The 144,179-nt window shown below is 41.4% G+C and overlaps 4 protein-coding genes across 5 annotated transcripts in view; 2 read left to right on the forward strand and 2 right to left on the reverse strand.

Moving 5' to 3' along the window:
- Positions 1-2,201: 2,201 nt before the first annotated feature.
- Positions 2,202-23,514, forward strand: LOC124144575 (synaptotagmin-15-like). The gene is made up of 9 exons (XM_046514057.2): positions 2,202-2,328; positions 2,904-3,056; positions 15,880-16,042; positions 16,367-16,594; positions 17,074-17,207; positions 19,664-19,797; positions 20,311-20,472; positions 20,946-21,066; positions 21,620-23,514. Exons 2-9 carry the CDS (start codon positions 2,963-2,965, stop codon positions 21,961-21,963), a joined length of 1,380 nt encoding a protein of 459 aa, XP_046370013.2. The 5' UTR covers positions 2,202-2,328; positions 2,904-2,962; the 3' UTR covers positions 21,964-23,514.
- A 374-nt stretch (positions 23,515-23,888) lies between these two features.
- LOC124144573 (cadherin-23-like) lies at positions 23,889-88,096 on the reverse strand. Of its 2 annotated transcripts, XM_046514055.2 has the most exons (65): positions 87,741-88,096; positions 82,953-83,056; positions 82,203-82,262; positions 80,415-80,566; positions 77,931-77,981; positions 77,732-77,824; positions 76,067-76,165; positions 75,454-75,564; positions 74,718-74,834; positions 74,195-74,285; positions 73,424-73,518; positions 70,745-70,921; positions 69,812-69,952; positions 68,892-69,053; positions 68,137-68,330; positions 67,414-67,543; positions 67,034-67,119; positions 66,652-66,736; positions 66,055-66,183; positions 65,429-65,487; positions 64,591-64,846; positions 63,676-63,891; positions 62,703-62,788; positions 61,650-61,821; positions 61,181-61,280; positions 59,856-59,986; positions 59,516-59,637; positions 58,705-58,886; positions 57,665-57,882; positions 56,871-57,045; positions 54,994-55,133; positions 52,991-54,292; positions 52,311-52,409; positions 49,670-49,834; positions 48,858-48,998; positions 48,351-48,467; positions 47,605-47,704; positions 47,367-47,482; positions 46,987-47,077; positions 46,757-46,890; positions 45,809-45,931; positions 45,383-45,502; positions 44,846-45,028; positions 43,901-44,150; positions 43,321-43,590; positions 41,878-42,477; positions 41,591-41,706; positions 40,614-40,721; positions 39,886-40,057; positions 39,370-39,461; positions 39,113-39,253; positions 38,399-38,504; positions 36,249-36,652; positions 34,594-34,753; positions 33,647-33,781; positions 31,679-31,821; positions 30,191-30,394; positions 29,929-30,017; positions 29,346-29,429; positions 28,794-28,862; positions 27,739-27,951; positions 27,185-27,322; positions 26,767-26,838; positions 26,517-26,530; positions 25,939-26,075 (listed from the first exon to the last, which is right to left on the reverse strand). In XM_046514055.2, exons 2-64 carry the CDS (start codon positions 83,017-83,019, stop codon positions 26,518-26,520), a joined length of 10,167 nt encoding a protein of 3,388 aa, XP_046370011.2. In that variant the 5' UTR covers positions 83,020-83,056; positions 87,741-88,096; the 3' UTR covers positions 25,939-26,075; position 26,517. The 2 variants fall into 2 exon arrangements, with proteins under 2 accessions (XP_046370010.2, XP_046370011.2); XM_046514054.2 differs by lacking the exon at positions 26,517-26,530 and having other exon boundaries at positions 23,889-26,075; positions 87,741-88,093.
- A 6,410-nt stretch (positions 88,097-94,506) lies between these two features.
- Positions 94,507-120,986, reverse strand: LOC124144574 (protocadherin Fat 4-like). The gene is made up of 14 exons (XM_048392115.1): positions 120,842-120,986; positions 116,673-116,764; positions 114,985-115,066; positions 113,088-113,203; positions 112,184-112,354; positions 111,299-111,427; positions 108,933-109,094; positions 106,993-107,167; positions 106,041-106,177; positions 104,364-105,701; positions 103,107-103,214; positions 97,008-97,148; positions 96,148-96,270; positions 94,507-95,127 (listed from the first exon to the last, which is right to left on the reverse strand). Exons 1-14 carry the CDS (start codon positions 120,906-120,908, stop codon positions 95,065-95,067), a joined length of 2,904 nt encoding a protein of 967 aa, XP_048248072.1. The 5' UTR covers positions 120,909-120,986; the 3' UTR covers positions 94,507-95,064.
- Positions 120,987-141,667: 20,681 nt separating this feature from the next.
- LOC124144612 (transmembrane protein 26-like) overlaps positions 141,668-144,179 on the forward strand; it is a 15,393-nt gene continuing 12,881 nt past the window's right edge. Inside the window, exon 1 of the mRNA XM_046514099.2 lies at positions 141,668-142,047. Within this exon, the coding sequence (XP_046370055.1) occupies positions 141,845-142,047 (203 nt within the window). The 5' untranslated portion in view covers positions 141,668-141,844. The remainder of the gene's footprint in view (positions 142,048-144,179) is intronic.

The following is a 144,179-nucleotide window of genomic DNA, read 5'->3' on the forward strand; positions in this document are numbered from 1 at the left end:
GTTCATTACACACAGACAATGGTCACTACACACATACAATGTACACTTCACACATACAATGAACACTACACACAATGAACAGTACACACAGACAATGTACACTACACACATGCAATGTACACTACACACATATAATGAACACTACACACATAGGGTACACTACACCCATAGAGTGTACACTACACACATACAATGTACACTACACACATATAATGAACACTACACACATAGGGTACACTACACCCATAGAGTGTACACAACACACATACAATGTACACTACACACACATACAGTGTACACTACACACATACAATGTACACTTCACACATACAATGAACACTACACACAATGTACAGTACACACAGACAATGTACACTACACACATACAATGTACACTACACACATACAGTTAGTGAGTGAGTTGTGTTTTAACGCCGCTTTTAAAAAATATTAGTTATATCTCGGCGTGTCAGCTTAATGTGGGAGGAAAACCCCAAGTGATGCAGGTCTCTGAGGTTTACAACTTCGGTGAAACCCACGAGCACGGGTATGGTGCTGACAAACGTAGAAACATAATTGGGACGAACCGGGAATCGAACTCACAATCATAGGTTTCTGGCGTGCCAAAGGGACGCAACTCTGAACAGCGAATCGCGGCGCCTCAGAGGACAGGGCCACCCGTGACCCCCGCCCCCTACACACTACACACATATAATGAACACTACACACATAGGGTACACTACACACAAAGTGTACACTACACACACATACTATGTACACTACACACATACTATGTACACTAAACACCCAGTGCACACTACACACATATAATGAACACTACACACATAGGGTACACTACACACACAATGTACACTACACACATACTATGTACACTACACACAAAGTGTCCAACTACACACATACTATGTACACTACACACATACTTTGTACACTAAACACCCAGTGCACACTACACACATATAATGAACACTACACACATAGGGTACACTACACACAAAGTATACACTACACACATAGTGTACACAACACACACATACAGTGTACACTACACACATATAATGAACACTACACACATAGGGTACACTACACACAAAGTATACACTACACACATAGTGTACACAACACACACATACAGTGTACACTACACACATATAATGAACACTACACACATAGGGTACACTACACACAAAGTGTACACTACACACATAGTGTACACTACACACACATACAGTGTACACTACACACATATAATGAACACTACACACATAGGGTACACTACACACAAAGTGTACACTACACACATAGTGTACACTACACACACATACAGTGTACACTACACACATAGGGTACACTACACACACATACAGTGTACACTACACACATACAATGTACACTACACACATAGGGTACACTACACCCATAGAGTGTACACTACACACAAAGTGTACACTACACACATACTATGAACACTAAACACACAGTGCACACTACACACATAGTGTACACTACACACACAGTATACACTACACACATACAGTGTACACTACACAAAAAGTGTACACTACACACATGCTGTGTACGCTACACCCATAGGGTACACTACACACACATATCATGAACACTTCACGCATACGATGTGACGTCATACAGTGTTACAAAATGACGTCATCGTACATGTACGGACAGCCACAATGTACATACACCCCGCGAGTGCTCCGGGTCACAATAGACCACCAGCAACCTTTGATGGTCAACGGCGTTGATCGTTGCTCATGATATCACTGGATTGTGTTCCAGATTCGATTATTTACAGATCGCCGCCCCATTGCAGGAATATTGCTTACTGCAGCTTTAAACAACAAACAGCAACAAACAACAGTGCAGTCTGATGTCATCTTAGCAGTAACAAACGCAAGAAACTGTTATTTACTAAATTCTAATTGACACCCTGTTTTTTTCTGCATTGATAACAGTGATCCATCCGTTCTTTGTTAACTCTACTTCTCGCTAAGATAAGATGGAAAGTGCTTCCCGGTATAGCTGACAATGTTTACATTAGCAAATATACGTGTCATAGGATTGATATAAATTATTGAATCAATAGAGAAATATCATATTTCCAAATACCGATCACTGGCGGTATCTTAGACTGTTGAGATTGATGGCAGTAACCATAGTGTCACGAGAACCTACCGGTGCCCGAGGCTGTCTGTGACGTCACTAGCCAGAACACTAATCTGTTAGTGAAGTGGTGTGCTGGGGGCGCCCGGTCTCTCTCACTCTCTCTACCTGCCCGACGAGCAACAGGTAAATATGGACATCTGTTCTTCTTCCAACTCTTTTAAAGCTGTCATATTAACATTCTCAAAGGTCAACACGAAGTTTTGTTGGTGTGTCACTGAATATGTTCTCAAATTATCGACAATCTATTTATTGTACAAATTTACTTAAGTAAGCCTCATGCTGGGCTCAGCTTTATCGAGCCAGGTGTGACCTGGTTGGAGCATATACATGTATATATACCAAAGAAACTGATAAGACAAGCAGGGCGATTTTAATCAAACTCAGAATGATTTATGTGTTATCTCTCTTTTGCAATTTAATATTAAAATCAAAATTAATGTGTTGATATATTTCATATAGTTTATTTTACTATGATCGCGCCACGTAAACACCTTTTGTATGGTATCGATTAGAGACTCCCTTCTCTAACGCAGAGCTGTTATATGTGGAATACCTCTCCCTGCGTCACACGGGTTTCGACAACATCTGGTACGGCGTTGCAGCGTCCCCAGATGTTCAACACCTCCATGCTTCTCTAAGTAACCGATCAATGTTCGTGTAGTGCTTGTTATCGAGTTTACCTGCGTATTAATTTCCAGGTAAGGTGTGACGGGACCTAGGAGTACACCACGATGTAGGGTCGCCCTTGCACCCCGGGATGGCGAATACAGGTCACAGTCTACCACCTGAGGGTGGTGGCCAATCCTCGCCCCAGAAAGTAGACGATGGGGGTATATTTGTTGACATTGACAGTAAGTCTTTTTGCTTTCATTCATCGTAGTGCGATCAGCAACTTTGTCAGTGTAGATGCTACGGAATACACAGAACCTGGGTAATCTGGAACGAGAACGTGCACATAAACAGCCGGGCAAAAGAAAGTATATTTGTTAAAGTTGCATTTAGTCACAAACATTACACACGCTATGAAAACGTTACAAGGCTGAGAACAGTCGCTGAAACACTGCAAAACACAGGTCCAAAACACAACTATCGCTGAAACACTGCAAAACACAGGTCCAAAACACAACTATCGCTGAAACACTGCAAAACACAGGTCCAAAACACAACTATCGCTGAAACACTGCAAAACACAGGTCCAAAACACAACTATGTTACCCGTATCACCGTCGAATAACCATTCTTGTTTGTTTGATCGCACCCACCATCAAACATGAATGTATACTTTCCTTAACCCGGCAGTATAGTAAACTGACATTACCCCATACCTGTTTTTTTAATCCGTAATAATTTCACATGGCTACATATCGTCCAGATCAACCACGTTTCATTATCTCCACGAGGCAGAATACACATGTCTTGTTTGTAAATGGTAGTAATTTAAACTGATACATTGTACATCTAAAATCTGTTCATATACTACTAGTACAGCATGTAGTGAATATCTCAGGATATAGTCACGTGATATTTGATATAGGTGTTAGACGGAGATTTATCCAGGATTCTAAACTGAGTGCCCTTGGCAGGCGAATTGGGGAAACAAAATCTAACAGAGTTTGGATTTTTAATGTTCATTGTTTCTTAAATTCAAACTTAGGCCTATTTTAATATTCTGTTTTGAGATTATATTCAATGCAATAATATATATCTCAGCACTACAACCTCATCCTATTTATTCGTCCTGTTATCAGTGAAATACAGCTTATTTCTACAAAGCTATAAAATTAGCCGTAGTCATTTTTATTAACATAAATTGAAACCTTTAACTCAATTGGGGGAATTTTTGTTATGACATTTGCTGCAGACTGTGGCCGACTAGCGGCCTCTAAACAAGTCTAGATAAATCCCTGGGCATTAAATGCTATTATTCTATGATGGATACAGTGTGATATATTTATACTGCAGCGACAAACATGTCGCTATATAAAATCTCCTGTGATATATACGTATTATTCATGTTCACGGCAATGGTAGACACAGTGATGAAAGTATGCCATGTCTAGGACATGTTTTGGGTGATGTATGCACGATTCCAGCACTATGATTCAATGAATGTTTTTACTAGAGGACTCAGTGATAATGAATCGCCAGCTTCCCGCTAGGTTGTGTTACTCGTCGCCGGGTCCCACCCACAGCGCGAGCATGCTGAGTCGCTGTAGACACTGTGACTCGGTACAATTATATCAAACAAATACTTGTATTTCTTTTAATTCAAAACAATAGATACCATACGTTTTAACAAAGAAGACATGCCATATGTAAGTAACCAGATACTATGTAAGTTGCCTTGACTTAATAATATAAGAGAGTTAAACGTTGTGGAGACTAGGTGTAGAATATGTTAGGATAACGTTACGCTTCTCTCTTACATCGCCGTCGTTTATCAATTTCCATGGCAAGCTACATATATATCAGAGAAGCTAAATCTTTTGACAATCTGTGTTGACAAAAATTATGTGATAATATGTTTCAATATTATTGATAATTGATAGCAATCGTGGATATTTTCATTGTAATTGCATGACGTTGTGATTCGCGGACTCCATGTTCGTGTGTTGTGTTCCGGTCATGTTCCTGTACAGTCAAACACCGTTGTGTCGAACTTTGATGTGTCGAACTTATGGTTGTCTAAAAGTAAAAGCGTGGTTCCTGCGTATTCCTTTTTTATTTATCATTTCGGTTGTGTCAAACCTCGGATAACTCCAAGTATTTACGTAGGTCCTTTCAACTTCGACACAATGGTGCTTGACTGTATATAGATTTGTAGGATTGTTCCCATTGTATATATCGTTCCGAAACGTTAGATGGAAGATATCAAAAATCACAGTTATAATCTTACTCTAGTCTCCCATATAACTACTCCGCCAGCGGATTAGTATAATTTCCGGACAGCCAGCGGCGCTGATCTAGAGGCCAGGTTACAGTGACATAACAGTAAACAGTTGATTACATATTACATAGCGGTTAATAACTCCAGGCAGGTTCATTCTGCTTCATCGTATTCACTTACCTGAGACATGGGAGGCCGAGGATGATGGGTGTTTCCTCATCCTAATTTATAGCAACCAGTTGTGTGAAACAATTACACACATCAACGCATTAGTAATCGCTGTTTTGAAACCATATTACATTATTTTTATCTAAATGTTTGGAAATTATTTTGTTTTCATTTATCGGATTTTTTATATTATTCAAATCATTCATACTCACGAGATTCACTCACTCACTCACGATGTTGACATGTTAACTCGTGGCTAAGACCCTCATAAAAAATATCAACTTTTTCATGTCACGAGATGCGATCAATGTCTGTGACAAGAAATGTTATTTGTCATATTAATATAGTATTTCATCACTTAATACATAATAAAAGCACATCTTGCTACAAGCTGACGCTGTAAAGAAGCCGTTAAACCCATAGATATATATCATGATAGTCATTGCCATGAATCATGAAAATTCGTATTACATTATGTCAACCTATACACTGGGTGCATCCGTGCTATGACTACGTGCTCACACGATTATTTTCGTTGGTTCAGAGGTCAAGGTGTCCTGCTTCTGACCCATAGAGCCGACCCTCGAATCCTTAACTCCTTTATTATTGGTTCATTCTGCAAATCCAACAGTCAGTGAGTGAGTATCGGTTTACGCAGCTTTTAACAATTTTCAAGCAAAAGCGAGTGATACCAGAAATGGGTTTCACACATTTTACCCATGTTAGGAATCGAACTCAGACCTTCAGCGTGACGAACGAGCGCTTTAACCACTCGGAAACTCTTTTCCTTTTACACTGGTCAGCTATTGTGTCCTTTGACGTCATTGTGACGTTTATCATGATTTAATTCACGATTTCATCTGGAATTACTGCATTAACCGACCCGTGAAGATCCGCGTTAGAATAGGTCTTCAGCAATCCAAGCTTCGTAAGAGGAGACTAGCGGGATCGTGTGCTCAGGTTCGCTGACTTGGTTGATGCATGTTATCGTATCCCACTTGCGTAGATCGGTGCTCATGATGCCATCACTGCATTTTCTGGTCTAGACTCGATTATTTACACAGCTCCGTCACATAGCTGGAATATATGCGGCGTTAAACAACAAACAAACTGTAGTAACCTTTTGGTTGTATAGTATAATGATTTGGTCATTTTTGGCGTACACGCATGTTAAAGACTCTCCTTTACCAAATGTTCCTTTATTTCTTTCAGTGAGTATATTTGAACTGCAGGTGGACCCACCTATAATGACGTCTACATTGTTAGTTCGTGAGACTTAATATTTCTTCCTCTTTCGCTAGGTACACCAGGCATATTGTATATATTAATCATATTCATAAATATTCATAACTACCATTTTAACGTTTAATGTATAAATTTACAATGTGTAAATGGCAAACTGCATTTATTTAATTATAGTCAGGTATACTGTACATTGTGAAAATAGTCAATTACATTTTCATAAAAATGTTTGGTATAATAGAAAAAACTTTAATCGAATCGAAGGTGGCAGATAGATCAGACACTTAGAAAATGCCTTTGACTTTTAAAAAAATTTCTTCACCTTTTCGTAATGGAAGCAATAACCGTTTTTGAAATGTTATTCAGCTATATTATAAATCACGTTTAACAGAGCAATATGTAATTTGATATTATTTCAAGTATAATTTAATGAAAATTGTAATTAAAATACTTCAAAACATTACAAAACCAGACATAACCAGATGTTCCAGACTAGATTTTTTATATTCTAAATATGTAATTGTCTATTTAATCGTCTACCTCTTATCTTTGATTTATACCTTAATCAAACATGTCGCGGTAATGCATACATATCTAGATTTAACTAAAACGGGCGGTTACTAACTGCAAATGAATCATGCTGTCAATTCAAATAGACGTTCAGGATCGTCGTGCCCTAAACCTCGGCACATTTATAGCGGTATGACATCACGTTAAAGCCTTAGGCATTACGTCTCCACGTTTATTTTAAGAAAATATGGCTTTAGATTTCTCACATTGTCCCGATGAAAACGAACAGAGACCCGAAAACACATATAACGTAGATGTGTCGCCACCCCAGGCTAGGTATCTCTCGGTGACAGTTAATGGTCACGTGACGTAAGATTAGGCCCCTGTAGCCTAGCTATGGGTGGGTACGTTTATTAGCGGTAAACAGGTGATAAAATATATGTGTGTTTGACTACTTTAATGTATACGAGGGCAAACATTACCACTTGTATCTAGCCGAAGGTATGACCATGCACTGAACGTGTTTGATGGGGGGACTGGTTGTATGTTAAATAGACATGTGTTATATTCATCAACTTGCCACGTGTCAACTTCGAATCAAGCTGCATACTTTATATTCATAAGTTTAAGTAAGCTGAAGTAAATGCCGTTTAGATAATGTTATTTATATTGCATGTTCCTACTATTTAAGTGATCAGCCTATTTCGCGAACACGTCGAGTTATCCGAAATTTGAGACAACGAAGTGGTGATATAAGAGCTTAGTTCATGTGGTGGCTCTGCCCATATTGTAACAGTCGTAAACGATATATCGAGTTAAAGGGGTTCGAGTTAACGGTATTTTAATGTAGGTCTATTGGGGATGTGAAATAGATTCCGTGTGTATCTATCGTTGTACTGAATTAGTAAGTAATGATAAGTAAAGCATCCGGGACTGAAATATATCGTTACAAGTATTCTACTTTAGTGCTTACAACCATGTTCTACTGTAGTTCTTTACAACCGTGTTCTACTGTAGTTCTTTTCAACCGTGTTCTACTGTAGTTCTTTACAACCGTGTTCTACTGTAGTTCTTTACAACCGTGTTCTACTGTAGTTCTTTTCAACCGTGTTCTACTGTAGTTCTTTACAACCGTGTTCTACTGTAGTTCTTTACAACCGTGTTCTACTGTAGTTCTTTACAACCGTGTTCTACTGTAGTTCTTTTCAGCCGTTTTCTACTGTAGTTTTTTTACAACCGTGTTCTACGGTAGTTCTTTTCAACCGTGTTCTACGGTAGTTCTTCACAGCCGTGTTCTACTGTAGTTTTTTTACAACCGTGTTCTACTGTAGTTCTTTTCAACCGTGTTCTACTGTAGTTCTTTACAACCGTGTTCTACTGTAGTTCTTTACAACCGTGTTCTACTGTAGTTCTTTACAGCCGTGTTCTACGGTAGTTCTTTACAGCCGTTTTCTACTGTAGTTTTTTACAACCGTGTTCTACTGTAGTTCTTTTCAACCGTGTTCTACTGTAGTTCTTTTCAACCGTGTTCTACTGTAGTTCTTTTCAACCGTGTTCTACGGTAGTTCTTTACAGCCGTTTTCTACTGTAGTTTTTTCACAACCGTGTTCTACTGTAGTTCTTTTCAACCGTGTTCTACTGTAGTTCTTTACAGCCGTTTTCTACTGTAGTTTTTTTACAACCGTGTTCTACTGTAGTTTTTTACAACCGTGTTCAACTGTAGTTTTTTACAGCCGTGTTCTTTTGTAGTTCCTTACAACCGTGTTCTACTGTAGTTCTTTACAACCGTGTTCTACTGTAGTTCTTTACAGCCGTGTTCTACGGTAGTTCCTTACAACCGTGTTCTACTGTAGTTCTTTACAACCGTGTTCTACTGTAGTTCTTTACAGCCGTTTTCTACTGTAGTTTTTTTACAACCGTGTTCTACTGTAGTTCTTTTCAACCGTGTTCTACTGTAGTTCTTTTCAACCGTTTTCTACTGTAGTTTTTTTACAACCGTGTTCTACTGTAGTTCTTTTCAACCGTGTTCTACTGTAGTTCTTTACAGCCGTTTTCTACGGTAGTTTTTTACAGCCGTGTTCTTTTGTAGTTCCTTACAACCGTGTTCTACTGTAGTTCTTTACAACCGTGTTCTACTGTAGTTCTTTACAGCCGTGTTCTACGGTAGTTCTTTACAACCGTGTTCTACTGTAGCTTTTTACAACCGAGTTCTACTGTAGTTCTTTACAACCGTGTTCTACTGTAGTTCTTTACAGCCGTGTTCTATTGTAATTCCTTACAACCGAGTTCTACTGTAGTTCGTCATAAACATGTTTGAATGTAGTTCGTTTACAACTGTGTTCTATTGTAGTTCGTTACAACCGTGTTCTATTTTAGTTCTTAAAAACCGTGTTCAACTATAGGTCTTAACCGTGTACTACCGTAGTTTGTTACAACCGTGTTCTACTGTAGTTCTTCACAACTGTGTCCTGCTGCTCTTGTCAACCATGTTCCAGACTATTTTACCTGACCATCACACAAACAGACAAACAGCTGTGCCGTAAATGTGCGGAAAGTGTCCTACGGTTCATTATAATGCATTCCCTATTTGACACAACCCCGGCTACATAACGCTGCAAGTGTTTACTGCGTGTCACTGTATGCACGTTTGTGTGACACTCGCTGAGGCTGAAAACCCTCGGGCAGGTTTCATGCTGGGCGCTCTGTTTGCCTGTGGCTGTCCAACAGTTTCATTTCCTTTTGAACTGTATTCCTATACAATGTGGTTATGGTGATGTTTGTTTTATGCATACGCAATGCGCGGATTAAAACACGCACTATAACTGGTTATTGTTCTTGCCAGATTTAATTCGAATTGCAATATAACATATCTTCGAAACTCACACAGAACGTGTGTAGAAGGGTGAGTGGACACTGTGGTAAGCCTATTTCATGGTGGTCTGTAAATAATCGAGTCAGAACCACACAAACAGGTGACCGAAATGAAGAGCAACGATCCACGCCATCGGGATACACTTTCAAACAGTCACGGAGCCTACTTTTACGGAGCTGACTTTCCCGATCCAAATGAGACACTGTTTACGACCAGCAATAGGTGAAATTGGGTTTAACGTCGCGTCCAAGACTATTGCACTTATATAGCGACGTGCATGCACGTGTGTGTGTGTGTGTGTGTGTGTGTGTGTGTGTGTGTGTGTGTGTGCGTGTGCGTGCGTGCGCGCGTGTGTGTGTGTGTGCGTGTGTGTGTGTGCGTGTGTGGCTGCTTGTACTAGTCCGGACTGATGCCGATTAATAGTGCTAGCTCACTGAGATACCATGCCGCAGTTTAACATGAATACCCCACTCAGACACAGTATACTGACTCCGAGCCGACCAGTCCTTGTTTTAGCCCCTGAATGCCGAGCGCCAGACAGGGTAACAACAAGTACCATCTTTTAACGTCTTTTGGTATGACGCGGCCGGTGATCGAACCCCGGACATTCCGCTCCCCGGGCGGACGCTCTACCACTAGACCACGGAGGCGGTCACGACCAGCAATAATCTGTCATAACAGTTATATCACTGTGGCATGTAATTATTCGAGTCTGATACAGACGAACCAGGGGATGATAGTATGAGCAGCGATATGCCGTCGGGATACGATGACGTATCAGCCAGGCCTAACGAAACATAGGATATCGGCACAGGACTGACACTTCGGATTGTTTTTCATATGATAGAGATACGAATTTGATATTGTCTAAGACATAAAGGTTTTATTATTTTGGTGAGATGATAGTATTTTATTTAATTATTGCTCTAAAACCATCACCAGAAACCTTTGTTACAGTGAACAATGTACCCAAAGCACACAGCTGTTACAGCTGGCGACAGATGTTTTAAAAATATTTACGAAATGCGATCGAGTGCAGTTATAGAATAAAATCAACATAAACGAAAATGGAGGTGGCCCGTTTTACAAATATCTGACCATTCCCATACCCCGGCATGGTGTTGAACAGAAAACGTTGGTTGACCATGAACTTAGATGGGCATATTCTACAAGTGAGTATGTCATGTAGGTCGGTCAAACGTCAGACGTTTATACGATGTCTGACCACAAGGCGTGGTGAGAATGACTCAAGATATATGCATTACAATCAGGTCGTGCTATTTGCGGCTGGATGCACATGGCATATCACCATGGCTAAAACACCCTAATGTTTGGCACTCGATGTTCGTCTTATGTACATCGTATATAGTACAGGACAGAACAGAAGTTTATTATTAAAGACTTGGGCTATAGCTACTAGCCCCTCATCTTACATTTACAAACTAAAAAACATGTATGAATGGCGGTGGGAGATCAATAAAAATACTTTGATTTTATAAATTTCGCGATGTACATTATCACTGTTTTACTGTTACAGCTACGTAACTGGTGCAATAATATTTATCAATATACATATATTTTTTATAATTCTTCAATTTGGGGCATGTTAATAAAAACTGATATTCATCTTCAATAACCTCAATGTTCACAATATCTAGGATCTCTATCGATATTTATATACCTTCCAGTTTCAATTTTCAACTTATGAGCAGATACTCTGATCATAGTAAAATATTTTCTTTTAAATCTCGGAGTGAGATATCTAAAGATATTTCACAGCCAAATACAGATTTAATGTTATTGTATAATGAGAGTTTTGAGGATTTAGATAAAGTACGAAACCATTTCTGTAGATAAATACCTATGTCTTTGTTTAAAATTTACACATAAAGTAAATTGGTTAACAGTTCATATAATCAGCAAATCCGTGAGATGATCAAACAAATTAATATGGAAACACCAATTTTGAACACTTATTAGACAGTCAAGTAATAATATATATCACGCTAGTAACAAAAGGCAACTTTTACTTTTTATAATCTAAAAACAGTACTTCGTAATTCGTATATATTTAGTAATATACAAAGGATAACGACCTAACTAGAACAACGTGTACTAAAAGAGAAAACATCACCTCGATTATCCTGTATATAATATCTTCATTCTTTTTTTATAAGAAATATTCCTGGACCTATTTGCTACCTTGGTGTTCCTTTTTAGTGTCACACGACACACCACATACAGTCGCCCAATCACTTACACATATGAGCTCATGTGCTAAGCCGTCATGGTTTAGATTTTGACATAATTGCATGAGTTGTTGCGAAATCCATGGCCATCCCCCTCCTCATCATTATCCCCCTCATCATCATCACCCCCCTCCTCATCATCACCCCCCTCCTCATCATCATCCCCCTCCTCATCATCATCCCCCTCCTCATCATCATCATCATCCCCCTCCTCATCATCATCCCCCTCCTCATCATCATCATCCTCATCATCCTCCTCCTCCTCATCATCATCCTCATCCCCCTCCTCATCATCATCCCCCTCCTCATCATCATCATCCTCATCATCCTCCTCCTCATCATCATCATCATCATCCCCCTCCTCATCATCATCCCCCTCCTCATCATCATCATCCTCATCATCATCATCCCCCTCCTCATCATCATCATCCTCATCATCATCACCCCCCTCCTCATCATCATCCCCCTCCTCATCATCATCCCCCTCCTCATCATCATCCCCCTCCTCATCATCACCCCCCTCCTCATCATCACCCCCCTCCTCATCATCACCCCCCTCCTCCTCATCATCCCCCTCCTCATCATCATCATCCCCCTCCTCATCATCACCCCCCTCCTCATCATCACCCCCCTCCTCATCATCATCCCCCTCCTCATCATCCTCCTCCTCCTCATCATCATCATCATCCCCCTCCTCATCATCATCCCCCTCCTCATCATCCTCCTCCTCCTCATCATCATCATCACCCCCCTCCTCATCATCACCCCCCTCCTCATCATCCTCCTCCTCCTCATCATCATCATCATCCCCCTCCTCATCATCATCCCCCTCCTCATCATCATCATCCTCATCATCATCACCCCCCTCCTCATCATCATCCCCCTCCTCATCATCATCCCCCTCCTCATCATCACCCCCCTCCTCATCATCACCCCCCTCCTCATCATCACCCCCCTCCTCCTCATCATCCCCCTCCTCATCATCATCATCCCCCTCCTCATCATCACCCCCCTCCTCATCATCACCCCCCTCCTCATCATCATCCCCCTCCTCATCATCATCCTCATCATCATCATCATCCCCCTCCTCCTCATCATCCCCCTCCTCATCATCATCCCCCCCTCCACATCCTCCTCCTCATCATCATCATACCCCTCCTCATCATCATCCCCCTCCTCATCATCATCCCCCCTCCTCATCATCCTCCTCATCATCATCATACCCCTCCTCATCAGCATCCCCCTACTCCCCATCCTCCTCCTCCTCATCATCATCATCATTATTATTATCATCATCATCATCATCATCTCTGTCCTTCTCTCCCTCCTCCTCGTCGTCATCATCATAATCATCAGCAGCATCAGCATCGTAGTAATAATAATCATCATCATCATCACAAACTACCTGTCAGTTCCATTAGTGGTGTATGTCTTAATGGCTCGAAGGCAGAAGCTGCTTCCCTCTAAGCGTGACATGGTGTGACATTAAGGACATTGTAACGAATTAAAACACGCATGGTGTAAAACATTACTGTCACAATCTCGCCACATAATATAAAATATCAAATTCAATCACACCTGTCGCCCTAGCTTAAATAGAAGCGTCGCAAGTCGAACAGGTGACGTGACAGTCATACGAATTAATATTGTGTATGCATTCAGAGGTAGCCAACCACGTGTTTTGTCTAATGGAAACAAAGACAGACGCAACATGTTGCAAACGATTCCATAAAAAAATCATCGTAAAAAATACAACGTTGCAACGGTTGATGAGGTCCAGTTATATCGTAGCCCCGCCGTGACTGATGGTCACTGTGGGTCTGACCTTGGAAAATAACATTACCTCGAAACAAGCTTAAACATAGGACTCACTTGAGTATCTTGACCAACGAAACGATGAAGTTCTAACTATTGACATCAATATTTATCATCCCGGGTGACGGAAGTGAATGTTATTTTTCGACGTTGGTATACCCGGGATATACACAATCCTGTTGCGGCCAATCACACTAGAGGTTGATAGCAAGAGCAACGATCCAGGCTTTAGGGTGACTATGGCACAATCAAGAAGGGCTTACAGTGTGACCACTCGATCCCCATTTTACCCAGATTGTGTATATTGGGGACATTTTCTGCACTGATCGGGTATTGGGTAAATCATCTTCCCGAGGCAAGGGCGTTATCTGCCTTGCCTCAGGAAGTTGTGGGTAAATAGTGTCGTGCATGTAGGACATGGGGCCGATATACAGTAAGGTCATGGGAATTGATGAAAACGGTAGTTGTGGGATGATTCCATTTCACCAAGCAATTATGGTTTCTGGATCCCTTTATGATTATGATTATGATGATGATTATTATGATGATGATGATGATGATGATGATGTCTCAAATGTTATATTACCAGTCATGTGTGTACGTATAGTACGTCATCAGCTGGTAAATATACACTAGTGTACATGTGCCTCTTGAAATCGACATGAACATGGCTATGAATATTGATACAGCCCACGCGGTTCGGGCACAGCTGTTCCGAGATAGTCAATATCATTTCACAGATATAGAAATGTATTCTTGCTTATCTTATTTTAGCATGCTGATTGAATAGCTTCTATACATTGTTTCTCTGACAATAACGATTTTTGTACTTCATTCATACTCTCGCATATCTGACCAATTATATCAAAGTTCTGTTGAAATGCAGTATTTACAGTCTAAATAATATAATATAATGAAGTCGGCCAAAGTAAAATATAGTCATCGAATATGATTAAATATGAACAATAGAATGTTATAAAACGCTGTAAAAACGCATCATTTGTTTCTCCACTTATTTGTGTTGTATTCGTCAATAACTGTTTCAGTTAAACTTTTCAAATGTGTTTTAAATATTTGTAAATATTTTCTATCGACAGTGATCAAAGCACAAATTAGAGTTATCTTGTTTTTGTGTCTGGAATCACAGAAGCATCCAAACATGTTGTTTTTTCTATCAAATCGTCAAATAGCTCGGGTTGCGTCTCTTGGGCATGCCAGAAACCTGTGAAAGTGGGTTCGAATCCTGGTTCCCCCGATTATGCTTCTAAGATTGTCAGCACCATACCCGTGCTCGTGGGTTTCACCAAGTGGTAAACGTCATCATGTGACGGCTTTCCTCCCACATCAAGCTGGCACGCCGTCACATAACTGGACTTCGGTTCAAAGCGACGTTAAACCCAACTCACTCACTATTGAATAGTTATAGTGTTCAGCGTATTTTATTAAGCGTGTTTTCCTATTCGAATAAAACAATATGTCTGTAACAGAGTTTGGGGTTTTGCAATGTCGGTGTAAGCCATGCAGTATTACTAATTATTATACCTGATAGGATACTACAAACATCCACAAACTATCATAGATTTAAGCCTGTAAATGTACACACATGTGATTGGCTGAGTGAGGTGCGTTTAGATCCGATTTGGAAATCAAACTTCAGGATATTGTCAAAATATATCACATCTTGGACAATAACTATTTCAATTTTCTGCCACTAAGTGACAACATGTTTCCATCACTGTTGCTATCGATGGGTGTGGCAATATTCAATCTAAAAACAAATTAGTTTCCCGCTGCTAGATTTACATTTGTTAGGAATAATCAATACACGTATTTTTCTTTCCTATTATCCGTTGCAAACACCTGGTGTCATCCTTGTTGCTCGTATTTTGTGAAAGATTCGCTGTTGCCTAATCCAGGGTCCTCTCTTCCAGCTACAAGTCTTGCCATTATTTTGGGATGTTCCGCTGGTGCCTTCCTTCTCATCGTCTTTGCCGTCATCCTGTTCCGGTTGCGCAGGCGCAGGAGAAAATTATACGAATCTTCATTTGATGATGGAGACGACCCTTCTTCATCCCGATCTATGCCAACATCAAGGTATGAACATATTAATAGCATTCAGGGTTTGATGAGGACATATCATTCCATGATATACAAAATGATTTCTTACATGAAAACTGCCGGGCAAAAGAAAGTATACACTTGAAAATTAGATTTGATAAAACAAATTACAAACGTTACCAAAATGTTACAAGGCTGAAAACAGTGGCCGAAACACTGCAACTTAAGGTCCAAAACACAACTATGACACCCGCATCAAATACATCACCATCGCTTAACCATTTCTTTTATGTTTCATGGTTAACCACCACTGTGTATCTTTTCTTACTGTACCACTTACTGTGTACATTTCCTCTACAGGAGCTCATCGCCCAACTTTTCCAAACGTCTGTCATGTCCGGAAGTGGGGGCATCAGGGAAGCCTGTCACCCCCATGATCCGCTCCGTCACGATCGACGGCATCCCCTTCCAGCTGCCCACAGAGAGGGTTCAGCCCGGGGGTAACGGACGCCGAGAAAGAGGGGGAAGCCTGGCCAGCCTCCCTCGCCAGCACAGCATCCTTGGGTCAGTACAACCCGAACTGTACAGGTGAGAGCTTCTTCGTTCGTGAGTGTGTTCGTGACCAAGTGAGTGAGTTTGGTTTAATGTCACTTCCTAATATATCGCCCCTGAGGGCCATCTAAGGAATATTTGAATTTTATATATATTTGAATATAATAACAATTTCGTCTCAAACGAAGCCACTTTACACTCGTGTATACTCCCTACTTATAACATATACAATTTCGGACATATTAAAAAGCTCAGATAAGTCTGTTTTTTCTTCCCAATGAATCTGTAGACACAGTTCAGAAATAGAGAAAACTAGATTGACATGGGAGGGACGCTACTCTTTGACCTTTGGTACACCGTAAACTCTACCATCGCTACCATTTATTCTACCAACAATTCTTTAAAGAGATGATCACTTTGAAGCATGGTTCGTATTGATGTACGTTATTATTAGGACTGCATCCATGATTGTTTCTTCACTATTGCAACTCCCTCTTCAATACGACGGCTTTCAGACCTCAAAGTGGCTCGGAGGATGACGAGGCCTACCTCCCCGCCACCCCCCACGGACGCCTCTGGTTCTCTGTCATCTATGACGCCGCTGTTGAACAACTCCAGGTCACCCTCATCAAGGTCAAGAGCTTGCCAGGTAAACTTAAAATGGTTCCCGACACTCTTTGCGCCTCTCGATATTAAGAGACCAGCTTACATGTAGATCCTACGTAAAATGGGCTACCCTACATGTAATCTCAAGACCTTCCACAACGCTGACAGCTAGTGGCGTCAAGTTTAAATGATATGATAAAATACTATTACATAGAAAAGAAGAGGTCTATGACAATATAGCTGCGTCAATAAGTTCCTAGGACAGGCTCGGTCTGGTGTGTAGACAAGGGGTTCAGGTTTCCAGTGTTTGGAGCCATTGCTGTGTCCTCGCCGTCGCATTGCTGGAATATTGCTAAGCAGCATCTAAAACCACACTCACTGAGTAATAAATGCAGGTGAGCTAACAGCATGTCTTATGTTTAACGTATTCTCACGGACAGTTGATGTTCCAGCCACGGCGCAATCACGTCGACATAGCCACGTGATAGCAGGTTTTGACGCATGCACACAGTTCTCTCTTTGTGTCTGCAGTACATCTGCACACACACACACACACACACACACACACACACACACACACACACACACACACACACACACACACACACACACCATTATGGGGAAACCTCGTTTACCCGGACAAGAGAACTTGTCGATCTTGTTGTATTCTTTAGTTAATATACACAAGAAACATTAATCTCTACTAATGCTTCGTTACTCCGGAGATTCAATTTGAACATGTGTGGATTAATGGGTCTGGGATATAATGGTATAATGTCAAATGGTTGTGAAATATTGTCCCTTCTCAAAAGGTCAGTTGTGACTAAAAGCACACGTGTCAGATACAAACACTGCGTTCTGGAACGATGCCAGACTTTGTATATTTATTGATTCATTTCTCGGCAGAGACGCACGTGTTTAATGTAATCCATAAATCAATAATTAATTAAGTTTAGGTTTGCGAAAGAAATATCAGGTAAAATGCATTTAACGACCTGGTTCATTGTGTACATAGACTTCAGTTCATTTGGTTCAGTTAACATGGCTTATCACATACCAGGGGTAATATGGCCACATGTGATGCGTATGGTCGACATGTAGACACCCTTAATGACAGTGAAACCTTGTTAATCTGGACGCTTTTGTGTCAAAAGAATTCGCCCACATTAACACAGTAATGTGCGTGTAATAATGTCCAGATGATCTCAATAGTACATATCCCGAAGACGGGTTGCCGGACTGGGTCTGGATTAACGAGTTTCGTTGTGTATAAAATATGTAACTAGCTAGGCTATCACCCTTATCTTCCAAAGGCAAGGGAATTAACTGATTCTATTTGGCTGGAATTTATGGGCTCGATCGTAGCGCCACCAGTGGTTATTACGTGTTATGTTCCTTCTATTTCCCGCCTATTGACCAATCAGATTCCACCTGTCATATCCCTTGCATTTGCTTCAAACAAAATGGCGGCGCCCAGTCAAGACGATCTAAACGTTAATCAAGATCTATATTGTGATAAAACGGGTTATAACTTGCGAAGTACATCAAACAACGTATACATAACGAGCACCTTGACTAAGATTTGGAAAATATCTGTCAAAACCAGTTGACGGTACACAGCTTTGTAAATCTTCCAATCGAACGAAATCTTTACGGTTGTCGCCATGTTACTTATGAACCGAATGTCGATTTCGTTACGCGATTTTGATTGGACTATGCATAGACTCATTTGTCCAGCCAAACTAGAACTCCGTGATTCCAAACAAGTTCGACAAGAGTGGAAACTGGACTTTTATAGTCAGTTAAATCCCTTGCCTCGGGAAAATGTACCACCCTTGATTGAAAACTGAATTTGACATTCTTTTATTAATTATTGTGAAGTAATTTGACATTCATTTATTAATTATTGTGAAGTAAGTCGGAAATCTTGCCGGTACACGTAAACTATTTACACCTAAGCCAAATGAAAATTCAAACTGGTACTGGCAACGAGGTAACAGACAGACAGTTATTTTGAATACTTAAAAAAGAAACAAGAAAATACGAGTGCAGTATAAAATCACCTTTATTTTCACTATAGTCAATTCCAGATATAACGAAGTCATACAGAGGGAATATTCCGCTTTTCAAAGGTTCGTTGTATCAGAAGTGAAAGAAAGCATGGCCGGTTCCTGGTCCCAAGCAATCTTTATGCTGGTCGTACGAGGCGACTTAGTCGATCGGGTGGTCAGGCTCGGTGCCTTTGTTTAGTGCGGGTTATCATGCCCCGATCGTACTTCACAATATCATTCACTGGATTGTCTAGTTCGGACTCGATTATTGACAGTCCGCTGTCATGTAGCTGTAATATTACCGAGGGTGGTTAGCAACAAACAGACGACTTGTCTTGAAGCAAGATCCTTAAGAATGCAGCCCGTGCATCTCTTGTGTCCCAAGCCAAGTCATAAAGACAGAACATTGAGGATGTTTGACTAATATACGATGATCATATACTTCCAGGTCGAATAAAACATGAAGCACCACGTGACCCCTTCGTCAAAGTTTTCCTCCTACCAGACGAGAAGACATGCAAGGTGTCAAAGGTCAGGAAGAAGACCCTGTCTCCTATCTTCAATGAAACATTCCAGTTCCAGGTGGGTCATCACTGTCAGAGCGCTAGCATTGTCATTTGACAGTTACACCATAAACTATAACTGACCATAGACATTACAAGCTTGACGAACTGGTCTCGCTCACCCAACACCAAGAACCCAAGAACATTGGAGGGTGGGACCCAATGATGTCATAATGTTTGCAGAGTAGTGTCCCTTAGTAGCAAGGATATGTTGGTCATGGGGTCGAATCCAATATTGGCTCCGATAGGGATTCTTGGTTTCGCAGCAACATACTCATACTTGTACGTTTGCCCAAGTCCAAGGTTACATGTATGGTTACTTTGAGCTGAGTTGTGAGTGAGTGAGTTTGGTTTAACGCCGCTTTTAACATTTATATCACGGCGTGTCCTTGATCTTTAAGCTGACACGTCGTGACATAACTAACACCTCTTAAAAAGCGTCCAACCCAACTAAAACACTCAACCCCTACCTCAACATAATCTAAAGGGATTTTTCGAGTACACACTTGACCATGTGATGTTTTTCCCTCAGGCCTCCCCTGATGACGTATACAGAAGGACGTTACGCTTCTCTGTGTATGACGTAGACAAAAGACGTGTACGTCACTCACTCGGTCACGTGATGGTTCCACTGAAGGACGTTGACCTGACGAAGAGCGAACCACTTTGGAGCGATCTGGAGCCTATGGCACACGTATGTTATTCTTTCCCAGTGATTGCTTTATCATGTTTTTGTAGAAATCCTGTAAATTACTCAACAGCATGAGGCATCATCAGTTCAAGCCAGTTCATATTGAATTAACCTTTGCTTCCAATATGCTATGAAAAATAACTTCTTCAATTATTTTTGTGCACAATTTATGGATAAACAGATCTTAAAGATGCAAACATTTCACACAAACGTGCCATTGGTTCGCATTGATAATGCTAAGCTGATGTGAGAAAAAGCGCTGAAATCTGAAATCAGTAATAAAATTATGTGTGGTATTCACTTAGTTTTTGAAATATTAACAGGTGCCAAGTGACAATATTGCTGAAATATCTTGAAAAGAATAAAATGTCATTTCAGAAAATGCAATCGATGTTAGAATCGCCACATTAAGAAAAAGAACGTCTGAAGAACAAATAATCTGTTTTGTGTCCTAACCATGTCCTGTATGTCTACAGGCAACGTCGTGTCTGGGGGAGCTGTACTTCAGCCTCACCTACCAACCGCAGACAGAGCGGATAAAGGTGGTCATCATCCGAGTCAGACAACTCCGACATCTGGACTATGGTGGCGAGACAGGTACATCACACCCCCTCAACAAAAACACTTTCCATACTGTTATCAACCCGGATCCATTGGTCTTAATATGAAAAGATTTTTACTAATTTGTTTCAAAAAATGTTATCGTAAATCCATTCCCCCGAATGCATATTCTTGTCATGCTGAATGAAGCTATTTTTTTAAACAAAAGCAAAATATTGAAGGTTTTAATAAGCATCTATTTTCAATTTTACCTATTTATAATTTCGCAAATGAAGATCGATTAAAAATGTTTTTATGAAAATAAATCTGCATTTGATATCATATTGTTTGTAACATGTCCTCATTGACGAATGTTATTTACAGATATTGCTGTATCCTAACAGGATATCAGTGCTTAACATGTGAAAGATGATCCCTATTGGTCTAAATGAATATTGCGGACCCAAATAGCCCGCCAGGCGTGGTATTAATTAGCTACTGCATCTAGTTGCGTGTGTCCCCAATTATCACTATCATTATCATGTTTTTGTCGGATGAGATGTCCCTTATTGCTTTTATCACGTCTTGATTATAAAACTTCCCTCTCCAGGTATGTACGTACGCATCCAGTACTGTCATGGACGAAAAACACACAAAACTAAACGCACAGTCTTGCTTATGGGAGCATCAGAAGCGGAAATCAACGAGTCCTTCTCGTTTTCAATCTCCGGGCGACAGCTGGACTCGTGCAGCTTCGTCATGACCCTGATGACGTCGCCTATGGGGACACGCTCCAGCCACCATGAGGAGTATGGCCGTGTAACTGTGGGACCGTTCCTCTTCGCCCGTGGCCAGGAGCTGCTTCATTGGCAGGAAATGATATCCCAGCCCCGCTCCCCAATAACGAGGTGGCACACCCTCACACCAACATCCGCTCTGGAGCCAGATCGATAAACGGATCACCCAACGCCACCATGCGGTTCTGTGAAATCACACCTGATACAACGTCTATTTTTATGATCAAATTCACACCCTCTGTTTCGGCGTAGTAATCTCTGTAGAGTTGATGCACTACTTCTGTTTCGGCGGAGTAAACTAAGACTACATACTCGAAATGTCACATCAACCCGTGATAAATTTAAACATGTTTTCTCATTATCGTTCGGGTCGTTTAAAACATGTCGCGTGAAATACTTCTTCTCAGGTGAATAAGTTTGGTTTTATTCGTTAAGAAATCCCGTTTTATTAGCTATATGGGTCTCAAGAACGTACGGAAATAGTTAATATCCTTCATTGCCGAAATCATGACAATAGTAACAAATGAGCTTTCTGCAGAGAGAAAAAAGTGACAACGGTCAACTTGAAAAAATAATTTCTTTCACGGCCTGAGGGTGTTTTATGTTTACTTAATTAATATTATGTTGTTATATTGCTGTCTTAAAGTACGACCGTTTGATCCATCAACTTAAGATGAACTGGGAATCAACATAATCTACGGTACCTACAAGTGTCTTTTCTAATGTGTCGATATGTAGCGAAATGTATTTCTGTTTTAAACCCTAGTTTAGCTCTGTAAAAAGAGAGAAAACTGTCCCATACGAAGGTACACAACAAAACGTAACTGTATATTGTACTGCTCTCTAGAAAACCCCTCTGTTGATCAAGTAACTGTGCTACAGTATTTGGTGTCTGATTATAATCAAAGTTTTGTAAATTGTTCGACGCCACTGTCTTCTTCATCACGGATTTGCACTCTGGTCCACTCCGCGATCTACACACTTTTTGGAGTAGCAATGGCGTGTCCTGTGACATTCAAATGAATGGAACTAATTCTAATATGTAAAATGGACCTTTCCCTCCTCCCCCCCCCCCCCCCCCCCCCCCCCCCCCCTCACTCCCCAGGGCTGGCCAGTTTGATGTGACTTTTTTTTAACAAGGTGACTGGGTCTGTGTTAGGTGTTCATGTTAGTCGCACCCTGAAATAATTGATGTGATGTAAACGTAATTACGGTTAAAAGGGGTCATGCTCGAATCGTCATGAAAGTGAGCGTGATTATTTCATGTAGGTCACAATTATTGGGTAACGGGTTCATCCAAAAAGGATCACTGTGTAATTCAATAACTTAACTCTGCCTGTGGAGTAATTGTGACAATGTTTTATAATACGTCCGTGTGGTTAGCCTGTAATGTTTACCTTTAAACCGCCCCTTGAATTATATTTTGTGTTCTGTTAGTTATTATTATTGTTGTTACCTTGATGAAAGTTTGCTTGAAATCAAACATAACGTAATCTCAAAATCGACTTTACATATTTCTCAAGTTTCCCCATCAAAGCGCAGATCGTAGCTCGACTGTGTTTAAACTAGACAGCGTTTGATTTGAAGAGAAACAAGACGTAAATGTTGTTAAACAGCAGAATCGCCATGTGGCAATAGCAATATTGGTTTTGGAAATATATATATATGTCATCGTAAATGAGAATTCAATAAAATATTTTTAAAAGTGTGCTTGTTATTATTCATATTCCTTTTCCATACCTTGAACCTCGCACGCAACCAAACAAGCACCGATGTCTACCACTGCAACTGTCTCGAGAAGTTCCTCAAGTTGGTGTGTTTTATCATCATATATTTTGTAGGGAACCCTTGAAGTGGTTCGAGCAAATGACGTATGCATATATAACAAACAGGGTCCTCCAGAAGACAAAGAATCCTATTCAATTAATTGTCCGGAACATGGAGTATTTGGAATCATTAGGTTATGCTGTATATGTCATCTCTCTTGGGAAGTTGTCAATGGGCCCCGTTCCATAAAGAGATTTTAGTGCTAAGCCGATGGTAACTTCATACTTTAACATAGACTTACATATACGAGAACAGTTAAGAAAAGGAACGTATTTATTTCATAACGAAATACTAATACATTCAGAAGAAGAAAAAGCAAAATATTAATGTCTATTTATCTTATTAATTGTCAATTGAAATTATAAAATTGTGGATGATTTAGAGATGATACCACTTATTATGAATGAAAATAAATAATGACAGCAATCCAGATTTGTTCGGTTGACGTCATCAGTTAGCCACACTCTTCCTTCAATCACACTGGCTTAAAGTGGCCATCATACACATCTTTCTTACATCCTCAAAACAAATGTTGAAAACCATTTATATGCATTAAAAACTCATTCAAAAAGCAGATCCAGTTATAACTCCCGTGTAATTTATGCAATGCCTCGTGGACCATCACACACTCCCACATATGTATAACCGTATATGTAGCGGGTAGGGGTACAGTTTGCTACACAACTCGATGCAATTATTCATACAGTTCCATATATCCGACATTCGCTATTTCCATGAAATAACGTCACTCAAGGACTTTGTGACATCCGGGTATGGCTGTATGTGTTACGTACCCTATTCATTAATACTTACTAAAAACTAGCTGTATGTAGATATAACTACATTTTCGAGCTATGGAGAGTCAAATGAGAATATATATAAGTGATTTTAGATTTATGTTGAGATGACTGAGTTTGTGTGTGAGTGAGTGAGTTGGGGTTAACGTCGCATTAACAGTATTCAAGTTATATCGCGGCGTGTCAGCTGAACGTGGGAGGAAAGCCCGAAGTGATGCAGGTCTTTGACGTTTACCACTTTGGAGAAACCCATGAGCTGGTGCAGACAAACCTAGAAACATAATCGGGTCGAACTGGGATTCGAACCCGCAATTTGACATGTAAGTATCTGGCGTGCACAAGGGCACAGCGAACTGCGCGGTTCAGACGACTAGGTCACCCGTTCCCATTAACTGGTTGGGATATCAATTTTTTTGTTACAATATATACAATATTTGAGTATTAACGTGCATCATACAATGTGTATAAAAATAGAGTATATATAATTTGTATATATCTCAATATATACATGAAATATTAAATTGATAAAAACTAAATTATAATTAAACTCACTTCTTCACGCTATACACTGTGTATACACATTATTGCACTCATTTTGTTGAACTTGACACTATACCATGATGACTGACCAGCAGTATCATGAATCCTTTCACCAGTAAAAGCGCCATTAGAAACAGCTGGCAACACCATAAATGTGCGATGTTGTTGTGTGGTACATTCCTATACAGTGACGCTCAGCTGAGACACACATTATCGATTAGTATTGACTCGCCTCCCACAGCTGGTTCGATTGATGTGACAATAGTTCTTATCATTTTACAGGTCAGGGTTTTATGATGGTGATATATGGATGATCATATATCAAAAGTGAAGTGTTTGTCATATTTTGTGTATCTGAGCAGTATTTCAGTCAAGATTGTACGTATCACAGTGATGTACGAGTATATCGTTTCAACATTAACCGTGCATCATATTCTGCTGGAGGCCCACGCGAGCTTTACCGGTCATCAGTTATGTGCCTTTTTTTCAACAATCTCTTTACAGCGTAGTGACTAATTCTCCCGTGTGCGTATCTCTCGTTGTGTCCAGCCATGGGTTATAATGTTCTTCTTTCCTCAATGACTCCATATTTTCACTGTCGGAAGAATTGCCACTGTCTGGTTGATCTATATTGACTGCGCTCGTAAATCTCACATTTTTGGACTTGATATTGTTTTTGTCGGCCCCAACAATTTCATCATCTTTTCTGCCCCGGGAATCATCCATTATGGGCACAAGATAGATATCAGATTCAGTGTTCGGTTCTTGAGAAGCTATCCCACCGGATGTAGTCGTTCTTTTAACACCACCCGGCTTGTTTCCAGAGGTTGATGGTATCTGTGACGCGTTCGGCACTGCGGAACTCCTTCCGGTTTCGACGTCATATACTACCTTGTCGTCTGATTGGTCTTTCGGACCTATATCGTCAGTAGAGGAATCTACAGTGTCAAACATATCGATGACCTTGTCCAGTTCCAGACTAGCAAGTTGGTTCCGCAGATCAATGATGTTGTCGCTTTTGGGCTCCTCGCCCAGCGTAATCACCTTCTCCTGCTCCTCCATGGATATCACCGACCTCCGTCTCGACTGCAGCGACTTCAGCGATCTGACATAAAAATTCACACATATGAAGGTTCCAAATTTGAAAGTGTTTAAAAGTATGTCTTAGATTGGAAAAAAACGCCTTTAAGATTGGGAAAATGTATTGTAACTTGTATTGGTGTCACATCCTGACTGAAATTAGAGTGAGGTGAATAATTTCCATTAGAGCAGTTTGCAATATTCTTGTTAATCATGCTGGGAAGTCTGTAAATGATCGAGTCCCGCAAAGAAAACCAGTAGTTGACAGCGTGAACGAGCCATGCCGTTGGGATACGTAAACACAATAACCCATGTCACACTGGACTTAGAGTTTAATTGAAACGAAGATAAGGATACAAGCAAGCATGCAAAGCAAATCCTTGTATATATGTTGGTTTGTTTACCAATTGGGCTGACATGCACTGCGACAGACTCATGCAAAGTGGTTCTATCTAATGTTACTTACCTCAATATAGTATCCTGTGTTGCATGAACAAAACATTCAAATCAGGTTAACATGAAATCTTGTCCAATAGAAAAATAGTCAATAAACATACAACTAATTTTAAGTAAAACCAAAATGGACTCATACGAGAAATAAGCCTTCTGAAAGTTTCATATGTGACTATTGATTTCATGCTTCTGTTTTTACTTCTGTAAACAGTCCCTAAGAATGTTATATTGACATTAGGACAGTAGAAGAGTGACTGACTTACTCCGCCATCCTCGAGGCCCGCAGATGAATCCCGGGACTGAAGTCTCTGGAAGCAGAGTCTTCACTCGCATCTCTGAAACACAGAATGTGTAATGTAACACTGACCTTATAAAGACAGTGCTGAAGCACCTCTATCATCGATACGAGTCGTTTTAGGGATATGGCATATTAATTAAATGTCACAACAAACCCTTTAGTGTAACCGCAACATATGGTACAAGCTGAAGAGGAACGCATGCGCATGTCCATCAAGCACTACACCCTGGGTGCTGTGTATATCATTCGATAGTATGGGTGATTAACAATTGTCCGGCTCAAACCCATAAGGTCAGTTCCTGAACTCTCATCTCGAATACTAACCCCTTGGCTTCATGTAAACATGCACACCTACACTAAGACCGAGGTCTACCAGGACTCACGGGTCAATTGGATCTGCAGTGTCCGAGTCTAAGTTGGTCTCATTGAAGCCTTCGTCCACTGCTCTCTCCTCCGTCATCTTCTTCTGGCGTTGCCGGGCCATCTTCGCCTTCTCCTGCTTCACGTTCCACTCCTCATACCTGTGACACGCAGATTAATAGCACTCCTGAATTAACACAGTCGACCTTATCTACTTCCTAGAAGAGCTAGGGATAGAGTTGACGAGTTGCGTGTAACGCTGATTCGGAACGTTGTATAAATTATGTCAAGCAGGGCGGCTTAACGTGGGGAAAAATCCAAAAAAGTTACGCCATTTAAAGACATTCACCACTTGGGTGAAACCCATGAGGACCGCTTACAGTTTCAAAACACATTGCCGGGACAAACCTGAGATTCGAACCCAGATCTTGTTACAGGTCGTGTTACACAAGGGATAAACCTGGCAAGGTATTATTCGTTCCAGAAATAACTACTTTGCCGCCTAGTGCATTTCACAAACATTGCTACCTATCAAACTACTTGTCTTCTCTGAGAACCAAGACCCAGTTTCACTCACTGTTTCCATATTTTGATGATGGCGACAACTGCAGCCACGCTACCTATAAACATGACCCCGGCGATGACAATGATGGCAATCTCGGCCTCGCTGATGGTGTAGGGTTGACTAGTGCTGTTGAACCTCGGCATGATGGTCGGCGCCAGGGTAACGGACAACACCTTCAGCACGCCCAGAAGCTGGTTGATGGCGACTTCGTTGGCCGTCACGAGACTGGGGAGAATGCTTGTATCAGTTACTGATGTCGTCTACATGATACGGTGAAACTAGCTCGAACTCCATCAATTAACACGACCTTGGTATATCACTCAACACGAACTTCATAAATACACATGTAGCGTCTTGGTCCTTCATTTAACAGCACTTAAGTGGTAGCATCACTTAAGTCGATACATGTTTACTTTTCCCTGGTATCAAAATGGACTGTTTATTTCTTCAATGTACCAAGTTATTCCATCTGGAACGGAACACCCACACAGGTGCTTGGCTAGCTACGCTCTTGAATGGTGTCAATCACTACCCAGAATTACGTGGAGTTATTATTCCAGGTAATCACGTGGCTGACACTGGTCTTCTTAACATGCCTTTTATAGATGACATTGCCTATGTCATGCCTGGAACATCACTTCTATTTCAATTACGAAATCGTGTAATTCGAAGTATTCCCATTGTTATAGTTTAACAAAATTATAGTTTGGTCAGCATGATGAATATACTGATATACTGTCTCTTTGGCTAATAAACAATCATGACAGAAGCAAAGACGTTTCAGGAACATGAACACAAATTTACAACAAACATCCTGCATTGGTAGATATCGCAACCTGTTTCCCACGTACCAAGGAATGATTACAACAGTTACTTGGCGGCTGATGTAGGAAGCATGGGTGTTTCGGTAACATAATTAAAAAGCAGTGCCACATGTACATGACTGTGCATACATGTAGTTTTACATGGGATAAAAGTATTTTAATAAATACATAGCGGCATAAAATAAGAAAATACCATGTATTTGTAAGGTTAGTAATAAAATATGCAACACTTATACAACTGACCTCTTGATCTTCTCAAAAGACACGGCCTTCCCTGTTTGCGGATCAACAGCATGGAAATACACGTCCGATCTGAAACAAATGTAAAAACGTGTTTCAATGTAGCGCATACCAACTCAAACGACGTTGTGGAGCAGAGATTGCTTTTCTGTAAGTTACACCACAGGTCATCATACTGACACAGAGAACCTAACCACCCCATCCCGTTAAGAGGCGACTAACGGGGTCGGGTGGTCAGGCTCGTTGACTTGATTGATGCATGTCATTGTGTCCCAATTGCGTGGATCGATGCTCATAATGTGAATCACTGGATTGTCTGGTCCAGACTTGATTATTTACAGACCGCCGTCATATAGCTGGAATATTGCTGAGTGTGGCATTAAACAACAAACAAACAAACAACAGCTGGAGCATCCTTAATGATGATGTATTTAACGACAGTAAACCACTGCAGCCAGTGTATGTGTGGATCAGTGCCTCATTTCACGAGAGACCTGAACAGAGGCGAGTGCTGTTATCTTCCAAGGACGTGTTCACAACGATGAAGTCACTCACTTGGTCAAGACCAGCTTGCTGTTCTCCGTGTGTGGCTCCACCGCCTCCAGCTGGACCTCCAGGCCTAGGATCCGGCTCAGATTCCTGCACAGAACAATGTGACGCTTCATTTAGTAACATCACACTTTGAGTGGAACCTTGTTAACCGGGACGTGTCTCTTAACAGCAAACTTGTGTTGTAAGACAAGTAATGGGATTTCAGGACAAGTAATGGGATTTCAGGACAAGTAATGGGATTTCAGGACAAGTAATGGATGGGATTTCAGGACAAGTAACGGTTGGAATTTTAAGACAAGTAATGGGATTTTAAAACAAGTAATAAGATGTTAAGACAACCGAATGATACATTGGGCTGAATAAAACACATATTATATCTGAATAGGAGATTTAAGACGCGATGGATGAAATGCTTTCAAAATGTTTCCCTTTCCTTCCTCCCTATCATAGGGGTCGAATCAGCTTTGAGATGAGCGATTACGAATTAATTATCTTTCATTTGGAACTCTTGTTCAGTGTTAATATAAGCTGAACTGGATGTACCAATAACATAACATGGAGATGTATACGGTATGGATATACTCACGCAATGATGGCATCCTCGCGTCTGTTAAACTCCGACGGTTGCATATGAGCTACCAGGCCAAACCTCTCAGTCTCCTTTATAACTAGGATCTGATAAATAATACATTCTATTAAAATCATTAAACAATTAAACGCAGTTCTGTCACCGCAGATCAAATTTATGTGAATGTATATATAAATGTTAGTTTATGAACACGAGGAGGAAGATAGGAAGAACTAAATGTCTAGGTAGAGGTGTGTTGTTAAAAAAGATAAACAATAACCTTAAGCTTCATGGACGTGGATTGTCCGTTTCCGTCGTCATCTGTTGCGTTGACTGTCAGTGTGAATTCAGTGGCGGTCACTGACACCATCTTGACCAGAGACCGCACTGCCCCGGAAGTAGGGTTCACGCCAAACAGAGTTGTGTCCCCGGAAGTAGCTGTGAACAGGACAACACTGTTTGCCCCTTCATCCGGGTCCGCCGCCTGAAGCAGAGGATGACACGCTGTTGGTACACGCTACGCAGCACACGTGTGTCCAGTATATTTCTAACTGACACCACAGTTGCATGTTTCAAATTCGGGAATCATGGAGATTCCTTTCAAATGGGTGCTGACAGAAACCAAATACACTGGAACCCCTTTAATTCGAAGTCGTCGGTACAATCGAGCACTTATCTGTGTTATCAAAAAGAGTGAGGTGCACAGATGGTAAGTCCATATCATTCAAAAGCGGATCTGTAATGTGTGTAACTAACATGTAAAATGTAGGGAGCATCCCTATCTAAAGGTGGACAGTATGTTGACGCATAATTATTTTGTCATATTACAGACATATCACAGAACATAAACCTATTCAATCGTAACATTCTAAAAGTCTGCTAAGAAGTATATGTCCTCTAAGAAGTATAAGGATAGCCGTATATGTGAAGCACAGCATCTCCCCGAGGCAAGGGAGTTTACTGACTGTTAGTCCAGTTTCAACCCTTGCCGAGCTGAGCTGGAATTTCGTGGTCCGATCATAGCGCGATCTGTGTCTTTTACGAGATATGTCCCTTACTTATCACACCTACTGACTAATCATGTTCCACCTCTAATATCACTTCCAGCAAAATGGCGGAGCCCAGTCAAGACTATCTGATCAATATTCAAGATCTTTATTGTAATAAAACGGGTCTTACCTCGCGAAGTGCATCAAATCACTTGAGGACCTTGATTAACATTATGAAAAGATTTGGAAAATCGCCCGTTAAACGGGACACATGCTCTCGAAATCTGCACGGCAGTCGCCATGGTGTTTATGAACCGGATGTCAATATTGTCACGTGATTTTGATTGGACTATGGACAGACTCGTCGGTACTTTCAAAATATAACTCCATAATTTCAATCTAGTTTGGCAAGGGTGAACACTGGACTTTAATAGTCAGTTACGTAACTCGCTTGCCTATGGAAGATGATACCACAGACAGTAATACCGTGTACAACAAGTGATGCACCTGACATCAAGTCCTTACACGGACGCTACCCGAAATGCAGAGCGTGACCCGTTCCTAGAACACCTGGTGCCGTCCTTGTTGATACGTGAGTGTACATGTAAGGCTCCAGGCTTCCATTTTGTGTGGCAGTTTGAATGTGACTTAGATACTAAGATGAATACACCTGAGGCTTTGACGGTTTCCTTTAAAGTGATGGCTACTTCTTGCCACAGTAGGTCAATATTCCCATGGAATCATCATTACTGTAACATTCAACCCTAACAGTGCCTCACCCTGAGTTGAACCACCAAGTAGTTTGGTGCCGCAGAGCTTGGGATGCCGTAGACCAGTGTCCCCCCACCGGGCGCCTGGAGGCGGGGTGGGTTATCGTTCCTGTCTTGGACTGTAACTATCACTTCAACCACGTTGGCCTCCGCTGGAATCAAACATTCGTGTTTATAAAAATATATATCGTATTTACATCATAGAAACTCAATATTATTTAAAGTGATACAGGTCTTAGACGTTTACCACTTCGGTGAAAACCACGGGCACGGGTATGGTGCTGACAAACCTAGAAAAATAATCGGGGCGAACCGGGATTCGAAGCCAAAATCATAGTTTTCTGTCTCTGCAAGTGTGTCCTGCAGTTTCTAAAACCCCCGTAAAACAATACATCTATTTGGTCAGACTAATAGTAACTACGTCAACAGTCAATAGATCAAAGTCAACTCCACAACATGTGTGTACAACCCATGTGACTTAGTTATCCTGATTGTGTATAGTCTGGAGGTATATCCTGATTGTGTATAGTCTGGAGGTATATCCTGATTGTTTATAGTCTGGAGGTATATCCTGATTGTGTACTGTATAGTCTGGAGGTATATCCTGATTGTGTACTGTATAGTCTGGAGGTATATCCTGATTGTGTATAGTCTGGAGGTATATCCTGATTGTTTATAGTCTGGAGGTATATCCTGATTGTGTACTGTATAGTCTGGAGGTATATCCTGATTGTGTATAGTCTGGAGGTGTATCCTGATTGTTTATAGTCTGGAGGTATATCCTGATTGTGTATAGTTTGGAGGTATATCCTGATTGTGTATAGTCTGGAGGTATATCCTGATTGTGTTTAGTCTGGAGATATATCCTGATTGTGTATAGTCTGGAGGTATATCCTGATTGTGTATAGTCTGGAGGTATATCCTGATTGTTTATAGTCTGGAGGTATATCCTGATTGTGTACTGTATAGTCTGGAGGTATATCCTGATTGTGTACTGTATAGTCTGGAGGTATATCCTGATGGTGTATAGTCTGGAGGTATATCCTGATTGTTTATAGTCTGGAGGTATATCCTGATTGTGTACTGTATAGTCTGGAGGTATATCCTGATTGTGTATAGTCTGGAGGTATATCCTGATTGTTTATAGTCTGGAGGTATATCCTGATTGTGTATAGTATGGAGGTATATCCTGATTGTTTATAGTCTGGAGGTATATCCTGATTGTGTATAGTCTGGAGGTATATCCTGATTGTGTATAGTCTGGAGGTATATCCTGATTGTGTATAGTCTGGAGGTATATCCTGATTGTGTATAGTCTGAGGTATAACCTGATTGTGTATAGTCTGAGGTATATCCTGATTGTGTATAGTCTGGAGGTATATCCTGATTGTGTATAGTCTGGAGGTATATCCTGATTGTGTATAGTCTGAGGTATATCCTGATTGTGTATAGTCCGAGGTATATCCTGATTGTGTATAGTCTGAGGTATATACCTTTTGTATATTCTTGAGGTATATCCTGATTGTGTGTAGTCTGGAGGTATATCCTGATTGTTTATGGTCTGGAGGTATACCCTGATTGTTTATAGTCTGGAGGTATATCCTGATTGTTTATAGTCTGGAGGTATATCCTGATTGTGTATAGTCTGAGGTATATCCTGATTGTGTACTGTATAGTCTGGAGGTATATCCTGATTTGTGTATAGTCTGGAGGTATATCCTGATTGTGTATAGTCTGGAGGTATATCCTGATTGTGTATAGTCTGGAGGTATATGATTGTTTATAGTCTGGAGGTATATCCTGATTGTTTATAGTCTGGAGGTATATACTGATTGTGTATAGTCTGGAGGTATATCCTGATTGTGTATAGTCTGGAGGTATATCCTGATTGTGTATAGTCTGGAGATATATCCTGATTGTGTATAGCTGGAAGTAGCAAGTGGGATAAATTTCAAACCTACAAGTTGATTGCCTTACCTGCACGTTTAGATCTTGTCGAGGACGGTGTCACTATGGAAACTTGTATCTGCAATTTGTATTCTGATGTTTGTTCCCGGTCCAGAGATTTGATGCACATCAGCTCTCCAGTAGAACTGTTGACCATGAAGGCATCTTCAAACGGAAGAATAATCAACACAGGTGAGTTCGACCACACGACCAGATGGGCAAGGTTATGTAGGGAGGCGAGATGACACGGGGTTTAACGTCGCGTTCAAGATCATTGCACTTCTATAGTGATGTGCATGCGTGAGTGTGTGTGTGTGTCTGCTTCAGGTCCGGATTTATGCCGCAGTTTAACATGAATACCCCAACCAGTCTTGTTTTATCACTTTAAAGCCGAGTGCCATGCAAGCTAACAACGTTGAACAAGTTGGTTGGTTGGATTGTTGTTTTACGCTGCACTCAGCAATATTCCAGCTATGTGACGGCGGTCTGTAAATAATCGAGTCTGGACCAGACAATCCAGTGATTGATATCATGAGCATCGATCTACGCAATTGGAATCGATGACATGCTTCAACCAAGTCTGCGAGCCTGACCACTCGATCCCGTTAGTCGCCTCTTACGAAAGCATTGTCGCCTTTTACGTCGGGCATTGGTTGCTGAAGACCTATTCTAGCCCGGATCTTCACGGGTCCATTAAACAAGTAACGTCTTGGTGTCACACGGCCGGGAATCGAAGTCAAGTTTCTTCTGTATTTTCCTGATGATTAGTAAAGAATAGAAAATACGAATGGACATTATTGTAATCAAATGTTTCACACAGGTACCATTTGAGATAATGTGCTGCCATGATTGAACAAAATGGTTCGCCCATTTCAACAATTTTTCCCATGTATTTTGTTATGTACTTAGCACCGCTCCCATCTGGCTGCAGGAAAGGTATCTATTGTGATGTTATGTGATGTACAAAATAGTCTTACCTGTCTGTGACGTCATCGTGTACGTCACCGGGATCCCCTGCAGCTCGGCCGAGGTGTTCAGGTCCAGCAGTTTCACAGGAGGGGTCAAGTTTTCAGGCAAGCTCACGCGATACTCGGGTTTTGGAAACGTCACATCCGGTTTCGTTATGGAGATGAGTATCTGGTGGACATTTGTACTTTCTCTTAACGTTTTATAAGGGGTGATCTTCGTGCACTGATCACTACAGTATGAGAATGTTGCGTTATGCAGACAGCAGTATTTCAGCTACATCACTGCTGCCTGTAAATGATCGAGGCAAACCAGAGGTTGACAGCATGAGCAACGTCTAACGTCGTCGGAGCACGATGGCGATCAGTTGTCAGGCAACATAGTGTGACCCGATCCTGAGTTTAGTCGGCTCCTGAGATAGCTTATGGTACTGGGAACCTATTCTGCCCCGAGCCCACCAGATCAGAAAGATATGTCCATGGAATATTATAACTGATTAATCTTTTCATTCCCACCGACTGAAATTCTACGCTCATGAGCGAAAGGTTTTTGTCACGTAGCAATGAAAACGTTTTACTTTCTACACATGACATTTCTATATGTACCATGGATTGTTTTCACTAGTCGTTGGTCAGACTCGATCATCCTGGAAAATGCATATGACACGACTGGACAGAAAATATATGGACATACATGTCTGTGGTTCTGCTCTAGTGCGAGTCATTACATTATATGGTCTGGAACACAGGCACGCACCTACCGCGCAGCAAGCTGAGCCATTTTAAAGTAATGACCACGTTAAAAAAAAAATCAAGATTATCCGCAGTAATCGTTATATACTAACAAAATATACATTGTGTTATTGTCGTTAAATAAACAAGTGTATGAAAAAATATATGACTTGTGCAATGACTGTATAGTGTTATGTTTTGTCGTTTTTTCATGTTGTTAAAACACTAATAAGTGCATATGTTTGACACAATGTAATATAATTCTTTTCTACTGTGTTTTCGCGCTTCTGTTTCAGCTGTACACTTATATCTGCCTGAAGCGAGGGAGTTAACTGATTGTTAAAGTCCAGTTTCCACCCTGGCCGAACTGTGCTGGAAAATTTTGGCTCCATCTTAGCGCCACCGGTGGCTATTATGAGTTATGCTCCTTCAATGTCCCTCCCATTGACCATTCAGATGCCACCACTCTTATCACTTGTATTTGCTTCAAACGAAATGGCGGCGCCCAGTGAAGACGATCTTATCGATAATCAAGATCTATATTGTAATAAAACGGGTCTTAGTTCGCGAGGTGCGTTAAATTACGTGATCACCTTGATTAATAAAACATAAAAAGATTTGGAAAATATCTGTTGACGCCCAGTTGCAGTACACATGCTTTGCAAATCCTGCAGTCGGCCGAAATCTGCACGTTGAAATCCATATTGTTTACGAACCGGATGTCTAGTTCGTCACGCGATAGGACTCGTTAGTCAAGCCAAAATGTAACTCAGGAATTCCAGCCTAGGTCGGCAAGGGTGGAAGCTGGACTTTTAACTCCCTTGCCTCGGGAAGATGTACATATGGCAAGGTGCTATTTTTTACCGATGCATGGATTACTTTCCTACATAAATGTTAATAACCGATGAAAGAAGTATCATAATATTTTGACTCACATTAGCTGTATCGGTACTTGGGGAAGGTCGTCTATCCGACGCCATGACTGTCAGGAGAACGTTGCCCTGTGTTACTATATCCCCGGCCACCCTCATAACGCCAGTATCGGGCACAATGTCAAACAGGTTGCCGTCGTTCCCAGAAGTTAGAGTGTAGTAGAAGTTGCCGTTTCCGGCGTTGAGTGTAACATTTAGTGGCGTCCCTACAGGGGTTGCCACAGACACCTTCACGCTGTAGAAGTCGGGCGTGAACTGCGGCTTGGTGTCGTAGGTGTCGTTCACGTGGACGGTGATGGTGGTGTTGGAGTTCAGAGAGGGGGTCCCGAGATCCTCGGCCATCACGGTCAAGTCATACACCTCTTTGTGCTCGAAGTCCAGTGAGCGCACAGAGGTCACCTTGCCATCTGTGTAGGGTAGAATTCAAATAATATATGTGTACAATGAATCCCTGTTAGATCACACATGCATACACAGACACATTACTCCAATTAATGGTAAACTAGACATTTTCTCTGGGAACAGTACTGTCCAGATTGACGAGGTTCTACTGTTCATAAGATACAGTGCAATCATTATGATATGACGATGTAAACTTAGAAATGAGTGGGTGAGCGAATAAGGTTTTACGCCGTTTCAGAACTATTCCATCAGAGAATTGGCATCTCATTCACTCGTCTGCGGCTTAATAAATGAACTCTTTGACACAAGATCACCAAATAGCCCCGAAATATCGTTGATGATGGATTAAGTACCGAAGCAACGAAAACAAATAATCAGTTATTCATCTGCTGTATCTATACTGACTTTACCGTTGTTTTAAATCATTCCAGTTTAAAAAGTTAGATGTGTAGTTAAACATGTATTGAAAAGATCAAATCTCAACGAAATCAACATTTTAAAGGAAAACATCCGATATTGGCATGACAGTTGCCAGACTTGAGGTGGGGTAACAAAAACAAGCTTTCAACCTAATGGACAAAGGGCACACACATCTAAAATCGCTCAAGTTCAATGACACGTCACATTGATAGCGTGTATGACCACCCAATGCTACAAGACACGCAAAAACTCTCCGGCGCACAGAAAAAGGCAGCTGTTTGAGAACGTCATGTGTGATACGTTGCCATTCTTCTTGGAAGGCCTGGATCAGTTCTTGGCTGGATGATGTGTCGCTTGAACACGGCGATCCATGACGCCCCAGAGGTGTTCTATGGGGAACAAGTCTGGGGAGCGTGCAGGCCACGGCAACACGTTGTATTTGTTTGCTGCAAGGGAGTTCTGCATGATTCGGGCTATATGGGGTCTGACGTTGTCATGCTGATAAAGAACAGCACGTGGCAGCTGTTGTAGAAATGGTAGGACAATCGGACAAAGAATACCATTCATGTAACGCTGAGCTGTCAAATTTCAGTTAACGATGATGTCTCTTTTGCCCATAAATTCCACCCCACACCAAAACAACCCCCTCCACCATACTGCACGACTTCTTGAATGCAACATGCCGCCGTCTTCCATCATCTCTGAACAGACAGAACCGGCTTCCATCAGTGAAGACGATCATCTGCCAGTCACATCGCTGCAGTCTGGGCCCATCTCAATCTCTGACGACGATGTTGCGCTGTCCTCTGTGAGCCCTAATTCCTTGAGCCCTGTGTTGCCTAGTCATTTCTGTCGAATAACCTGATGCAAAGTACGCAAATATGCGTCTTCAGTGGGCGTGGTTACCCTGGGTCTGCCTTTTCTTGGCCTGTATGATGTTTGCCCGGTCTGTAACGTTGCATCAAGTTAAATACAGCAACACGGGAGCAACCAAACGTTCTAGCAATGTTGGCATGGGTGGCTCCAATCTGCAAAATACCCAAAGGCCCGCTCGCCCTGTTCGGGTGTCAGTCGTGGCATTTCTGCGGTGGTTTTGTATCAGTGTGAGTGTTTGACATGCCGTCTGTCTCATTTATATACCCTCATTGCACGTGTAGTTTCGGCTGCCTAAGCTGCACATGTTTTTAACATTTTCTACAAAAACACGTGCAGTGGATATGTATAACTTTCTGCATAGAGCATTGTTTGGCCGTTTATACTGTGTATAAACGTTTAACAAGGCTTTTAAAGGGCATACATAAATGAAACAATTCTCTTGGTGTGAGGATTACCTAGCGCGTCGATCTGGAAGACATCTGTTCCTGCATCTGGTTGGAGGAAGTATACCACCCGTCCATTCAGTCCCTGGTCCGGATCTGTCGCCAGAACGTGCACCAACTGGACAGTGACAGGAATATAGCAAACGATGTCTTACAATAGGATTATGAATAAACGGCAGAACACTTGATATAAATAATTGATTACGATAAGGAAACTCAAGAAAGACAACCTGTTTTTTTTCCAGAGAGAAGAGTCTTTGATTGTCAAATAAAAAAGCAAAACAAATTGTTCTCTGTGATGTACACATGGGTATTCAGGGTACTCACCGCCTGACCAGGGGGACTGCTCTCTGTGATGTACACATGGGTATTCAGGGTACTCACCGCCTGACCGGGGGGACAGTTCTCTGTGATGTACACATGGGTATTCAGGGTACTCACCGCCTGACCAGGGGGACTGTTCTCTGTGATGTACACATGGGTATTCGGGGTACTCACCGCCTGACCAGGGGGACTGTTCTCTGTGATGTACACATGGGTATTCGGGGTACTCACCGCCTGACCAGGGGGACTGTTCTCTGTGATGTACACATGGGTATTCGGGGTACTCACCGCCTGACCAGGGGGACTGTTCTCTGTGATGTACACATGGGTATTCAGGGTACTCCCTGCTTGACTGGTCGAACTGTTCTCTGTGATGTACACATGGGTATTCGATGTACTCACCGCCTGACCAGGGGGACTGTTCTCTGCGATGTACACGATGTAGGGGACGTTGACAAACGTTGGGGCGTTGTCGTTAACGTCTGACACAGTGACGATAACTTGTGACGTGGAATTCAGTGGTTGGGAGCCGCCGTCCGTTGCCTGGTTCAAATATGATTGAGATAATGTCTGAACAAATTCAAAGAAGTCAGTCTTTGGACATGTTCTTGTATGCATACTGTTTCTATGACAAGGCTATAGTTAGTTCGTCTACTCACCATGACGGTCAGGACGTAGGTCGCTTGCGTCTCTCTGTCAAGGGACCCGTTTAGACGCAGCTGGCCTGACGTAGGGTCCAGGACAAAAACATCTTTTGGAAGATAAGAAAGTTCAGAATATAAGACACCCTCCTGGCAATGGTAATGTGAGTTTGTAGATTTACATGTGATTAACACCCAAGTGACAAATATGATAAAAGAACCAGGAACTCCATATTTGAACACGTTGGTAAGACTGAGTCAAAATACCTTTAATCTAAAAATCTTCCAGAAGAATCACGAGTATCATATTGACGTCAGTCACACACACAAATACGGGGAGCACGCACACACACACACACACACCCATTCCGCTCCAGTCAGATGTTTCTTCGGATGTCAGGCACATGTAACGGGATGATAACATGGTGACTATATATTATATATATGTGTGTGTGTTATTTGTGACACATGGTGTTGCATTTTATTCACCATAGGTAATAAACACTGCCAACGAATGGTCCTGCTTGCGCGTACCTGTTGCAGTGGTGAGAGTGTAAGTAACCCTGCCGTTCACGCCAGCGTCCACATCGGTGGCGGAGACTTGGGTCAGGTTCTGAGGAGTGGCGTCCTCTGAAATGGTAATCCTGTACACAGGCAGGGAGAAGGTGGGGACGTTGTCGTTCACGTCACTCAACGTCACCATTACCTGAAATAAATAATCAGAAGCGATTTTCTATGACAGGAATCATTAGATACAAAGGTCGGTATTTGGGTCAATATGTTTGTCAGTTCGTCCGTGCGTTTGTATGACTGTAGGCACGTGTATGATAGGTCTGATTCTTTGTGTGTCAATAGGCCCGTCGATACCGTTTTTTGAGAAAAGGGGTGGTATGTGAATGCAGATGTTTTTTGAAAAGGTGGTGCAGTTATAATGTATGGATTTAATTGTGTTTGTTAGACAAATAATAGTCACTAAATTGTTATTTTTGTTGGAAACATGTCACCAAATGACTTACTTACATTATTATAACAAGTCGACCAAATTGGTGTACCTTCCTCTGGATCCGCGTACACAGTACCTGCGGCATGGAATCTCTTATAATTGTCCCCATCTTATAGAGCTGTAGCCCTCTTCCCGAGGCAATGGAGTTAGTTGAGTGTCGAGGTCCAGTGGAAAGTCAGTTAACTCCCTTGCCTCGCGAAGATGAACTATATGTAAGATATTAGTTCATATCATCTATTCAAACTTTAGGTATACTGACCACTGCATAGGCTGTTCTCTCCGGCACCCTCCCGTCTCTGACCTGCACAGCGAACGAGTACCGCTGCCTCGTCTCTCTGTCCAGCACCTCCGTCGTCTTAATAGAACCCTGGAATTCAGACAGTGCTACAGTAAGACACCTACGAGAAGTATGTCGGATACAAGATACTCAACCTACACATGCGCCGGGCAAGACACTAGGCTTGTCTCGGACATACTGATGTCCACGGTCATACATCTGTAAGGGTTCAATGTAGGAAAGATGTGTTTCTTCACTCAACTCAGTTTTAAACCTACGATGAAGATAACATGAAAAGCCGATTTTGTCGGATTGAAAACTTGGAGACTGCTCCCTACACTTGTCGAATAAAACCGCATTTGAACATATACTAGTACCAAGATACCTGCGGTTTATAATAATAATAATAATTATAATTATAATAATAATAATAATAATACTTAAGTTGACACGTGCATGAATACTAGTATCTACATATGCTCATGGACATATTCCAACTTCGCAGACTACTTGTATGTTTTACTGTTGTGTTTCACGAAGCTGCATCATTGTAACAAATTAAACACACTTAACGGAGACAGTAACCTGAAGCCTGCGTGTTGAAATAAGTTATGGTTGTATTCGGAAATGTACGGAAATTCATTCCCAAGAGACGCTGTTTGAATCATAATAACAAATGGAAAAATTGTAGATTGAATGTTACTGACATTTCTTTTCTGGTGACAGGTTGAATTTCTTCACTCTGACATTGAAATCCGTGTCTATAAGAGGCAGAAGGCTTCTGATCTTGTGCAATATGTCGTTAGTCAAATACGTGAATCAAGTGAAGCGTGCAACATGCCATTAGGGCACTCGTATTCATGCCTTAGCTGCCCCAAAAATATAACTGTACCTACATAGAGTACCTTACACGACGTCACTATCAGCTGTAGTACAACGTCTTTGAGAAGGTGACATACCGTGTTTGCGTTGATCTTAAAATGGTCATCCGCCTGGCCACTTCCAATCATGCTGTAGGTCAAGGTCAACCCGGTTGCGTTTTTGGCACTTGCTTCCACATCACCGACTAGATAGTCTGACACGAGTAACATCTTGTATTAATAATAATAATAATAATAATAACAACAATAATATCCGATAATGATACTGGGTAACGTATGGAGCGCAAACTCCACACCACGTTTGATTTAATGTAGTTACAGTAGTTACAATGAAACATTCAAAACAATGTTGTCGTTCGTCTCACCTGCATTTTCCTCCTCTGGGATGGTGTAATTGTAGACGTTGTTGCTGAATGTGGGGGCACCGTCGTTAATTTCTTGAATAGATAAGTGCAAGGTCACGTTGCTGCTCCTCGGATTTGTCCCATGATCCTCTGCGACGATAGTAAGGTCAAAGGTCGCGTTATTAGAGAAATTCCCGGACAAGATGCCCCTCTGAAACAGCCTGTTTATCTCAATTTGTTCTTTTATCCGGACCAATCCGGTCTCGGGGTCAATATTAAACAGATCGCTGCCATTTCCGGTCAGACTCAGTGTCACTTTTCCGTTCTGCCCAATGTCATCGTCTCGGACTTGCGGAAGTGCTACGACGGTGCCGACGGGGGACTTTTCAAGGATGTTGGCGTAGATGGCGCTATTATTACAGACGTTGAGATGACAGAACATCGGGTCGTTGTCGTTGGCATCCAGAACGTGGACGTTGACAATAGTTGACGACACACAGGGAGGGGACCCTTCGTCAGCGGCATAAGCCTTGAACACGTAGTCAGGTGTAGTCTCCCGGTCCAAAGACGCTATGGTAACCAGACTTCCGTCTTCTGTCACCGTAAATATTCCTTGTGCAACTGTGGAGGGACAGTTCTAACTTTAAAACGATTCTTCACACGTGATTGCTTGTACATAAGTAAAGGGTGATAATAGAGATGGTGGTGGTTGTCTAATAGATACCAAATACTAGAGGGTCTGCAGCTCTACTGAATATATGTTTTACACTGGCAACTTGATGGGATCAAAGTGACGCGGGACGACGTTACACCCTGTTCAGATACAGAGTTAGATCTATGATGATATGTAACACTTAACCGTGTATAAAATCACTCACCAAAACATTGATAAATAATCAATTAATAGGCAAATATAACGCCAAGGTTTCAACCGAGATATCCTTCTTACAGCGACTTACAGGGATCACCCAACCAGCTTCAGTTCCACAGTCCATGTTGTGTACATGATTAAGGTTTTAGAAATACCACACCACGCACACATATTGGATCTGACAGTTTACACTGACTCAGAAAACTAAGACAAAAATGACATTTATATTTTGGCTGTATATATTTTAAAATCAGATCGAAATTCTGTGAGAACCTTTAGTGGCACAATTATTTGTTCAGCCCTGAAAAAAACATTTAGAACTTGTTCTTTCAGAGATTACAATCAACATTACAGTGCACCCACTGAAAAAGTCCCAGTTTAATCAATCAACGCTTCATCATCAACTTAATTAAATTTGAATATATTGCAAGTGGAAGAGATGCGATCCTTACTAATGAATTGTTTTGCTGTCGCACTAACACTCCAAAAGGAGGTAGAGTAACTGTTCAAATCATTTAAGATGAGAAATAGACGGGTGAGAGAAACATCAAAAACAAATAATATTCATTTTTTTCCAATCACCCTTCACATACCAGTATCGTTTGTGAAGAAGCGAAATTCTCCGTTAACACCAATGTCGGCGTCAGACGCCTGCAGCAGGCCAACAGTCACATTCCCAGCCTCGCCTTCCATGATGTCAAAGTGAACATTGGGGTTCGAGAAGACCGGACAGTTGTCGTTGGCGTCGTTCACGGTGATGTTGACAGTAGTGTAGCCTCTGTGTAAGCCGTCGGAGGCGGAGACGTTCAAGCTGTATTCGCTGGCCACTTCTCTGTCCAGTCCACCAGCAACCAGGATGGTGCCTTTGAAGGTGAATATTAAATTTGCATAAAATACTAATGCTTTTAAAGATATATATATTGCTGTTATTTTGTTTGCTTAATATCACCTCTGCTCTCATGTGCAAAGCGCTAGTGCATGTTAAAGTCGAGTCACTGAGGAGGCCATCAATATTACAGTATATGCACGCCGCTTTATAAGTGCAATAATCGTTAAACCCCATTTCACCTCACCTCACCTGTTCAAAACGGGAATCACGTAAGAAAAAAGTTGTCAGTGCGTCGCTATCGATTTCGACCAAACCAAGTACAACGAAATGACAGTCAACGATACCATTAAGAGAGTCTTTTATGTAGAATCTTGACTCGGCCCCGCTGACGACGGTGTATGTGACCCACGTGCCAACATCGCCATCAGTAGCTACAACCTCCCCGACGCTGAACGACAACGGCGCTGCCTCGGACACATTGAAGCTGTAGTGAGTCTGTCCGAAGACTGGCGTGACATCGTTGACGTCAGTGACTGCGACAGTGAAGTTGGCGACGGTGCGTCTGCCGTTGCCGTCATCGTCCACTGCAGCGACCTGGGGGTTACAACAACAAAAAGGTTACGCGGCGAGGTTCCTAATGATGGGTGGGTTAAGCGAAGAGCACATTACAGACAGGCATACTTTATTAAACGTGTCACATGAAGGTTAACAGCAGTAGAAACTAACAGCTGTAGTCCACAAGTCCTTGTAATGTTAACGTACAGCAAAAACATTAAAATGGCGAGTTTCTACTATGATACCTCAACTATTGGTCAGTTTGACAAGGACTACAGGACCAGTGTAAAGTTCTAACGCTGGTTTGCAACAGTAAATACATAATAATTAAACCCCCATTCAACAAGCCAACAATTGACTTACATGTAAGGGACACTGTGAAACATTATCATTTATTGATATGTCACATACTAAAAGTTGTAATAAATCATAGCTCCATAACCCTTTCCATACTCATAAGAAATATCTGCCAAAAGCAGAGTCGATTGTCTTTTTTTCATTATAAAAAATAGTACCCGTGTTTTGTACATGTCGTGAACAGTAGATGATAAAATATACGGCTCTGACGAAATTAAACCATTTAACAATTTCCCATAATCATTAAACGGAGGTACATGTATCTAAACGCTTCAGGAATTAATGCAGCTTGTGCTTATCGTCCTGTATGCCTCTTGCCCTAAACGAGGAACCAGGATGAAACGTCTTCGCATCTAATGCTTTTTCTGGAGTGTTACCTTCAGTTGATACTCTTGTGTTTTCTCCCTGTCGATGTTGTCGGTGTCGTTCCTGTAGTAGACGAACACGGTACCATTGACATCATCTATTCTGAAGGGAACACCTGCCGTCTCTAACTCATATCTGATCCCCGCGGTGCCATTGAGTCCGCTGTCGGGGTCGGTAGCTGATAGTGCCGGTACCTGCAGCAACCAACAGACATGTGCATGTTGCGATAACGACATTAAGATAGCATGTATAAATATGTATATGGTCGAGAATAAGATGCAAAGATTCCACACCCATCGCCAGTTTCCAGTATATGATATATTCGTTTAAATAAACTCTCTGAATATTAACGATTTATATATTGCAATGTGACGGTAATAAGCAGGTTATGTATTTGTGATCTCTCCAAAATCGTTGACAAAGCAGCTTTAAACTCACCAAATTATCTTCGAATCCTGTCTTTTTGTTAATTAGTTTACAGCATTTCATTATATAAATTCGCGATTAATCTAACATCATCGCTTACATGACAACACATATTGCCATACCAGTGTGACTTGAGTGTTGTTTATGGAGTTCTCGGTTACGCTGCCAGCATAGTCTTTCTTGACGAACGTGGGGCTGTTGTCGTTGATGTCCGTCACGTGTACATATACCGTGCAGGTGCTCTGAATAAACACAATAGATTCAATTACAAACATAAGTCACCATTGTTATCCATGCTACAATCTGAAAAAATGGTTCATTTTACTTTTGATGACAATAACAAGCTAACCATTAACTATTTCTCCACTGTTTGATGCGCCAGTGGTCATTTGTAGACGTTGGAATAGTTAACGATGACACTATAAAACGATGTTCGTGTAAATTCTTCAAATGGTGTAATTTCCAGGTTCACCAGGATGTTCCAAAACCCCAGCCATTCATATATTTATGTAACTTTACATAAATATCCCACAAATAATCCCTGTTACCGATAGCTGTCGTTCCTGGCCATCGTCATTCACTTGTAGCGTCAGTTGAATGATACGGTCACTTCCGGTCAAGGTATTCCCAAGCTCCTCTCGGTCCAGTGCGCGGTCAACCGTCAACACACCCTGCAGTAGGAATTCACCCGATAGAGTGGCGTGTTGACATTGAGCCGAAAGATATAAGGCTGGTCTGCATCGCGTAAAGGTGGCCTCACAAAAGGAAATTGGAAGTCCAAAAATTATGTCATATTCTGTTTTCCCCAAGCCTCAAAGGCCATTGATTGTTTCGGGCCTCAGTTTAACAAGGTGAAAGGTGAGATGAGGTGAAATGGGGTTTAACGTCGCGTTCAAGGTTATTGAACTTACATAGCAACGTGCATGCCAACTTTATAGTGCTAGCCTACTGAGATAACATAGATACCCCACTCATACACAGTATACAGACTCGAGTCGACCAGTCCTTGTTTTAGCCCCTTAATATCGATTGCCGGGCAGTGAAACATTAAGTACCATCATTTATCGTCTTTAGTTTTTTAAACAGGGGTGAATATCACGAGTTAAAACACACATTACAAAGAATTCGTTTAGTACTCGTGTTATTTGGCGAAAGTATGAAAGAGTTACTTCAAGCGTTGTAAAATTTTACCGACTTCTTATAGTTTTTTGTTTGTTTGTTGGTTGTTTACCGCCGCACTCAACAATATTCCAGCTATATGAAGGCGGTATGTAAATAATCGAGTCTTGACCAGACAATCCAGTGTTTGATTCATGGGCATCGATCTGCGCAAATGGGATACGATGACATGCATCAAGCAAGTTACCGAGCCTGACCACCCGATCCTGTTAGTCGCCTCTTACCTTAAGCATAGGGTGGTGAAGATCAATTCCAACCCGGATCTTGACGGGGATGAACCAATGTATATTTACTATTTAGAACGCTCTTGTACCCACCTGTTTCCCAAATGTCTGGATGCTGAAAGCGTTGTTGGAATTCCCACCAATAATGCTGAAGGTGAGGTGACTGTTGACACCGAGGTCAAGGTCCGATGCAGATAGTGACGTGGTGGCGTTTACTCCGTCCAGACCTGCACACGCCAACAACAATGAGTAAGATTGTGTTTTGGGTGAAATGATTGTTATTGTGTCTTGTGTTCAAATAGTGTCCTGATTATCTTACGTACCTTCCTCCACCTTGAAGACGTAGCTGCTGTTGTCAAACGTCGGCGTGTTGTCGTTGACGTCGCTAAGAGTGACGGTTAAGATCATGGTGCTCTGAAAGAAACGGCAATACAACATAACACTAGATGGACCCTCTATCAGCGCTTCGGTGTATTTAAGGGACCGGCCATTTGTAGAGGTGGTACTGTTAGCTAACAAACAAGGTGTAAGTGTATTGTTGGAATTATATAATTATTTTAAACGATTACATAAAGTTATTACAAAGTCTGAAATTCAGGTCATATATTTCAGTAATTTTAAGTAATAAGTACAGGTATGGACGTCGAATATGAGGAAGCAACAATTTAATATTCGGTGAGAGTAACATAACGAAGGTATTTACATTTCTGCCTCCAGTGTCTCGAACCATCAACTCAAGAACGTAGCTTGAAACATTCTCCCTGTCGAGTAGGCGAGTCACAGTTACCTCCCCTGAATATTCGTTCACCGCGAATGGATCTGAAGTGTAATAGATGGGATTTTTTTTTATCATGTCACACGAAACCTGGAACAAAAGCAAGCAGTTGGAAAAAAGGAGATCCATATCGCTTTCAAATCGTGAGAAACACGTGTGAAAATACCTGTGTTTGCACTGGTCAGCCAGTAGGTCAATCGGCCTTGGTCAGTGCTGTCCTCGTCAGTTGCGTTAACTTTAGTGATGACTTCACGAACGCCGATGTCCTGAGCGGAAACAAAAGAAATGACGAAAGACGATATCTAAATAAACCTTCGGATGTTTTGGAGTTATTTTGTGCTTTCTTTCGAGTTTCTTGTCGATTGACCGATCGCATGATAGATTGACCGACAAGGATTATCAACTGGATTGTTTTTAATTCACGCCGAATTAAATGTAAATAGAAATTAAGAAAACACTAAAGAAAATAGATATACGTCCCTTTGACGGCTACTCCAACGTTCAACGCTGACCCGACAAATGTAAAATATCCTAACTTATTGGTAAAGCTATGTTAAGCCTTCTTATTAAATTAACAAATCAATTGCAATTATTTCGAAGGCGCCTGAGATTTCTCTATGACGTTATGGTTACCATGGTAGCATCCACATCCTTGTACCGTTATGCTCAGTGTGTAGGAGTGTGTGCGACTGATTGTCTGTGTGTGTGTGCGTGTGTGTGTGTGTGTGTGTGTGCGCGTGTGTGTGTGTGTGTGTGTGTGTGTGTGTGTGTGTGTGTGTGTGTGTGTGTGTGTGTCGGTGTTTGTGTCTGTGCATGTGTGTGTGTGTGTGTGTGTGTGTGTGTGCGTGCGTGTGTGAACTACTAATATAACAAAAACTGTACACACAGTTACAGCGTTAAATTTGAACTCACTTCTGGGATAGTTATGTTCAGCTCCGAGATCTCAAACTGAGGGCTGTTGTCATTGACGTCTTTCACTTCCACGACAACGGTGGTAGAGACGTTGTTGCTTTCATCAGATGCTACAATCTGTGGAAAAGCAGAATGTTGTTAATAGTCACAAAAGAAAGTGTACCGAGTTTGTTTTTGTGTAATTGACAATTTGAAAAGAAAACCGTTTTGACGTTTAATCAGCTTAGTCAGCACTCAAAGAATCCTTCTGAAGTTCATTTTTTGGATATGATATCGCTAACTTAAGATATTTTCAATTGAAAATTAAACATATGGTAAAATCAACTGAGGTATAGATTTCTTCGCTCCTCAGCTTCCACCCATTGTCTTCATGTTCAGAGATGTAACTTAATAGTTCCATTTGTCAGGATGCAAGAACCACCTTGTTATCCTTTGTGTAAGACTGTGTGTCAAGATCAGGTTTCTCCCTTTTCACATTGTGTAGTTTCATAGTAAGAGAGTGCCCACCTGGAATGTGTATTTATCATGGAGCGACTCCAGCATTGTTTCTCTGTCGACTTCCCTTGCCAGTTTCACCGCGCCAGATGTCGCATTGACAGTAAAACTACCGTTAGACGTGTCTGTGGTGGCGTTGATCCTGTACCGAAGCTGAAAACAATATATCATTATGGTAATCAGTTCAGAAGTCCTTCAGAATAAGATGACATTCAAAGTATCAGTTAGCTCATTTAGGAATCATGGTTACTATAACGGTCATTTAATAACTCACTTCCGGCCTCGTTGCCATGGTTTCGTTTGTTATAACCGTAGGTATATTGACCTATACATTTCTCCTTTTCACTTAATGTGTAGGCGTATACACTGTTTTTATGTATCACGTGAAGACTCTTTGCGAATGCTTTAGTGCAGTTCTAGTTGTATACATGAGAGCTAAATGTGTCGCCACCTACACTTGTAAATGACGTACTACTGCAATGCCTTTGTGTGAAGGAATAAACACTTGGAAGTATTTGTATTGTGAGGATTGAGTGTTTGAATATTTTATGTCCGCTTCAATTCTTTTTCGGTTTCGATATGTGCAAAACACATTGAACATAAAAAAGGGTAAGTGAATAGTTACACGCACGTTGTTTAGGAGCTAGAGTGTGCGATATACTAGCCATTGGCTGTCTACGTTTGCTTTACCATAAAAAGGCTTTCATTGCATATATATTGGTGTGTTTGACGAGCAGTGGTTTACTTGTTTGAACATGCCCACACCACAGCCCCGACTGAGTATAGCAATTCGTTAACTTACTTTTAGAGGCCCTGACTCTTACCACTGTGTTTTCATCCGCGTCCTGGGCAGTGACAACGAGGGGCCCCGTGCTCCCCCTCCTCCACACTGTGTCCCCGGGGGTAGCTGACTCCAGTATCTCTCCGTCGTACTCGAACAGGGGGAACGTGGGGACGCTGTCCTGAACGTCAACCACCCTCACTACAACCTACGCGACATGCAATGCTTCACAACATGTTTGTATAAGATGTAAGAAACAGTTCAACAAAACGTAGCCCGACTAACTACAAAATACATTAAAGATAGCAAATACTCTGATTTTGAATAAGTGAATCAGGCGATGTTCTGATGTGTGTATGGATCTTTTCTGATCCTTGATGATACATGCCGGTGCTCAGCGGTACACAATTGTACACAGTGGTACATGTTGGTGGTGCTCAGTGTTATATGATTGTACACAGTGGTACATGCCGGTGCTCAGTGGTACACAATTGTACACAGTGGTACATGTTGGTGGTACTCAGTGTTATATGATTGTACACAGTGGTACATGTTGGTGGTATCAGTGGCATATGATTGTACACAGTGGTACATGTTGGTGGTGCTCAGTGGTATATGATTGTACACAGTGGTACATGTTGGTGGTACTCAGTGGTATATGATTGTACACAGTGGTACATGTTGGTGGTGCTCAGTGGTATATGATTGTACACAGTGGTACATGCTGGTGGTACTCAGTGGTATATGATTCTACACAGTGGTACATGCTGGTGGTACTCATTGGCATATGATTGAACACAGTGGTACATGTTGGTGGCACTCAGTGGTATATGATTGTACACAGTGGTACATGTTGGTGGTATCAGTGGTATATGATTGTACACAGTGGTACATGTTGGTTGTACTCAGTGGTATATGATTGTACATTGTGGTACATGTTGGTGGTACTCAGTGGTATATGATTGTACACAGAGGTACATGTTGGTGGTACTCAGTGGTATATGATTTACACAGTGGTACATGCTGGTGGTACGCAGTGGTATATGATTGTACATTGTGGTACATGCTGGTGGTACTCAGTGGTTTATGATTGTACACAGTGGTACATGCTGGTGGTACTCAGTGGTATATGATTGTACATTGTGGGACATGTTGGTGGTACGCAGTGGTATATGATTGTACACAGTGGTGCATGCTGGTGGTACTTAGTGGTATATGATTGTACATAGTCGTACATGCTGGTGGTACTCAGTGGTATGTGATTAACACAGTAGTAGATGCTGGTGGTACTCAGTGGTACATGATTTACACAGTGTTAAATGTTGGTACTCAGTGGTATATGATTGTACACAGAGGTACATGTTGTTGGTACTCAGTGTTATATGATTGTACACAGTGGTACATGTTGGTGGTACTCAGTGTTATATGATTGTACACAGTGTTACATGCTGGTGGTACTCAGTGGTATATGATTGTACACAGTGGTACATGCTGGTGGTACTCAGTGTTATATGATTGTACACAGTGTTACATGCTGGTGGTACTCAGTGGTATATGATTGTACACAGTGGTACATGCTGGTGGTACTCAGTGTTATATGATTGTACACAGTGTTACATGCTGGTGGTACTCAGTGGTATATGATTGTACACAGTGGTACATGCTGGTGGTACTCAGTGGTATATGATTGTACACAGTGGTACATGCTGGTGGTACTCAGTGGTATGTGATTGTACACAGTGGTACATGCTGGTGGTACTCAGTGTTATATGATTGTACACAGTGTTACATGCTGGTGGTACTCAGTGGTATATGATTGTACACAGTGTTACATGCTGGTGGTACTCAGTGGTATATGATTGTACACAGTGGTACATGCTGGTGGTACTCAGTGGTATATGATTGTACACAGTGGTACATGCTGGTGGTACTCAGTGGTATGTGATTGTACACAGTGGTACATGCTGGTGGTACTCAGTGTTATATGATTGTACACAGTGTTACATGCTGGTGGTACTCAGTGGTATATGATTGTACACAGTGGTACATGCTGGTGGTACTCAGTGGTATATGATTGTACACAGTGGTACATGCTGGTGGTACTCAGTTGTATGTGATTGTACATAGTGGTACATGCTGGTGGTACTTAGTGGTATATGATTGTACACAGTGGTACATGCTGGTGGTACTCAGTGGTATATGATTGTGCATAGTGGTACATGCTGGTGGTACTTAGTGGTACATGATTGTACATAGTGGTACATGCTGGTGGTACTCAGTGGTATATGGTTGTACACAGTTGTCCATGATGATGGTACTCAGTGGTACATGCTTGTACACAGTGGTACATGTTGGTACTCAGTTGTATATGATTGTACACAGTGGTACATGCTGGTACACATGACTAGTTTTACATAATTGTACATTGTTGTGCATGCCGGTACTCAGTGGTACATAACTGTGTACACTCAATGGTACATAACTCTGCATCACTTAGGGCTATCCTCCTACATCAAGTTACATTTTCAGTGGCGTCGAAACAAACCTACTCATCGCTTAACAGAAAAAATCGAGAAAACACGTAACTACCCAACACGAGAAGTCACTTAAACCACATATCTAAATGCATTACCAGCCATGATTACATGAAACAATGAAACTAGCCATGACAGCATCCCAAGTACCTGTGTCTGTGCCTGCTGAGTTCCGTTGCCCGCAACAACCAGCAGCGCATAGCGGTCTGTCTTCTCCCGGTCTAGACGCTCGGCTACAGTGACCACGCCCTGGTAGACATTCAACAGCATCAGCTTCATACGATAGATGATCCAACTTTAACGTAGTAATATTTGTCAGTATAATGATGAGTAATTTCCACAGTCATAACAAATTCCTGACGTAGCAGAACAAAAAAAAACTTAATTTGATAACAAGCAATAAAATGGACCTCCGTGTAAATTCTGGCTTAAACTCCAATGTTGTACCTCATGGTAGCCGTTAGGGCCTAATACAATGGAGATCGTGTTGTTACAACGTGTCATCTGGCTGATCGATTGTCATCGTACCCAGATGACGTAGATCTTCGTTAATACTAACCACTAAGGTATCTGGTCCAGACTCGATTACTAACACACCGCTGAGGTATAACTGTAATATTGATGTACAACGGCGTAAATGAACATGCGCTCACTGGTAGTTCAGAAAGGATTGCATGACACGTGATGGCAGGTGTAAACTAACAAAGCTGTATCAGACACGACTCTTTCTGAACTGGCAAACACAACAAGAGATTATCAAGGCTTCAAAAACTCGCCGATGTACCTGCAAACTGTCCTGATGACCGAGGACTCACTAACATCCAACTTACAGTAATCGTATTGATGGAGAACTTCTTCTCTGTATTCCCCTCTGTGATGTTGTAAGTGACGTCGCCATCGCTGACGGTGGTGTTGAGGTCGGCCACGACATAACCAACCGCTGCATCCTCCTTCACATCTTTAACGAGGAAAGCAGGACAGAAGAAGAACGTGACATCACTGGTCACTACAATGGTCAGCGCGGCCTCTGTACACAGGTCAGGGTGGTCAACATTACAGGCTTCTAACCCCAACACGTAGGATCCTACTGACAGAGAGGGGTCGGAGACAGTTAACGCCCCCGTTGAGTTCGCCAGCGAGAAGACGTGGGTATCGTTCAGAAGTCGGTACACCACTTCCGATGGACTATTCGTTATCGAGGTGATGTCCCTTGAGAACGCGGTCAGCCTAGATTTGTTACATGAGTTGGTCTTTACCATATACACAACAGGGAGTGGTAACGGCCATTGGGGAGCTTCTGGAATATCCAGGACAGTTATAATAACAGTACTTGTACTACTTTTGGGAGAATACGAGCTGTCCGTTGCTTGAACCATGAGGGTATAGGTATTTCTATGTTCATAATCCAGGCTTTTCTGGAGAGATATCTCTCCTGTTGTGGGTCCTACTGTAAACATACCGTCATTATTCCCAGATATGAAGGAATACTGAATATCACCTGACGATCCCCTGTCGACATCGTATGCTACCAGCCGACCGACCATTGTATCTATGGATGCATTCTCGGACACACTGAATGGAAACTCGGTCTTGTTGAACACAGGGGCGTTGTTGCTGTCTATTATAACAACGGTTAAAGTATCATCGGAGAATTTGGGAGGGATTCCGTGATCGCTGACGTGAATTCCTACATTGTAGTAATCTTGAACACTCCGGTCAAACTCTTCATCAACAATCAAAACACCGGAGGAGGCGTTGATGGCAAACTTCCCGTCCGTCCTGGTCAACCAATAGGTAAAACCGCTGTTGGATCTATCAGCGTCAGTTGCGTTAACGTTGGCTATCACCTGACCGACCACGGCGTTCTCGGGCACGGAGATGTTTCTTGGACCTATGGTCAGGACCGGGATATTGTCGTTGACGTCCATGATGGTGACTCTTGCTACAGCCTCAGCCACTCTGGCGCCATCCGTCACTGTCACGTTGGCAACGATGACGTTGGTATTACCGTCAGCGTCCAGGTTACCGTCTACAGACAATGTGCCGTCTGGACTGACAGCTATTCCTTGGCCGGGCGTCATGATTCCGAACTGCAGATTGCCATTAGGTGTATCCACGTCACGAGCAGTCAACTGAAATGTACAAATTGAGGCCATCTGTCAAATTACTAACGGATCTGTTACAAGGTAGCAGCGTAACCTGTAGCCTTCAAAATACTACCAAGAAGGTGAGGTGAGGTGAAATTGTGTTTAACGCGCGCGCGTGCGTGCGTGCGTGCGTGCGTGCGTGCGTGCGTGCGTGCGTGCGTGTGTGTTAGTCTGGACCACTGACGGTTTTATAGTGCTAGCCCACTGATATACCGTGCCGCAGGTTAACATGAATACCCCAGTGAGACTTCGAGCTCTTAATGCCGAGCGCCAGATAGGGTAATAACAAGTACCACCAAGTACCGTCATCTTTTGGTATGACGCGGCCGGGCATCGAACCCCGGACCTTCCGGTCTCCGAGCGGACGCTCTACCACTAGACCACGTAGGCGGTCACTACCAAGAAATCACTGAACATCGTAATTAACCTGTAAATATGATTAGTGAAGTATACAATTTAATTCAATGAAAACGACAAAACCCTTTCCATGTTCATAAGAATTCTCAGCTGAAAGCAAAGTCGATTGATACCATTAACATGTTTATTGATCACTATCAGATCAGATAAAAAAGGAGATCGTATCACACATACATGCAATGGCAAGTCAATTGTTCATTGGAAGAAAACACGGTACAAAAAAGATGGTTCGAGTCAAAATAGGGATTTGCGTCGGACGTCAAGTTTACCTTGAGGATAGATGTTCCGTTAGGTGAGTTTTCGTAGACGGTGCTTGTAAACTCCACCCTGTCAAACACAGGAGCGCTGTCATCAACGTCGACCACCGCGACACTGACGGTGGTGAAGCTCAGGCGAGGGGGACGTCCACCTTAATCACAGGCAACAATCTTGTTACACAAATAGCACGACATCAGACATGACCAGTACGGTGGATGCACGTCAGCTGACAGCTTTGTAAGAACAGCTTGAACAGACGATTACTGCTAACATGATCCGGGATATACAAGTTTAAACAGGCAAACTCCACAAAAACGATATATTATTGCCACTTTGCTCAAACGGATCCGCCCATTTAGAACTTCACAAATGGGGAACAGAATTCACCTTTCGAAAATTTATCCGTAAAGCAAGTAATTAAAAGAGAAACCTTAATTACGTGTACATCAATGTGTCTCCTGATGCCTCCAGATAAAATCAATCAGTATGTACTTGTAATGCCTCAAGATAAAACCAATCAGTATGTACTTGTAATGCCTCCAGATAAAACCAATCAGTGTGTACATGTAATGCCTCAAGATAAAACCAATCCGTATGTACTTGTAATGCCTCCAGATAAAACCAATCAGTATGTACTTGTAATGCCTCAAGATAAAACCAATCAGTATGTACTTGTAATGCCTCCAGATAAAACCAATCCGTATGTACTTGTAATGCCTCCAGATAAAACCAATCAGTATGTACTTGTAATGCCTCAAGATAAAACCAATCAGTATGTACTTGTAATGCCTCAAGATAAAACCAATCAGTATGTACTTGTAATGCCTCCAGATAAAACCAATCAGTATGTACTTGTAATGCCTCCAGATAAAACCAATCAGTATGTACATGTAATGCCTCCAGATAAAACCAATCAGTATGTACTTGTAATGCCTCAAGATAAAACCAATCAGTATGTACTTGTAATGCCTCCAGATAAAACCAATCAGTATGTACATGTATGTATGACTTGTTCGAAATGTGCCTCTTTTAAACCAGCAGTTCATGGGTACCCGGTAGGATGCTAACATTCTAGCGCCTCACCGGTAGCTTGGGTTATATACTCCCCGGGGAGCTGAGAATGATTATTGAGTGCATGCTGACCCATTGAAAGGGGTAATTATCTCTTGCATGGTATATAGCGTGTTTGTGCCAAAGCCGGGCATCCACTGATAATGTGTTGGACAGTCTCATTAAATTCATGGCACATTCTACATTTCATATTTACATTGACGGTTTCAAGCGGGAAGTGACTTGTCCTGAGCACCAAACCGAAAGCCTTCTGTTTCACTTATCAGTCAGGCCAGTCGCTTATCTTATCAAAACACTGCACATAAACCCGATGCAGTAGTCGTTCAGATAGCCGCTCCATGAAAAACTGAGTCTGGGCCGATTTCATATGGCACTTTCGTTTGGTTGACACACATTTCTGTACCGTCCAGCATTACAGAACCATCAACACTGACATGGAGATTATATCCCACATACTTGGCTCGTTTAGAAAACTGTGGAATGCCTTGTTTTCTTGACATGCTTCACAAGGGGCACATACATGTGTGCAAAAGTGCACAATACAATTCCATCCTGAAGAACCTCCACGTTAATCAAGCCACACCCTCACATCATGATTGGTAAATATTTAAGCGATTGATGATCTATTGTCTGACATGATTCTTCGTGTGAGGGGGTCAATATCGTGAATTTCTTGTTTCGGCCATTATTATTATTATTATTATTATTATTATTATTATTATTTTTATTTTTATTTATTTTTTATTTTTATTATTATTATTATTAACCCTTACATTTTTAAACAACGGTCGGGAAATGCTTCAATGAATTCACTAACCGTCTTCGGCTTTGACCAACAGTCTGTATTCTTTGATTGCTTCGTAGTCCAGTTGACCATCAAGAGTTATCTCCCCAGAGGAGTTATCGATTTTGAAAGTTTGATTTGTGTTCCCGCCTATGAGGCTAAACGACACATGCCCGTTCGGCCCACAGTCTGCGTCTTCGGCTTGGAGCTGTTGAGTAAGTCCCATAGGTTAAGTACGTGTATCTTATACCAACAATCCGTCGAGAGAAAACAACATTTCCTCATGAACACATTATTTCAGGAAGCTAACGGTGTGTTGGGATTGCATATGAAATAGTAGTGGCCTTCTCTTTCCATTCCCAGACATTTGGTAACACTTGGCAAGCGTCTGGCGATCAAACATTTCACAAATGTGGGATAAAAATAATTCTGTCAACTAATTTCTTTTGTTATTTTATCCAACGTACCATTTGTATGAGTCCACTCCATTAATTGCAAGAAATAGAAACGAATAATTGTATAATTATATATTCACAGTTCGACCACCGACACTACAGATCCGGAAAATATATCGCAAAGCAAGATTTTATAAACAGATAAAGAGGCCTAGTTTTAGTGAAAACCTCATTCCTAACGTAACAGTTATGTCACGAGTATGTGATATATGTTTGTAGTTGGTGTCGGTACACTGATGACGATCAACTGTTAACTCCCTTAGGATACCTTGCAGGAAAAAATATAGTAACAAAACAGACATCGCCCGGTAATGAAATTGTAAAATCTCTTGTTCAGATCTTCAAAATTTCTTAAGAATAAGATTCACTTACCGTTCCTATAGTCTCGCCTTTCGTGGTGTTCTCAAGCACGGTGAGGCCCTGTTTATTTATAAACACCGGCGTATACTCATTAACACTCAAGACGTTCACTGTAACGACGGTGTTTACAGTGTGAATGCCGTCACTGACGGAGACTTGAACGTCGAGGGAGTCGCTGCAGTTGAAGACGACAAGAGTTTTCAGGTCAACTCTATTTTGCAAGATGAACACTGGTAGAGAAGAAAGAATATTTAGTTGTGTCACACCATCGGGTAACATTGGTTGGATATGCACTCCATCTTATCCAAACAAGACCGTTTACTCCGATACCACGTGCACCCTGTGAAGATCTAACGACACCTCCAAAGGACATAATACTTATTGAAGGGGTACAAATGATGCCACATTCTAACATCGTCAACACACAATCGCACTCACCCGCCCCTCCCGACCTTCAGTTGCCCTCAACAACTAATTTTAGATATCGACGTTTACCAACTACAATTTCAACCGATAGTATTTTATCAAATTGAATGTTTAAGTCATTTTCTATGATCTACTAAAAATAACCCTGATAGTATAATTAAAAAAAATTGGATAGAAATATGTGATCCCCTATAGCTAAATGTCTCACACAAAAGTTTGTAAACACAGCCAACAACGGCTTTAAGTAAAGGTGGGTACATAGCACTATCTGCTATTTCAGTGTCTTTTAAAATGCATCACCATGCATCATTTTAGTGTATTTTTAATAGCACAGTGAAAACCCGATAATCCGGACACGGCTAAATGGGAAATCCTACAATCCGGACGTATATACAAAGGTACATTATGTGCATTCCAATGGGACCGGAATCAAATTAACGAAGCCAACTGTGTATAACATCAAATCAAATTCCCGTTAACATTTGACCTTCCTCCCGTACCTGAACAGCAACCAACGACAGTCGTGGTGCCCCAGACCTTTGTGAAACCCGTCCCTAGGGTAACCATACACACTTACACAATCGGAACACATTCCTAAATGTATGTTACAACGGAACGGGTCTTACGTTCAGTGTGGCTGATCAATGTGAAGGTCAGGTTCGTGTTGGTGTCGCGGTCAGTAGCGGACAACGTTCCCACGAATGACGCCTTTGGTGACGTCTCCGGGATGGAGAAGTTGTATGGTGTAGAGGTAAATACTGGCGGGTTGTCGTTGACGTCAACAATATCTACCACAACTTGACACGTACTGAAACAGACAGTTTGACATATTTTATTCAAGCCTTACCTTAAATTATTTCCTTATTATATTTACTAAAACAAATCAGCATTTTGAAACATTAACTGAGAGAGCTTTAACATTACGTTTTTAAAACAACAGACTTATCGTTGAACATGCAAACGAGGTAAAAGGAAAACGTTTTAAGAAACCGTCTTTTAAGAACAACGTATTTTAGTGTTAATGAAACTGCAAATGCATGCATAAATCTATAATCTTTGGTAAAAATAAATATTGCATCTAATAATAAGAAACAGGATTTTAAAACATCTGATGGATTCAAGAACCCACGCATCCTTTATTGAGCTGTGGCAGTCAAAGTTTGCTCAGTGTTCACTCTATATTACACTTCTTCTAGAGAGTTATCACCTCTACACGCAACTGGAAACTAGATCTGCGTTTAAAGAGGATGCAGCACAGACTAGGATCGCTTGATTCGAGTTCCGGTCAAATGAGTTTTGGGTGACGAATGTCACATCCTCATCTCCACATTAAAAGGGGGTAGTAGTTATGTTCTTCTCAAATCACAACATGATTAACAATATGACCTTGTAACTTTTAAGTTTGAGTTTCCAGCCATGGAGTGGGAGAGTACCTACCTTGACCTAGGGGGCGCGCCCTGGTCCCTCACGCGGACACTGAGCATGTAGGTGGTGATGGACTCGTAGTCCAGGCTGCCGGATACTGACACTTGTCCAGTGCTTGGGTCAACTTGGAACGGCTACAAAAATAGTTCATAACATGCATTGATTTACAATTTTCCGAATCAGTAACATTCATTTACTCACTGAAGAACTTTCAGGAATGACATTAAACAAACAGAAGACTTGGAGAGTGTAATATCCCGAGGAAACATCATGATTGTCATATTTTTAATTTAAAAAATGCGAAAAATATAAAAAAAATCTCATAAGTTCAAATTTTAGAAGAGCTACTCACAGCGTTCAATGGCTGAACAATGGCGTAATTCAAAACGGCATTGTTACCAGAGTCAATGTCTGTTGCGTTCGTGTTGCAGCCGAACGTCGTTCCTGACGTCGCGTTCTCGTAAACTGTGCATGTGTATACCGCTAAAACACAGATATAGGTATTTATAAACGGGTACGAGTACTTTGCATTGCAACATAGTTTGTATTTGTAACTGCTCACCTAATTTTGTCACAACACATACCATCTTCCCGAGGCAAAGGAGTTAACTGACAATAAAAGTCCATTTACCACCTGTGCCAAACTAGGCTGGAGTTATATTTAGGCTGGACATCGAAGGGGCATAACTCGTAATAGCCACTGATGGTGCTACGATTCCATCCTAGTTCAATACATACACTGAAACCCTTCACATCAATACAGACACTGTAACTCTTCATATTAATGCATATACTGAAACCCTTCACATCAATACAGACACTGTAACTCTTCACATCAATACAGACACTGTAACTCTTCATATTAATGCATATACTGAAACCCTTCACATCAATACAGACACTGTAACTCTTCATATTAATGCATATACTGAAACCCTTCACATCAATACAGACACTGTAACTCTTCACATCAATACAGACACTGTAACCCTTCATATTAATGCATATACTGAAACCCTTCACATCAATACAGACACTGTAACTCTTCATATTAATGCATATACTGAAACCCTTCACATCAATACAGACACTGTAACTCTTCACATCAATACAGACACTGTAACTCTTCATATTAATGCATATACTGAAACCCTTCACATCAATACAGACACTGTAACCCTTCATATTAATGCATATACTGAAACCCTTCATATCAATACAGACACTGTAACTCTTCACATCAATACCTTTACTGAAACCCTTCACATCAATACATTCACTGAAACCCTCAACATCAATACATATAGTAAAATCCTTCACATCAATACCTCTACTGAAACTATTCACATCAACACATATACTGAAACCCTTCACATAACACATATACTGAAACCCTTCACATCAACACATATACTGAAACCCTTAGCATCAACACACACACCGAAACCCTTTACTGAACCCCTTCACATTAACATATGAACTTATTTCAATCACTCATATGAAACTGGTGAAAGAATCATGATTATCATTAGACGACGTAATAATTAAAAAGGTGTGTGAAAGTATAGAAAGAATGGGTTACCTTGAATGACATTTTCGTATCAATTTTCTACTGTAATGTATTCGTTCTAAACGTTCATATTCGTGAGGAGATATTTGGAGAAACATGCAACTCACACTTGTCGAACGTAGGGGTGTTGTCATTGATGTCGTTGACGTAGATAGTAACTTGCGCAAAGTCAGTGCTGCTCGCGTCCGCCGTGTTACTGGCCTCGACCTTGTCAGAAAGTAAATGCAAAAGGTTGAAATACGGGTCGAGCAACATACAACGACAACAACATGTTCAGATTACAACACGGGTGACTGTCGTCTAAGGCGCCGCAATTCGCTGCGCAGAACTGGGTGCCATGGCCTGCCAGAAACCTATCATCGTAGGTTCGAATCCAAGATTCATCATGGTTATGTATTAAGCCTTGTCAGCGCCATGCCCGTTCTCGTTGAGTTCACCAAAGAGGTAACTATCAGCATCACACCTGCTATTCCACCAACATCAAGTTAACACGCCGTGAAGTTACTACTGTTCAAAGCGGCGTAAAACCAAATTCACTCACTCAAATGAAAGAAAAGATATGACAACGCTTCATACCGTAAAGTTGATCAGATGGACTGAAGATGGTGGGTCATAGTCGACGTCAGAGAAGATGTACACCTCCCCTGTGGTGGGGGAGAGGTAGATGCTGTCCCTGATGGCGACTTCTACCACGCTGTAGGTGATGCTGTTGAAGTTGCTGTCGGTGTCGGCGTCAGAGGCAAACACCCTGAAACGTAGCGCAGCTTTTACATGAAAACAAATGTTTAATGTGACAACACATGTTATGTCCTGCTGTGGCCGCTTTAACAAAAACTCGGATGATTGAGCTGTGTGTCTTTATTTATTTTTAACGCCACCCCCGACATATTCCAGATATGACGACTGCCTGTTTATAATATAATCTGGATCAGGTGAACCTGCGGTGGAAATCTAACGCAAGGGTGCTCGTGACCCATTACATCCCGATCTTCCTAGAGGGACGGAGTAAAAAACAGAACAAAACATGGATCGTGAAGTATCTATGGGACCCCTCAATCCGCTCATCCCCCAAAACAGAACTTGCAATTCATTAAGATTCCCCAGAAGAAACAAGCGAATTATGCTGAATAAATCATGCCCTATGTAAATGTATTGTATATATTTTGTGGTTATTCCGTAAGTGGAAAATGTTATGTACACATTTAGATCGTTTGTCTAATAAATATAGCTAGAACTATCACAGCCTAAACTAATGATGTACAAACCCTAAAGGCAATATATGATGTTTTTGTTGAAATATATACATGCACATGATTGATGCAATGATACTAGGGGGCACGGGTGGCCCAGTCGTCTAAGGCGCCGCGATTTGCTGTGCAGAGTTGTGTCCCTGGGCACGCCAGAAACCTATGATTGTGGGTTCGAATCCCGGTTCGATTATGTTTCTAGGTTTGTCAGCACCATACCCGTGCTCGTGGGTTTCACCGAAGAGGTAAACGTCTGAGACCTGCATCACTTCGGTCTTTCCTCCCACATTAAGCTGACACGCCGCGATGTTACTGGAATACTGTTCGAAGCGGCGTTAAACCAAACTCACTTACTCAATGATTCTAGAGTCCCATGCTTTACCTGAGTACCGGGTTGACAACTCGCCCTTCACTGATCGTGGTAGTGTAAACTGTCTGGTTCAACCGTGGGGGCTGGTTGTTCACATCCTGAGGACACAAAGTGACATACAACAGACATGTACAGTGAAACCCTGTTAATCCGGGTTGTACCGTTCCCAGTAAAATCCAGATTGACGATGGTACATTTTGTGTGTTTGTTTGTTGCTTAACGTTGCACTCAGCAAAACTCCAGATATATGACTGCTGTCTGTAATTAGTCAAGTCTGGACCAGACATCCAAGTGATTGATATCATGAGCATCAATCCTCGCAAATGAGATACGATGACATGCATCAACCAATTCAGTGAGCTTGACCACCCGATTCCGTGAGTCATGGGTTGCTGAAGACTTATTCTAACCCGGAGCTTCTAACCCGGAGATTTTTTCAACTCGCTGTCGGCAAACGCATGGAAGACCGTCAGTTTAGGAACTCAACATGCCGCGCGCCGTTTATGCATCTTTAGTGAATCCTGTCTCAGTCGCCGTATTTTGCTGTGCAGGGTTGCGTCCCTTTGGAACGCCTGAAACCTATGAGCGTGGGGTCGAAACCCATTTCGACCCGATTACATTTCTAGGTTTGTCAGCACCATGCCCGTCCTCGTGGATTTCACCATAGCGGTAAACGTCTAAGACTGGCATCACTTCCAGTTTTCCTCCAACATGAAGCTGACACGCCGTGATATAACTAAAATACTGTCCTAGCGGGGTTAAATCCAAATTACTCACTCATTCTAGTCAATTCTAGTAAAATTCTGGACATGCTTGAAACCAAATCACGGGAATCTTCGACTTCGTCTCCTGAACTTAACCATTGCCCGACTTTAAGGAGGCTAGATGTGTCTTGGTAATTGTCTAATTACATCCGGTCTGGTAATATCCGAAGTTGACATATATGAGCTTGTTTGTCACGGAAGAGGTCAGCAACGTTACTCACAGAAACATGTATGCTGACGGTGAGGGTGGCGTTGTCACAGCTGCTACAGCTGACGTACGGGCGGATGTTGTAAGCGGTGACGGTGACGTTGTAGTTGCCGACGTCAAGTGCCTGTGTAGCTCTGATGCTTCCATTCCTCATCACCTCGAACTTATCCGAGCCTCCAGTCATCATGTACTCAATAACCTTGTTGTCACCGGAGTCGGAGTCGTGCGCCTGCGTACACAAACATCAGTATGATGGTCATTCTCTGAACTGATGATTAATCTAAGTCGCCGAAACACTGCAACCTTGGGGACCAAAACACAACTATGATACCTGTATCAAATACATCACCATCGAAAAAACATTTCTTGTTTCATTTTAGCCCTAATCAAACATGGGTGTGTACTTTCTTTTGCCCGGGAGTGTATATTGGCACCAATGGAATAACAGTTGATGATGGTGGATATGATGACACGATGCTAATGAAAAGAGGGGAATAAATGAGAAAATGAAGAAAGGTAAAGCTACTTTAATCAGAATACATAAACTACATTGCATGCCAAATTATTCTAAACGTGATAAGACAAAAGTTTCACGCAAAGCTCTCACTGAAATGGATCCTAACATTGCGTTGTGAAAGTGGTTACTTTAATCAGTCACAGACTACTTTGTATCTGAAGGTGGTAAATTAAACTAAATCTTTAAACTTTTGATTTCACTGTTTTAAATCTTTATTTGTTGGATACTCCAAGTCACAGTTTAAAAAAATAATAGTGTTTTGAGGAGGGAGTTCAAATTTATATTTAAACCATTCTTAAGTGAATGTTTTTTATATATTTTTACACAAAAGATAACTTAAAGTGAAAAAAGAGTGGAAATAGTTATGCCCTGTATTTGTCAATCTAACCATTAGCGGACCGGATGACTTACCACAGCTGTGTAAAGGAAGCCGGGTTGAACGCCCTCGTTGACTGTTATGCTGTCAGCGGTCGACACAAAGATCGGGCTGTTATCATTGACGTCATTCACGACGACGGTGACGGTGACTGTGGTAGAACGAGCGGGGTCACCATGGTCCGCAGCGCTCACCAACAGTACGTGGTTAGTCTCGTTCTCATAATCGAGATCACGAAACGTGGTGATCTCCCCTGAACTGCTGTTGATTTGAAATGATGCTACTTGAGTTCTGTGAATGTAAAACATGGTATTGTGTCGACAATACACCAAGTATATAGGCCCTTCAACGTAAGTGTAGGGTAAGCACAAACTGTCGAACTTCTAGCAAAGGACATGTACATTATAGTGGGTAATAACATGATTGTTCTCAATTATATCAAATGGATTTAATGTGACGATATAAATACAACTGTCGGTGCAAGTATTAACATCTTTAAAACAGCGCAGCGTACATAGCTAGGAAGAAACGATTTGTGTACAAACTATATTTATCAGCTGTCTTTTTCATTTCACAATTCCATTGTGAAAACTGTACTTGTTTAGTTGTAAATACTTTCTGAGGGGGTATACTAAGTTCTTCTTTTGTAGATAACCTATGCCCAATCTATTTCATCATTGAATAAATCATTAAAACTAAACAACAAATCACATCATTATGTCTAATAATCAGAATATTCCACGATTGCCCTAAAATAAAGCAGCCATGTTATTATCAATATGTACGGAACAATGCCGTGAGAGTTGACAATCAATATTTGTGTGAATGGTTTGTAACAACATAACGGTTAACCTCAAACGGACCACAACTTACCCCTCCAGCAGGAGAGAATACGTTAAATCATGATTTGCTCCTATATCGGCATCTGTTGCCTGGAAGAAGATAAAAACAATACTTTATTCAATCGCTTCTTGATAGTTGGATAAATATTAACATGAATTCGTCTTATTCGACATATGCAAGTTACCTACATGGAAAATAATTACCCGTTCCTTAACCTATCAAGAGCTAGTGTGTTAGTGTCCGGTGAGATCCTACTATATCCATTCCGAGTAGGGTATGACGGTAGCGGGGTCTACGGTGTTTTACTGAGTGAAATTGTACATATACTGGAACGAAAGTGGAATGGACACAACCATTCGGCTCATATCGTCCCGTACCGTCTTCAGAAGGTACAAAGATTTACGTCTCAGTGACACGTTTCAGCGGACTTTCAGCGTGGTAACTCAGAGAGTGAACAGGGACAATTGTGACATTTTGATGTCATGGTATCCGAACAGGCCTGTCAAACAACTTGATTGTATAACACGAAAGCTGGCTAATGAGAAAGCTAGATTATTTAAAGAGTAAATGAATATAAGTCAGTAATTCGGTTCGTGCATTATGGACGTAGAGGACTATCCCTCCCCAAACTCATATAAACAAACGCCAAGTCTTACCCCCACTCGCCCAATGTGCTGGCCTGCTCCTATGTCCTCAGACACAGGGAACGTGTAGGAGGTGTTGCCGAACTTGGGACTGTTGTCGTTCACGTCTCCAACCGTTATAACGACCGTAGCGTTTGAACTCTGGAGAAGCAAACATACTTACATACCAGCCATTTAATATTCCTGGGTAGGGGTAGGGTATCGGGGTGGGGTTGGTGACTGTTTGCTTGGAATTTCTTTTAAAAATTCATTTGTTCCAGAAAATGATAGAAATAGTAACTTGGCTTCTTAACTGTTCACTGGATATGCCTGTTGTTTGACAAGATGGGTTGTGGTTCCCCTTATTGTTGTTTACTTCCTTTCAGAGAGAAACATTGTGTGTATTTAAACAGTGATAATATTGTGTCTCACAAAATCCTATGCAATGCAGTTAGTAGACACGTCATCTCGTGTATATTGCTATGTTCTATACGAACAGCATATATAGACTATATAAACAATATACTGATCATATAAGCTGTTTCGTGTTATTAACGGTCAAATTGTTATTTTTCTGAAATATTACATCATGCCTTTTCAGGGCAATCTACACTTTGCGTTATCACATACTTTATGTCCATCGGATGCTTGCACAGTGAGGGTATACAGGTCATGTGACTCCCTGTCCAGGATCTTGACCAATGTTAGCACTCCACTTAAAATAACACAGTAAATATTACATCGCAAATAAACAGCCACATCATTTTCAAAATGCTCCCGTCTATTTGATAAAATACTGAATAAACACTATATTTTGTTTAGGGGATGAAAAACTAAATCTATTCGCGAAAATGCTGAAAATAAAACATTTCGTCCTCGAGTTTTACAAACAGAAAAACATTCATTGAATATGCCCTATAATTTAAAAAATAATATGTTTTGAGACCCTCGAAAAAGTGTTTGTCTCCTCCATATATATACAAAATTGTATGCCCAGAAAAGATGCACGTACCTGTTTGAGTCCAAGCTGAATGTGTTGTCTCCGTCTCCGCTGATCACGGTGTAGGTGACGCTGTCACCACTATCGCCGTCACTAGCCTGCCAAGAAAATATACCAGTCGGATTAGCAAAAATTCTATTTATTGAAATAAAACATTTTTAATTTACCATCCATTTTAACGAAGAAAATATCAACATACAATGTATAAAATATCATATATTTTACAAAAGAGACCTCGATTCTCCAAACTGGTACAGTATGGTAAAATGTTGTCCAATGCCGCATTCTCGCGATCTCTGATCTGCACAACATTTATGAACTATAGCTCTGTCAAAACATGTTGCAACTATCTAATGCCCTTACACGGTTCCTTGAGTGTCTTTAATACTCACAACAATCTGCATAAGTAAAGAGTTTATTGGTGTATCTTCAGGAACTGTGCGGTTGTACGTCGGAGAGTCAAACACGGGGGCGTATAGGTCCACGTCATTGATGACAACAGCCACGCTGACTACAGACGTTCTGAAATACATTAATGCCAAAGGACACGGGGCATAACACGCGGAACACTATCACATGGGTGAACAAGTAGAAGACAGTGAGAACTAGCATCACAATGGAAATAGCACCTGAAGTTAAACGGGTGCTGGGCTTTGAATAACTGGTGGACCAGCAAAGTTTGATTCACGTCGTTCAGCCCACACCAAGTCTGTTACACCCCCCCAGACTGGACTGGCAGGTAGCAGACTGAGGAACCTCGTTAAGGCCCTCTAAACTATATAATATAGTATTGTGTCTTGTTCCTGCTGCACACTGCCAGGTTTGTTTCTGGTACTTCACAGATAGCTGGTAACTCTAACCACACTTCAGTGATATAGCGCATGTACCTTCTTGAAAAGGTATTTACAAATGAGCAAATAATGGATTGATTGAAATCTCTATAAGACAGAAAACTCATAGAACATGATTCAAATCTCGCTCGACTATGTCAAACCCCGAGAGAAACAATCAATACTAATGTATTATATGTTGATAAACACACTGAATTCATTGTGTCGGCTCTGTGTATACGTACAACTAGTCCCACGAAGCTTAACACTGAAACACGTAAATACCTTCTATGTGAAAGGGGGCCTTGGTCCTCCGCTGTAATTGCCAAATACACTTGTCCGACATTTTCATCTCCTAGTGTAACGTTCACGGTTATCTCCCCTGTGTCTGGGTCAAGTTTGAATATAGGTGACGTTATATGCTGGATGGAATATTTAACAATTCCATTGTTCCCTGCATCAGCATCCGTAGCGTTTACCTGTAATCAAAGGTATGTCAGTCAGTTGTTACATTTGGTATAGAATCCGTCGTGATTTCGATTTATAATAGTTCCCCAGCCATGCTGGTCGTAAGAGGCGACTAACGGGATCGGGTCAGACTCGCTGACTTGGCTGATACATGTCATCGTATTCCAATCGCGTACATCGAAGCTCATGTTGTCAATCGCTGGATTGTTTTGTCCAGACCAGATTATTTACAAACAACCATCATATGGGTGAAATATTGCTGACAAGGGGAACAACACATTTTGTGTGAGTGATAAGTAAAACAGATTAGAAATATATCGAATAACTATAGATTCATTATGGATAGCGGGCACCCGAGCATTTCAGTTATGTTCGACGATAACTGCTTCTGGTAAGGTTAGGACATGTCTTCAAACATTTAAACCATAACAAAGGCATAACGATTATTAGCATTACTTTTTACTTTGTCTTTTTATAATAGTTCATCTTAAAGATGCAAAGTGTGAATGTATACACCCGACAACAAACAGTTAATCATCTGCTGAATTTCAATACATTTATGCCCGACCTACCCAGCCGACAATTTTGCCGATGGTGTCGTTTTTGTCGATGGAGAAGCTGTAGGTGGGGCTGTCGAAGGTGGGGCTATTGTCGTTGACGTCTTCCACCGTGATTATCAAGGTGCTGTTGCCGCTCCTCAACCTTTCAACAGTGAACACCTCCTCGGCGTATATCTAAAGACAATAATAACCATGATGTATATTAATAATAATGCTTCATGTTAATCGTATCGGGCCGTATATGAATATGTTATAGGGTGTATTGCGAGATGTAATCAAATACACAACACCTATAACCTATGTTTTGACAATAATAAGGGCTGAAGTATAGATCTTGTTAATAACCTTACATTTACACCTGTGTATCGTATCTCTTCTGAAAGCTGATTGGTCAATTGTAACTTCATTCTCCATTCTGTCATGAATGGATCCCTGGATCCTTTCGCTACTACAGATTTGTTGGGGAAGTAACACCCCCAGCCTTATGGGTATCATGACAGAACTTCTCCCGCCCATGGGTGTCATTTGATTGCACGGCTATTTTCTGATTGGACTCAAACTGGACTCAAAGGGAAGCTAGTGTAGCGAGTGGGTCAAATATATTCATCACAATAGAATAGAATACAGTGCAAAATCGAATATGACATTATTTATGACGTCACGTTTTAGTAACATTACGTCATCCGGTCTACAGATTGACGTTCTTTACAATTTCTATATACATGTATAATATGTATAATTGCAAACTGAAAAATTATAAGGCTTTATAAATTTCATCACGTTATGTCAGCTTAATGTGAACGCCCAAAGGGATGCAGGTCCAACCTTTTGTTTACCACTCTCTAGAATGGTTGCGACACTGACAGATCAATGGTCACAACTGGCACAAATCTTAGATTCGATCCTATGTCAATGATTGCAACAAGGCTCACCTCCAGAACATATTGGGCCTGTTTCTCCCTGTCGATGTTGGCCCCTGTTCGCACTCGCACCATACCGATGTCTCCCTCCGTGTCGACCTCAAAGGGCACTGAAGTGTTGGTGAAGTGGTAGGCGAAGGCGGCGTTGAAACCCTGTAATAGTACAGTCAATGACATCGTCTACAGTTTAATGACACGCTGCTTTGATCTTGATATTTTTGTCTACCCCAGACACACACAGTGGGGATTCACCAATGCTGGTCGTAAGAGGCGATCAAATGGGTCGGGTGGGCAGGTCCAGTAACATGGTTGACTGTGCCCCGACGGAGAGGGTCGTGGCTCATGATATCAGTTACTCGATTGTCTGATGGAAGTCGGTTATTTACAGGCCGAGTATCGAGTATGGCGTAAAACAAGAAACAAAAAACAACAACAACAAAATATACAATCCAGACACACATATCTACTATAGTCTCTGGGAGATGAAAGGACGTGTTCTCTGTATTCTTTTAATGGATGGGTCCATGGACCACGATCAAGCACGAGTGATCAAAAGACTTGTGGAAACATTACTGTACATGGATGTCCGACAATGGTAATTTCCTTACGAATATGCAACAAGAACCAGGTGAGCTATACTCACAAATAGGTGAAGCAAACACCTTATCAGCAAGCGGTTGCATGAATAGTTACTGTTATTTGTCAACCGGGTATATACAAGTTGGAGCTCCCCATATAACGATTTCTTATTACTGACAGTAAGTTTCCCATTCATTAAATATATAGCACTTCACTTATATGTATTTCAATATCCTATCCATCATACATGAAATTGGTTACGTATAATTTGTTCTGCACGGTATATCATGCTTTAGTATCCGTACTAAAACCTTTTTAAGCTTAGTGGTATATACGCTGCTTTTCAGCCGTGAACGCGTTACTTACGTAGTCGTCATCTGTGGCGTTGACGCCGATGACTACGGTGCCGGGAAGGGAGTTTTCCGTCAGACTGGCTGTATACGATGACGATGACATCACAGGAGCGTGGTCATTGACGTCTATTACAGTCACCAGCACAACAGCGTCGTCGTAACGTTCTTCTGGTCGATCGGTTTGAAACGCCTAGGTTAAATAAAAATATATATACTGACCAACAAAAGTTTCCGTGACATGAATAAGATTTAATGCAAAGTTATATTTTTTACCAAATCTGAAACAATTTCGGTTTGCAACAGATAAAAGACTCCTGTAACTGTTCAAATGGTTTAATTTGCCATACTGACTTCAATAAATGCGTGATTTCATAAAAAACAAAAAACATGAACATGCCAAAATGTCAATTTACAAATCAGTAGCATGTGTGTCCACCTCTGGTTGCGAAGCAAGCAACACATCTTCGGCTCTTCGCACAAAGTCCTGTGGGATATCTGTCCATATCTGCTGGAGCATGTTTCGAAGTTCCGGGAGTGTCTGTGGAACACGTGGTTGACGTCGAAAGCGCCGATCCATCTCATCCTACATGTGCTCGATTGGTGAGAGATCAGGGGAGCGAGCCGGCCAGGGGATGACATTCACGATGTTTTGTTGAAGGGAATCCTGAACAAGTCGAGCAATATGAGGTCGGGCGTTGTCATGTTGAAAGGTAATGCCTTGGACATGACGACGTAAAAACGGTAGAACAACAGGGCCGATGATGTCGTCGCGGCAGCGCTGTCCATTCAGATTTCCCTCTACCACTATCAAACGGGTCCTCTGTCTTGCTGTAATCCCAGCCCATACCATAACGCTGCCGCCCCCGAACCGATCTTCTTCCATGACACAATGATTGACGTAACGTCCACCTCGACATCTCGACACTCGAATCCATCCATCGCTGTGGCTGAGGTGAAAACGAGACTCGTCGGTGAATAGAACTTGTTCCCAATGCATGGCCGTCCAGCGTAGACGCTGTCTGCACCACTTTAGACGTGCTTGACGGTGGTTTCCCGTCAAAATGGGACGTCTGTCGGGTCTTCTAGCGACAATCCCTGCACATCTGAGGCGACGACGTACGGTTTGTGAAGATATTGGTCGAAAGCCAGTGATGCTTCTTGCAGTCACTGTTGCTGGCTGAAATCGATTTCGTAGGTGTGTTGTTCGAATCCAGTTGTCTTGTCGATTATTGGTTATGCGTGGCCTGCCACGTCGAGGATGGTCTCTGACTGCATTCATCTGTTGCCAAAGTTGCCATAAACACCAAATTTTGTTTCTGTGAACGTTAAATTGTCTTGCAACATCACGTTGACTCGATCCTGCTTCAAGCATACCAATGGCTCGCAGACGCTCATTTTCGGACAGGCCTGGCTTTTCGTAATGTTGAATAATTGGGTAATTGTGTTGTTTTTTTGAGTGGTTGTTGTCAGCATATGGAATCCCGTTTACGCACATGATTTTATACCCATTCTTGGGTAGTGAAATGCATGGGGCTTGCATAAAAGTCAACTTTTGCATGGAATGCATGCTTTTCTGAAGCAGTTGCGTTTTTGTGACTTCATTCCATACATGTACTACAATATTGAAAACCAAACTTTACTTTGATGTTGATGGTATATGCATACTAATTGTTCCCTACCTTGATGTTGATGGTATATGCATACTAATTGTTCCCTACCTTGATGTTGATGGTATATGCATACTAATTGTTCCCTACCTTGATGTTGATGGTATATGCATACTAATTGTACCCTACCTTGATGTTGATGGTATATGCATACTAATTGTTCCCTACCTTGATGTTGATGGTATATGCATACTAATTGTTCCCTACCTTGATGTTGATGGTGTATGTGGACATTTGTTCCCTACCTTGATGTTGATGGTATATGTGGACCAATTGTTCCCTACCTTGATGTTGATGGTATATGTGGACCAATTGTTCCCTACCTTGGTGTTGATGGTATATGTGGACTCATTGTTCCCTACCTTGATGTTGATGGTATATGTTGACCAATTATTCCCTACCTTGATGTTGATGGTACATGTTGACTAATTGTTCCCTACCTTGATGGTGATGGTATATGTTGACCAATTGTTCCCTACCTTGAAGTTGGTGGTATATGTGGACTAATTGTTCCCTTCCTTGATGGTGATGGTATATGTTGACCAATTGTTCCCTACCTTGATGTTGATGGTATATGTGGACTAATTGTTCCCTACCTTGATGGTGATGGTATATGTGGACCAATTGTTCCCTACCTTGAAGTTGGTGGTATATGTGGACTAATTGATCCCTACATTAATGTTGATGGTATATGTGGACTATTTGTTCCCTACCTTTATGTTGACGGAATATGTGGACTAATTGTTCCCTACCTTGATGGTGATGGTATATGTTGACCAATTGTTCCCTACCTTGAAGTTGATGGTATATGTTGACTAATTGATCCCTACCTTGATGTTGATGGAACATGTGGACTAATTGTTTCCCACCTTGATGTTGATGGTATATGTTGACTAATTGTTCCCTACCTTGAAGTTGATGGTATATGTGGACTAATTGTTCCCTACCTTGATGTTGATGGTATATGTGGACTAATTGTTCCCTACCTTGGTGTTGATGGTATATGTTGACTAATTGTTCCCTACCTTGATGTTGATGGTATATGTGGTCTCTGGTTGTAGGACTCCGGTTACCATCAGGCTTCCATTGTTGAGTATTGAGAACGGATTGCCTGGCAACGCTGTGAAGAATAACACAGAGTTAATTTGGGTTAACGCCGCTTTTAAAAGCAATTCCAACTTATGTTGGGGACCCGGATTAGAATAGGTTTGATATAAGAAAGGAATCGGGTGGGCAAACTCGATGACTTGTCTGATTGCCAGCGTGTCATCGCATCCCGACGTCGTGGAGTGCTGCTCATAATATCAATCACTTGTTTGTTTGACCCGAGACTGGTCTTCAGGTTTACATGTCTTTGTAATATAGCTGGACTATTGCTGACTGTTAGACTTTATATATAATCTGTAGTTTTGTCTTTTTTATTGAGAGAAAACAACCAACGCTGTCTCTGAAAATGATTTAACGAATGCCCCCATGATACGCAAATAGTAGCATGGGTATATGCATTTCCTGGGATTTTTTCTAACCTATTCGCTACAGCCTTTGAGTTCAATGTAAATATAGGCCCCGACAGCCCATGTACGTGACTTTGTAGGTAGCGTGGCATCGTTATCGGACGACGTGAACGTTGCTCGCAATATTAACCACGGGTTTGTGAGACAAAATTCGATTATTTTCAGACCGCCGTCATATAGCTTGAATATGGTGGTGTACGGCGTTACGCAACAAACACATAAGTAACCCCGTTTGTTCAATGACAGTTTCAATGATTACATGTGTTGTGATGCTGGACATACCGTCAGTGATGTTGTAGTCTATTGTTGCAGACACCCCCGTGTCCTCGTCCTTGGCTCGTATAGCCACATCCAGAACAAAGTCTCGGTAGGTCTGCAACAGAACACACAGCTCAGTACTCATATACAGTTTCTTTTTTCTTTCTTTCTTTCTTTGACGCCGCACTCAGCAATATTCCAGAGGCTAATGACGGCTGTCTGTAAATAACGCGGATGCACCGGTGTGTGGCTGCTTCTACTAGTCCGGACTGATGCCGATTTTATAGTCCTAGCCCACAGAGATACCATGCCGCAGGTTAACATGAATACCCCACTCAGACATAGTATACTGACTTCGAGCCGAACAGTACTTGTTTCAGCCCTTTATGCCGAGCGTCAGGCAAGGCAACAACAAGTACCATCTTTTAACGTCATTTGAAATGACGCGATTGGGGATCGAACTCCGAAACTACCCCATGTCCACGGATGTGGTTTTCCTGAGTGCTTTAGGTTCCAGGTACATTGGAGTATGGAAATTCCGACCTACCCCTTCGTTGATGGTGGCATTATACAGCGGGTGCTCGAATCTCGGGTTGAGGTCGTCTCCGTCCAGGACATTTATCATTATCAGGGCAGTACTATTGAGCCCGTTAAGTGTATTTTCCTGAAACACATTCACAGTACAACTGAAACAGACAACCCTTCCACAAAATCATATTATAGTGATACAACATGTAGGATGTGTCATAAAATATGTACATGGATACTTACATTGAAACAGACAGACCCTTTCACCCCAATGTCTAAATAACTTTACGTTGCAACTGGTATTGTATCCGAGAACAGTACAGAACAGGCACTGCGCACCGACACATTAAACATGTTGGCAAAACGAACATCAAACTCATTCAAATCAGATGTTAATGCTCTCTACCGCTACGTGAAGATTTGAGGACAAACTGTCAGATCTTATAAATGGGTTAAATATTATCTAAAAGGGACAGACCATATAATGCAGGGACGTCATATTTTAAAGACCGCTGCGGCACTACTACAGTTCGCCTTTGCATTGGCAATATGTAACAAGGGAATTAATTCCCTTTTTGTTTGAAATAGAACCCTGTATGTTTGATGTTTTGACTAGATTTGATTTGAGTCCATAATTCATGGCTTCACCGCTTACATCATGTCGTTAGAGAACTCCTATACACACAGGTTCCGCCCAACAGACATCCAGAAAAGAACAATGAGATGTTTATTTCTATTTAATACACGTGTCCTACTTTCGCTGTTATAGTGACGTTGTACTGCTTGCTGCCCGAGAAGTCAAAGTCAAGTCGTTGTAATGTCACAAGTTCCGTTCCAAATGTGTTCAATCCAAAAAGCGGTGGATTCTGAAATGAATTAGTGACTTTGTAAGTTCTCGATATAAAAAGAGACTAAAACAATAAATGTGACTTATTTCTCTACGAGAACGATTTTATAACACCTTTCAGCATATGAATAATACGGATAACACAAACTGGAGCTGTGTACTGATAGTATTATCATTAATAGCATCATTCTCATTTAATCGCAAATGTTAACCGCCCGTTATCAGGTACAGTTTATATTATTTACACGTTCATATCCAACCCGTAACCGAGTTATTCTGATTGTACAGTTTGAATAAAAAACACGAAAGACATTGGTGAAACCATTGGTAAGGTGAAACCCCGGCAATTCTGAAAACCCACCATCTGGGTGATGACTAATGGTAGACGCCTGTTTACAACAAGGGACACCACTCCGTTTGTTGAACTTTCAATCCGCGAATTAATTTTGTTAATCCGGAAAATTCAAATTCGTCAGTGCCGCCCGAATGAGCGGAGTTTCAGTGTGTTATGGAAGTCTCACCTGGTTGTGTGACAGGGAGTAGTAAATGCGGGTTGGGGTGATGTCCGGGTCGGTGGCAAGGCCCGATAAGGTGAACACTGTAGTATTTGGCAGTGTCATCTGAAACAGTAGTTAGAGATTACAAAATGCATTTTCGTTATATATCTTAGGTACTTTATACTATTTTAGGGTTGCACAACATATAAAATGAATCGAAATATATATACCATGCCAAAAAAGTAGGGAATATTTTGTTTTGAGGTGGAACTACAGGAAAGTACGCCAATGTCTGGCAATGTAAGTGATTTATGTGGCAAGACCATGTCCGACGAAATCAAGGCAAAACACACCATTGTGACTGTCATGAAGTACGTGACCTCGGACAGCACGTGCAAGGGGTGGTATGCCAGATTTACTCTTGTTGTGAGCAGACGAGTATTGTTTTCTTGGAAACAAACGTGCAGAGACACTTTGGGAAACACCTATAATCATTCAAGCAACAGCATTGATCATGCGACGTTTGCAACGTGCTGAACGTTAACGTGTCATAGGCATGTTACAGGCGAGAACACGTCAGAGAATTGCTGCCCAAACGCTGCATGTTTTTCAGTCTTTGATCAGCAGATTGTGGCCCTGATACCAACAAACATATAACGTCGATGACGTCGAAGGGCAACAACTCCAGCCCAGGACAGATTAGTCAGGACAGAACGGTAGCATAACGGAATCGGTTGCAAACTGCCAATCAGAGATGGTACCGGTTGCAACAGGCAGCTGGTGTAAGAGTACATGCCCAGACGATGCGAAATCGTCTACAGTGATGACATTTGCGTGCAAGGCGTCTATGTGTCATCCCACAACTTATTGCACTCATTATCATTCAACTCATTTGACTCAGAGGCGTCAGTGGTGTAGGAACGTCAGCACTGGGATAATCGACATTGGGCTTATGTCATGTTTTCTGGCGAATCGATCGCGAGGTTCACTCTCGACCTCCATGACCGAAGGAATCGAGTTTGGAGACGTCCTAATGAGCGTTTATGGACGTTAACGTCTAACGGCATGATCGCCTTGGGGGTGGGTCCATACTGGTATGGGGTGGTATCACAATGACTGGCCAAACTGTGCTCCATATTGTCCATGGCAGAATCAAGGTCAATACCTCGGGACAACATCATTTCACCACTGGTGTCATTTGCACAACGTGCTGGGCAACGTTTCATCGTTCAAGATGATACTGCACGAACTCATCTTGCCAGGATTGTAACCCAATGCCTCAAACAGCAAAACATCGATGTCATGCCATGGCAAGCACTCAGTCCAGACCTTTCCCCCTTCAAACACGTCTGTGACTTCATTGGCAGACGTGTACGTCAACGTCAAAATCCACAGATCCCCTCCTTCCCAGCAGATATGATATCATTACCTTTTCCCCATACCATATAGATCAGAAGATTTGTCTGGATGATTCCCACTATCCCCTATATTTCTGGCATAATATATTTAGAACGCAGGTGTTGTTTTAAGCCGCAGTCACCAGTATTCCAGTTCTATCATGGCGGACTATTGACGGTGATACACAGACGGATCACACATTGTGAAAACACGATCCCCATTTCCGTCGGCTGTTAGACAATTAAAAGATGCAAGGGACCTGTCCTCAAAAGCGAAGTAACTCGTTCTTACCTCACTGACATTAACTGTATAGATGTTTTGTCCAAACTTCGGAGGATATTCGTTGACGTCTGCAACCAACACTGTAAAATCGCTCCTTATACCCTATGGAAGAAAGAACAGTAATTGTTATCACCAAAATCCAAGTACAAATTTCAAGATGATCTGGCCAAAATGTAATGTTAGATTCATTCTTTGACTAAACACTTACCCTTGGTGTCCGGGGCCCTGTACAGGTGAGCTGTCCAGTAATTTGACTGACCTGAAACAGGACTTTCTCCGTAATTTAAAATTCTAATAAAATATACATATAGAACAGTTCAGGAAGAGCTGATTGAATGGTTCAAACATAAACTAGTTGGGCGACTTCATCAATTTATAACATTTTCATTTTCACTAAAGATGTAATAACACGTATGTTCGACTTCGAGTGAAATTTCCATCAATTCATCAGGTTCAATACACATCTGTGACGTCACTCTATTGTTTAAACGATCAACTATTTTTCAGTGATGTACAGCTGATTGTTAATTATGTACACTTGGAATTAACGGAACCATTGATTTTTTTTAATTTTGACAGTCAAGTGAAAGATTTTAATTTTTGACTGAAAATACGTGTCGCTAGCAGGTCTCGAACTCTCATCATTTAACTGGAGACATGTAATTATCGACAACTAAAACAACTGGAGAAGAAAACATGCCCTTCTTCAGGTCTATATTTCCGTTTACCCCTGTCAGCAGGCAGTAGAGGTGTTCAAGGGGTTGCTATGATTCTCGTTAAGGGTCCCTCGCCTCTTCCGCATCCACGACCCAGTTCACTCTGACAATCCTCCTCATGTGGCCCACCTGCTCTGTGCCTGACCCACTTGTTCTGTGCCTTACCCACCTGCTCTGTACCTGACCCACTTGTTCTGTGCCTGACCCACTTGTTCTATGCCTTACCCACCTGCTCTGTGCCTGATTCACTTGTTCTGTGCCTTTCCCACCTGCTCTGTGCCTGATCCACTTGTTCTGTGCCTTACCCACCTGCTCTGTGCCTGACCCGCCTGCTCTGTGCCTTACCCACCTGCTCTGTGCCTGACCCGCCTCCTCTGTGCCTGACCCACTTGTTCTGTGCCTGACTCACTTGTTCTGTGCCTTACCCACCTGCTCTGTGCCTGACCCACTTGTTCTGTGCCTTACCCACCTGCTCTGTGCCTGACCAACTTGTTCTGTGCCTGACCCTCCTGCTCTGTATCTGACCCACATGTTCTGTACCTGAACCACCTGTTCTGTACCTGACTCACCTGTTCTGTACCTGACCCGCCTGCTCTCTATCTGAACCACCTGTTCTGTATCTGATATATCTGCTCTGTACCTGACCCACCTCTTCTGTACCTGACCCACCTCTTCTGTTCCTGATCCACCTCGTGTAACCCACCAGTTCTTTACCTGAACCACCTGTTCTGTACCTGTCCCATATGTTCTGTACCTGACCCACCTGTTCTATAACCCGACCCATCTGTTCTGTACCTGACCCACCAGTTCTCTACCTGACACGAATGTTCTGTACCTGAACCACCTGTTCTGTACCTGTTACCCACCTAATCTGTACCAGACCCACCTTTTCTGCACCTGATCCACCTGCTCTGTACCTGCCCGAATGTTCTGTACCTGACTTACCTGTTCTGTACCTGAACCACCTGTTCTGTACCTGATCTGCCTTATGTAACCCACCTGTTCTGTACCTGATCCACCTGGTGTAACTCACCTGTTCTGTACCTGATCCACCTGGTGTAACTCACCTGTTCTGTACCTGATCCACCTGGTGTAACTCACCTGTTCTGTGCCTGATTCACCTGGTGTAACCACCTGTTCTGTGCCTGATCCACCTGGTGTAACTCACCTGTTCTGTGCCTGATCCACCTGGTGTAACTCACCTGTTCTGTGCCTGATCCACCTGATGTAACTCACCTGTTCTGTACCTGATCCACCTTGTGTAACCACCTGTTCTGTACCTGATCCACCTGGTGTAACTCACCTGTTCTGTGCCTGATCCACCTGATGTAACTCACCTGTTCTGTGCCTGATCCACCTGATGTAACCACCTGTTCTGTGCCTGATCCACCTTGTGTAACTCACCTGTTCTATACCTGATCCACCTGATGTAACTCACCTGTTCTGTGCCTGATCCACCTGGTGTAACCCACCTGTTCTGTGCCTGATCCACCTGATGTAACCACCTGTTCTGTGCCTGATCCACCTGGTGTAACCACCTGCTCTGTATCCGATCCCACCTGGTGTAACCACCTGTTCTGTGCCTGATCCACCTGGTGTAACCACCTGCTCTGTATCCGATCCCACCTGGTGTAACCACCTGTTCTGTACCTGATCCACCAGGTGTAACCCAGCTCTTCTGTACCTGAACCACCTGCTCTGGAACCGATCCACCTGGTGTAACTCACCTGTTCTGTACCTGATCCTACTGGTGTAACCCACCTGCTCTGTACCTGATCTGCCTCATGTAACTCACCTGTTCTGTACCTGATCTGCCTTACGTAACTCACCTGTTCTGTACCCGATCCACCTGGTGTAACCCACCTGCTCTGTACCTGACCCACCTGGTGTAACCAACCTCTTCTGTACCTGATTTAATTCGAATTTTCGGCATTCTTTTACCCATTAATTCTGACAATCCACCTGATTTAACTCACAGTTTCTGCATCCAGTGACCCATTAACTCTGAGAATCCACCTGATGTTTCCAGCCTCAGGAAAGTTCTCAAGTATGATGTGATTGGACGGCGTTGTGGTGACTGTCACTTGACGATCACTTGGAAGTGTCATGTTTAAGTACACTTTGTTTTCTACAAGAAACGATTAAAAACATATTATATTCATATATGTTAAATATCTTTGAAACAAATACTCTCGTTTTCAGTTGATGATATACACGCAAGACTGACAACATAATTTACAGACACAAAAGCATGGAGTCCAGTCAATGTATTGAGAACTACTACAGAGAAGGAAGAGAATTTATGGACTTCTTTATTATGAGGAATACAACGTTTCGGAGTATTAGGTGATGAAGGAGTAAATATATACTCCGAAACGGAGTGTCCCTCATAATAAGTTGACATTCATAAATTCTCTAAGCTTCCGTACATACATGTTCATTATTTTGTTTTTATCAAACAAAAACTGGCTTCCATGGGATATATGGCTTGGGTGAGATCAAGTCATATCTCCTTGGAGATATCACTGCAATGAAATTGCACTACAATCATTTGCAGACTATCGCGGCGACATCGGTTACCATGACATCACAATCAAATGACATTTCTAATCTCTCTGTCATTGAAGCTGGGTGGGTGTACTGATTTTAAATCAAATAAAAAAACTAGTGTTTTTAATCAGTTTTTTAAAGTTTTATCGACAAGTCTTGATATAAGAGGCCGCCTTCGTGGTCTAATGGCAGAGCGTCCGCCCGGAGAGCGCGTCATACCAAAAGACTTTTAAAAGAGGGTACTTGTTGTTACCCTGTCTGGCGCTCGGCGTTAAGGGGCTAAAAAAAGGGCTGGTCGGCTCGGGGTCGGTAAACTGTGTCTGAGGGGGGTATTCATGTTAAACTGCGGCTTGGTATCTATAAATAAATCCGCATCAGTCCGGGCTAGTACAAGCAGCCACACACACATACACGTGCATGCACGTCGCTATATAAGTGCAATAATCTTGGACGCGACGTTAAACCCTATTCACCACACCTCACCTCTTGGTATAAGACACTCGGGAGAGATTCTCTATATATCAGTCTGATGGAGAGAAGTATTAAAGGTTAGGAGGTGTTACTGTAAAACCTGTGTGCACACTGTGCGGCGGAGGTACACGAAGTTTGCACGTCTGGGTTAACGTTAATACCGCCAACTCAAAAACACATTCAAGTCAATTCTTATGAATGAACAAGTGAGTGAGTTGGGTTTAACGCCGCTTTAAATATTATTCCAATTATATAACGTCGTGTCAGCTTAATGTGGGAGGAAACCTACGAGGACGGGTATGGGGCTGACAAACCTAAAAACATAATCGGGGCGAACGGGGATTCGAACCCACAATCCTGGTTTCTGGCGACTCTGTACAACGAATCGCGGCGCCTTAGAAGACGTGGCCACGCGTGCCCCTTATAAATAAGAAATCAAGAGGACTACGTATCTAATTATTTACACACAAATCTGTTGACGACAGGAAATCAGTGACAGAAAGGCAACCCAAGGCCCGCCTACTCTATTATCCGCCAATCAGGAAACACTAGCCCGCTTGTGGGCGTTACCTAATTCTTTTTATCGTTGATGGGAACATAATCGCAAAACCAATTGCTTGGTTAGCCAATCAAATTGAATGGAATCACTTGCAATTTATTTGCATACAAAATATGTTTGTTTTTTACCATGTTTCAGTATCGAATACGCGGGAACCTGACAGCGTTTGAAATGTGTAACTTACCTGCATGGTGTTCGACTTCTCGGTAGAAGGACAATATCTCACTGTTAACCTGTAGACAGTCTGTAACAGGGAGGTTTTTGAATATTTGTATATTCCGTCCAAATATTAGATTATGAGAAAATTGTGTGATAGATCATAAGCAATACACAGGTAGAAAAAGTCAGAGATCCAATGAAACCTTTGCTCACAAATCAAAAGAAATCGCGAATAAATATCGCTCTCTATTATACATTCAAGTATTGTAATATAATTGTATATTACACGCTTAAAACATAAATTCCAACTTTTGAAATCGGCACCCCGCTTATGTTGAACCACAGATGACACGATAAATGTCCAGTTAACGACGTTTACGTTTAGCTCAACGGACATATTGTCTGCCATGAGTGAGTGAGTGAGTTGGGTTTAACCCCGCTTTTAACAGTATTCCAGTCATATCGCGGTGCGTCAGCTTAATGTGTGAGGAAAGCCCCAAGTGATGCAGGTCTCAGACGTTTACCACTTCGGTGAAACCCACGAGCGCGGGTATGGTGCTGACAAACCTAGAAACATAATCGGGGCGAACCTGGATTCGAACCCACAATCATAGGTTTCTGGAGTGCCCAAGGGACGTAACTCTGCACAGCGAATCGCGGCGCCTTAGACGACTGGGCCACCCGTGCCCCCTTTGTCTGCCATGAAAATAACCACACGGCATAATAGCTATTGTGATATCCCCTGCACTTCATCAGTGAAAGCGGAAGAGTGTACCTGAAGCAGCATACTGATGAGGGAGGAGGATGAAGACAAGAGCTCCAAGAAGCGCTGGTGTTGACATACTGCAGCCAGCTTCAACCTACTGGAGGACTAGCTACCTAAAACATTTAAACAAATATAAAAGTTAGTTGGGACATAGCATGCACAAAACGATTCTTGTAAACTTAAACCATCTTGTAAAAATACTCTATCAATTGGATGCTGCCAGTGTGGTCATGGAGCCAGGAAGGAGCCCTGGATGAGGCGTTGGGTCTCTGCATTCTCACGTGCTGCCTGGCTACCATACAAATATGCTTGCATCGAACCATCCTTCAGAGTCTCATTCAGACACCAGGACATATATTTAATAACACGATTCACTTCCGGAACGACGCTTTGGTGGCGAATGGGTCCAGGGTGTTTATCTTGATAGACTGAAGATAGATAAACTGGATAATCGAGGGTGGCATCGCCCAGGCATGTGACATATAAATCGAATTTAGATCCCGGCTTTCTGGGGGGAATTTGGCCGGGAAACAGATAAATCTTTTCTAGTTCCGAGTACCTTATTCTACATATTTCCCGATGTCATTTATGAAGGATCATTTAGAAATGGCAATTTAGCCCTGATGACAAAATATTTCTAATTTGGTACGTCATGAGCAGCGGATGACGTCATGTCAAAATGCAATAAACAACGAAGCGGTATGGCGTCATTTTCTTCAACTGACCAATCAACTTCAAGGCTCACTTAACGACTTGTAGAGCCATTGGGATCATACGAGGGCCATTCAATGTATAACCAGCCTAACCTATTTGCTACTGCTCCTCACTTCTTCTTTTTCTACATAATCACCATTGAGGTCTATGCACTTTGTCAAGCGATGTTTTGAGAGCTAAAAGCCCGTTGTGATAGAAACCATGGGGTTGTTCGTGTAACTACCCCTCCACTGCTGTCGTGAATTCATCATCGGACCGGAAATGACGTCCACGCAGTTCTTTCTTCAAGTTTGGGAAGAGAAAGTAGTCGCTTGGTGCCAGGTCTGGTGAGTAAGGTGGATGAGGCAATACTTTGAACCCGTTCCGCTTCACTGCGGCAACCGCAAGTCGACAGGTGTGCACTCTGGCATTATCATGTTGGAGCAGCACACCTTTTGTGATCTTTCCATGACGTTTGGCAAGAATAGCAGTCCGCAAACGGTCCAGGAGATCGGAGTAGTACTCTCCAGTAATAGTCTGGCCACGTGGCAAGTAGTCAATGAGCAAGACCCCTTTGGTATCCAAAGATGGTTGCCATGACTTTGCAAGCCGATGTTTGAGTCTTTTTTGACGGGGTGAAGCAAAGCCAGTCCACTGCTTACTCTGTTCTTTGGTTTCTGGGTCATAGTGGTGTACCCAGGTTTCATCACCAGTAACAATTCTCTCCATAAAGTTGTCTGCATCCCGACTGCATTGCAGCAAAAGTGTCTGACACATTGACGCACGTACAGCCTTCTGATCATCACTCAGACATTTCGGGACCCATCGGGCAGACAGGTTCCTCATACCCAGACGATCATGCAAAATGGTATGGACACTTCCCTCTGAAATGTCCAAGGCCTTGGCCATTTCTGACACCTTCATTCGCCTGTCTTTGACAACCAGTTGTCTTACAGCTTCACTGGTCTGGTCATTGGTCACCTCTACAGGCCTGCCAGGGCGAGGCTCATCTTCCAGCTTCACTGGTCTGGTCATTGGTCACCTCTACAGGCCTGCCAGGGCGTGGCTCATCTTCCAGCTTCACTGGTCTGGTCATTGGTCACCTCTACAGGCCTGCCAGGGCGTGGCTCATCTTCCAGCTTCACTGGTCTGGTCATTGGTCACCTCTACAGGCCTGCCAGGGCGTGGCTCATCTTCCAGCTTCACTGGTCTGGTCATTGGTCACCTCTACAGGCCTGCCAGGGCGTGGCTCATCTTCCAGCTTCACTGGTCTGGTCATTGGTCACCTCTACAGGCCTGCCAGGGCGAGGCTCATCTTCCAGCTTCACTGGTCTGGTCATTGGTCACCTCTACAGGCCTGCCAGGGCGTGGCTCATCTTCCAGGTTCACTGGTCTGGTCATTGGTCACCTCTACAGGCCTGCCAGGGCGAGGCTCATCTTCCAGCTTCACTGGTCTGGTCATTGGTCACCTCTACAGGCCTGCCAGGGCGAGGCTCATCTTCCAGCTTCACTGGTCTGGTCATTGGTCACCTCTACAGGCCTGCCAGGGCGTGGCTCATCTTCCAGGTTCACCCGACCCCTCTTAAATTCTGCAACCCAGAATTTGACCTGTGCATACGAAGGTGCACTGTCACCATAAACATCTGACAATTCATCATGTATCTCCTTTCCCGGTTTCCCTTTTAAGTAGAGGTACCTAATAACAGCCCTGTATTCAACCTTTGACGAAAATTTGGCAGAATCTACCCTTGCCATCTTTATAGATCACGTGTGTGACTCCAAATACAATTTCCTCAGTGAAACTTTGTCTATGCACGTGACATACATTGGTGCACAGCACGTGACAAGCATGCAACCGTTAAGATCTGATAAATAGCTTAGGCTGGTTATATATTGAATGGCCCTCGTATTACACTCAATCTTGGGTAATGGTACTCATTTTTGTTGTTTGTTTGTTGTTTAACGCCTCACTCAGCAATACTCTAGCTGTATGACGGCGGTCTGTAAAAAAGCGGACCAGACAATCCAGTGATTGATATCATGAGGAGATACTCATTTTATTCTATAAGTATCATCACACCTTGATTTCATATCATGCGGTAAACCTGGTGCAACCTCAACGTCGGAAACTGAAAATAGGCCACAGCCACTGACCCGAACAAAAATGTCGAGGTGTAAAGAGAAAACACACTAAATCCTATTGTAGGCAGGCAATTATGTTATAGTTTCGACAGGATTCATATGGGTCTATCAACATTGACAAGTGTGTAGAGATTATCTCCATCCATCTTACAATTACCCATCCTATAATTGTGTATGCAGTTTATAAAACGTGTAGATGTCCTCATCATAGTTGCACCACATGTATTGTATACATCGTATACATGCAGGAACACGAATATTTACAGTAGAATGTTCAATTACGCTGTCGAAGTTTGTTCAATTATGCTGTGAATGTCTGTTATCGATAACAAACCTCTGTGATGATAATTTGATACGTGTCATAAATATAGGGTCACGTGATTACCACCTGTGATGTCATCGTGGTACAGTTATGTTTCGTTGGTTTAATGTAGCATTGATTGTGAAATCAGATTGTGTGAAGAGAACGCAGAGAGCATGATTGTATCGAATTTCAATACATCTGTTTACCAGTGGTATTTTGTAATTATAATTAATTAGTTTGTGAAATAAACCGCTGTCTTTATGCAGGACAAAAGAAAGTGTACACTTGAAACTTAACACTTAAATCTTCTCATTCCTGTGAAGCAGCGGCGTTAAACCCAACTCACTCACTCGTTGATGTGATGCATGTCATATCGCCATTGATATCAAGAACTTCACCATCGACCAAACATATCTTGTTTGGTTCGTTTTAACCACCTGAAACATGGCTGTAAACTTTCTTTTGGCAGCCTATATTTTTACTTTTTCGTAAATACTTACGTAATTGTGATTAGTGTTACTGACGAAGCTTGAGAAGAGAAGTGATTGATTATGGAACATTTGTATTTTATCTAAGAAATTGGCTGGGTCTAAAACTTTAAGTCTTTATCCATGAGCAGTTCATTTTTCTCTATTCAAGTGCAACGGTGATTCAATGGCAGAGTGAGTGAGTGGATTGATCTACAGTCGAGACGGACAATAATTATGTAGATGTCTGACGGGTGGATGTGATCGTTCAGGATACGATGACACACCAGCACAACCGGGGTTGATTTATTGTGAATTCTCGGGACAACTATTTACCTTCTAATTGTGATAGTTAAAACTTACTACAGTCGTACGATGGACGACGTCATTATGTATTGGCAAATATAAATCAAAATATGTCCATGAATTCATACTTATTAAGACTTTTATTGTAAGGTTTACAAATGTGGTGTTTTTCATTGACTAACATTTATTATGTACTTTCTTATTGATCATACAAGTATATAGTTAATGCGTGGTTTTTGTCTTTGTTCGACGCAATTTTCGATTAACCTAGTAGAATAAAAAAAGGGTTGTAATTTTTATATGATTTTTAAGAGTACAAATTAACACTTTTATTAATGTCAAGTGTAGATAAGTTTATCATATAACGAAATCGGATATACTGAACAGTCGGTCGTAATAAAACAGTTTGATTCATAAACATGGATAAGGACATAACAAACGGTAACCGGAACTTATAATGAGCCGATATGTTCGGTAAATCAGGTGTCCGCAGTGAAGTGTGTCAGTGGAGACTGGCCTCGTCACGTGAACCATTCCCACACACTGTTAGCATGATAATGTCAATGTATATCATTTATTGCATGCAATCTCTCTCTCTCTCCCTCCCCCCTCTCTCTCTCTCTCTCCCTCATTCTCTCTCCCTCTCGCTCGCTCTCTCTCCCTCCCTCTCTCTCCCTCGCCCTATCTCCCTCTCTCTCTCGCTCTCTCTCTCTCGCTCTCTCTCTCGTTCTTTCGCTCTCTTGCTCTCTCTCCCTCTCGCAATCTCTCACTCTCTCGCTCTCTCTCTCTCTCTCTCTCTCGTTATCTCTCTCTCTCTCTCTCGCTCTCTATCTCAGTGATATTAACATACATCTTTGTTTAATTATAAATGTAGTTTACACTTACCTTTTAGTGAGTTTCAGTAACCTGCTGATCAGTTAAACATAGCCAACTAATACTTTCCTCTAAGAAAACACGGCGAAGAAATAACATCCAAGCAGCGTACTCCAATCAAGGCGTATTCCACAAAGAATCTCAGGTTATGACAGGCTCGGCGGAACATGCAGCTTAGCGTGTGTTTTCGCAATCCGTCAAACGGTTATTCGTACATTAAGATCGACACTGACAAAACTGAACCCTCTTAACAGGGTGTGACGGCTATCAGAGTGAAAATAGAGCTGACATTCGATATGAACAGAATATACACTGTGTCATTGATAGTTGCCGATTGCAGTCAGCGGTATTCCGGTCAAAGGCCGACCGATAACACCCTTGATGGAATTCGAGAACTATTTGACAGCTTGTTGCGTACATGAAAGTGATACGTTACTGTGCCAACTTCACAGTCAAAGTGAATACACGATGTACAAAAATGTTGACGATCACATGATATAACTTCTACAATATTGATTAAAATATGTCATTGTTGTTGGTTAAAGAAATGTTAATTCCCGTATCCTGTGAAACTGTAGTCACGTTGGCAGCTTTAACCCAGAAATCACCTCCATATTTCCTCCTCTGAAACGAGTCTGCCGCCCTTTCAAGAAGGTCCAGTACTTCACGAATGTTTATGATGATGATCATCACCATCATCGTCATCACATGTTAACCTTCACATTCAAGGTTAAGCATTGACCGTAACATTTCCTGAATGCGTCAAAGACTGTCCACACATCAGTGCGTTGGCCAGAACTCAGGACAATCATCTGATATTGGAGGAATTCTTCTTCTTAATGGAACTCAATGGAACACCAAGTACCAGTAGGAAACCTCAAGCCTGTCTGACGTTGTTGTGGAACTGTTTTCTTCAGGAACAGGTTCGGCCGCCCTCGTCAGCGCCAAGGCCCATGTTGACTCTGGCAGTAGTTACCGTACTACTGCTTGTGGGCGACCACTATCTGAGTGCAGTCATCCAGGGAAACTCATAATGTAACATGGGTATTTTCTCAAATGGTTCGAGACAGATGTCCTATGGGTAGTATTGATTCATGTCTGTAAAAGCATTACATGATATGGGGAATCTCTGTGAAAGGGACAATTCATGCGTGTCCACTGTGGTTAGTTTGTTCTGCTGATTGTGTTTGTTTCTCGAGCACAATTTCTGTTTACTTTGAAAACGCCATTGTTGGAGTATTCTCCCCAGGGCGTGTTAATGTACATGTACTTGTCATAGTTTAGGTAAATGTAATGTACTTCAAATGGCATGTTTTATCATTTTCAAAGTTACATATTTTTCTTTAAAAATGCTTCTCGAATAGATTGTGTTAATCTTGTACCAAGTCCGTAATGAGTCCCGGTGATGTATGCTTTAATCAAGTGCCTTTGAGTCTTATCTGCGCATCTAATTTCTATATATATTATATATTTTATCAATATTTGACATAATTCCCAATGTTTGTTTGTTTCATGTTGTTTAACGCCTCACTCAGCAATATTCAAGCTATATGACGGCGGTCTGTAGATAATCGAGTCTGCACCAGACAATCCAGAGATTGACCTAATGAGCATCGATCAACGCAATTAGGATACGATGACATGCTTAAACGTGTTTAAATTCTAAACATGTTTAGACGGGTTGCCCAGACGTTTAAGGTACTGCAATTCGCTGTGCAGAGTTGGGCAAGCCAGAAACCTATGATCGTGGGTTCGAATCCAGATTCACCCCGATTATGTTTCTAGGTTTGTCAGCACCATACCCGTGCTCGTGGGTTTCACCGAAGTGATAAACATCTGAGACCTGCATCACTTCGGGCTTTCCTCACACATCATGCTGACACGCCGTGAACTGGAGTAATGTTGAAAGCGGCGTTAAACACACTTTTTGACCACCACGCAACTGTATTACAAGCACACCCCTCAGATATCAGGACCTGAGATCGAATCTAAATTTCGCTCATTGATTCCTAGTTTGTCAGAATCATGCGTGCTCGTGGAGTCAGTCACCAGAATGGTATCGTCTACGATCTGCTTTCCTCCCACATGGCGTTGACACGCGGTGATAAAACTGAAAGACTGTTCTCAGGTCCGTGACTGTTCAAAACGGCGAAAAACTCAATTCCAACACGAACGAAACAGAACACGGAGGAACAGCATCAGTAATATTACATTCGATATTCAGTCAATAGAAGTTAATTATAAAGACTGTGTTTTGGTGTGTGTGTTGTTGTTGTTTTTTGTTGTATTTTTGTTGTTGTTTTGTTTTGTTGTCTCAGCGGGCCAGCACTAAAAAGTCGAGTACAAGCGGCCACACGCACACGCATATGCACGTCGCTATATAATTGCAAGGATCTTGGATGCACGTTAAACCCCATTTCATCTCCCCTCACCATGTTTATTCTTACAACATGGGCGATCTCCCGAGACACCCTGTCCTTAGATCATCGTGAAGTCACCACTGTCTCCTTTAACCCTACTTTCATATATTCCTATGTTTCTTTCCCGGTACATTCTCTCACATCTTTCTAATATCACAACCATATACGCCTTCCAAGTCAGCTTGGGTTTCAAAGCGGGTTAATGCGCAGGTGTATTTACGGGTCGGGGTCGATTGGTGTCTTGTTACACATATTAAACTCTGGTGTCATTTGACGAGAAACATTTTAAAGTATGCTAGTCGTGAGAGCAGATGGTTCTGGAATGTCGCTTTCTGTTAGTTTCAAGTCTGTACCTAATCTCACAGACGCGATACGAATACTCCCAAATGTCCAATCAATTAATAGTCTGGTGGTGGACCTTTGCTAGGATATATTTTGTGTAACTGCTTAAAGAGATACAATGTATTATTTTCTAAAATAAAGAGTCGAACATTTATTTTCCAACAGTTATACTGTCAGGGCACCCATCATTTCCATGAAAATCACATTTAGTCCACTTGAACATTGAAATTAATTCTATGTCCGCTTACAGAATATCAAAAACTTGGTACCTAATACACTGATTTATAAATGGGCTATTAATACTGATTACTGACGCCGTTATCTACGACTTTTTTTCTCATCGCGTATGACATTATGATATGTAGTTGAAAACATCACGCCCAATATGAACATGTGCTTACGTGTGCACTACACATACATGTAGATCTATATAAAGATTATTAGATTTTCTAATCGGCTAAGATGCCACTATTTATCCTGTTCATATTTGAAATCGCACGAATGGACATATTTATTGTTGGACATTTATATTTATGAAAAAACACTATATTTCTAAAATAATGGTAGTTGAAGAACTACAGATTTCATATACAATGCGACCACGTTAGTCAGAGAACCCCGCTATACAGTGATAACTGATATGATATTTAGGATATTACTCCACCCACATCAAGCTTTAATCTGTAAACTTGTTAATCAGGACTGTTTTATGGGTGACGGTTGGTTTGTTTGTTTGTTTGTTTGTTGTTTAACGCCGCACTCAGCTATATTCCAGCTGTATGACGGCGGTCTGTAAATAATCGAGTCTTGACCAGACAATCCACGCAATTGGGATCGATGACATGCATCAACCAAGTCAGCCAGCCTGACCACCCGATCCCGTTAGTTGCCTCTTACGACAAGCATAGTCACCTTTTACGGCAAGCATGGGTTGCTGAAGACCTATTCTACCCCGGAGTCATCACGGGTCTTATGGGTGACGGAATAACAAAGATTCACAGGAGAAGTTAACTTATCTCATTACATTTCCATATTCAATATCAATTTCGATCCGAAACGTTTTCACTCTGTCGGGTGTCTCACTGTCCCACTGTCGGTACATTAAACTTGAAATATCGATGTCAGCTTAAGATGTTAACGCAATATATTTCTAGTTTTAATAGTATTTCATTTTTTTAAGAGAAATAGGATTAATTGATAACGTTCGATAACACTATGTTTTGTGACTCCCTCACTTTTCCTGTAGGTGCATGTACGCTCAGGATCAATGTTATACAGGTAGAACGGGAATACAAGACAAGAAAAAAACCGGATGCACACAAAATTATTTAAAACAGTAGGCATTTGTCACTGGGGGTATTAAGGGAACACCTCCTCGATTTCCTTTTGTAAAATAAACCCCAAAAAAAATTACACATATATCTTTTTTATAGAAACATTCTTAACAATTATTATCCATCCCAACTGCTTTGTATTGGAAAAAACTATTCAATCGATTCTATATTGTAAAATGTTACAAGCAATATCCCCAAGAGCCCTATATTATATAATTTACGGTATCGGTTGACAAGAAGGTGGCAAGAAGTGTATTTACCATCGCGTTACCTGATATTACTGGTTTGATGTTAAAATGGTCCGCGCAGGTGAGAAATGTTAAATCAAAACACCAGTTACCTCCCTTGACATGACTCTATAATACCAATTACAACCTGCAAAGAGTAACTTATTCAGACTATGTGACAGTGACGTAGCTCTCTCGTTTAATCGATGTGGCGTTTGCCGTGAAATATTGTTTGGGACTGTGATCAATAATGGCCGGAATAATCACTCAGAGAAAAGTTCTTGTACAGACTTCACCTAATTGCGAAATCGTGTGAGGTGGAGTAATTTACTTTATCGATAAATTAAATTCAGGTGTAGCCGCGACACCACAGGCCCACGTAGCCATGGCAGTGGGGACACTTTGTTAACGGGACGTACGGGAAGGCTGGGTTGCAGGGGACGTGCTGATCGTTGCACTGCAGCATGGCAGGTCTTACTGCATTGAGTGCTTCATTGAGTGGGCTTCGTGACTCAGGTTAAAAAGCGATAATTGTGACATTTGAATGTGAACAGCGTTCTGCGTTCGATGGAAGAAAAACCCGCCATCTAGCGTGATTGTAGAAGTTTTTCTTCTCTTCGCCAGGGTTAGGCGTCAGTTCTTCGGAGGGTTGGTTCTTGGTGTCTGACCCGTTCCGGTAACCTGGATGACCCTGTGGTGCGTGGCGTTGCAATTCACCGTGAGTTGCTTCCCTTAATCGTGTTAGGATCAGCTACTAAAGGATACGAATCCCATCTAACTTCCTCTTTCCTCCGAAGTCTGTCTTTCGAAACACCTTGCTTTAAATATTTGGTTGAAGATTAATTCAGTGAGAGCCAAGAATGTATAAATCACTTTTACAAACTCACATTACATCATCTTGTGTTTTCTAACATTCGTACACCGGCTGCTAACGATCATGCTTTCCGGGTTCAAGTAGACTCGCCGCCCCTGGTGTCTTTGTGTACAAACTTTATAAGAAGCTATTGTCGGCTACTATAGGTATTTTACAACGACAATAACTTATTTCTTCTCTGGTTGTTTACAAATTATCTACCGCAAGTAATGAAACCTGTCGTGCCTGAATTCACTTTAAATATTTTTTTGGTTCTTTTAAAATTATCATAAACTGAAATGTGCAGCCCCACAAAAAAGATTTCACAAAGATGTAGTTCTCGCCATTTGAAATAGAATCACGAAACCCACTTGATCAAAACTCAATGATGTTTATCGCTATCAAAATGGAATATTTCTTGAGGAGCGCACTCAGCAATTTTTGTCATTACTGTACGATATGTTTTCGGCGTAATGGCTTGTTTTCACACAGCGTCTTGTTTTCGTTCATTAAACCCCGGGCCTTTCACTTAGGTGATGTATCAACTTCAACGTCGTCTGTCGTGGTGTATATAGATGGTGTCACCGCCCACGACCCCCCAATAATACCTGAATACCATCTCTTTGTTCACTCCGGGTCTCAGTTGCTCACCCCTGCAGAATCCCGAATACCACTTAACACAAATCACATAGGCATTGAGAAAAGTAAAATTACTGACAAAATATAGAAAAATATATGAAGGAAGCTTTTACGTATTTTTACGTACACCATTATTTTAAAAAATGCTGAATCTGCGTAGGAAATACGACTTTATACGAGTCCCGCGTACCACACTGCTGAATCTCGAATACCCTGTAAATAGACCCCAGAATCCCCCGACCAGGGGTTGGCAGCCTCAGTATTCTCTCCGAGCGTCAGTGTCCCAGGTGAAGCGAGATAAACTGGTTATCATATACAGAGGCCTGACAGCAGGATGACATGGTCGGTGATGACTGATAACGCGCTCTTGTTCATTGTTATTTATTGCCTGTGTTATCAGATGAGATTGTGATGACCCTACGTCAACAAAATCCTACATAGATGTCTGATTGCGAATAAAAATATACCACAATTGGCAATAGGTCAGCTTACTCATGGCGGCCTGTCAATCGCATCGAGACAGACCAGTAACTGATGTCATGTTCAATGTCCAACCCCCACTGCCTGTCAGCTCTGTCAAGTAGGGGATGGTTGGGAACGCGCCTGCTCCAGACTCACGAAGAGGGTCTTAGAAATTAGTGAATGACTTGTGTTTTATGTATTTCAGTTATATATTCAGTAGTGGCACGTGACCCGTGAAGATCCGGGGTAGAATAGACAATCCAGTGACTGACATCATGTGCATCGATCCACGCAATTGGGATCGATGACATGCATCAACCAAGTCAGCCAGCCTGACCACCCGATCCCGTTAGTCGCCTCTTACGCCAAGCATGGGTTGCATGGGTAGCTGAAGACCTTTTCTACCCCGGTAGTAGTAGTAGTAGTAGTAGTAGTAGTAGTAGTAGTAGTAGTAGAAGCAGCAGCAGCAGTAACAGCAGTTAGCGGTGACGACACAACACCTCAGCATTTACATGCGTTTTATTCGTTTTAGGTATCAACACTGTCAGTCCTAGTGAATAGGCATCAATCACATCATAATAATAGATATTTATCGGTGTGTATAACATAGCATAACTTACTTTTACATATACATTTTATCAGTTTAAGAGGTAAAAATACATTATAGTTCATTATTATATGAATAATGTTCATTGATATTAACTGTCATGCATAACTTTGAAATCGGAAAATTTAGATGTTTAAGCAGTTCTGGATATTTCATTTTTTATATATATGTATAATTATTAATAATTCTATACACTTGATTTGCAGTAGTTCGTGTTTACATGGTACATTTCTCTGTACGATCTGTCTATGAATGATTGACGTCTACTGAGTCACGTCAGTGCTTGCGTCGTGTTATTTTCATGTGGCAACAGAACAACATCATATATCATATCGACATGGGTTCAGCAGTTCTCATCCAGCTAATGGCACAGACATGTGTTTGACAAAATAATGTAACAGAATCGTTATCAGCCTTCGTCAGAAGTAGACTCCACCAGTACAACGACGTCACTACTCCACCGTCACAACCAGGTTTGCCGTGTTCTGCGTATGGAGTTCATCATCAACCGTCATCTGCAACACCAAAGCATTGATGTAGGGTGAGATGGTGAGCATCTTTAGCAATATTCCATGTATATCAAGGAGCATGGTCAATACCTCATGTGTGTGTACGCACTTCCGTCGTCGTCCATGAATATATACAGCCGCTATGCGATGTAGCAGTGACGCGACAATGTATTCTTTATAGAAGTCAAATGAGCCTTTATCCGTGTATGAAATCCCGAAGTGATGCAGGTCTTAGACATTTACTACTCTAGAAATTCACGATCACGGGTATGGTGCTGACAACCTTGAACCTTAACCGGGGATTCGAACCCACAATGTTGACGTGCCCCAAGTGACGTAACCCTGCGCAGCGAATTCCGGCGTCTTAGACGACTGGGCCTCCCGTGCCCCCCTAAGCATTCACGGGTGACGCAGGAATGTCGTGTATGCAAACACGTTACGTGTTGACGATGAAAGGACCGGCCACACCAAGAATAAGCTTCACACATTCTAACCACGCGACAATGTCCCTTCTAGGGTTCCATACACCAAATTTAGAATCCAACGCCTTAACCAATAGAATAGTGATCTTGGAGTTTGTTCGCCACTCTCTCAACGCCGACTGTAAGAGGAACATTTCACACATTTTGAAGATCGTCAGTCGAAAACAAATCCCTATCTATATCTTGTATGACCCTCGTTGGTGCTTACACATCGGGCGTTCAACAAAAGGTAAATCCCAACATGGTTGCAGCTAAGTATAGATTCGTTAGATCTGACTATGCACATATAACAGACGCAATGCAAAATAAACTCAAAAGTCAGATATAAATGGTTAATATATTGCCGCGTGACACGCCCGCTGTGTGCCGACGGACGGATATTTTTGCAGTTTATGTACACACAAATAAGTGACGCCAAGATTATGATGTCCGTAGCTGAGTGTGTAAAGCGTTAAATTTAATTTGAAATATTGCGTGAGTAGGTGAGATATTTATCTGAGTAGCAATAAACACTAGGTCACACACAAACGGTCATTCAGCCTACCTGAATATGGTATGTTTGTTCAGCAAGCTTTGATGGGTCAAGAACGACCACGTCTAGCGTGTTGTGAGCTTGTGTGGTGATGATGTTCGGAGTTGAGGGAGCAGTGACAACATTGTAATTCAGCTGAAACAACAAACACATTGTTGAAAATAAGTTATAGGTAAAATATCAATATTCAGCATTTTTAATAGCAAGATTACAATTAAGTTCTGTACTTCATGTACAAAAACAGACGTAGGTACTTATAGGATATGTAGATATGCAGGGGTCAGGGTGGGGGTGAGTTGGGGACTAGCATATAAGAAACAGGTAATGAATCGCGCATTTGTCTTCAGCGTCGGATATTAAATTAAAGGAGTAGACGCGTTTCCTCAAAGATACAATATATGCGCAGGGTCACACAGATAAGAGATAATAGTTTAATTCAAAAGACGTCGCATTTTCAGCTTCCAAAAGTGCAGTTCAGTTGCATCTGGAAGGAGCCATATATACCCACATTGACTGCTACTTGTCATGTCTTGCACCTGCATGGACTGACTGGTTGCATTCTCCAGTGTGTTTTGGTAGCTATTTCCAAACCCCTCAATCTTGCACTTTTCATTATTTCAAATATTTGTTGTCCATTTTACAACTCCATAAAATCAGTGTGATAGGGCCATAAACAACATGTTCTTCAAATATAAATCACATTGTCAACATACAATAAACGGTTTGGGGCATATGTTCATGTTTAACACCCTACATACCTAGGTCACACTTCAGTAATGCCTCTGAGTATATAACACCGTTTGTCTCTAATCTGAATGTCTAAAAGGTCGTGTAGAGTTTCTTCCATCTCGATGTGACTACCCTGTACCCACCTTGGCACCAAGGTCTTTGTCGACTGCGGTTATAGTTGCTATGACAGTGTTTGGGCCGTCGCTTCGTCTGATGGTGGTGTGGTTCGTGCTGAAGGGGAAGTGAGGGGCGTTGTCGTTGATGTCTGTCACGTTTATTCGAACCTGCACGAAAAAAGACAGGTTAAAGCATTTTGAGTATTAAACAACGTTTGTATACGAAACATTGGGGTCACATAATAGTTGCACAGATACAATATGGTCTCCATTTGGTAACTGTGGCTGTGGGGTAGCCTCGTGGCTAGAGCGTTCGTTCGTCACCCCGAAAGCCCGGATTAAATTCCCCATATGGATAAAATGTCTGAAGCCCATTTCTGGTGTCCCCGCCGTCATACTGATGGAATATTATTAAAAGCGGCGTAAAATCTTACTCACTCACTCATTTTGTAATTAACTCTAACCAATGGCCGATAATAAAGCATTTTATTTGTTTATTCGTTGATTTACGGATTCACCGACCGTAAAAATTTAAAGCAGGAATTTGTAAAAGGTGTTCCAGTTTCTACCTTTTTTAATTACCGCCTCGTCTGAAAATCATAGTTACGGAAAAAAAAATTATATATTATTTTTAATTGCTAAATTATCCGTGAACGGTCACTCAAAGCTTGAGGTGTAACCATGCATACTGAATACTGTTGTTGTTTTTTTGAGTCGGCAGTGCACCAACCAATGTTTGAAAAAAACTATTTTATAACTATTGAATGACTATTTCAACATTAATGTCGCGTTTGACTCAAATGCTAAGTTAAAGTAAATTAAAAAGAGGAGAATTTGAAAATCGCTTTTTTTCTCTCTCCCTACAGGTCTTATCTTTTAACAAAAACCAACAAAATATTCTATTTGAACAACAAATATTGAACAACAAATCCGGAAAGCGGCGAGTGGGAAAAATAAGACCCAAGTTACGAAATGATAAACTGTTGTCGCTTGTGTGAGTGAATTGGGTTTAACGCCGCTTTTAACAGTATTCCAGATATATCACGGCGTGTCAGCTTAATGTGGGAGGAAAGCCCGAAGTGATGCAGGTCTCAGGTGTTTACCACTTCTGTGCAACCCACGAGCACAGGTATGGTGCTGACAAACCTAGAAATATAATTGGGGCGAACCGGGATTCGAACCCACAACCATAGGTTTCTGGCGTGCCCAAGGAACGCAACTCTGCACAGCGAATCGCGGCGCCTTAGACGACTGGGCCCCTCGCTTGTTTGAGGTGGTCTGCCAATGTATTCATTCATTAATCTAGGTAACGACCACATGCTTCCAGTCGTGTACCGAGTAACGTTTAGCATGGAGACGAAAGCCAGACAACATTAATTATTTCTGACGATATAAAACTACTGTCACGTGTGACACAGTATCTGTTTACGTATTATCAGAATATAAGGTGTCTTTGAATTCAGATTGTTGGGAGCACAAGCCAGTCGTCTGCGGCGTCGCAGTTGTAGCAGACGTGAGAATAATGTTATTTGAAGTTATTTGGTGGTGGATTTTAAGTTCAAAATGATTAATTTAGTTATTCCCAAGATAAATGAATACTTCCCACAACCCAATAAGGGCCCCCAGTCCATAAAGAGTCTCATTGTTATTGTAAGGTGTCATTTCTAAAGAAGAAGTGTGCCATCACATTTGATTGTCTACAAGTTTCTGTAAACCAAGATGAATATGGTGGCTGAGAGGGGACATCGCTTTCTCGCTTTCTCGCTCTATCGCTTTCTCGCTTTATCGCTTTCTCGCTCTATCGCTTTCTCGCTTTCTCGCTTTCTCGCTCTATCGCTTTCTCGCGGTTAAGCAATATCCCCTCTTGACCACTATAGGGGCCGCATGTGATATCTGCTGCAATTGGGAGGTAATGTTGAACTTTTCTCACTATTTACTTAAAACATAATTTAACTGTAGAGACGTCGGTGATTTTAAAACAATCCACCGAATTTTGCGTATAATATAATTGATTTATTTATAGCCCTTTTCAGTTGTATGTGACCATCTCGCCGTAAGCGCGTGGCAGATCATGGCAATACGTTCTAAATAAATCAGGTTAAAATCTAAATATATACTATATATAAAAGTTAAGAAGACTTTGGTTAATTAGTCATGGCTGATTGTTTTGCAAAAATACAATCTTATAATTTTGGATGTTCTATAACTAGTTTTCGGTAGTATATGATGTTACAGTGTGTCATAATTTGGTTGTCCGTAAATGTTCTTTTTGACATTTAACTTGAATTGTGTTTCTTGTCTTGTGCAAATCTACAAATATATGTACTTGCATATAGTAATTTGATAAACACCGCTGTGAGTAAGTGAGTGGGAATGGTTTCACGTCGCTTTTAACAATAATCCAGTAATATCACGGGGAACACCAGAAATGGGCTTCACACATTGTACCCATGTGGGGAATCGAACTGGGTCCTCGGGTTGACGATCGAACGCTTTAACCACTTGGCTACCCCACTGCCCCCATCGCTGTGGCGTTACCACAGTTGATATGTGTACTTGTGTTAACTACACATATGGAGAGACATAATTATTGTGGCCACATAGTTAAGGTTGATAACAATACGAAATGCATTACTATAATTATCTATAACATATATTAAATCAGCTATCATAATAATATGCTATGTATATCTTAAGTATAGTTTTGTCAAAATTATGTATGTGTGTATGTGTTTGTGTGTGTGTCCGGTAGTAGATAACTACAGAACTCACATCAGAACGCACAATTGTTAACCATACAGTTAAAATGGATAGAGAATTGCTACTTAAATATGTATATTCCTGTCTGAGCTTTACTATAATTGGATATCTAGTCTCTCCTGGCGGGAAAGTTAAACTATATTTTACAAGCACTTTAGCATTAAATTTAATTCCCGAAGACAGTTTGATCGAAAATCATTATAAGAAACGAGTTGTTTTTAAAAAATATCTACGACGCATTTCATTTCTGTTGTCCAAGGAATGGGGTTACGGGTTAATGACGCTCTCGAAAGTCGTATATATGACTTAAGATAGAGACATATATCTAATTTATCTGTATTTTGTAAGGGAAACATAACTGTGTACATGTACATCTTTTGTTTGCATAATGTGCATGCAACTTAACTGCATGAACATAATTGTGATCCCGAAATCGGACGAGCATATATTCGGCTTCAATTCCAAATCTAATGACCGAAAAAAATAATTCTTTGGACGTTGTAAAACAATACAAACTGGCTAATAAAACTGACAATTATTTGTCAATATATTATCAGTTTTAAGATTGATGGAGGAATGAGGGGAGGATACTATGAAAAAAATGAAGATATGAACAGTGACTATCTGTATTCTGTGAATCTTGCTTATTTATTACACTACAAGAAAATATACAAGCTAAACGAGAAACAATTACGTGTGTATTTTGTAACATATCTATCTACTTCAAGATGTTTAAAAAATCTAATCATAAGAGGCAAAATAGCGGTGAGAATTACAGGAATGGATCACTAAATGTCAGCAAAACCGTTTTAATGAATGGCATTATGGGAAATATCGCTTTCATGCTCTATCGCTTTCTCGCTCTATCGCTTTCTCGCTTTATCGCTCTATCGCTCTATCGCTCTATCGCTTTCTCGCTCTATCGCTTTATCGCTCTATCGCTCTATCGCTTTATCGCTCTATCGCTCTATCGCTCTATCGCTTCCTCTAATGACTAGTCATATGAAGGAATCGGGTGTTCTTTAACTTCTTTTGAATAGTATGTACTGTAAATCTTGAAATTAACGTTAGAGTTAATAATAAATGCAAACAAATTAGCGTAGACTTAATTACCGCATTCGACGTGATAAGCGCACAGGGCGCTCTCAAAATTAGAATATTATCTTGGTGTAAAAAATGTTGAGTTGAAAGATGAATTTCTGGGTTTATGCTGACAGCCTGAAATGTTTATGTACGACAGATATATTTTTCCCGAATTTAATTTCCCATAATTAAGTGTGCATATAACGAGTGCTTATTATACGCGAATAAATAAGTCTTGTGTACATTAATCAATCGGGAGGGGTGCTGGGATTGTTCACTAGCCAATATATTAGCAAATAACGCCGTGGGCGTTTATTAGAGCGGGGCGCTCATTACATGTACGTCGAATGCAGCAATTAAACTTAGCATTTATGTCTCAGAAATGACTGTTGATAAGACGGCCTCACTGAACACTTTGAATAGCGGAAATACCAACTTGAATATAAAACCAATCAACTATCTATTTCCACATTACGGTTACTGAGAACAATATGTCATCCCAAAACTAGAAATTACATAATGAATATCCGGTAGTATTACCATTGCTTGGGTGAGGACTTCCACTTTGATGAAATCTACTCCGCAAACAGAATAAACATTGATATAAGCGTTGTTTTTAGGAAAACACTATTGCCTTTTAGGAAGTACGTACTACTCAGCGCTGTTGAGCGGTGTTATTTGCTATTTGTTTCGATACCTTGGCCTGGGGGCGGGGGATCCAATAGCTAAATAGGGGCATAAATCAATCAAATCCTTTTGTACGCAGAAATACGTGGATTGTTATAAATGCACCTATGTCTGTACTGTTAAATTATTTTTAAGTAGATTGTGAGAAAATTTCAACATTCTCCGTCCATAAGTATAATTGGAAATGCGACTTGGAAAAATCTCAGCCCCCCCTCACACACACACACTGAGGACAATTCATTAATGTTGTTTTACGTATATACTTTTTATCGTATAGAAACACATGACGCATGCGACCCATATCGTGGCCAAAAGGGAATATCGCTGTACCGCGAGAAAGCGATAGAGCGAGAAAGCGATAAAGCGAGAAAGCGATAGAGCGAGAAAGCGATAAAGAGAGAAAGCGATAGAGCGAGAAAGCGATAAAGCGATAGAGCGAGAAAGCGATAAAGCGAGAAAGCGATAGAGCGAGAAAGCGATAAAGCGAGAAAGCGATGTCCCCTCTCAGCCACCATAGATGAACCAGTTTGATTGGTTTGGTAATGCACATGCTTTTCGTGTTGTGAGCATGCTACATGCATGATAACTTGGCTGGTGACATCAGGAGTGGGAATACCTTTTTTGCTGGGTATGCGAAAAACATACTTCAGTTTAGTTTAGTTTGTTTTCGAAAAGTTGTTTTATAAAAAGTATAAGATATGATTTAAAATTGTTGAATTGCTTTAAACTTTGTCATGGTAGTTTAATTGTTCATGCAATTTGGTAATAACTTAACTTTGAACATTTTAAGCGTGTAGTTGTGTACAAACAAAAAAACTGTTGACAGTAAACGTTTGGCAGTTTTGTCTATGCAGTTATTTATTGTATTATTTGGTGTATTTGATAAAATGTAGGTTGGATAAATGGCAGTGGTCCTGGTAAACACACGTGGTTCAGCCCATAGTCGGTAATTACGAGTGTTGTATATATTTGTCATTTAATTCATAATAATTATGGTAAAGTTTCAAAATGATTTTGCTAACATCTCTATTGTAATTAAGCAGTCACTTGGCGTTTACCTTTTGTTAATGTTTTGTATCTTGTAATGTTATTTTGATATTAAGTTATTTTGTATGTTCGGTACCAGAGTAAGTTGCAAGTAACTGTATGACGTTAGGTAACTGGATATATCAGTTACAGTTAGTATATAGATTATTTTATTAGATGTGACATTGTTGACAGGGCCGTTATATCCACGAGATCGAAATGGTAATAAAGAACTCAGCCCAACACATCGGATCATGTCGTCATTGATTGATTCCTCAGTCGCGCCAGGATCCGATGGCCCGGAGTTCAATATTTGCCCTGATTAAGATCTTTGGTTTGTCAGCACAATGCTTGTGTTCCAGGGTTTCACCAAAGTGGTAAATCTTAAAGACATACTTCATTTCATTTCTGCCCCGAACCCCACACCCACACCCACACCCACACCCACACCCACACCCACACCCACACCCACACCCACACCCACACCCACCAATACTCCCCCTATTGTTATCACTCATTGAAACTATATTCCACAACGCTGATGGCAGAGTAACGTCCCCTGATACGTACGAACACAGTGGTTGACTTGACGGGGGTGTGGAGGGTGGTTGACGTGATGGCCAGCAGATACATCGGGGTCACCTCGGCGTCCATCTCTGTGTTCGTGTATAGATCTCCCTGAAACACAGTAGTGGCTGCATCATCATCATTATCAGTCTGTTTTACTGGAATACCACAAGTTGTTAAAGGGAGACTCTTTTGTACCCACTGGAGCACAATATCAGTCTTAGTCTAGGCGTCGCCACAAGTGCAATGTGTGAAAAGAGACGTTGCCTCTGTATCATTAAACCTTACTGTCATAAACATCATACAAATGTGTTACACAATATAGATACACACAGATGTGTTCGAAGGAATTGAAATAATTACGCTAGGACTGTACATTTGACTGAGTCCAGTCTCCCTTTAAGGCTTTTACACATGATCAGCAAATCTCCCATCCATCACACGTATATACTGGTAGTGAGATCGAATCCCAGATTACCCCGATTCTGATACTTGGTGTGTCAGCAGCATACCCGTGAATAAATAGCGGTTACAAGGACCTGGAGAATATCGGACGTTCCTCCCACATGATGCTGACACGTCGTGATAGAATTGGAAGAATGTATACATTGAACACAAAACCCACATGTGGATTTGTTTGTTTGTTTGTTGTTTAACGTCGCACTCAGCCATATTCCAGCTATATGACGGCTGTGTCAAAAATCGAGTCTGGAGCAGAAACCCAGTGATATCACTGCAGTTATCCTCGCAGTTAGGACACGATGACATGCAGCAACCAAGTCAGCGAGCCTGAGAAGCATAGTTGCCTCTTACGACAGCACGGCCATGGGTTGCTGAAGACCTGTTCTAACCCGGATCTTTACGGGTCATATGTTGATGTGGCACACGCCTTTATCAAGTAGAGGCGACCGACCAAAATTAAAACTACGAGCCTAAATAAAATTAATTAAACAGTCTGAATTATTTATTTTTTTAGACATATTTTCTGGGATAATTTTATATTCCACTAGCCCCACCACCCAAGGACCATGATTTCAGAAAGAAAAAAACGGCTTGCTTCCTTCTCAACGTTTTCCGAGTGCTTGGCCGTCTCAATAGGAGGTATAAAATTAATTAGTATTCGAACATTTGAGCTAGTACACAACATAGCTTTTTTGACTGATAGGCTTACACGTAGGTGTACATTTTGTTCAACATCAGCACTACGGTTATTTATTGATGGTGTTAGTTTATCAAAGCACAATATTCTAATATACTTACATATGGCGCAGTTATGTAGAATTCTGATTTGTGCAATCCCACCATGTCCACAGCGAGCTCATGTTCCCCGGGGAAGACAGTTAGGACTGGGTTTACCAGCATGACACTCGTGCGTATCGGGGAGTTCTCAAGCACAGACCCAAAATAAGCTGGTTCGTGGAACGTAGGGTAGCCCTCTGCAGGGTCATATACTCTGAAATTAATTGGTGAACTTGTCCCAATATTCCCGCCTCCATCTGTTGCATTTGCTGTTACTGTGAAAGAAACCTTGTTGTCCGACTTCGCCAAAGCCCTATTCAGTGTAAGCATCCCGGTGTACTTGTCAAGGAGAAATGGTGATGGTGATCCTCCGAGAGAATAATTCACAACGCCATTCCCATCAGTTGTGCTGTCTTTATCAACGGCCACGAACTGGTAGACAGGAACGCCTGATTTTGCTGTGACGGGAATGTTGAAAGTGGAAACTGGAGAGGCGATGAAACGGGGCCTATTGTCATTAACATCCTGGACTGCAATAGCCACATGGATGAAGCCGACGAACCTGTTGGTCGTTCTACCTGTCACGTTAACAGTAAGGTCCAAGTACTGGATTGTTTCATAGTCCAGCGACCCCACATTCAACTTGGCATCATTTATGTTGGCAACTGAACGACTGTAATTGTTTCCAGAAGCGATACTGAAAGACACTTCAGATTTGGGAAATGTCTTGAAGGGTCCGACAAGAAGATCCAGCGAAACCGGCGAACTGTTCTCGGTGATGGAGCGATAGATGAACTCTTCGAGGATGCTTTCTGATTTGATTTGAAATGATATTTGTCTTGAACTCGTCAATGATGGGCTCCCGTTATCTCTTGCTTCTACAGTGATGTGAAATAGATTGTCTTCAAGGTTAAACAGACTCTGTCGCGTACGTATGTCTCCATTTGTCCTGTCAATACTGAAGCGGGAAGCGTCGATGGTGTTCAGTATAAAATATGTCACTCTTCCATTGTCACCAGAATCCTTATCCGTTGCTAATACAGTGTATATGATCGCTTCCGGTTCCCTAAACTTACTTACGGGGATGACCATATTGTCGGTACTCGGTATTTTGAAAATGGGGCTGTTGTCGTTAATATCTGTGATTGTAACAGTGACGTTGGTGTAAATGGTTGTTTGGTCGTCTGTGGCTGCAACTTGGAAGAAGAAGGAGCTGTGGAGTCCATCATGATCGACTGGCGAAGTCGGCGTGGTATTCAGCCGGATGGACCCGCCATCTTGGGTGATGACGAAGGGGAAATCCTTGTCTGTGTATTTCTTACTGAAACTGTAGCGGACGTGGGAGGAGTTCACAGTCACCTTAAAAACATCATAAAAGCAAGCGCTGTTTACATACTTATGGTGTTAGGAAGGTACAATGTGCGGAAGGAAAGTAAACTTATACGTACATGTTTCAGTTGAAATATATATGCAATGTACGATAGGTAAGTAAGTAAATATTAGTACCTCTGCAATATATAAAATAAACTTTAGAAGTGCCTGTTTCGTGAATTGTCCTTCCATGTTCGAGTCAGTGTCAACTTTCGGCTACAAATGAGAATCGAATGCCCGAAGGTATGGGTTGTTGGTCATGCCACCAACCACTGGTTTGCATGACCAAGATTCGAACCCTTGAACCCGCCAGTGCCGAGTACCCACCAGCCCAACTTCCGCGCTTGATGGTGTATTCTCTGGTATGCTGAAGTTGTATGAGGGCTTGTAGAAGAACCAGCGGTTGTAACCGTCTATCATCCTCATCAACACCAGAGTCTGGCCCATACGTGGAGATTTGCCGTCTGAAGAAACAGATTATGACCAAATACAGGAAAACGTTGCCACGTATTTCATAATATTAAAGAGGGTACGGGTGACTCAATCGTCTAAGGTGCAGTATTTCACTGTGAAGAGTTGCGTCCCTTGTGCACAACAGAAACCTATATGATCGTAGGTTCGAACCTTGGAGTTGGTTTAACGCCGCTGTGCACAGTGTCACAGTTATATAGCGGCGTCTCAGCTTGGTGCAGGGGCAAAGCCTGAGGTCATGCAGTTGTTTGTAGTTTACCAGTTTGGTGAACCCACGAGCACGAGTATGGTTCTGACACACCTAAAGACATAATCAGGGTGAATCGAGTCTATCGAACCCACGATCTCAAGTTAATGGCACGCCCACAGGATGCATCTCTGCATATGTAATGTAGATGGTATGTACAAGCATACACGTTTAAGTCTGTTACCTTCTATTTCAAATAGATATTTAGAGGAGTCTACTAAAGAAGCCGCTCCTTTATGAGATGATGTAACTGATGTTCTTCCCTGTAGTTTTACAAGATAATTTATACTATAATGCTATTTGATGTTTGGCACAGTAGCTTTAACGACAATTGTAAGGGTGATTTAGGCTCATGCGTAGTTTTGGCAGTATATCCATCTGTAACAGCCGATTACCTGAATACATAGAGACAATGTATGCCTTCTACACAGGACAAGACATGCCGATGATTATATCTAGGCTGCAACTGGGCAACAGACATCAGACATTGTCAGCCCGAGCTGAAGTCAGCATCTACCAGGTGGGCTAAACAGGAATGACAGACACAATAATAACTCTTACCGTCTGTGGCCATAACAAGGAAAGTAAAGTTCTTGTTTTTCTGTAGTGCATCTACTCCCGCGTTCGTGACGCGGATGTCTCCAGTTTGGTCAACAGAGAGGAAGGAGTCAACTGGAGCTTCCATTGTGTAGTTGACTGTTCCGAATACACCAGAATCCCTATCGTAGGCCGTAACCTGTGAAAACACATTTAATGTTCCATAGTATTTAGTACGTGATAATATATTTACACTAGATTTATTGTAAAGAAACTCTCACACACTGTAATGGGTCTGTAAAGTGGTTTACGTGCATATCAGTACAACACTGCATTTAATCCTTAGGCGATGCTGGGCGAGGATGTTTAACAATTTGGTGAAAGCTACGGCATTGGTGCTGACAAACCATGGCGCAGAAATATTTTAAATATTTTGCTTAAAGCGGTTGAGAACCTCCACCGACTTCTCTCCTATTACTGGTTTCTTTACAAAGATGCTAAAAGCTGATACATGAAACAACTGCTTGAAGGTGGAAGCTGACTCTCGCTAAACTTCCCGTTGGTTTAAATTTGACACATTATTATTGACATGGTTAGTGCTTCACGGCACAGTCTGCAATATTCCATCTTTAGGACGGCAGCCTGTAAATAATTGAGTCTGGACCCAGTGATTGGTATCATGAACACCGCCCCACGCCTATAGTGTACAAACAGCCAAGTCACCGAGCCTGATCACCCATCCTATTTAGTCCAACTGGGGACCTGTCTTTACCCACCCGGGTTTGTTCCCACAATAAAATGTCAGTAGCTTTTGTTTCAAGTAGAGACCGCCTCCGTGGTCTAATGGTAGAGCGTTCGTCCGGAAAAGCAGGTCCGGGGTTCGATCCCCGGCCGCGTCATACCAAAAGTACGTGTTGTTACCCTACCTGGCGCTCGGCATTAAGGGGCTAAAACAAGGACTGGTCGGCTCGGAGTCAGTATACTGTGACGGAGTGGGGTATTCATGTTAAACAGCGACATGGTATCTCAGTGGGCTATCACTGTAAAACCGGCATTAGTCTCAAGCAGCCTCACACTCACGTGCATGCACGTCGCAATATAAGTGCTATAGTCTTGGATGCGACGTTAAACCCCATTTCCACTAACCTCACCTTGTTTTCTGTCGGTAAACTGCACCTAGATTTGTATAAGAATCAATATGTTCGTAGACTTTGATGGATCCATGGATATGTGGATAATAGGTATTCCTCAGTTGTGACGGCCGATGTTAAATGGTAGTTCGTGTGGAACTGTTTTACCCAAAATGGCATAATGCGCCATATGTACGTACAGAGCATTTCTAATAGTTGAAACTAGATTATTTCATGAGAACTTGTTCTTATGAAATGCTTTGCACAAAACACTTTCGATTATATAATAATCTAATAAACAGTAAAGTAATAAAAAACGAAATAGTGCCTGTCTATTAATACATGTACTTATTAGTCACTAATTGATTGGCCTGTTTGTTTGTTTGGGGTTTTTTGTTTAACGCCGCACTCAGCAATATTCCAGCAATGACGGCGGTTTGTAAATATTCGAATCTGGACCAGCCAATTCAGTGATTCACTGCATGAGCATCGGTTTAGCAAATGGTATACGATGACATGCATCAGCGAGCCTGACCACCTGATCGCCTTAGTCGCCTTTTACAAGCACAGTTGTGTTTTACGGCCAGCATGGGTGCTGAATACCGATTCTAACCCTGAATCTTCACCGAAGACACTAACTGATAATTGGAAATAATTGATATAATTGTATATAAGTGTATTTAAGTTCATTTACTTTTGTACACAAATTACCACTAATCTTTCGGGCTAATGAACGATGGGCCCACGATTTCAATTTTAAGCGATATATTCTAAAGAGTACAGCCGTTTAAAAGATGCTTCGTTCTTTGAAATGATTCGTTTCACCCTACTTACAGTTCCGACGTACATGCCGTCTGTGGGAGGCCATGTCATGACAAAGTCGTACGGGTTCGAGGTGAAGATAGGGCTGTTGTCGTTAACATCGTGAACTTTGATAATGATTGTCGACTGGTTACTTTGAAAATGTTCGTCTGTGAGTGACTCCTCTGCGTGTACCTGTTGTGGCAACAAGTATAAATAACTAACTGATATGTCAACATTCTCCGTTTACTCTTTTACAAGACATAAGTGTGAACACGAACAAAATAGAGGAAGGTTATATACAATGTCATATAAAGGTCTTCAATGCTATTGACAGAGAGTGTGTCAAGTTTAACGCTGTTTTCAGCATTAATTCAACCATGATACGACAGAAATAGGCTTCACACATTGTAGCCATGTGGGGAATCGAACCTTTTCTTCGTAACTAAAACAATTCTCGGACTAACCCTCATTAACGAGGTATCGCTGGACAAACTATAGTCCAGTCAAGTCAAGTATTGCAGCAGCAACTGCATATGACACTCACCGGACAAATGTATTGATGGTGTTATTGTTGATAGTCTACTGTATCGGACACTCACCGGACAAATGTATTGATGGTGTTGTTGTTGATAGTCTACTATATCTGACACTCACCAGACAAATGTATTGATGGTGTTATTGTTGATAGTCTACTGTATCGGACACTCACCAGACAAATGTATTGAAGGTGTTATTGTTGATAGTCTACTGTATCGGACACTCACCGGACAAATGTATTGATGGTGTTGTTGTTGATAGTCTACTGTATGGGACACTCACCAGACAAATGTATTGATGGTGTTGATGATAGTCTACTGTATGGGACACTCACCAGACAAATGTATTGATGGTGTTGTTGTTGAAAGGCTACTGTATCTGACACTCACCAGACAAATGTATTGATTGTGTTGTTGTTGATAGTCTACTGTATGGGACACTCACCGGCCAAATGTATTGATGGTGTCATTGTTGATAGTCTACTGTATCTGACTATCACCAGACAAATGTATTGATTGTGTTATTGTTGATAGTCTACTGTATCTGACACTCACCAGACAAATGTATTGATGGTGTTGTTGTTGATAGTCTACTGTATCTGACACTCACCAGACAAATGTATTGATGGTGTTGTTGTTGAAAGGCTACTGTATCTGACACTCACCAGACAAATGTATTGATTGTGTTATTGTTGATAGTCTACTGTATCTGACACTCACCAGACAAATGTATTGATTGTGTTATTGTTGATAGTCTACTGTATCTGACACTCACCAGACAAATGTATTGATTGTGTTATTGTTGATAGTCTACTGTATCTGACACTCACCAGACAAATGTATTGATGGTGTTGTTGTTGATAGTCTACTGTATCTGACACTCACCAGACAAATGTATTGATGGTGTCATTGTTGATAGTCTACTGTATCTGACTATCACCAGACAAATGTATTGATTGTGTTATTGTTGATAGTCTACTGTATCTGACACTCACCAGACAAATGTATTGATGGTGTTGATGATAGTCTACTGTATGGGACACTCACCAGACAAATGTATTGATGGTGTTGTTGTTGAAAGGCTACTGTATCGGACACTCACCGGACAAATGTATTGAAGGTGTCATTGCTGATAGTCTACTGTATGGGACACTCACCAGACAAATGTATTGATGGTGTTATTGTTGATAGTCTACTGTATCGGACACTCACCGGACAAATGTATTGATGGTGTTGTTGTTGATAGTCTACTGTATCTGACACTCACCGGACAAATGTATTGATTGTGTTGATGATAGTCTACTGTATGGGACACTCACCAGACAAATGTATTGATGGTGTTGTTGTTGAAAGGCTACTGTATCTGACACTCACCAGACAAATGTATTGATTGTGTTGTTGTTGATAGTCTACTGTATGGGACACTCACCAGACAAATGTATTGATGGTGTCATTGCTGAAAGTCTACTGTACCTGACAATCACCGAACAAATGTATTGATGGTGTCATTGCTGATAGTCTACTGTATCTGACACTCACCGGACAAATGTGTTGATGTTGTTATTGTTGATAGTCTACTGTATCGGACAATCACCGGACAAATGTATTGATGGTGTTATTGTTGATAGTCTACTTTATCGGACACTCACCAGACAAATGTATTGAATGTGTTATTGTTGATAGTCTACTGTATGGTACACTCACCAGACAAATGTATTGATGGTGTTATTGTTAATAGTCTACTGTATCTGACACTCACCGGACAAATGTATTGATGGTGTTATTGATAGTCTACTGTATCTGATACTCCTCAGATAAATGGTTTGATAGTGTTGATAGTCGACTATATCTGTCACTTACCCGACAATAGTAACTATGCTCCTGTTCATAGTCTAGTAGACGGGTCAGATGGACTTCTCCCGACGCGGAGTCCACATCGATCGGACACTCGGGTGTATCAAGTACATACATAACAACAGCGTTGTTTCCCTGTGGAAATTAAATGTGAAACAATATGTGTCAATTCAAGGTCAACAATTATTTCCTTACTACTATACAAAGAAAAATGTGCATAGAAAGATAAATTGAATAGGTCATTTATCTGTCAAGAATATTCTCACAAAACAGTTTTTATCGTAAGTGTGTATGCAGATCTACCTGAAATCAGTATAGGATTCGGACACAAGTAGAATAAGCAAATCATCTTCTATATGAAAAGTACCAAAAGGACACTCTCAAATCTTCTCCCATGACTGCTACATACCACCTTCCGAGTATTTATTTAAAATATTTAGCTGGTCCTGAAGGCGACTCGTTTCTGATACGAGTATTACATCGTCTACAAATATCCATTATACCCAGACAAAATCGGGTTATAACTTAATCCAATTCTTACCAATGCTGGCAATGTTCCAGAGATAACTCTTTGACGAAAAACTAAATTATAACTGGGTTTAACATACATCCTTGCTTTACATCTTTTGGGCAGTCGAAATACTCGCTTCGTTCGTCTAAAGAGTACACGGGATTTAACACAAGCATAGATTCGAGGAATATATATACTCAAATTTAGTCATTTGTTTCCCAAAGTATCAATGCATGCAACAGCCTGAAACAACATGTCATGTATTGAACTATGTTATATTATACTCTTATACCACCGTAACTCAAAGGTCCTTTGGGCCTTTTCTTATTAAGGCTCAGTGTCCTTAATTGTCCCTCCCAGGTACCCCCCTTCCAACCAACCGTGTCAGCGTCTGTTGCGGATAACGTTAGCAGGTGAAGCCCAAGTGCACTGGCCTCCGAGATGTCAACGTAGTAGGTTGTCTGCGTCATCACGGGTTTGTTGTCATTTACGTCCACGACGTCGATGATGAGAAGCGCGTTCCCTTCATCGCTTCCATCACTGTGCGTCTCCTGAAGAAATTGCGTATACATAATATTAATACTAGGTGAGGTGAAATGGGGTTTCACGTCGCGTTCAAGATTATCGCGACGTACATGCACGTGTGTGTGTCTGCTTGTACTTGTACGGACTGATTGCGCTTTATAGTGCTTACCCACTGAGATACCATGCCGCAGGTTAACACGAATGCTCCTCTCAGACACAGTATACTGACTCCCAGCCGACAAGTCCTTGTTTTAGCTCCTTAATGCCCAGCGTCAGGCAGGGTAACAACAAGTACAAACGTATTTTGATATGACACGGCCGGAGATCGAACCCGGACCTTTCGCTCTCCGGACGGACTCTCCACTACTAGACCACGGAGGTGGTCTCTTCTTGAAACAATAACTACTAACAATAACTACTGACATCTTATGGTGGGAACAAACCCGGGTGGGTAAAGGTGTGGTGTGTGTCTTTATTTGCGTGTTTAGCTGGCGTGTTAAATCCATGTTTACTTACGTGTTTAGTGGGCGTGATCAGTGTGTATATATCATTTCCCGCACGGCAATAAGGATATAAATTTGCTGTGTTTTGAAATTTGATGTCGTAATGCCTTAGATTCGATATCTTTTATTTTTAATTTTGAAACGAGCGCTTTCGTGTGAAAAGGCTCAATTTAGAGGTGTCAAATGGAAATTTGATACCTCCTGTAAACCAATCAGAAGTAAGCAAGCTTTATGGAATGTTAGAATGTCCGTTTACCTGCAGTAGAAGATCTACACGGTGATTAGGTGTGCTCTCATAGTCCACGGGTTGGGTCATATAAATGCTTCCCGTTCTGTTGTTTATCCAGAACAAGTCAGATGACGTATCTGTGTCTGCAAAGAAATTAATATAACCTCACAAGCCCTTACTCAAACACGTCAGATGACGTATCTGGGTCTGCAAAGAAATTAATATAACCTCACAAGCCCTTACTCAAACACGTCAGATGACGTATCTGGGTCTGTAAAGAAATTAATATAACCTCACAAGCCCTTACTCAAACACGTCAGATGACGTATCTTGGTCTGTAAAGAAATTAATATAACCTCACAAGCCCTTACTCAAACACGTCAGATGACGTATCTGGGTCTGCAAAGAAATTAATATAACCTCACAAGCCCTTACTCAAACACGTCAGATGACGTATCTGGGTCTGTAAAGAAATTAATATAACCTCACAAGCCCTTACTCAAACACGTCAGATGACGTATCTGGGTCTGTAAAGAAATTAATATAACCTCACAAGCCCTTACTCAAACACGTCAGATGACGTATCTGGGTCTGTAAAGAAATTAATATAACCTCACAAGCATAATAAGCATATTTAATTATATATATTTAACACATAGTGGTGGATAAAACATGCATTACGACAATTCTCTCATACATATAAATCCACAAGTGCGTAACCGACTTCGACTCATCTGATTCATACATAATGCTCTCGTGACCCGTGAAGATCCTGGGTAGAATAGGTCTTCAGCAACCCATGCTTGCCGTAAAACGAGACTATGCTTGTGTAAGAGACGACTAACGGGATGGGGTGGTCAGCCTCGCTGACTTGATTGATGCATGTCATCGTATCCCAATTGCGTGGATCGATGCTCATGATGTCAATCATTGGATTGTCTGGTCCAGACTTCATTATCTACAGACCGCCGTCATATAACTGGAATATTGCTGAGTGCGGCGTTAAACAACAAATATACAAACAAACACAGTGCCCTCGTGAATATAAAATGTAATCGATTGGGAACTATTCTAGTGCAATGTTCTCATCATTGCTAGTATATGTTTCCATCGAGTAAGACGACTTTGAAGCAGTGTTCTCATCCACATAGTCGTCCTACATCGATTTAAACGATTCTGGTGCAATAGTCTCCACCATTTAAACTCACATCCATTAAAACGTGAGTGAGTGAGTGAGTTGGGTTTAACGCCGCTTTTAACAGTATTTCAGTTATATCGCGGCGTGTCAGCTCAATGTGGGAGGAAAGCCCGAAGTGATGCAGGTCTCAGATGTTTACCACTTCTGTGAAACCCACAAGCATGGGTATGGTGCTGACAAACCTAGAAACATAATCGAGGCGAACCGGGATTCGAACTCACAATCATAGGACTGTGGGAATACAGTGAGAACGGGTCCGGGAAGCCTTTCGCAATAATCCAGCTGTATGCCGGCGGTATGGAAACAATTGGGTATGTGCCAGGCAGTCTGGTGAGTGACATCATGAGCATCGATCCACGAAATTGGGATACGATTACATGCATCAACCAAATCGGCGAGCATGACCACCCGATCCCGTTAGTCATCTCTTACAAACATGGGATGCTGAAGACCCATTCTAACCTGATTATTCGCAGGTTCGATGACCATGCAAGTCACCGAGACTGACCATTCGAAACACGAGGAACAGATGATACGGGTACTGTAGTAACAGTATGTTCACAATCAGTTAGTGGGCGTTAGGGGAATATGGTGGTTTTTTAAAAGGAGTACCATTGCGTGATATGGGGAGAATGTCAACTGGAACAAATGTAGTCGTTGTGATCCATTCAAGCCGTCTGGTTTCAACTGCGACATGGTATAACCATAACAGCTTGTTAAACTTACCAATCATGTAGACAACCTGGGTGTCATCTCGGCACGCTCTGATTTCAGGGGTAACTGGTACAGAGATTAATTGGTAGCGAGCCTGAAAAAGTAATATTAATATGGTTCATTTTGTGAGATATCCCTTGCATGTACTTACAGTAAGTGCACGTGGCGGCCCTGTTATCTCAAGGCGCCGCAATTTGTTGTGCAGAGTTGCGTCCCTTAGGCTTTCTAAATTTGTCAGCCGTGCTCGAGGGTTTCACCAAAGTGGTAAACGTCTAAGACTACATCGCTTAGGTGAGACTTTCATCCCACATAATGTAACACGCCGTGATGCAACTGAAATACTGTTTAAAGTATCTTTCCGAGGCAAAGGAGTTAACTGACTATAAAAGTTCATTTTCCACCCTTGCCGAGCTAGGCTGGAATTTCGGAGTTATATATCGGCTGGAATAACGATTTTATGCATAGTCCAATCAAATTCACGGAACGAAATCGATGCCAGGTGCAGATTCGGTCGATTGTAGGATTTGGCGTGGACATATATATATTTTTTGATATTTTCATCTTTTTTTAATGAAGGTACTCAAGTGATTTGATGCATTTCGCGAAGTAAGACCCGTTTCATTACAATATAGATCTTGATTATCCATCAGATTGTCTGGACTGGGCGCCGCCATTTTGTTTGAAGAAACCGCAAGTGATTTGAGAGGTGGAATCTGATTAGTCAATAGGAGGGACGTAGAAGTGACATAACTCATAATAGCCACTACGATCGAGCATCGAAATTCCAACCAAGTTCGGCAAGGGTGGAAACTTGACTTTTACAGTAAGGTAAATCCTTGTGTCAGGAAGATCTGTTTGAAGCAAATCATTCACTCACTCCCTGTTCGTAAAGCGGTAATTTATCCAACCAGTGTTTCTAAAGACTCGTGTATATGGACCTAAATTGCATATGCATGCACATGTGCACTCTGTTTTAATATACATATCTAAGCATAAGTTAATTTACCATGCGTATAAATGACCTACCTTGACATGTATTAACGAAGGTTAAACCGCTTTAAAAATGCCCTTTTTTCTCTCTCTTTAATAAGGGGCTTAAAGCCAGTGACAGCATGAAAATATTTGAAGTTTTTCATGTTTCAATTGATTTTTTAGGAAGCCCAGATAGTCTCTTCCTTTTCAGGGCGGTCGGGTAGCCTATTGGTTAAAGCGTTCGCTCGTCACGCCGAAGACCCGGGTTCGATTCCCGACATGGGTACAATGTGTGAAGCCCATTTCTGGTGTCCCCCGCCGTGATATGGCTCGAATATTGCTAAAAGCGGCGTTAAACATACTCACTCACTCACTCTTCCTTTTCACTCGAAAACTGAACAAATCTAGACTTGACAAAGGATTGTCAATATCTGAAAAGCGCCCCTTTGAACATCATTTAAGTTTAACTTCCGTCACGGAGGTTTAATCGGGGAGGACAGCCTTTGGTGGCGCATATCGTGAACAATTGTCCCGTTAGTGAAAACCAAGAGCTTTGTCATGGTGCTGACAGACAAAGGGTCATAATCGGATCGAAAACATGACAGCGGATCCTGACACGACTAAGGGCCGCAACAATTTATGGGACCTCAGATAACTGCTCCGCATGTACTCCTGAATCAGAGTGAGATACAAGCACAATTTCGCAGTAATGATGTAAATAGACTCACATTTTCTTCAACGTGAGCTGTGTACAATGACGCTGAAAACCCCTTGACGCATGGCTTATCCTCGGGGACTTGTGTTGTTGGTGTCTTCAACACTGTACAAACAAAGCAGGCAATCTTTCGAAATAAGTGTTGATTAGTTCTACTCCTGAATTCCAGGCCATGAATGTGGAAACAGCGTATGATTGATAATTTGCCACTTGATATCACGATCGTCGAAACAGTGGACGTATGATTGATAATATGTATCACGATATCACGATCGTCGAAAAAGTGGACGTATGATTGATAATATGTATCGCGATCGTCGAAACAGTGGACGTATGATTGATAATATGACGCACGATATCACGATCGTCGAAACAGTGGACGTATGGTCGACCATTTGCCGCACGATATTACGATCGTCGAAACAGTGGACGTATGGTCGACCATTTGCCACACGATATCACGATCGTCGAAACAGTGGACGTATGATTGATAATATGACGCACGATATCACGATCGTCGAAACAGTGGACGTATGGTCGACCATTTGCCACACGATATCACGATCCTCGAAACAGTGAGCGTATGATCGATCATTTGCTACACGATATCATGATCCTCGAAACAGTGGATGTATTGTCGACCATTTGCTACACGATATCATGATCCTCGAAACAGTGGATGTATTGTCGACCATTTGCTACACGATATCATGATCCTCGAAACAGTGGATGTATTGTCGACCATTTGCCACACGGTATCACGATCATCGAAACAGTGGACGTATGATCGATCATTTGCTACACGATATCATGATCCTCGAAACAGTGGACGTATGGTCGACCATTTGCCACACGATATCACGATCCTCGAAACAGTGAGCGTATGATTGATAATTTGCCACACGATATCACGACCGCATAATTGATAACTTGACATGCAAATCATGAACTGCTGTATAAAGAAGAATATAAACTTAAGATTAAAAGTACAGAGCATTCGTCTTCCATGTTTTTTTGGCAGAGTTTATTTGGTCGTTTCCATCTAGCTGTTTTATCATAAGGACACGGGAGCTTAATTCAATTCGAAGTGCTAGTCTAAACGACGCTGTAGGATAATGGCCGCTTAGCTACTTTAATCGACTTGTGTTGACGGTTGGGTGAGAATCTCTATGTGGCAGTAATTTTCATGAAGCGTTCTTGCTGATATACATATTTGCTTTGACCTTATCTAATTTAGGAAGTGTAGCTATGGACAACACAGACACATGGTGAAAGATTCATCTTGCTTACGGGATTGACTCGTACGTGAATTTTAGCATTTTAAAAAAAAATCGAAGTTTATCTGGTCTGGAAGGTCATGTGACATCGCGTCGTCGAAAGTCGTCCACCTCCGTGATCAGCGTCTTCGTCCAGAAACTAGCTACATTTCTTACTTCTTCTCTTTAATTTTGTATCGGTATTTGTATTTGTGTATTGTATTTTGTAATAAGGTGGTTCAAGTTTGTCAACGGCAATATGGCTGCCAGGTAGCCAGCCATCTTTCAAATCTTCTTATTCACAGGGCCAGAGGCCTTAAACTTTGTGGCTGAGATGTGCATGGCTCTTGTGCTTACGCAGTTTAGTCAGTCTTTTGAACTCAATCTTGATCATGTCGTAAATCCAAAACTTGCAAGTCCAACTTGTCAGTCATATGAACATGTCCGACAATTTGGCACTGGCCAGGTTTTGGGTGACATTTCAAAGGGTCAAAGAGCCTTAATTATACCCCGTCCTTTCTGTATTTCGATAAACATCGCCGGCTATTCCTAATCTTGTGTTCCATTATAAATATGTATACTCTATTGTTATGTCAATAAATTCAATCGATAGGCCTCCAGTAGACCTCATATATAAAAATCAAGAACATCCTGTTTAAAAAAACTGTTTTGCTTCGGTTCTTAAAATGAAACATGACCTAAAACTTATAAGTAATACTAGGAAAGTAACCGCCGTAATTTGTAGCATATTATAGTTTGTAATATATTAGTAGTTTTATTAATATTTGTTACTATATACAGTCTGTGTACACCGTCTATATATTTATTCACACTGCTGTCAATAAAAATAATGTTATTTCCAGTCAAAATCAAAAAACAATCACAAGAAAAATACCCAGGTGTCCGCTAACAATAGATAAACGTATACTTATTGTGATACCAACAATGCATTAAGAAACACGAATGAATTGTAAAATTACTAAATTAATTATAACCTTAAGTTTGGGCAGCAGAAACTACACGTGCAATAAGGGTATATAAATGATATCGACGGCCTGTCAGAAACTCACACTGATAAACGCACCACAGAAATGCCACGCCTGACACGTGAACAACGCGCGCGGGCCCTTGGGCTGATACAGGTGGGAGCCACCATGCCCACATTACTAGAACTTTGGCTTTCTCCCGTTTTGCTGTATCAATTCTTTATTCATGTACATGTGTAGGCCAGCGGCCCATGGTACAATATTTGGTCCATCATTAACATTTATAGGCGTAGTGTTTGGAGTAGAAGTTGCAACATTTCTAATAACAGTCTCTTTGTTTACCGCCATAAGCATATTGAATTTAGCAAGAGTAGGATGTACAAAATACTTCTGTGGTAAATACTGAAGACGAAGTTCATCATAAGCGTTACAAATTAATAAAAAATGATATTCATTCTCGACATATCTTTGGTTGCAACTATTGCACAATCTCTGCTCTCGTGGAGTATCTACCAGTCTCAATATGGAGAGTGTCGGAGCTACAGCGAAACTGGGCTAGTGCAACACGAAATTTGTTGATAGTGATAGCAGACAAATACAACTCTAGACTAAATGAATTTTGGAAAAGTGTATAATGGAACAGTTTATAACTATTTGCTAAAGATCGGAAATAAATTATTCGTTTTGCTGTAACTAATCTGATGCAACGTTACATACAGACCGGGCAGATATCAGGCAGGCCAAGAACAGGCAGACCCAGGGTAACTACGCCCAGTGAAGACCGGTCCTCGCGTACTCCGTACGTGCATCTCCGTATTCGATTCCTGGCAGTGACGTCATCATCGACGTATGTCCTCGGGCATATGGTTAGTCGACAAACAGTGGCCGGCGACTCAGGACTCAATAAATGAGGGCTTACAGATCTCGCAGAGGACAATTATTGACAGCGCAACATCGTCGTCAGAGATTGACAGCGTTCGTTGGCAGCGACGTGACTGGCACAGGGTCTTTACCGCCGAAAGGGAGAACGAACGGCGGTATGTTGCGTTCAGGACGTCGTGCCGTAAGGTGGAGGGGGTGGTATTGTGTGGGAAGAAATTTGTGGGCAGTAGAGAACACACCTGGTCATCGTTTACAGGAAATTGACAGCTCAGCGTCACATGGATGACATTCTTCGTCTGATTGCCCCACCGTTTCTACAACAGCTGCCACGTGGTGTCCTTTATCAGCATGACAACGCCAGACCCCATACAGCGCGAATTGCTCAGAACTTCCTTGCAGCAAACAACGTCAATGTGTTGCCGTGGCCTGCACGCTCCCCAGGCATGTCCCCCCATAGAACACATTCTGGGACGTCATGGATCGTCGAGTTCAACAGCGACCACATCATCCAGCCAACCGAGAAGAACTGATCCATGCCCACCAAGAAGAATGGTGAGGTGTCCCACGTGACGTCATCAGACGAATGACTTTTCCAGTGCGCCGGAGCATTTTTGCGTGTCTTGTATCAGGGGCTGGTCATACACACGCTATTAATGTGAACTTGAGCTATTTATGATGTGTGCGCCCTTTGTCCATTAGGTTGAAAGCTTGTTTTTGCTACCCCATTTTCAATGTTTCGTTGAGAGTTTGATCTTTTCAATACATCTCACTTGATATATCTATCTTTCGTCGTTTTTAAACTAGAGTCATTTAAAACTACGGTAAAGTTTCTTTTGGCCGCCATATATAATACTCAACGTTTGATAGATATAATCAATCATGTCATTCCATATAAATATACACGTATTTACATGATATGATAATCATGTTTGTGTATCATGGGAAGATATAACATATCCCTATCAAAACTGTATTAACCATCAGTAACTGTATCAATTAAAACATTAAAAAATGAAAATATCAGGTTCAGATATGCCTAAATTCTATCATAAAATTACCTTTGTTTTCTGTAACCGTAAAGACAAGTGCCAATACGAGCACTGTGATGCAGCTCGGGCGAGCCATGTTGGGAAGACGGTTTACCTCTTACTCATCTGTTGTGATGAGGCTGAGCGTCCTACTTATATACCTGTGTGGTAACAACTTTCTGCACCTCCCCGACCTAACTGCATCCTGTTTGTGTTATCACTCTATCTACACAGTGATGTGGCTATATTCGTTGCACAGTTACTATCTATCATCTGACGAGTTTCCGATACCTGAGTTGCAGTGTACTGCCTTGTTTAACAATTCTTTTCTACCATTTGTATCCTAGATATCTGTTTTTTATTCGTCCCTAATGTAGAATTCCACCCTAGATGTGGACAATTGTATTCTTTCCGAAAAGAGGGTTAATTACACGTCGTGTTTCCGAAGGATACGTATCTTATGTATGCGAAACTAAACGTACAGTCTGGGAGGGATTATTTAGGCTGAAATACGTATCAAGGTTGGGTTGATAGATTTGATTGCTTTTTTGTTACTCAGCATTTTGAGTTTAATATTTGTGTGTCGTACATTACCAGGCGCCGGGAGAAATTCGGGTTACACTAGGTCTCCAACGTATAGTCATACTTCCCGAGGCGACTAATTATATATAAATGGTCAGGTTCGGTGGCTTAGTTGACGTAGGGATTTAAACAACACATAAATGTGCGTACAAGTCTCAAACATAACTTCTTGTCGCCTGATATATTAGAGAAAAACTCTTCTCTGATAAAATATCGTGCTTTTTGTGATCTCGACATGAAATACAGATCACTACTCCTTGAATGTAAATGGTATTTATACTGGACAACTAATGTTTCTTTTTTTTTGTTTAATATGTCTATTGTAATTGATTATAAAAATCCTTGAGAGCAATCCAAACGTTCTTTAAGTCAATATTCAAAGAGGTTTTTGTATCAAATCATAGATTTCATATCAATATCACTGCTGTTGTCCTTATTATATCAAGTATTTCAACAGATAAAATTCTTCTTAATATATTTATAAAATAAGGGACCGGCCAATTGTTACTCTGGCAATGTGAAATCAAATTGTTGAGAAAGGGATATTCTGTCTCAAGCACATTTGTCGCCAGCTGTATTCGTAAAAAGTCCACAGCGAAGGATAACGAATGTAGCCTTCTACTTCGGTGACATGGGCCCCGTTGTACAGAGCGATCTTAGCGCTAAGGTGATCGAAATTCCTATACCTTAACATAGACGTAGCGGTAAGGTTGTTTTGTACAACGGCACCTAGGAAGAGAGTACGTACAATTAAAAATAACCCATTTACTAAAATCAAGACGCAGTTGAGAAATCACTCGAATCTAGAGATTCCGGAAGTACAATCAACAACCCCCAAATGGAAATCACTCGAGTGTGTTAATTCTGGAAGTAGAGTCCCGAATGAAAATCACTCGAATCTGTGAATTCCGGAAGTAGAATCAACGAGCCCAGAGTGGAAATTACTCGAGTCTGTTGATTCCGGAAGTAGAATCAAACGAGCCCCGAGTGGAAATTACTCGAGTCTGTTGATTCCGGAAGTAGAATCAACGAGCCCTGAGTGGAAATTACTCGAGTCTGTTGATTCCGGAAGTAGAATCAACGAGCCCCGAATGAAAATCACTCGAATCTGTGAATTCGGGAAGTAGAATCAACGCGCCAAGAGTGGAAATTACTCGAGTCTGTTGATTCCGGAAGTAGAATCAAACGAGCCCCGAGTGGAAATTACTCGAGTCTGTTGATTCCGGAAGTAGAATCAACGAGCCCTGAGTGGAAATTACTCGAGTCTGTTGATTCCGGAAGTAGAATCAACGAGCCCCGAGTGGAAATTACTCGAGTCTGTTGATTTCGGAAGTAGAATCAACGAGCCCAGACTGGAAATTACTCGAGTGTGTTGATTCCGGAAATAGAATCAACGAGCCGCGAGAGGAAATTACTCGAATCTGTGAATTCCGGAAGTAGAATCAACGAGCCCAGAGTGGAAATCACTCGAGTCTGTTGATTCCGGAAGTAGAATCAACGAGCCCCGAGTGGAAATCACTCGAATCTGTGAATTCCGGAAGTAGAATCAACGAGCCCCGAGTGGAAATCACTCGATGGAAATCACTCGAGTCTGTTGATTCCGGAAGTAGAATCAACGAGCCCCGAGAGGAAATCACTCGAATTTGTAAATTCCGGAAGTAGAATCAACAACATCCAAATGGAAATCACTCGATGGAAATCACTCGAGAATCAACGAGCCCCGAGTGGAAATTACTCGAGTCTGTTGATTCCGGAAGTAGAATCAACGAGCCCCGAGTGGAAATCACTCGAATCTGTGAATTCCGGAAGTAGAATCAACGAGCCCCGAGTGGAAATCACTCAAATCTGTGAATTCCGGGAGTAGAATCAACGAGCCTCGAGTGGAAATCACTCGAGTCTGTTCATTCCGGAAGTAGAATCAACGAGCCCCGAGAGGAAATTACTCAAATCTGTGAATTCCGGGAGTAGAATCAACGAGCCCCGAGTGGAAATCACTCGAATTTGTTAATTCCGGAAGTAGAATCAACAACCTCCAAACGGAAATCACTCGATGGAAATCACTCGAGCCTGTTGATTCCGGAAGTAGAATCAACGAGCCCCGAGTGGAAATTACTCGAGTCTGTTCATTCCGGAAGTAGAATCAACGAGCCCCGAGAGGAAATTACTCAAATCTGTGAATTCCGGGAGTAGAATCAACGAGCCCCGAGTGGAAATCACTCTAGTCTGTTCATTCCGGAAGTAGAATCAACGAGCCCAGACTGGAAATTACTCAAATCTGTGAATTCCGGGAGTAGAATCAACGAGCCCCGAGTGGAAATCACTCGAGTCTGTTCATTCCGGAAGTAGAATCAACGAGCCCCGAGTGGAAATCACTCGAGTCTGTTGATTCCGGAAGTAGAATCAACGAGCCCCGAGAGGAAATCACTCGAATTTGTTAATTCCGGAAGTAGAATCAACAACCTCCAAATGGAAATCACTCGATGGAAATCACTTGAGCCTGTTGATTCCGGAAGTAGAATCAACGAGCCCCGAGACGAAATCACTCAAATTTGTAAATTCCGGAAGTAGAATCAACAACCCCCAAATGGAAATCACTCGATGGAAATCACTCGAGTCTGTTGATTCCGGAAGTAGAATCAACGAGCCCCGAGAGGAAATCACTCGAATTTGTCGATGCTACCTCAAGAATCAACAGAGTCATATGATTTGATTTCTCCGTCTTAATCCATGGTTGCCATATTATTTCTATAATTAACTCTCTATAGTTATAAAATGATCTATAATTCCGTCACTCGTATATGTTTAAACTACACATTCTGAATCAACTGCAAGAACAATAGCGTGACGTCGTAATGATGGTTCAATAGTTCATCCGTTTATGAACGCGAACAGTATTTTTTCCCATCTATATATTAAACCTTCGTGTGATTTGGTAGGTTTTCGTTAAAGTCGTTTTATCAGGTCTACGTTTCCTTATAGTAGGCCATGAACATGGGCAAGTATAATTTAGGTAGAAGTGCTCGGGATGGTCCTATATGGATTGTACACCTACCCAGGACATGCATTATATATCCCGAGAGCAAAAAGCCCAGGGAACACATTTGACCTGCATCACAGTGCGCCTTACACAGTGTTCTCACAGTTGAGCATAAGAGTTTCTTGAATATTTTAATACTCTTATCAATACAATGTTTAGAAACATTTTCGGTGATAAGGTTCTTTGAATATCCGCCAAGGTAAAAATAGGTCAGACCAGACGGATCCGTTTCACACTAGAGGTTATCAAGATAAACGCGACAGGGGTATTCCCAAACGACAAGGTCATGCGTACCACGTACACCAGGATCCACATCGCCATCCGACGAGTAAGCAAACATATACACAGTAGTTTTGTAAATAGTTTTAGTTAGACATGAAACTGCATTGTTTATAACATCTTGTCAACCATAATTTATTGTTTATTATATTTGAAATGTGTTTGTCACAATGTTTCAGTAATTCATAATTCTTATCTTATCTCTTCATAACCGTGAAGATGGATGTCGGGAAGACCTCTGGCGTTTTTCAGTTGTCAAGGACGTCTAGAGTGATCCGTTTTCCACGAAAGATCTACCCCTAAATATCTACCCCTAAAGGGAATGAGGAAGCATAAGAGCCCAGATGAAGCATCCTTCCTAAACAACGCACCGACCTGTATGTTCAGTACATTCATCCCAGGGTTAGACTCAGCACTGTTACATGGCAGTGTAATTTATTGCCACAAATTGTTGTAGTTGTATTACATTGTTTATGTTGAGATTCAGTAGAAGTTCATAACATTGTGTTTTGACAATGGTTAGTTGTCAGGTATGTAGTGCTATCAAATGTAAGCAGTGATGTTTAAGTTACTACATTTAGTTGCTTTTGGAGTCAAGTGTAATCTGGAATCTTCTAGAACAGCTGGACTAATCCATCACTCTATAGAACCTTCTAGAAGGTATTTTGACCATATAAGGGGGTAATTTGGAAGTCGACACGTAACAGCACAACAATTGTGGCAACTCCGGGGCCTTCTATTCTAGGTTCTGCCAAGGTTGATGTACGCACATACAAGTACATGCTGATATTTTATTTACATTTTATTTCAGGAATTCACATACACTCACGTGAGAAGATGGTATATGATACTGACATTTGTGGCTGACTACATCGTATTATTTCAGTCAGACATAAGGAAAACACAGAAAAACATAAATCAGTATTAAGTCATCGTTTTCAATAGATACATTTTTGGATTTAACAATACCAAATATAGAGGTGCGACAAAAATGTGTTACAGAGGCCGATTTTAGTTTTTTGTCTTCTAATATTTGAACATTAGAAAGGCTTTGACCAATGCCGACTTTTAGTGGAAATGCTGATTCAGTGAAAACGGGGAAAAACTATTTTGTGTTACTAACCTTCTCACAGTTACTAACCGTCTCACAGTTACTAACCTTCTCACAGTTAGATTTGTTGTCGTGAAATTCGAACAGTTGGCTCTTTTTCTGACATATATTCATACTTGATAATGTCATGAGTCAAAAAAGCAAAGTGTAAGAAAGATAAATAGGTAGTAAAACAATTTCCATAAGTTTAAAACTTTTTTAAATCAAAGGGACTTAGCATTCCAAGATCGTACTTAATATTTGCAGATTAATCATATGAAGATGATAAACTACTGCAAGTAACATGCAGTTGGTAAACATTTACATGCTAGTTGTTCTTGGTGTCGTCAGGCTCCATGTCCCCGGCCGTTACAAAAAGTTAGATCAAAGGCCATAGAGAGTGGTGAAACGCCCTGATAATATATGAAGCAATAACGGATGCACGTTATCATGGGTTACACATCTCACGGAAAACTATTACTGAATGTTTATCTGGACAAATCTAATCTAGTTACCTGTTTGCGAGGTATTTACAACCCGTATGACAGGTACATTGTCTGGTGTGTCTCATACATTCATGGGATGCTGGGATACAGTCATATAACTCTAAAATGATATTTTCTTGCTATTGATGTAACATTAAAGTTAGGAGATTTAAGTTTTCGTTTGAGACAAAATTATGTTTCATTGTTTTATCGAAGTATACAATTGGAAATTTCTTTTGGTTTGTTTATTGTTTAACGCTGCACTCAGCAATATTCCAGCTATAAGTCGCCTGTTAGGGTTAGCATTGGTTGCTGAAGACCTATTCTAACCCCGATTTTACGAGTCTTCTTTTGATAATTCTTTTATTGAAACTGGGCTGTCTCGGGGGAATTTGCTCTTAGAAATAAGGACAACATCGACATCACAGCTCTGGAACGTTAAATATACAATATAGAATCAAATAAATATATAAAAACGCCCGAAATCACAACAGTACAACGGTAAGCAGAGTTTCCATCTCAGAGTGAGTTAGCTTTTAGCAATATTGCAGCAATATCCACTAGGCTACCCCACCGCCCTCCATATCAGACATACATGAGGTTTTAACAGCTCTAGCTCAATCTCCTCCCAGCGCGGTCAGCCATCTAAGGCGCAGCGATTCGACGTGTTGACACCTACGACGTGAGTTCGAATCCCGGTTCGTCACTGTTATGTTTCTAGGTGTCCGAGACCTGCATCACTTCAGGCTTTTCCCCCACAGTTAAATGACACGCCGTGATATAGCATGAACACTGTTCAAAGCTGTGTTAAAACTAACTCACGCACTCCTCTGAGCGTCATATCACCCGTCCACAAGCAGTCAGACTACCTGAAGATCTATGTTTATGAGAATTAACGAGCGCTTCCGGTGGACCTGATTTCGCACTCAGGTCAGAAGATCTAAAGACAAGATTGAAAAAGTACATTTTATTCTGTTACACAAACGCAGCCCGTGAACCTCGATATTATCACTGCCGATTAAATAGGCACTGAACAACACGATATCGTCTGGGGATTAACCACAAAACAATTAGGAGAGGCCTTATTGACTTATATAGAGTACAATGTTCAGTAAGATGTTGGTAGCAATGGGCTGATTGACAAGGAAGCCCATCCATATAAGAGATAATAGTGGATACGAACCTTAATTAATGTATACAAATACAAGTAAAACAAACCTAGAGAATAGTTTAAGAAAAGGGTGTCAGACTGTGAAAATACCATGAAATGGTGTTCGTGTTTTTTTAGAGCACAATTATATTTGAGTTTAATGATCAAAATGTGCTCAGTATGAATGGCCATGGTGTGTTTAGTATATTATTGGGCACTGAGCATTTATTATTAATGACCGATGTATATTCAATTGAAACATTGTGTTCAGTATATATCACTGTACAATGAAAGTAATGAAGTTATGTTAATGAAAATGAAGAAATAAGACTTTCATTACGTAAATTATTATAAGTTGTAGCAGGATCACGAGGGATACATGGGGTTTTTATGTGTCCCGCGTTAGGTTTTATACCGCGGGCAGGAGGATCCTGCTACAAGGAATTTATCTTACCGACATGTTTTAATATGACATTGTAAAAGAATTCAAACAAATTCAAAATTGATAGAAAACAGCTGTTCGATTGAGCCGATGTCACGTGACTTCCATTGACTCGGAAAAAGCGTGCATTTTCTTGGCTTTGAAGCGGGGTTTAAGGGATTCATTCTGCCTCCACGTGCATCCTGACTTGCTCGTGGCGGGGTATTTGAGATTTATTCCCCCGCTGAGAAATCTATTCCCCTCCAAGGCGGGATGCACAATATTTTATCAAGATCTGGACCAATCAGATCTATTCATTCTGACATGGAGGTATGATAATGAGAATTATTACTTTCCACTGATTAAACAAAACTTCCAAACGTAGGGGACGGATCGGTTAATCCTTTACTAGTAATGTTTGCTAATATGCTGTTCTCAAATATATGCCTACATATTTAAATCTACCCGTGAAGATCCGGGGTAGAACAGGTCTTCAGCTACCCACTCTTGCTGTAAAACTATGCTTGACTAGAGGCGACAAACGGGGTCGGGTGGTCAGGCTCGCAGACTTGGTTGATGCATGTCATCGTATCCCAAATGCGTGGATCAATGCTCATGATGTCAGTCACTGGATTGTCTTGCCCAGACTCGATTATTTACAGACATTCATCATATAGCTGGAATATTGCTGAGTGCGGCATTAAACAACAAACCAACAAACATATTTAAATCGACGTATGACAAACTTTTATTTTATTTGAATGCATGCCTGAAACAATTTTCTCTGTGTAACACGAGCCCAGCGGCTCCGCTGTCTCAGTCGTCCGAGCAACCTGCCCAGGATTAATTATGTGTTTTAGAGCTGAAATAAAACAACTCTTTTCCTGTCAACCGTTTTCAGGTTGATTGTAACATAAACATGAACCGTGCTGAAACTAATGAAACCATTAATCCTTCATGTGACGAGGATATGTACACGACACTCCCAGGTTTTCTTCTCGTCCATCAACACTGGCTGACTCTCTGGAATCATACACCCAGTGACTATACTTGCTCTCACACACAACACGTGCATATTGTCCATTCTCAAATTGGTTCAACCAGTGAAGAAATGGGCATTTTTCATTATCTATGAGGTTTTTTCAGAAAATATAAAACGCCAACGCCAGAGAATGTGCAATCCTGATTATCAGATTCCATTAGGCGTAAACGGTAAAATAGCGGTGCAAATTATATCAATGGATCACTTGAAAATCAGGAATGTAAATCAAAGTGTGCATAATAGAAGATGGAAGATGAAACTGACCATCTGATGAGACACGGGCCTTGTTTAAAACTCCAATAGATAGAATACAATGTTCCGAACTATCTGTGGAGTATGTGTTAGTGAGTAGATAGTACTGTCATGAGAAGATTACAGACGGTAGGACTGTTTCATATTACAAACAGACATTTCCTAAAACGAGGATATTCGAGAAACGTCCGTTGCTACCCTTCCTGCGGCATTGAACTGATTTATTATTGAACTCTAATAGTCCCAGATACCACTGAAAAGCAAGATTAACATTTGTCCTTATTTGAAAAAATGCCAAATGTACTTCTTGATGTAGTGCTGTGGGTCAATGGCGCGGCTTAAGGTATTCTTGTCTCTGGTGTTGCGCCTCGTGATGGTGTGCCACAACTTTGTCTCTGTGTGGTACGTTGTCAGCTGCACGGATCACAACATTTACTGGGCGATACTCGGGCTGGACATGGGCCTTGACACCGAGACGTGTGCTGCTTGTCTGGGTCACAGCAGTCAATCAACATGGTGAGTCGTGCATGCGGGTGTGTTGGTGTGTAACTGCATGTTCCTATGTATTGGGGTGTGTCTGCATGTTCGTGTGTGTGGAGATGTGAATGCATGGTCGTGTGTGACTGCATGGTCGTGTGCGTGGGTGTGTGAATGCGTGTGTGTGGGTGTGTGAATGCATGGCTGTGTGTGTTGGCGGGTGAATGTATGGTCATGTGTGTGGGTGTGTGACTGCATGGTCGTGAGTGTTGGCGGGTGAATGTATGGTCATGTGTGTCTTGTATTTCAGGTTTGCTTATTGTTTCCCTGTCTTGGGTTCCTGTTTCCACAACGAACTTACTCACACTTACTCACACATCAAGTGCATCATGTATGTTGCAGTTTGTGAGTGAGTAGGTTTACCGCCGCTTAATAAAATATTTCAATTATATCATTGGGTTTCAAACAGCAATGCTATCAGGCGTAAAGGTGTCCCATCGAAAAGTCCCCCACATGTCTACCATAAAACCTTTTAAAAGCTTTAAAGAGGCATTTAATGTTGTAACCTTGATCAAACAACTTTGGAGCAAGAGTCGTTTGAGGCTCTTTAAAATTTCCTTAGCACCCTCGACTGTACCTTCAAGGTTGTGAAATGTAGACACCAAAGGCTGGGGCTGATGAATATTGTTCAACATGAAGGGATAGTTGACTTTTGGAAAGTTGGAATCATCCCTCATTCACAGACTTGTGAAGGGTTCAGTGTCACTCTGAATCTTTAAGCATAGTTCTAAGTTTGAAACAGACAAGGCGTTGTTTTTACTGGTCTCTTTTATTTCTGGTTTGACCGTTATTGAACGATATCAGATCATCGATTTACCTGAAGCTTTAGTTAAACGAATTAGCGAAATTGCCTTGTTCTGGTTTGCCAATCCATGCACACATTCCGATTCTCATGCATAAAGAAACAGATCCGCAAGAAGGGGAGCACATTTGGTGCCAGTGTCTTAGCCCCATATCTAACATACATGTAGATGTTATCAATGAAGAAGTCCAGCATTTCACACGCTGTTTTCTCAGGAAACTTCAGCTGACATTTGCTTTCATTTTTGACAAATTTTCCCGAACTTCTGAAGATAGATATCTAACTATATATATATGGTCACCACGTCTATTATCGAATGCCCCCTGGATCAAAGATTGCAGTGTTTCCTGAGGTTTGTCGTGTGGAAAGGTGAAGAAAAAGTTGAAAAACAAACATTTGGGCAGCATTGAACTTTTCTGAGATAGCAAACATTAAAAAACAATCCTTTTGGCTTTTTTGAGAATCCACGTATTATTTATTCCCCTTGTCTCAGATATTCTCTGTGAATATAAAAATGTTCTTCCGTGATTGTGTTAAGGATTATGGTTAATCTTTGAGACAGGGATTTTGTGGTACATTTGCTGGACCCAGCGATATATCTCTCTTTGTATGTAATTTTATGGAATTTTTGAATGGAAACGAAAGTGGAATGGGCATGTCTTCGGGTTTTAGTCAAGTCAAAAGTTGATAGTACTGATGGATGGTTTGGGCAGATTTCTTCCTCAGTCCAAAACCCACGATCTGAGAATCCCTGGTACGAGATGTGCGTCGTCTTCCATCATTGGACCACACGCGTTCTATGTATTGCAGTTGCGTGGGGGGTTGTATATAAGATGAGATAAACATGTCAACTTGATTTTGTTTAATATGACGATGCATTGCCCATTCGCTATTCAGATATGATAATGATTAACACAAGGTGAGGCGAAATGGTGTTCAACATCGGGTTGAAGATAATTTCACTTATATCGCGACGTACGGACACAGTACACCGATTCCTAGTCATTGTGGTATACTCTAAATGCTGCTCGTTTAACGTCTCTCCTGTGTGCCGCGGCAGGGGGATGGAAACACCGACCCTTTACTCTCTGGGCACTATCCCGCCTGATTAACACAGAAAATAAAATCATTTACACGAGTATGATTGGGATATTTTAGAGTTGCCAAATCTTAAATCTATTGTCTTAAACGTGGTAGTTAACAGATTTACAAGACTACACTACTCATTCCAAATCAATTGATTCAAAAACTTTCAATTTACATGCTTTCAATTTTTCTACTTACTGGGTAATTCAGTTGTCGAGGAAGCATTTGACGTCATACATTGTCTGAAGCTGTCACTACATTCAAATGTGAGGTATTTTCATATTGAAATGACGCAATCTGATTGATTGAAAACCACTTTCCGCAGTGGAAGTACTGAGGTCGTTTTGTAAACGGCAACCGGTTCCCAACGATATGCAAATACTGACCTGAAATTCGTACAAAGAACAGTTCTGTAAACACTTTCTGTTAACCTGTTTATTCAAAGCTAAAAACTTTACTTTTTACAAACCTATTGTTGCATGAATGCACGGTTATAATAATAACTGATTTGAAACATTATTAATCCTACATTACAAACTAGCACGACTCTACTTGAACGCTAACCACTGCAGTTTTACGTATACAAACAATGTTATTAATGACAAAAACAAATGGACCTCATATCCAATGTATTGAACGTTTTAATTCATATCAAGCCAGTAAGCATTAGTCTTACCTGTCACGGTTAAGAAAAGTTTAATCTTTCATTACGTTTTCCCAAGGTAACACCACGTGGAAAGGGAGAACAATCCAGAAAGACCTTTTCACAACATACCACCCTTTCAGACCAGAAATACAGCTCAATAGACTGTTGGTGATAGCCATCACTGTAAGAATAAAACAATGGGTGCTTTACGACTATGATGTGTGGGTGCGTCCGAGTAAGTTACCTTAGTGGTTGCACTGTGAAGTTTCTCTGGACGCATATTTAAGACAGTATTACCTAATGCCTTAAATATGTGATGTGTGACGCTTCGTGGAATGACATTTGTGTACGGTAACAGTGACTTTTGGTAACTATTGTGGCAAGGGGTCATCTCAACATCCATTGGTGCTGTGCAGGCTTACTCCAGTGTTTGGTTGATGACTTGCTGTTCTGTTGGCTTCGCCCTGTGGTTCTGCACGGTAATATTCTCACGCCTGACGCTGCAACAGTGGACAACCACAATGGTCAGTTTAGGACACAAATGACATGGCTTTAGCTACAATCACATTTATTTGCTTCAAATTCGGCAAAACAAATCGATTTGACGGGACAAGGAAATTGATACAATATTTGTGTCTCTGATTGAGGTAAATTTGATTTACATAACACATCTGAGGTCATGATTGTTCAGTAATTTGTGACTTTAGATCACAGAGGAAACATTATTCAACATGTGGTTTTGCTTGTGACTCAACAGATTCGACATTATTGCAGATCTCAATATGCATGATGTGTGAGAAATTTCAACGAATACTGATTTCAATATGGCTGCGGGTCAACGTCACCATCTGCCTCGACAAAAACAGAAGATCGGATTTTTTTGACGAGAGGAAACGACAATAGCCAGAATATATAATCTTGTATTATTTTAATATGGTTGTCGTCCGATATATCATTAAGGCTATCTTTGTCCGGATTATACTGACGTCACACAGCTTGTTGTCAGTATGGAGGGTAGTCGACGTGACGAAGTTCCGTTACTATTGGTTACTGCTCGTCTCCAACATACTAGTGTTATTGGAGACGTACTTCAGACTCAAGAAGAAGAAAGGACAGGAGGGGAAATGGTAAGTTTCCGTGTGAAAAGGGTTCATTTTTGGTCCATGTAAATCCCACTACGTAAGCATTGTTTACCTGTCTGGACATGTTAAACAACCCTTTGTTACACAGAGAGAGAGAGAGAGAGAGAGAGAGAGAGAGAGAGAGAGAGAGAGAGAGAGAGAGAGAGAGAGAGAGAGAGAGATGCTAACAGTCATTGTGTGTGTGAATTCTTAAGGTTACGAGAGAGAGGTGTTAGACCAGTCAGATCGCTTGACGGTACAGTTTATTAACAAACGAATGGTAACATTTAATCACAATTTCAGCGTCGTGCTTTTTCGATACATAATTTGTTTTGTCCCTGAGAAACAAGATTTCCAGTGAATAATGATGACAATATACAGATTTTAATGCCTTTTAGCTTTAATGGTTAGTTTGACTAACATCAATAATCATAATCAATTCTTTCACAAATTATATTACAGCGAGTGAGTAAATGTTGTTTTACGCCGCAGTCAAACACATCCCAGCTACATCATGTACACCACGGCCTGTCACCCACCTAGTGCTAGCATTGGGTTACTGGGGACCTAGTCTTACCCGGGGGAATCGCCATGGTTGTTTCATAAATACTGAGTGAGTGAGTGAGTATGGTTTTACGCCACCTTTAGCAATATTCCAGCAATACCACGACGGGGGACACCAGAAATGGGCCTCACACATTGTACCCATGTGGGGAATCGAACCCGGGTCTTCGACGTGACAGGCGAACGCTATAACCACTAAGCTACCCCACCGCCCATTTGATATACAGAGCAAATGCAGAATCTTCAAGACAGCACGCTACAGTTTCTGACCATATGTCAATATCTTTTGTATTCATCGTCACAACTAACTTTGTATTAAAACCATCCATGAGTGGTGTCTATGGGACATCAGAACGTCACAAGATATGTATTTATGTGGCAGAAGACTCTTCACATATAAATATTTCACATTCATTAGTTATATGTCTTAGTTGTAGCATTTACCTTATAATTCCTGCATGATAAATTTCATATTTGATTCAGATAACTAGATAAACCTAAACCTATCACTGTGACAATGATGGCGCTATTGCAATGATTATCCACAGTAGTGATGACTTGTCATCCGTGGGGAAAAAAGAGACAAACTGAGTCTAGTGTTCAATGACAAAGACATATTGATCGGCACCAATGTCACTTCCTCTTTCTATCGGGAGCAAATGTAATAAAAACTAACATGAGCTGCAATAAGTGCTTCTATTCTAGGATCCCGTATCTGCTATTTGTATTCGACAATCAGGAGATGTGCCCGCCTTTTCTTTTCTCATATATATATAATATACTTCTATCACTGAAACTATTGTTGTATACCTGACTGTGCTGTTTGCACAAGTCAATGAGATAGACCCATTGTAAATCACCCGATTGACGTTCGACGCTATTAACGTCACTATGAGTGGACGTCATTTCATTATCAATAGCATTGTACGATGTGGGATGTGTATGGGCAACCAGAGGCATAGAGAAAGACAGCGCGTTACGCTCCGTGTTGCCTTACCCTTCCTCGTCCAACCTCCATCACTCAACAGTTTGGTCATGATACACATAGCCTTTAAATAACAACGAGCGTTTCGCTGTAAAAGATCTCACATTCACACGTCCGCAATGAAAAGTGCACTACGATGGAGTTCATGGACAATTTTAATGGAAACGTTTGGTAAATTCGCCAAACGGTATGCATGAGTCACCAAATGTGGCATTGTGACTCCCTCATGCCGTAAATATTAACCAAAATGGCTGAACGACTGAAGAAATGTACATCCATTATTCGTGCAGCCATCGTTCGTAGCCTGTTTTTGCTGCACATTACCTTGGCAGTCTGGTTGCTGGCCACTAAACTCTCTGACAACAGCTACCTGTCCATGCTGGTTCTAACCATACCACTTCTCGCAGAAACTGGATATACCGTCGTTTTCCGCTGTGGGAAGGAATATCTGTGGTAAGCAATTTCCAGAAGGTGTTTGGGTTTTTGTTTCAAATGCTTATGTAAAAATCCAAATTAATTTATTATTATCTATGATATAATTATATTATTATTATTATTGACAGATTAAAATTTAAAATGCAGCAAAGAGGGTTTGGTTGATCCTGGCACAATCAGGCTGGTTAGGCTCATTATCATCTCAGGGCCCTTGCCCCCTCTACACGCAGCCTAGACAGCGAATGGGCCCGGGACTTCTCACAGGAAGCGCTGCCTAGTCAAACCCACCCAGAACATTTCGGAGAATGTGAAGACTCCCCAACACTGCAGACATCTGCATTACCCAGATCGTGAGAAGGGCTGTATTCCTGACAGCAGGCCCGGGCCAGACAGCATATACCAAAGGCGGTACCAAACATAAGGCACCGAGAACAATGGGGAGTCGTACAACTTGGTACTATGGGTGCAAGCGTGACACTTCGAAAGCTAGGTCTGCATATTTGCCATGTTTTCCCTGAAACATCTTTGGCAAAAGTGTATCCATGTGAAAGGGATTATGTTGACAAATAAATCATTATAATCTCTTTCGGACAAACTTTCTATTTGAGGCTCAACCCTTGCATTATAAGTAACCTGGTGGGTTCCGGGATAAAATAGGTTCCCTCCCAAGGTCACGAGACAACTAACTGGATCTGGTGGTCAGGCTCCGTGAATTGGTTGATTGCATATCATTGACCTCGGCGGCGTGGTTTGGTTGCTCTTAATGTCAATCATTGGTCTGTCTGTCCAAACTTAATTATTTCCAGGTTGCTATATGGACAATTGCTGGGAAGATAACATTTAAACAAGTAATGCCATAATCATTGTTTATCATATAATGGGTAGGTTTCTCGGCAGGATAAAGCCAACGGATAAAAACGATATCCGTTGGGGTCATGGCTTCGCCCTCGTCATTCAGCGATCGAGTCAGAATTAACCATCGGGAATCTGGATAAACTACAGGGATAATTGCTATCATTATCAAAAGAACAGTCTAATATACTGAAAATCAGTGTGTACCTGTGACGTAGCTAAGGCATTTTATAAGTTTTGGCAACTTTGGAGATATAAATTTCGAAACAATTTTGCGAGGGCACGAGGCCTAGCCAAGCGGGATCAGTAGCTATACCTGTGCTTGTAGACCTCTGCAGCTTGAAACCTTCTGCACAAATTAAAATAGTTGGATTTGGCCGAAATATGTTTGAATTGTTACCCTGTGACGTAATAAATATTAATGCGCGCATTCCTGGAAAACTCGTAATGTTTCGGTAATGTTTGTGAGAGAGGAAAAGCGATTTTGAAGCACAGAATTAAAGAATGACATTATATGATAAAGAGGTTATCATGCTTGTGTGTTTGAGGATGGTACATATCCTGTATTAGGAATAAACACTATGTATTTAGCTCGCCAAGGCTCGCTAAATACAATGTTTATTCCTAATGCAGGATATTTACCATCCTCAAACACACTCGCGTGATAACCTCTATGGATTGTACATGAAACAGTTACCGTGTACATGCACCACATAAAACCCAAAACGGTGTTATGTATACTCTGTATACTCATAGTGACGTTAAGCCATTGTACGTGTTACATGGCACGTGACCTTTAAGTCAATAGTATCAGGGGCTTCCACGGTGTTTTCGTATTTAGAAGGCCATTTTTTACATACGGGTATTTATTTTCTCCCTAATTAATCAATCTAATCGTGGCAGCCACTTTAGTTATTTATTATTGACCAAACATCTTATGTCTGTTGTGGAAACACTTGACAATACTTTGTTTTGAGTAAGCCGAGTCAGTGTGGCAACTGATATTATTCAAAGGTTATGTTAATATCATTACCTTAAGAGGATTATGATTGTAATATCGCTTGCGTCAGTAAACAGATTACCGAATGGATCATACAAAGGTGAAAACTCCCATGTGGTTGAATGAAACATTAAGGCATATATTCATCAGGCTTCTATTATTCGGGGAGTGTTTATGTTCGAGGTGAAGAAAAGCAAACCAGTGTTTGTTAACCGACCCTATCATCCCATTCTGATAAATATATGACATCAACGCCAGAGCATGGTTGTCTGCGCGCACAGATTCTGCACATCAGTCAGATAAGACCCATGTTGACATACGATGCGGCACATCAGCTCGTGAGATCACTTATCCTATCAAGGTTGGACTATGCTAACAGTCTGCTTTTTAATATCAAACAGGATCTATGTAGCAAATTGCAACGTGTGCAGAATGCTGCTGCCAGATTGATATGTAGACGAAATAAGCGTGCACATGTCACTCCTTTATTAAAATCATTACACTGGCGTCCAATAAGATCTAGGATTGAATACAAAGCCGTGTGCATTGCATACCAGTGCTACTATAGTACAGCACCTTCCTATCTGAGTGAACTTCTTACCCTACACCAGCCAGCACGAGATCTCAGATCAGCACATAAACTCCAGTTTAGTATCCCTATGGTCTCACTCAAAGCATTCGGCAACAGAACTTTTGCTCACACCGCATCTGTGCCCTGGAATTCCCTTCCAGTGGAAATTAGGCAATCTCCAACTCTGGACACTTTCAAGACAAAACTAAAGACTTATCTCTTTAGATGTGTCTATGACCCTTTGTGAGGCGCTATGAGCGACTACGTAGACGGGAATGGCGCTGAAGAAATGGACTTTATTATTATTATTATTCCATTGGGCGTAATTGGATCTCTGTAAATAAATAAGGGACCATCTATTTCATAGTTGAGGAGGAGGCAAATTGCCCCAGGAAATGCTTGAAAAAAAAATTGATTATGCTTCAGACTGTTGGAAAAAAGAAATTGTTAGTCACAAAAACATTGATGCGAGACGTTTAAACATTTCCACTCTCCATACAAAATACCAGTACAACCCCATATGAATGGACCACTGAAAATCAGTGATGACACCATGTGTTTGCCTAAAAGGTAAGCATGTCCTTCCCTACCGGTAGCACCTGCTATGCGACGTCAACCTGTAAACAAACCAGACAATCAAGTGATCGATGAACCACAAACCTTGCTGATTTTGTTGAAACTAATAAAAACGATATGTTAATTTTGAATTACGTCTGCCGTGTACAAGTGCAGGGATTTTGCTGCTTATGAAAAACGTTAAGAAATATATTCGTTTGGAACACCGTGTAGCGCAGTCTCCGCCCAAATATTTCTTTTGTGGTTGACTCAGCACAGATAAATGCTACTGAGCTTATGATGAAACTCGGGGACTTCAGTCCATCAGCAGAAGCATTGACCCATAAAATTAATAGTTTGGTGGAAAATAGCCAAACGTTATGTTTTGTGTTAATAGAGTAAATGAATAGATTGTTTGATTGTGTTCATCAAATAAGTAGTTTGTTGGATACAGCTTGGAAAAATGTAAATTGTTCTAACAAATGAATGTCTAAAATTGTACACTTCAATAAATATAAAATGGTTGGCAAAAGAAAGTATAGGTCGAGTTCCATGATCGATAAAAAATAACAAGAAGAGGTTTTGTTGTGAATTATAATATAATCTAGGGAGGGGTAACAAATGATTGATCAACCACAGTTTGAATGAAATTGTGCAATCACAGGTAATGTTAGCTCAAAGTTAACAATGGTGGGGTAAGAAATTTCATTTTCAAAAGTCTTAAATGTCACAAAAAATTGTCAGACACACTACACGTTAATTGTCGACACAGTTGCCTTCAATAGCGTGTATGACCTCCAGCTGCCTCAATGCATGCTGTGATACGCCGCCTCAGTCTCCTGATGACGTGGACTGGAATCCGTTGCAACTCGTCTCTAAGGGCCTCCTGCAATTCTTGTCTGTTGATGGGAGGCTGATGGTGTGCTCTCATCTGTCTGACAAGATGGTCCCACATATGTTAAATAGGATTCATATCGGGTGAGTGGGCAGGCCAGGGCAAAACGTCAGAAACGTTAGAAAGTTCCGAGTCAGTCTTGCAGCATTGGGCCTGGCATTGTCGTGTTGAAACAATGGCCCCTGCTGTTGGTTTTGTAAGAACGGAAGCACAACTGGCTGCAAAACTTGGTCTCTGTACTGCACAGCGTTCAGGTTTCCCTGTATAATCACCAAATCAGTCTTCTGATCTCCACAAATACCGCCCAACACAATGACACCTCCCCCGCACAATGGATAGAGCTCTCGAATACACGCCGGAGCCAAACGTTCCCCTCTGCGTCAATAAACTCGTTCTCTGCCGTCATTTCGAAACAAGTTAAACCGACTTTCATCAGTAAACAGCACTCGACGCCAATTTCCCAATTGCCAACGTCAAACCTGCCTCGCCCATCGCAGTCTCAGGCGTCGATGTAGAGCAGTCAGTACCATTCCTCGGGAAGGACGATACGCTTTGATTCCAGCAGCACGAAGTCGTCGTAGTTCTGTACGTTGGCTAATGGGATGTCCCAACGCTGTTGCTGCCGTCGCCGTTACGAATCTGTTTCGCAGGTGAATGAGCCGTATCTGGCCGTCTTCCAGTGGTGTTGTCACTCGTGGTCGTCCGGTTCTAGGCCTGTCCTGTGTCCTCCCTGTATGCCTGTACCGTTGAATCAGCCTGGCTACTGTCAATGGTGTACAACCAAACCTTCTGCCAATTTGGACCTGTGTTGCCCCCATTTCGGCCATACCGATCTCTCTCTCTCTCTCTCTCTCTCTCTCTCTCTCTCTCTCTCTCTCTCTCTCTCTCTCTCTCTCTCTCTCTCCTGTGACAGTCGTGGCATTTCTATTGTGTGCTTTCATCACGTGTGGTAAAACCCTGCAGACGAACGCATTTATACTGCTAACATGCACATGCAGTTTATGCCCCAGGCGGGAAACCTGTTTCACCATTTATTTTGTCACCGCACGAGCGCCGTCAAAGGTGGCGCGTTCGGGTGAGGTGGTTTTTGGTACCTGTTCCTGGGCAGTCATATTCCCAATACCCACTTTCCACTAGTTATCGCTGTTTTTAGGAAAATTACAAATTGCTAACCTATACTTTCTTTTGCCGCTTAGTTTATGTACCATTTCTCATTTTCACAGATTCATGATAATAAATAGGTCTTCTTCCATGGGGGACTTTGATTTCACAAGCACGCTAATCGTCGAAGACATTTTGTCATTGTGGTTTTCATCCAACAATAATCTGCCACGCTGTGATTTGACTTTCACCTCTATTTTGTCTTTTTACACCCAATGGAATCTGTTACGTCAGATACTCGCGACTGATTATTCTCTGGTGTTGACGATATATTTTTTTATAACTATTCAAAGCGACATTAATTCCGAATTTGCTCCCTCACACGTGTTATTGCTCTATGTCGAAAGTTATTTTGACCATCTATTGTTACGTAACGGTTCATATGAATATTCCTATTGATCCATGATGCAACAATATGATTATTAATAACCCGTATATGAAAATATAATGACATGTGTATAATGATGAAGTATAGTAGTATATGCATCATCACAAAAGTCTTTCATTCATACCACATTATTATCTTGCACCATCAATTACAGTGTAAGAAACCGATATTTTAATTTCTGGTGAAGGGTGGTAGGAATAAACAATGATTTGTTCCTCGATAATGCATGAAATAAATTCTTTAGGTTTTACCCTCAAAAGCAATTGTTCACTTAATGCCACCCCCGATTATAAAAAGGTTGACCCTTAGATGACCTTGGCCTGTACGTTTGTTTGATACACATCACTGAATATATTTCAATAACCAAACCAGGTGGTCATGGTCTACAATCGTTCCCTTTGTGTCGGACAACGGGACATATGATGGTCGGAGTAACATACACATAAAAACACAGTGTAATATGTGTGTACAAGTGTACATGCCCTATTGTCCAACGTCGGAAAGTTGACGTCTACACTGACCTACCATATCGCACACGTCAGTCGTACAAAAGGGTCAACATGTGTTCTAATGAAGTTATTTCCGATAGACACTGTGCATATAATTTCGACACGTAGATACGTTTGATCCGAACATTGGATGTTAATTCACCTTTTGATAAGGGCTCCAATTGTCGTGCACTTTCCGAATGCTGTTTATTCAGTGGTGCGATTGCCTTCATTCCTTCGAATCAAATATGGGAGAGTAAGTGATACGGAACAACATAAGAAAGGACGAGCGATTACCTTAAGAGGTCATGAAGCTTGAAAATCAGGTCCATTATTCCTAGGAATAATCAGATTATTGTGGACGGACCATTGCCCCAGCATGTATAAGTTCTGACGTCGGACACGCTCGTAGTTAGTAAGTTTCGACGTTCGCGTAACTACCAGACAACACAGTGTTGTGACCTGGGCGCATTTGACATGGTCTTTGACAAATTGCTGATTGCTGTTACCCTCATGAAAAAAGCATTACTTAGTAGCTAGTGTCTAGTTTGCGGAATCGAGAATACTGGAGCGGATGAGCAGAGTTTCGACATATCCTGCAGATTCAAAATGAAAATATCTTACAGACTCAGGACTTTTCTATCGTCATTATTTGTACGATTGATGCTTCTCACGCACACGTTAATAGCATGTTGGAGAGCGGCATCTTCCACCAACAATGAATACTACTGGCTGCTGGCCGCACCGATTACTTTGCAACTTATTGAATTTATGGTGATGGTCACGTTCAGGAAAGGAGTCGAAGGATTATGGTAAGCTCCTTTTGTTTTGAATAATGACAATAGTAAAACTGTTTCATTGCCATATTTAGAAGTTTGCTAAGTAATACTAACGTCAAGATGGATGACGACTTCTTTATTCTATTACGATAATCCTTATGTCGTTTTCAAGCAAAAATAAAGGAGTTGTCATCCATAAAATGTTTTGTCATTACTGACAGTCGTAAAAATGATAAATCGGAATTTACCATTTTGAGTGTGATTGGTTAAGCAATAGCCTAGCAATAGCCTAGCTAGCATGTTAGCATAAGGGACACCACGAATGGAAGCAGAACCAGCACGAGGAACGAACGCTTCCTCTATTCTCCGCAAATAGTGTGCCAGAGGGTTTCGCTTTGGCCACACTTTTTAATTTGGTGTTTGGATTTTGATAGTGAAAACTTTGGTAGGTAGGTCCAAAAATAAATATATATAAATTGCATTGTACGGGATTGTTTAATCATCTAAAAGTTTGTTTTTAATGTGTAGGTGTTAAACTTGGACTGGTTTGGGTCCTTACATATAGTTTTAACCTAAAATCTTGTAATAACGATCGTTGGAATTTATTTTTTGTTATAATAAAACCCCATGAATTATTTTTATTGTCACCGCAATCTTTACCGTCAGCGGTATAAAATAACCTTTAGTCTGATTTTTCCGATTCCGAATAAAGGCGGATCTGTAAACCAAGCATAGAAATGTAAGGCGATTTGGGTTTGTTTATTATAGGTTGAGAGCCACTGTTCAAAGTTTCTTTAACAATCAATTAATCTGAGGAAATAATAATCTGTAATAATTATAATATAAGTTTATCTGTCTTGATTCTGTGTAAACTATTATTATATTGACAGGGAAATTTACTCAGTTTTGAACGTATGTTATCAAGATGTCATTAAGTCTACTGTTGAGACAGAACAGGTCCATGGCAGTAAATGCTTCTCGTTATAGCCGATTGAAGTAAGAATCAAGTTGGCGAAAAGTGTGATTTGGCTAATTGTGTCTATCGTGCCCCGAAGGATTTGATTTCTTGTGCAATCTCCCACTGGGCTATTCCGATTCAAACTTTCATAATTCATGGTAATTTACATTCGTCCACATGTCTTATGTCGACAAATACTTTGAGGTTTCTCTAATTGATCAAATTTAAAGATTTCCTTCGTTTGGAATACAAATATTCTTTTTCTTAGGTTTTGATTTGTAGTGAATAATCAGTACAGAAACCCTAACGTTTGGATTAAACTGAACTGGTTATTACAAAGGAATATTTAAGAAATGGCCTGATCCTTTGTGAGAAAAAAGCCTATTAACTGTACATAAACAAAACGATCATAATGTGGTTGACCTAATTATAATGTTTACATAATTCATGTCACGATCGTGTATGTTAAGAAGGCTGTGAACGTGTATGTTTCCTTCCTTTTCATTAAAAAATAGTTTGAGATGATTTCCAAAGAAGTAATTACAATCTTAACGTCACACTTAAACACGGTGAAGCAAGCTGTTACTATCCAATTCGCAGTTTAAGAATTTAAAATTTATTGTATATATCCAAGATCGGTTCCAAATTCAATTTAGCGCGGTTAAATCAACAGGTAACCTAGCTGTACATTGAAAACAGAGTATGTTTATCTCCTGATTGTCTATACTCGCAAAGTTCTGAGCGTTATTCAGTACAAATAACATTATTAATATGTATTGTCATGATAATTATGTCCATGACGCCAACATCGTATGTATCTTGTGTACATGGCCAGATGCCAAATATGGCTTGAGTCTGTCTGTTACGAGACAGGGGTAAGTAAAAATACTGTATGGACAAAGGACATACCACGTACGTTGCCAGTTTCATTTCCAAGTAATAATGATAGCTATAGCAGGAGGTAGAACGCCTACTGCACTTCAAACACAGACACAGGCATATCGTATCAACATACATCATTATTGCTAGTAGTTTTTGCAGTAATAAAAGCTTAGGTGTGATGAATGACTTTTTCGCCTTTGGTTGTCTATTGACAGTGTCAGGGGCAATTGTTTGTTTGACTGATGAGGTTTTATCACGTAATGGAAATACGGCCTTCGTAGTGCTTGCTTTACTGGCAAGTTCACAATATCCTGTATCGGTGTGT

The sequence above is a fragment of the Haliotis rufescens genome, unplaced genomic scaffold (genome assembly GCF_023055435.1).
Source record: "Haliotis rufescens isolate VD_foot unplaced genomic scaffold, xgHalRufe1.0.p SCAF_11, whole genome shotgun sequence".
Lineage (NCBI taxonomy): Eukaryota > Metazoa > Mollusca > Gastropoda > Lepetellida > Haliotidae > Haliotis > Haliotis rufescens.

Bases quoted from the DNA above. Each gene is read 5' to 3' on its own strand.
- LOC124144575 (XM_046514057.2), top strand. From the start codon at position 2,963: ATGGCGAATACAGGTCACAGTCTACCACCTGAGGGTGGTGGCCAATCC. The intron at 20,473-20,945 runs GTATGTTATTCT...GTATGTCTACAG, and splicing joins ATCTGGAGCCTATGGCACAC to GCAACGTCGTGTCTGGGGGA. The intron at 21,067-21,619 runs GTACATCACACC...TTCCCTCTCCAG, and splicing joins GGACTATGGTGGCGAGACAG to GTATGTACGTACGCATCCAG.
- LOC124144573 (XM_046514054.2), bottom strand. From the start codon at position 83,019: ATGTCAACACCAGCGCTTCTTGGAGCTCTTGTCTTCATCCTCCTCCCT. The intron at 40,058-40,613 runs GTCAGTATACCT...TATTTATTTCAG, and splicing joins AGAGAACAGCCTATGCAGTG to GTAATGGTGACGTTGAGTGA. The intron at 30,018-30,190 runs GTTATTGTTTAT...ATTATTTATCAG, and splicing joins CCACGTCCATGAAGCTTAAG to ATCCTAGTTATAAAGGAGAC.
- LOC124144574 (XM_048392115.1), bottom strand. From the start codon at position 120,908: ATGGCTCGCCCGAGCTGCATCACAGTGCTCGTATTGGCACTTGTCTTT. The intron at 116,765-120,841 runs GTAATTTTATGA...TTGTTTGTACAG, and splicing joins TACGGTTACAGAAAACAAAG to TGTTGAAGACACCAACAACA. The intron at 106,178-106,992 runs GTAAGAGTTATT...CTGTTTCTTCAG, and splicing joins CCTTGTTATGGCCACAGACG to ACGGCAAATCTCCACGTATG.